Below are 142,032 nucleotides of genomic sequence, written 5' to 3' on the forward strand. Positions count from 1 at the left end.
AGGAGATGAGAGATCTATGCCCCCGGGTTGGGGAGAAACACCGGCCATTTTTAGAGTCACTCCATATCATCCTTACACAACAGGGCCTGCAGGAAAGAATAAGAGTGCGGCAGCCCTGCGCGTGTCAGGGAGCACCTGGGAGCCTGGGTTTTCTGTTGTCTCGGCTGGAAAAAGGAGGATGCGGAGAGCCCCTCGTGCCAGGGCGTTGGCCCCTCTGCTATTGTGCAGGGAAGGCCGCCGTGAATGCTGAGGTGGTGTGGAAGGGAATTAACTAAATTGCATCTGAGTGATTGTCGCCAGGGGATGGAGGCTTAGAGCTCGGGAACCCAGGTTTTCCATGCTATGCACGCGCCTTAAAACCCTGCCTGCCTTTGGAGAGCTTTCACTGACTGCCTTCTTGGCCACCCGGCTGGAGAGGGCACAGCTGGCAGGAGCCCCGCCCTCCACCTTGTTGGATGTCGGGGGGCGTGGTCCCAGCCAAGGTGTCTGAAATGGGAAGACTGTGGTTTTATTTTTTTAATTTATTGATTTAGATATAGTTTACATCATTGTTCATTTTTGTACAATGTTTGCTTGTGTGCTTTCTCCTTCCAGGTGTAGTCCCTGTAAAATTTGCACCACCAATTCACCCGTGCACCATCCCTGGAAGGGCTTATGCTCAGTGAAATAAACCAGAGGCAAAAGAAAAATATCAGATGGTTTCGCTTATAGAAGGGGTACAGGGGAGCCAAATAAGGGAAGACTGGTTTTGCCAGCGGGGAGGATGGGCAAGCTGCTGAGCAATTAGGGTTTGGAAAAACAAGTGACATCTTCTTACCACCTTCCCGGAGGTGGTCCTCGAGACTGCGGCAATTCTCCAGGGAAATGGAGGAGGAGGGACAGATCAGGTGACCTCAGGCAGGTGTATCGTTCCCTGGGGAGGGACAGGGGGATTTCTAAGGCTTGGAAAAGATTATTTCATTAGTAGAAAGGTTGGGGGGAGGCGTGTGGAAGGTTCGAAGCATAAAGTTGTATTTCTATAATTATAGAGAGGAAAGCCTTCCACAATTTTCCCAGCATGGGGGGCCCCACCGGATTTTGAGTTTGAGAGATTTTGAGATTTTCCTCCATGACACTTGGGTTAGTGCCTTGTGGACTGTCATCATGTGTTTACGTTGCCATGGATACCACTGTTCCCATTACACATCACAAATATAAATGTTTTCTGTTGTAAAGTGAAGATGTGTTTTGAGGGAAAGTTTGATTTTTGTATTTACTATAGATTAGCACCCCCCCCCAAAAAAAAAAAAGGAAATGTGAGCCTATTGCAGCTCCAGTGTTGTCCTTTCCAAGAGTTGAAGTTGGTGCTCACACCCACAGGTGCCAGGACACTGCACACAGGGTTTGGCGCTAGACAAACCCACACACAGTGATCCTGCTTCTTGGAGCCCAGCCTCAATGGGGGCCTGGCCTGACCACCTCTGGCTGCTGGCCATGAAGGTGGCTTTGTCTTCTGCAAAACCTTAGGACTCTTGCTTCTGGCTTCCTTGTCCCCCTCGGGTTGGCTGATGTATGAGACTCATATTAAGGAGGGGAACATCTCTGGCAGAGGTGGTATGCCTTCCCTGAGGTGTTGGCAAATTCTGGACAAAGAGGCTAAATTACCCTCATACCTCAAATCATAATGGACCCAAGATCATATAAAATTTATTCTGAAACTGTGGTTTTTCTTCCCCCACCCCCTACTTCTTGTGAAAGAAAGCAGCAGTGGAACACATCATTAGGATCTGGAACACTTGTCATCTCTCTGCACACAACCCCTGCAATCTGAGCAATATCAAACCTTACCTGTGGGAGACCCTCGAAGCCCACACAATGGTGGATAGGCCCCACCCTGGCCGAGAAGCTGAGGAGGTGGCTGGAGGAATTTACTGTAAAGTGTCAAACTAGCAACTTAGTGAGGTGGCAGGCTAAGGTTTTGCAAAAGGTCAAATCTATTACTTGACTATTAGCTGTGATGAATAGAACACAAAGAAACCAAGCATTGCTAGCAGCTAGGTGAGCATGGCATGGCTAGAGGCAGCCAGAGAGGAAATGCTGTTTTCCTGAGTCTGGGAGACTCCAAACAGAATTGGTTATGTTTCTGAACTGGAGTCAAATTTCTTCGAAGTAAATGAGCTAAATTGGAAAACAATATTAGACTTCCATTATGGGAACCAGCAATGCCAAAGTCAAGACAAGAAATGTGTGTGTGTGTGTGTGTGTGTGTGTGTGAGTGTACACACGCGCGCACACAAGAGGAAAACTCACAAATAATTTCAGAATACATTCCATCATCCCCTGCCACATTTCAATTTCTAACACTTCCCCAATTTTTAAAGACATCAGCCTTGCTAGCAAGGTAATTAAAAAAGCAAACAAAAAACCCAAACCCAACGCCTTGGACGCCTGCTGTTTTTCTGATTCTGTGAAGATTTGAATGCCAGTGAATTCAAATCACAAACTGGTTCTGATGGTCCGAATAGAAACAGTCAAAGGTGTGTTGTGAGTGTAAGGGTTGAAGCTATCATATTTTTAATCCCCGGATGGAAGTCCCAACTGCATCAAACTTTCAGAACTGGTCATCTGATGGTGCCTGGCATATGCAGCAGACACGATGGAAATAGTTTTGCAACATGGAACTTCAAATAAATCCCATTGCTCATCAAGACAGCAGCTGGTAGTGGTAGCCCAAGGCCAGCGCTGGGGCACAGTGGGGGCGCAGTGGGGCCACTCATTTCCCTCCTTGCTGAAGTGTCCCCTGGAGCACATTTTTCTGTCTATAGCTGGAGCTGCTGAGACATCTCCCGGAGACTGCCATTGGAAGCTTCTGCTGTTTCCATTTCAACCTGGCCCTTGGGCTTTGCTAGCTGATATCCAAGGGCAGTTTGTTCCCCCAGCTCCAGGTGGATGGACTGGCCCAAGAAAGAAGCACTTTGGGGAACTCTGTTCATCGCCCCCAAAGCAGCAATTAACACCAGGGACCACTCCCTGTGCACCAGGCCTGCTCCAAGAGTGTCATCCCAATTGTCCATTTGTTTCCCCTTAACTGCCTTGTGAGGTAGCCATTATTTTTTTAAAGATTTATTTATTTATGTACACAAGAAGTGGGGTACAGGCCAGAGGTGCGGGGGGTGAGAGGATTCACCAGAGACAGAGTGGGGAACAGAACAGGTGAATCTACTGAAATACACTGCTGAGGGGAGCAGTGGGTGAGACAGGAGAGGTCTGCTGCACCATGTGGGTCACCTCCCTGGCCGGCCGGGATAGAACTCATGCTGCAGAGGCTGCCTCCCACCACCAGGGAGGCCCGAGGTAGCCATTATTACCACCACTTTGCAGATGAGAAAACTGAGGCACAGAGAGCTGAAGTCATGTGCCCAAACCCAATGGGTTAGTGATGGAGTCACCTCCAGTCCACCTGGTGACTCCAGAGCCTTCTTCCTTCCCTGTTCCCATCTCACTCACACGCACCACGCAGCTGCATTTCCTGCAGTTCTGGATATGAGAACAAGCGGGGAGAGCCAGGCTTGAGGAGGGGGGTGGCTGACTGTTTTTCCAGACCCAGGCTACTCACATCAGAAAAGCACGTGGCCAGCAAGTGGACCTAAAACACACATTGATATCAGAGCATCAAAGTAGAAGACATGTCATTTTCAACATCAAAATAAAACCCTCTTCTAAAAGCACCAATTCTCAGGAGAATGACAGACTCCGATTCTTGTTTGGCAGCTGAGCTGCTTCACCCATTATGGCTGTGACGGTGGCCTCTTCTCCGGCCTCCCTCGCTGCCTATCTGGCTAGAGGGGTCAGGCTGAAATCCAAATCAGATGATGCCCTTCCTCTGCTCCCACCCACGCAGAGTAACAACCAGCATCCGTCCATTGGCCCACCTGACTGGCCCCATTACTTCTCTTCCCTTAGCTCCTTTCTCCTTTTTTTTTAAATTTTTAAAAATTTTTTAAATTTTAAATTTATTTTATTTTATATATTTTTACATCATTTTTCATTTTTGCACAATGTATGCATTTTCATCTTGGTTATAGTCCCCATACAATTCCCACCCCCCATCCAGACCCTAATCCTTCCTCCCAGACGTGCTGTGTGTCTGGAAAGCGCCCACCCCAGGGCCTTTGCACAGGCTGTTCCCTAGATGTCATGTGGTTCGAATGTCACCTTTTCAGGTAGGTCTTCTCCCACATACCTGCCTCTCACCTCTAATCACCCCCCATTCTCTTCACTCTGCGCTATTTGTCTTTTCTCCATAGCATTTACCACCGCTAATTTTTATAATTTACTAATTTATTATGTTTTAGTACCGTCTCTCCTCTGGTTGGAATATAACTCTATGAGGGCAGGGTATTTGTCTGTTGTGCTTGGCATTGGGTCCCTCGCCTAGAACAGTGCCAGGCATGTCCTAGGTGCTCATTAAATATTTACCAGGCTCGTCTTTACCCCAAAGGGGTAGGGAGAGAAAGGAGTAATGAGGGGTACAAAGGTCACCCCAAATATTGGTAATTGTTTTAATCTCTACCCTGAGGCTGAGTGCACTGGCTGTTCTTTATATTATTTTTTTAATGTTTGTTCATCTGAAATGTTCCATGGTGAGGTTTTTTTTTTAAGATTTATTTATTTATGCATACAAGAGCTGGGGTGGAGGCCAGAGATGCAGGGGGTGAGAGATTCACCAGAGACAGAGTAGGGAGCAAAACACGCAGGCTGACTGAAATACACTGCTGAGGGGAGCAGTGGGCAAGACAGGAGAGGTCTGCTGTGCCGTGTGGGTTGCTCTCTGGCCGGCTGGGGATCGAACTAGTGCTGCAGAGGCTGTGGACTGCTTCATAGCGCGGTGCTTAACCTCTTGCGCCACCAGGGAGGCCTTCCACGGTGAGTTTTTAAGCATCAAACAGGATCAAAAAGTAAAACTTGTGGGGCCTCCCTGGTGGCGCAGCGGTTGAGCGCTGGGTTGCGAAGCTGCCCGCAGTCTCTGCAGCACCGGTTCGATCCCCGGCTGCTCCCCGGCCACCGGAGGAGGGTCCCGCATGGCGCGCAGACCTCTCCTGCCGCCCGCTGCTCCCCTCAGCAGTGTACTTCGGTCCTTCTGCCTGCTCTGCTCCCCGCTCTGGCTCTGGTGAATTCTCTCACCCTCCCGCGCTTCTGACTATACCCAGTGCTTATATAAATAAATAAATTAATTAAAAAAAAAAAGTAAAACTTGTGTATGGTTTTGTCTAAGTGGGATAGTCTTCTTTCACATTTGAATATACTGCTTCGTGTCTGTGTCCCATCGGGTGTTGGCCTGGTCTGGGGCAGAGGTGTGTGTGCCCAGGGTGGGGTGGAGGGACTGGAGAAGAAGGCTAGGTGGGCACAAAGGACAGTGACATGCAGGAAACCCAGAGCTGACTTTCAGAGCTGACCGTCAAATCACAGCGGCGATCGATGAGAACAAGCCCTAGAGTGAGGCAGGCCCGGCACCGGCCCGGCCCAGCTCCTAGGGGCAGGACGTAGGGTGGGCTCTGACAGTCCTTGCAGAGGGCGTGTGTCTCCTGTTTGCAAGAAGAGAGACAGAGAAATGATGTTTTCTGAGCCTCCAGGCCTAACCTGGGAAGGACTGAGTTCAGGGGCCTGGTTGAAGATGCCAGAGAATTTCTCTGGGTCCGGACTGCCCTGAGCAAGACACAACTCAGAATGCACCTCCGCGGTCCCCCGCTCCTCAAATGGAGAGTCAGTGTCTACATTTGTTGTTCTTCACATTCCGTTAATGTCCCTAACGCTGAGCAGACATGGCCCCTGGGGTGTGGACACTGCCCGGCACTGGGAGCTGTCCAGGCTCCATACTCATCTCTGTCGCCCACAGGCCAGGCCGTCTCTTCGACGTCGATCCATGCCTCGGGTGAGCACCATTCCTTCAGCGGTGCGCCATTGATCAGGCCAGACAGAAAACAAGTGACTGCGATCGGGATGAGTGAATATTCATTTGGAAATGTCAATGAGCAAGTGGTAATGATGTCTGTGGTGACTTGCCTGGAGGGATCGATTCTGGACAGGAGGTGAACCAGATGTCTCCAGGGATGAACCAGTCCTCCAGGGAGGACTCGGGTTAGGAACCCTGGCCGGGAGAGCCTCCAGAGATGTCTGGAACTGGGAGCCAGACACCTCCATGCCACCCAGCCCCGTCAGGGCTGGCCTGATGCTGAATGGGGCCCTTGCTGACTGTGATGGGGACGGGTACAGGTGTCCCATCCCCACCTATGTCTCCAGTTGAGTCCCCAAACTGTGACCACCAGACCTGGGGACAGCTGTGTGTACAGAAGGGGTTGAAAGGCCTCAGGACATGCAGCTACTGGAAAAGAGGCGGGGTCTGCTGAGCCTGCCTCAGTCCAAGTGTCGCACCCCCTTTCTGGGCACACTGGGGCCAAGGATGTCCAGCTGTTGCATTCTCCCCACTTGCCTCAGTGCACCTCAGCTCTGCACAATGGAGGCTGGGGCCCGGGGAGGCTGTGAGATTGGGACCAGGGCCTGCTCTCCCTGCGACAGTGGATAGATTAACGGACGGATGGTTGGTTCCACCCACTTCCCTCGGGGGGCCCCTCATGCCCAGCCAGAAACTTCCTAGACAGAAGTGGGGGTCATCTCTGTGGCCTGGGAGTCCAGGAGCCCTGGCTGCTCACTGTCAGGTGCACTGTCACTTAGGTGCAGCCCCCTCACCCTCCCCCCCGGCCCCAATTAACCATCTGCAGGAGCTCCCGTCGGTGTGGGGGAGGGCCTCAGTCCTGTTTCTCTGTGCAGACTGCTCACTAATGAGGGGGTTTGTGAAATTTTTAATTATGGCTTCCATGCCTCGCTTAATTATTTGCATATGGCTTTTACAAGTGGGACGAGGACGTCTGCGTGTAGCGCTTCTCCTCAGCCCCACGTTTGACTTTAATTAAAGGCAGAACCTGAGGTCTTTCCATCACTAATGATCGTGGAAAATTAGCTTCCAATTCCCAGGGGTTGCCCGAGTGATGCACCCCGAGGCAGAGAGGGGACAGAGGGGGATGTGGAGCGGGAGGCACAGATGGCAGATGGCCCTGCTGGGCTGCCCGAGGTGCCCCCTCCAGCCCACCCTCTCTCCAGGCCTGGGTGGGGAAGCTGGGGCGAAGGCTGCTCCGTCATGCTCCTGGTGCAGGCGCTGAGAATGGCTTGGGGGTTGCTGGACCCCTCGGTGGTGGGAGGGTGGGTGGTTCTGCGAGGCCCGCAGGTGCACAGGCACCACCCACACGCACGCCTGCAGGTGTTTGTCGTGCACCCAGATGCACGGTCCACCCGCTCCTTCATGTGTGGCGTCCCCGACACACTGCTCTCACATGCTCGTTGCACACGCAGTCACATATGGCCTGAGGGCCCTCTCAAGGGCCTCTGAGCTCCTGTCCCTGGAGCTCTGCCCCCGGCCATTGTCGGCCTGGACTCAGTGCTCCCAGCAGGGTGTGGTTCAGGGGCTGACCGTGTGGGCTGAAGAGGGCTTCTGAGAGCGGCAGAGTGGCTGGGACCACCTCCCCACCCACAGACACAGGTCTATACTGACCTACATCCTGGATGTGGCTTCCTCTGTCAAAAGGTTAGTGCTGGACACAACATGGACAGTGGAGAGCACTTTCTTTGGACTCAAGCCTGAGTTCAAACCTGACTGCACCACTTCCCAGCAGTGTGACCCTGGGTAAGTTAGGAAGCCTCTCTGGGTCTGAAGCTTAGAGTTCCAGTGGCTTTTATGTGGAGCAAAGGAGAATGCACAGTGGACTTGGGGGCTAACTCCATGCCACCCCTCCTGCTTGTCTCCTGTGAGTTTGGGAGGGACAAGTCACACCACAAGCCCCTGGGAAGGCAGTTCCACCCCACTGGGTCCTAACCCAGGTCAATGTCCACCAGCTCAAGGTGTTCTCACGGCCTCAGGCATTGCATCAGGAAGGTGCCATTGGCTCAGGGCCCAGGTGTTTTGTTCCACAGCTGGGGACGAGGCTCCCTCTCTCCTGCTGGACAGTCATGTAGGCTGCACTGTGGCTGAAGGCATCGCGTAACTGTAAAGGAGCCACCTGAGGATAAAACCTGCCCAAAGGACAAAGGCGTGGATGGTGGGAAGCATCTGGGTGCCAGTCACACCCCAGAGCTGAGGGATTCCCACTGAGCTGGGTTTTCTGTTCCCCACCTCCAGACACATCCTGTGTGTCCCTGGGTCCGTGTTAAATGTGTGGCCTATCACCGTCTGCACACAGCTGATGACAACCACTGGGCCAGCCAGAACTGACCCCCCCCCCCCGTTGTCAGAGCTGGGACTCCCTGCCACAGAGGCCATAAGGGGACTGCCCTAAGAGATGCCACAGATTGGGGGGCTTCTTGGCTCAGAACTAAAGGCTGGAAGTCTGAGATCAGGGCTGGTTCCTTCTAGGGTGGTGAAGGGGAGTCTGTTCCTCCTTCTAGAGGTTTGGGGTGATCTTTGGCATTCCTGGGCTTACAGATCTCTGTCCTCACCTGGCGTTCTCCCTGGGTGCATGTCTGTGTCCAGATTTCCCCTTTATCGAAGAACACAGTCATACTGCAGTGCAACCTCATCTTACTAATTGCATCTGCAATGACTTTCTCCAAATAAGGTCACATTCTGAGGTTCTGGGGGTTAGGACGTCAACATATGAATTGGGGCAGAGTATACAATTCAACCTATCCAGTTGCGTATGCGTGTGTGTTTGTGCATGTATGTGTGCATGTATGTGGGTGCATGTGTGTGAGTCCACATGTGTATGTGTGTGCACATGCATGTGTGCATGTACCTGTTTCTGTGTGTGTTGTGTGTATACATGTGTGCATGTGTGAGCAAGCAGGCGTGTGTGTGCATGTGTATGTGCACTGCTGGGTGGGGATCCTGTGCTATTACTCCCGTCTTCTGCCTCAGGAACCATCCTCCAGGCAGAGGCAGGTGCCCTGTGCTGGAAACACATGTTTCTGCCAAGTGCTGTCTGTTAGAGAGCCCGAGGACCCCGTGCCTGACCAGTGAGGCTGCAGCAGGCTCTGTCCATACCAGCTGATTCACGGGCTTCCTCTCCCCTCAGCTGATTTAGCATAACATTCCTTGAGCTGTTAGCCATCATATTTATCCAGAGGTCAGGATTTCCCCAATCTGGGCTATGCTTTTCACAGCACGGGTGGCAGCAGGGAACCCCAGGCCGAATCCAGTCTGGACATGCACTTCCATTGGCTCGGATTGGTTTTTAAAATGTGTATTTCTTGCCAATTTTGAGTATCAGGAAATTTCAAGTAAGAATTCTGGGTTTCTAAATTGGAAACTCCAAAGGTCTGGACCTGCTACCAAGGGTCATTGGATGTGTCATTTTAAAAATAATTTTCATTATAAAAGTGCCATATTGTTGTTATAGGAAATTGGCTGCTTTAAACAAGTGCTCGCTGAAATCCAAGACTGGGCACTCTGGGTCTCATCATAAAAATGTATTTCCATCATTTTGCTATATGTACAAATATTGAATCAGTGTATTGCACACCAGAAGCAGCATAATGTTATGTGTCAATAACACCGCCATTTAAAAACGGGCCTTTCAACCTGCATCTGCCTCATTTCAGCAACCGTATAAGAAGTCAAGGTTTAAGTGGTCCTTCACGGTGGGGGCCCAGGGCACAGGCCTGTGTAGATGCTCCCGGTCATTTGAGTGCTCCCCAAGCCCTCATACTGCCCCTCCAGTCTGGCAAGCGTGGCATTGAAGGCCAAATACAGGGGCCATAAAGGCCTAGCACCTCTGCTGCCTGTGGCCTTGAGACTGAGGGTTGAGAGCATCTGGGACTTGGGACAGGGGAAAAGAGGCTACAGCCTCAGGGAGAGGAAAATGAAATCCCCCGTGTTGTTCAAGATAAGCAAGGAGGCAGCAAGGTCATTTGGAGAAGAGGTAAGACCAGCCATGGAGGCACATGCACCCTGCAGGGAGAGGACAGGCCTTGAGCCTCTTCCCCCTACCCCAGGAGCATCCCATGAGCCTCTACCCCCACCCCAGGAGCATCCCATTGTCCCTGTGGTATCACTCTACAGGGGACCTACTTACTGATTGGGGAAAACTGCAGCTTAGAGATGCAAAAACGATCATGTCCGAAGTCTCCCAGTGATATGTTTTAATGCTGTGTAGCAGACACTCTGTGCACTAGCTTCTCACTTACCTATGTAGGGGAAAACCCAGGGCTTTTAGGAATATATAGGAGGGTCTCTCACCTGGTCTGAGAGCTCTCAGAGAATGGTGAGACTGGAGTTGGGGGAACCTTGTGGGACATGCCGCAACATTTAGAGCATTAGACAACTGGGGACCCTCAGCGTTTCCACCAGGGGAGTGAGAGCAAAAATACTGTGGGGGGTGAGGGCCCTCCCTGGTGGTGCAGAAGTTAAAGTCTCAGCGCTATCAAGCTATCACCAGCCACTGCAACATGAATTCCATACCCACCCCCCCACCCCCCCTCACCCCCCCACGGGGCACTAACCCACACAGGGCAGACCTCTCCTGTCTCTCCTGCTGCTCCCCTCAGCAGTATATTTCAGTAGCTCCGCCTGTTCTGCTCCCCACTTTGTCTCTGGTGAATCCTTTCACCCCATCCCCCACACATCTGGCCTACACCCCAGTTCTTGTATGCTTAAGTAAATAAAAATAAATCTTTTTAAAAAAAAAAACAAAACAGTACTGCAGGGCCTGGAGCTGAGCTGGGGAACTGTCCAGGCACCTGGTGCTGAAACAACAGCACTGAGGGACGGAAAAGGCTGTGTTAAGCAGGAGCCCAAGTCTGTAGTGAATATGGGAGGGGGAGAAGAGGGGAATGGCTTAGGATGGGCCTTAGTGTCTGGTGTTCCAGCACCGTGTGATGAAAGTGGGGGAAGCAGGAAAGTGGGGAAGACTTGAAGCACAGGAAGTCAGCTGGAAAGACACAAGGCAGACTCGTGGCAAAGGGAGGCCCTTGTCTCATGCATAGACACTCACTAGAACTTCCAGGTCACTGAAAACCCTGGCCCCTCCTGGTAGCCCAGGATGCCTGGTTGTCCACAGAGCTACCAGGACAGGGCCCTCGGACTTGCTTGTTCTGCCACATTCATAGTCTTTGAATCCTCAGACTGAAAGAAACCAGCCGGTTCTGAGAAGAACTCTAGAGAAAATTGCACAGCACTAGTTGGGGTCAAGAATGTTGTGGTCTGCCCTAGAGTTCGCCCTTCTGTTCCCAAAAAACACAGAGCACACATTCTGGACTCCCCATGACCTCAGCTCAAAAGACCCATCTGACTCTCCTATGCCAGTGCCCTTCCCCCTCCTGGCTCTCTCTATGCTCACCACACATTGCCTGAGTACCTACTCTGTGCCAGGCACTGCCCAGGCACTGCTGGCAACATGGAACACAAAGGAAAGTTCTCTGGGGCCTCCTTGCGCCAGCCACAGGGAGAGGGATTCCCTGGAAGGAAGCCAGACCTCCTTGCCATTCTCTCCTTCTCTGGAGTCTATGGATCGTTGCTTACAGCTCAGAAGCAACTGCACCCTGCCAGGGGCCAGGGCATTCCGGGTTTACTCATACACTCCTTTCTGTCCATATTATACCCCAACTTTCAATTTTGAGAAGTAAATATGCAATTTTTTCCTCCCTGTAATTTTCCCTGCTGTGGCTGAGGATGTCAGAGCAGCTGGAAAATGTGAATAGCTCAGTGCTTTCTAAAAGTAAAAGGAGGCCCACAGCATCATACATTGTCTGCTGCTCTTGGCAAGATCTGGCAGCTCTGCTGGGGGGAGATGCTCTCCAGGCTGTACTGCCAGGGGAACTTTTAACCCAAATAATCCACATCTCCGCCTTCCATTAGCAATGAGATAATTGCCAAGAAGTAATGTGTGTGCGTGTGTGTGCACACGCATGCGTGCATGTGGCCGGGATATTAGTAGAGGTGAAGTGAGGGTATCTGCTTATGCAGTCAAACTTTCTGCTGTTCCTCTGGAGGCTTTCAAACCTTTGTGTCTCAGTAACTGAGGTCAGCACAGCCTGATCTATGCTTTTGTTTGAGAGAAGCAGTAGATGGGGTGGGAAGAGACTAAAGATTTGAGTCAGGCCAATCTGGAATGGCTAACTTACTGTGTAACCTTGGCCACATTGAGTCTTAATTTCATCATCTGCAATGCAGAATGATGGGCTTGGAGATGTGGTGGCCAGTTCCCATTCCAGGAAGCACTTGCTGACCACCCACAGGTCAGTAACCAACCCCCAGCTGTCAGCTCCTTCAAGGTCATCCTCCACTGCAACCTGATCCAAGGTCATGCCCTACCCTGAGCAACCCACATGCAGCTATCAGGTAAGGGGAGGCATGAAGGAGCAGCCATTTCTGCCTGCTGAGGATGCTATGACAGCCTGCATCCCCTCCAGCATCCCCTGCCGGGTTTGGTTGGACCTGCACTGCTGTTCAACTTACGCACACTCCAGCTTCTTCCTTTTTAAAAAAAGATTTATTAATTTATGCATACAAGAACTGGGGTACAAGCCAGAGAGAAGTGTGAGGGGTGAGAGGATTCACCAGAGACAGAGTGGTGAACAGAACAGGAGGATTGACTGAAATACACTGCTGAGGGGAGCAGCGGGCGAGACAGGAGACGTTTGCTGCGCCATGTGGGTAGATCCCTGGCCGGGGATGGAACTCGTGCTGCAGTGGCTGTGGAGAACTATTCATAGGTTGTGTCTTAACCCCTTGCACCACCAGGGAAGCCCCATCAGCTTCCTTCTTTTCCTTTCAGAGGTTCTGATCCTTAATCAACATCTTGCACCCCAAGCTCCAAGTCAGCATCTCCTTACAGAGAACCAATCCTGTGATAAATAGGGAGAGTGATTTTCACTTCAAGAGGTCATTGTGCAAGAGCTAAATGGAATGCATATACAGGATCAAGCGTAGTGCCAGGATGACTCACAAACATGATAAATGTCTGTTCCTTCTCCTTTCCTTATCCTAAAACCTGTGACACTAAGTCCCACGCCAGGCCTTTAGCAATGAGTTGTTCATCACCTGTGCTATTTATCAGTTTGGATAAAGCCCAGAGAGGAAAGTGTTCCTTAAAGTCAGTGCTAGCTGCTAAGTTCAGGAGCCTGGCTGAGGACTCTAGAGACTGTCTTGTCCCTGTGAAGTTCATTATCCATGGATCACATCAGTCCCCTTCAAGGTTCCTCACTGAAAAGAAATTGAGCATGCAAATACTCTTTTATCATAATCACCACGTATCCATAGGATAATTCATAAAAGAGCTGGAAATATATTGAAATTCAATATTGTTTTAGTCCAAATCAATATTAATAATTGTTTGCATTTTTAAAGTGCAATTTGCAATTGAAAAATGCACAAAGATCAACCAGTAGTTGCTAACACATCAGATTTTCCTATTAAAGGCATAGTCCCTTAACTTTAAAAATGTTTCTTATACAACAGAGGATGGCACTGATCCATGAAAATGGTTATCTATTATTTACGTGCACAACATTAGAATTTGCTTCCATTATGCATGAATTGAAGGGCCAGTAACTTTTATTTTTAAGTTCTAGATTTTTTAAATTATTTTTTGAGATCATTATAGATTCACAGACAGTTGTAGAAATAATAGAGAAATCCCATGTATACTCCAGTAACTTCCCCTGAGTAATAGCTTCTAAAACTACAATACAATAGCTCAGTGAGGGGGCTGACACTGATACAGCTAAGACAGGAGACATTTCTATCTCCACAAGGACCCCTCATGTTGCCCTTTAAAATGAAAGATTTTTGCCTGACAAAGGTGATTATACATACCTTGGGGTCCCCATCATTAGCCCGGTGTAGATTTCTATCATGAAATGAGATCTGTCCCAGCTGGCCTCAGTGTAGCCATTCAAACACAGAGCTCTGGTCTCCAGTTAGGGAGCAAAGCCTTAGGGGGGATTTGTCTCGGCCAGGCAGGCCTCAGCGGGGCATGACTTTGTGGGTCAGAAAGAACCGGAGGCCACAACTGACAGTTTGACACTTGCATCAAGCACCTTTGCTTCCTCAAACAGGGGAAAGGACTGGCAGCTTTGGCACATGGGGACCCACAGTTACCCAAACTCATGGCCAGGGACAACAGGTGTGGGCCAAGAACGCCAAGCCAGGGGGCCACCTGAAAGTGGCTTCATGCTAATGAAATTCTCGAGGTTTCTTTCTGTTCTCCAAGACATTTGTTTGACACTAGAGCTGCAAGGAACTTGGGGTTCATCTACAGTGGGTATTTTGTTTATATTGGTCTTGTTTTAAAGATTTATTTATGCATGCAAGAACTGGGGTGTAGGCCAGAGGTGTGGGGGAGGGGAGGGGAGAGGATTCACCAGAGACAGAGTGGGGAGCAGAACAGGCAGATCTACTGAAATACACTGCTCAGGGGAGCAACGGGTGAAACAGGAGGGGTCTGCTGCACCATGTGGGTCAGCTCCCTGGCTGGGAATAGAACTCCTGTTGGAGTGGCTGGCGATAGCTTGATAGTGCTGTCTTTAACCCCTGCGCCACCAGGGAAGCCCTATAGTTTCTATTTTGAATGGGCCCTGCTTCTGAGATGAGAAAACTCAAATCCTGAGGTCAACAGCTAATTGGAGGGGAAGCCAGTTCTGGAACTTGGGCTCCCTGCTCTGAGCCTGGCTTTGTTAAGCCTGCTGGGGCTTACAACCCAGCTCCCCCGTGTTCTGTCATGTATCAGATGGACTTGAACTTGACTTCTCAGGTCTTCCTGGTCTTCCTGACTCCTAGACCCACACAGCCTATCACCTGGGGCATGAGAGAAACTTAACAGAGAGTGACTTCTGCTCAGTATCGACCTAAAGTCAATTAAAAATCTTCTTGCAGAGATCTTTTTAGTGTGATAAAATATACATAATATAAAATTTACCATTTTAACACTATCCGGTCCCAGAATCTTTTTCATCTTCCCAGGCTGATATTCTGCACCCATTAAGTAATAATTCCCCGTACCCCCCTTCCTGGTATCCCTGGAAGCAACTCTTCCACTTTCGGACACTTAACTTGACTACTCTGGATACCTCATATGAGTGGAATCTGCAACATATATCCTTCGTGACTGGTTTATTTCACTTAGCTGAGTGCCTCAAGGTTCAGCCAGGTCTGTGGCATGTGCTGCCTTCATTGGTTCTTGATCAACACATTTAAACCAATTGTGTTGGGGAGCTTTCTAAGCATCATACTGTATTCTTTTTAAAGATTTTATTTATGCATACAAGAGCTGGGGTACAGGCCAGAGAAGTGGGGGGTGACAGGATTCACCAGAGACAGAGTGGGGAACAGAACAGGCAGATTGACCAAAGTACACTGCTGAGGGGAGCAGTGGGTGAGTCAGGAAAGGTCTGCTGCACCATGTGGGTTGCTCCCTGGCCAGCCAGCAATCAAACTCATGCTGCAGAGGCCGTGGATTGCTTCATAGTGCAGTGCTTACCCCCTTGCACCACCAGGGAGGCCCCATACTGTATTCTAAAGATTCGGTGTTAATCAATTGTGTGAAATCTGAACAATTTGTATACGTTTGTGTAGATATGCCATGTGTTAATATACATGGGCATTTAGACATAGAATCCACATTTCACCGCAATTTTGCAATCTGTCCCGTCCACCGGAGCACCCTGGGTGTGAGTGTGTGCTGGATATCTGGGAGCTGTGACTCTGGACTCCCTGGTGGATATCACTTCCTCACCTCTTCTCTCATAGGCAGTCCTCTTCAGACTAGTTCTAACCCAAACCTGATTAAAACAAACCCACAGCTCCCTGAAACAGAAGTGACCTTTTTAAAATTCCAGGTTCATGGAACGCCTCCCTCCCGATAACCCAAACACCTCCATCTATTAACTCGTGCTCATTCAACAGGCAGCATAAGTTATTGATCACCCTCCCTGTGCCAGGAACTGTGCTAAGTGCTGGGAATACAAAGATGAGAGGCTCCGCGCTGCTCTCGCAGCTCCAAGAGTCTGAGACGGGTATGGGAATGCATGCCACGCAGTGGGGGAAGGGCTGTAAGCAAGACACCCGCATTCACAAGATGGAGGGTTCTGCGTCCTCGTTCCAGGCTCGGCCAGGGTGGGGCTGGGGAGGGACTCAGTTTCTCCGCCTGCAGAATGCAGAATCACTACCCCCTCCCTGTCCCGTGAAATGTCCTGAAAATTAAGAAGTCCCGGGCAGAGATGTCACCCCTGATGTGGTTCTGACGCTAATAGCAATTGAGAACTTGCGGTCTGCGTGCCTTGCTCAAGCTTTAGGGCCCCTGGCTGCAGATGTGTGCTTTCAGGCTTTCCTCCAGTCTCTTTGTGTGAGCAACAGTGGGAAGCAAGGCTGAGGTGCTCCTAGCGAGCGGGTCGTTGGCATGGGCTTGCAGGCTGCTTGGGCCTGATTTATGCGTGGGTCTCTGTTTCAGGACTCCCTTCAGTCCACCCCCTGCAGAGAGTGTGGGCGAGGGTGGGGATTGGAGGGAATCCCTGCCTTGTAACAGGGGAATGCATGGCCGGTCTCCCCCCCAGCCCCTTAGGGATTGAAGTGCAGCCCCAGGCTGGGTGTGCCCAGGCTGGGCACTGGGCATTTCAGGACCCAGGCCAGCGCCCCATGTCGGGCAGGGCGAGAGCGATTCCGAGCCTGCAGCTTTGCCTCTGTCTGAGTCCTTGCAACCATTCGTCATCCTAGCAGAGCTTGCAACTTTATGCCTACGCATAAAAACTGGAGGGACTCGTCCTGGAGTTTGCCGCTGCTGCCGCCGCCGCTGCTGTTAGAGCAGTTTTAATTAGCTGCAGGATTTTAATGAGCTGGAATCAAGAAGAGCCCCATCTCAGAAGTAAGCAGGAGCCGCACACACGGAAGAACTGTCTGACAAAACAGATGGAGGTTGTGTTCTCGGGGGACCAGGCTGTGTGCTCTGTTTCGGCGAGGAGCAAATGAGTTACTGGGGCCAGGAGGCTGAGGAGGGGAGCCAGGAGGTCAGCCCCAGCGCGCCGACCTGGCGGGGGCAGAGCAGAGGCACGGCCCCCTCTGCCACCACGGCAGAACGCTCGCTCGCTCGGTGCCGGATTCAAGGTGACGGCTGTGGCTGGCTCCATTCTCCTCAAGTTGCCATAGCAGCCTCTCTCCGATGAACAGCTTCTCCTAGAGCCCTCAGCCGGGAGGGACGTCATTGTTCACTCCTGCCCGTGCGAGGAGACTGACTGGACAGAGAACTTTCGGGACCTGGGGTCTGCACACCACGTGGGTGCACCCATGGGCATCGGCCTGACACCTCCTACTGCCTCCCGTGGGGCGTGGGCGCAGGTCCCCAAGGCCAGAGGGAGCCCCTGGCTGATTGGGTGGCGTGTCCAGGTGTTGGAGCAGCTGCAGCCAAGCGTGTCCTTGGAGGCGTCCGTCCGTCTGCCTGCCGGCCCTTCGCCACTGGAGGTGCGTGTGTTTTGGCTGAATTCCCAAGTCCCTGCTTGTGCCCTGAAATGAATTTTCCAAAGAGACAAAATTTTACATCAGATAAATAAGGAAATGGGAGGAATCCTTGGCCCTGCCCTGTGTCCCAGGAGGTGTTTACAAAATTAATTGGATTTTTTTTTCCCCTTACAGTAAAAATTGGTGACGCTATTCAGGCCTTGGGGAGAGAAACCTCTAGGACAACTAGGAATTGGGAGGAGGGCAGGACCTTCTGGAAACTCACTGGGCTGTTTATTTTTTTTTTTGCCTTACCCCTCCCCCGTCATTACTTGAATTTTCTTATTGTCTGTTGGCCTTGGAAGGGAGTAGGGGAGGGCTTTCTGCTTGTCGTTGGAGCTGAGTGGGATGCAGTGTGTGGAGAGGTGTGTTGTCCCAAGTGGCCTGGAGGCCTGTAGAGGTGTGTATGGGACCCTGACCGGTGACAGATGGTAACATCCACCCCCAGGAGAGGGAAACACGCAGCTTGGACCAGCATCTCCCCATTGCCTTGAAAATAATGTGTGACTTTAAAGACAAGGATCCTCAGGGGAACAATAGGGGATCAGCTGTGCACACCCCAGGGGGAGGGGGTTGCCTATTGGAGGCCTCTCATGTACTGCCACTTTTAATGGAGAAGCTTCCTGCAGATTGTGTGATGCCAGACCCTCGTCAGTGCCCCCTGGGACTTTGAACACCCAGTCGGACTGCAGACCAGTCCCCCAGGAAGGGAGCTGTGCTGACCTTCTGATTCCCCCTCACACAGGGCAGGGCAGCTGGCAGCTGGTCTCCCTTGAGAGCACGCCCTGGGGGCGTCCAGAGGGAAGGCCAAGGCTGCGCTGGGGTCTGCACGGGGAAAGCAGGTGTGGCCGGTCCCGGCCGCTGCTCCTGGGGAGGGTGCTGGTCTTCTCTCAGGGTGGGGGCAGCAAAGGGGAGGGTCTCTGAAATGAAGGTACAAGTCCTGGGGCTGTGTGCTGTCCCCACTAGATTCGGGGTGAGGATGTTTCTCACCTGGCCCGCAGCACTGGGGTGCCGGCGCCTGGCTCCATGCAGTGGGTCTAGTTGTGGCAGGTTAGAAATGCGTGAGAACGGGTCGTGGCTGCAGAACAAGGCACGTCTGTGCTGGCTGAACTGGGACAGTGTGACAGACTGGGGAGAAGCGGGCTCTGCCCAGCTCCTCCGTAGTCATTTTTGCAGCACCAGCTACTGCACAAACAACACCATGATGCCCCCACTTGCATCTGAGTCCCCTTTTTCATCAGACAGAGTCTTTGGGCCGAGATCATGTGGCCCTTTACTAGCCATGTTGAAGGCATTAAACCCGGCAGCTCTAAACTTACCCTTTCTTCCCTCTCTCCCTCCCTGGAGATGTCCCGAGGCCAGATCAGAGGCCACCCTAGATCAGACTGGCCTTCTGGCCTGGAGCCAGACCCAGGAGGCCAGAGTGGCAGCAAGATGTGTCCCCAGGATGCCCAGCACCAGCAGGGATTCCTGGCTGTCTCCGAAAGCTAGGGCCCTGCGGGGACTGGCAGTGGTGCCCCGCCAGTGTACAGAGGGCACATGCGTGTGAGTGTGCATGCACACACACATGTGCAAGATAGGCTTTGCACTGCGTCCCTGCTTCCCAGTAGAGTCCTATCCCCACTGCCTTGTTGGGTATAATGAATCTCCTTCACTCTCTTTCTGTGACTCCTGGGTATCCCAAGGGATTAAATGAACTGATTGGCAGAGGGGGGGATGGAGGGGGCCCAGAGCCAGGGCAAGAGAGTCTAGTAGCTCTGGCCGCGCCTTCTCTTCTTCCCCCACACCCCACCATCTGTCAATCACTCACACTCCCCTGCCAGGCGCACTGGGCCTCCGTGATCGCCTGTCACAGTGGACAGACGGGCTTGGGAGGCCGCAGGCATCAGGCTTGCTGTGGGCAGCCTGGCCTCGTCCTTCACTGGGGCCTGCGCTGCTGCCCCTGCATCCTTGTGGTCAACGAACTTGGCTCCCATTCCTGTCCCAGAGGGCCAGGCCCCGAGCCATGAGGAGCTCCAGGGGCCGAGTCTTTGGGGACATGTCCCCACTCTTACCCACTGCCAGCTCAGGGCAGGGTGTCTGCGACGGCAGGAAGCCAGCAGCCCTTCTCTGGGAGAGGGGTCATTGCGGTGAGGTACCCCCAGAGGCAGCTCCAGAGATAAAACTGAGCCCAACTCAGTGCAGCCTCCCCAACGCGAAAGCTGGGAGGTCCTGGAAACCACCTGCTCAGTGCCCAGGAGCCGTGCAGGCACATTCCCCATGCGTGGAGGCCTGGGGCAGGTTAATTAAAGTTAACTGAGTGAAAAAATAATTACAGAGACTGCAGAGGGGAGAAATCCAAACCTGCAATTTAACACTCCTCAGCCCCAGAGCTTTGCGGAGAACAGTCTGGTTCTTGGGAATTTTTGTCTGGACGGGGAGGTGAGAGGCTTCTCACCGCTTTAGGCTCTGTGCCATATAAGCAGAGGGCAACAGCTGTGCCTGCTTCCCCCGGGCCTGGGTGCCGGGTCAAGGAGGGGCTCTCGGTCGCTGTGCCCGAGGACATCCCAGCTGGGAAAACGGTCTGGCCACCCGGCTGTGGTCTCGGAGGCTGCCGGGAGCCACCCACCTGCCTCAGCCTCCTGGGGTGCTGCGCTGGGCTGCAGTGGTGAACGCGCCCCTTCAGGCTCCTCAGGAGGAATGGAGGGTGGTGTCTCTGGGCCAGGCCAGCAGAGCCGGTGAAGGTAAGGGGGCCAAGTGATGTGCCTCCAAAGGGAGGGCCCCTGGATGGCGCCGCCGATCCCCGTGTGGGTCTGCACCCACCCCACTCCCCCGCGCCCTGCCTCTCCATGGAACTCCCATCTTTCCTTTGCGCAAATGGCCTGGGCTGCCCCCATCTTGATCCACCATCTGTTTCAACTGGGGTTACTCGCTGGTGTTTGGGGTGTTTAGAATTTCTGTCCCTTCAGTGAGGGACAGGTCACGTGGTCTGCAGCGACCAGAGCAGCAAGTGTCCGTCCGCAGAAGCACGAGGAAGGGACCTTGGCGCCAGCTTCTGGGCCCCTGGGCCTGGGATCTGTTGGACACTGGTATGGCCACCCTGCCTGCGCTCCAGGCCTTAGAGCCTCAAGAGCAGAGACAGCCATCTTGGCCCAGCACTTCAGTTTCTGCCCATGCCACTGTCCAGCAGGGCCTGACCCCTCCAGCCCACCCATCCGTCTGTCAGGAGGGGCAGCTCTGGCTGGTGCCAGGGCTGGGGGATGGGGAGGCAGTCTGTCCCTGATACCCTCTCAAAGTCACCTACTCCATGGAGACCCTTGTTCCCCACATCTCATAGAGAGGGACCAAGTGGAAGGAGATGGAGGCTTCTATGCCTGCTGGGCCAGTTGCAAGGAACGAGGGCCTGTATTCCTGCCTGTACCTGGACTTCCCTTGGGGAGTCCACATGCATCGTTTGGGGGCTCATAGAACCTGGGCAGCATGTAGGGGGATGGCTGCTGTCACCAGCTGTGGTCTCAGGGCTCCACCGTGGCCTTGCACGGGGAGAAGGGCTGCAGGCAGCACACTTGTTCAGTGACGGGGCCTCAGGCTTCCCAGCTGGCCTCAGTGACAGACCTTCTTTCTCCTCTCTGCCCTGTAGACCCTGGCCTGATGGACACCTGGTGTGGACGATGAGGGAAGGAAGCGTCTCCCACACCCACGCGGTGACCCCGGAGCGAGCCCTGGATGACCCTTCGAACTGGCACGATGCGGCTGGCCTGCATGTTCTCGTCCATCCTGCTGTTCGGAGTGGCAGGCCTTCTGCTCTTCATCAGCCTGCAGGACCCCACGGAGCTCGCCCCCCAGCAGGTGCCAGGTGAGCCCTCATGCTGCCGGCTGCCTGCTTGCCCCCAGTTTCCCACTCAGGGCGCAGGGCCCATGGCTGCTCTGGTGTGCTGGGCCTGACCACAGGCCTTGGGCTGGAATTGAGGTCACGTCTGTACTGAGCACCCCGCAGGCAGGGGAGGGGTCCTGGCCTCCTCCTGGTGTTATCAGCCTCATGTGGGAACACTGTGTTTGATATCAGATCACCAGCCTCAGGGGCCTGGCCTCTAACCTCTGACCTCTGGCCTCTTGGGATTGATGGCCAGGCTGCTCACTGCTCAGCAGGTTGTTGCCTTTGGTGAAACCCACATTTAAGGAGGATTCTGCCACCTCTTAGGGCCTCCTCATCTACATGGTCTAGGACATCAGAGAGTAACTCTCCCCAAGTGGCACTGTTTCTCTCCCCAGCTCTGGGGACCCCTCTGGTCCTTGCAAGGGGAGTTGGGGTGCCTCCCAGCTTTGTGAGGCTAAGACTGCTCCTGATGACCACCCCCACTGCTGCCTCCCATGCCACCTGTCCCTCATGACGCACTGGCAGGAGCCACCTGCCTGGCAGAGGTCTTCCGGGACAGGTGAGAGGGAGTAAGAAAGGCGGGGGGGTCTGGAGAGGGGAGCTGGGTGAGGTCCCTGCCACTGACACGCAGCCCGGTTGGAGGTCACACCTGCCCCAGGACAGGGTGGGAGGAAAGAGCATGGAGCCCTGCACTTTAGGCAGAGAGGTCCCTGCACCATCCTTGCTGCTGCCCACAGGACAGGAGGATGAGACCCTGGCCTTCAGGAAGGGCACAGGGGGACTCCGACCTGCAGCCGCCTCTCCCAGCTCCCCCTCGCCCTGGCCGGCTCACACTCCAGGGTCGCTGTGCACCCACTCTGAGCATCCGGTGGGAAGGCAGAGAGAGCACGAGGCAGCCAGAACTGGGGCTCAGGGCCCGTCCGCTGCTCCCAGAAGCCTTGGTAGTGAGAGGCAGTGGCCCCAGGGGACAGCCGGTGAGTCATCGCTGCTGATTCACGTCTGGACCAGACCTCACAGGTGGTGACTGTCAAAAGTGGGTTGGCTGCTTCCCAGCTTCAGAAGAAGCAAGGATGCGTGACAGAGCTGGCTCCCCTGTGGGGATTTTGCTGCCTTTCCTGGGACGGCTGATGATGCCGCATCAGCAGGACCAGACTCCTGGGGCAGCGGCGTCAGGGTGGACAGAGAGCCGGCCCCACTGCTCTTTCTACCTGTGCTGGAGCAAACTCCTGGGAAGGGCGCTCAAACAGAGCTGGGGCACAGGGCACCCGTGTATCCTGCACGTGTGTGACCGTCCGCTGTGGGCGGCAGCAAGGCGGGGTGCAGGGAGCTTTCTGCCAAAGCCCTGGTCTCCTCTGCTCTTTCATGTCCTCGAGCACATGTGCCCTCCCTAGGGAGGCCCCCAGGACCACATGAGCAGAGGGTCCGCGTGCCCACTGTCTGTGGGACCCGCCGGGAAGAGAAGCCAGGAGTGTGTCACCGGTGTCCACCCAGACCAGCGGCCATGCGTCCATCTGTGGGTTAGTTCTGGTGGCCGAGACATGTGTCCTGCAGCGGCTGGCACAGCAGAGCTTGCCCCTGCATCTTCCATGGGCAGTGGATTCCTGCCCCTCCCACCAGCCAACACTGCCCCGCAGCTGCCCAGTGCACACAAGTACAATTTCCCAGTGATCGGGGGCCCACGGGCTAACTGGGTTAGAGTGGTGAGCGGGCAGGGCGTGTAGGGTGGCAAGAAGCAGAGCGAGCCTCCCCTGCACCCAGGCACGGGGTGGGCATATCCAGGTCAGGAGCATAGTTGGGTCTTGAGGTGTGTTCTTGGGCTATAAATAGAGCTGGCCCACCCTTGCCACGCGCCAGGTGATGGGCACCCTTGACAGTCTAGGTAAATCACATCAAACACAGTCATAAAACTTTAAGTAATGCTTACGTTACTTTCCCTAAGCAAAGTGTTCCTGACACAGGCTGTTTGTGTTGATTTGTTACTATTCATTTATTCTTTCCCTGTACTTCTCACAGCAGCCTAATTGTGATTCGGTACCAAGAAAGCAATATCAAAGTAATTTTCCACAACATTAGTTACAATTTTCTTCTGATCTTTCAAGTGAAACAATCCCATCCTGTTGGCTTCTCTGAGCATATAAACCTTGATTACATTTATCTGTTGGAAACCAGTGCTTACAAAGTGTATGTATCCAGTTGCATGGGTGGGTGGTCCCAAGGGCCCCGGACAAGCCTTCCCTCTGTGGTTTTTGCAGGTGGGAGGTGCAGAATCTGGAGGTGCCCTGCCATCTGGATCAGGCAAGGCTGCTAAGGGGGTGGGGCCCATCTACAGAGGAAATTCCACCAGGGCTGTGATGGCTTTCCCAGAGACGGAAACTTTCATGGGATCCAAGTGTCTGGAGTCTGCTGTTAGTGGCACTGACAGAGGTGGAGGGACAGTGAGCAGCGAGAGATGGGAGTTTTGGGGCTTGCTGTCTCTCCAGGGCATCGGGTGTTGTTCAGATTTCTCCCATGCAGCCACCAGGTGTTAGTGACACCTGAACTTCCTAGGAAACAGTCAGCAAATCTCACCTGGCTCATGCATTAACTGGAATCTTACAGGATTGCCAACTTTTGGAAATCAAGCCACATTTTAAATCAAATCTTTTGAAATGTGAATGGCTACTGGTTAAACTACCTGCACTCTAAGAGCAGATTTTCTGGTGTTTCACAAAATCCATGTACGCAACTATTTTTAGTGTCCAAAATGGCAGGTCCTGAGGCCTCAGCAAACTCACTGGTCAAGCATCCAGGACAAAAAAAATCACAGACCTTCCCAGGTGGGAGACTCAGAAACCAGACCAGAAGCAGAATAACAAACTCCTTGTGCTGGCAGAGAGGGAGACAGAAGGCAGACTCCATGGGTGTGTCTGGGCAAACTGGAGTCTGATGAACTGCCTTTCTTTATGAACTTTTTTTTCAAGATTTCTTTTCATTTATTTATGCATACAAGAACTGGGGTATAGGCCAGAGATGCAGTGGGTGAGAGGATTCACCAGAGACAGAGTGGGGAGCAGGACAGGTGGATCTAAAGTCATCATGCCATGTCCTGATTTTCATTCTTTTAAGAGGCACACATTTGCGTTTTTTAAAAAGATTTATTTATTTATGCATACAAGAACTGGGGTGCAGGTCAGAGGTGCAGGGGGTTGAGGGGATTCACCAGAGACAGAATGGGGAACAGAACAGGCAGACTGACTGAAATACACTCTGAGGGGAGCAGCGGGAAAGACAGGAGAGGTCTGCTGTGCCATGTGGGTAGCTCCCTGGCCAGGGATTGAACTCGCACTGCAGAGGCTTCAGATAGCTTCATAGTGCTATGCTAAACCCCTTGTGCCACCAGGGAGGCCCCAGCATACATTTGATTTTAATGGGGTGAGAGGAGTAATTATTAGTGACCCATAAAGCAAAGTAAATGGTGGATTGATAGGTTTATTTGTTGATAGGTTTTTAAAAGTTACCTTATGATAGATACTGTTGCTAACACACTATTAATAAGTCCAGGGCCTCCTCGGTGGCGCAGCAGTTGAGCGCTGGGTTGCGAAGCTGCCCGCAGCCTCTGCAGCGACGGTTCGATCCCCGGCTGCTCCCCGGCCACCGGAGGAGGGTCCCACATGGCGCGCAGACCTCTCCTGCCGCCCGCTGCTCCCCTCAGCAGTGTACTTCGGTCCTTCTGCCTGCTCTGCTCCCCGCTCTGGCTCTGGTGAATCCTCTCACCCTCCCGCGCTTCTGACTGTGTACCCAGTGCTTATATAAATAAATAAATAAATCTTTAAAAAAAAAAAAAAAAAGTCCAACCTCCTCTCCTCTCTTTCCTTCTCTCTCTCTCTCTCTCTCTCTCTCTCTCTCTCTCTGACTTTCCAGAGTAATTTTTCTTCCTAAAGTGAGGTCACCCCCAGGCCACCCTGGTGGTTAAGTCTCAGCACTATCACTACTAAGGTCTGAATTAAATCTGACCTGGGAGCTACCCACATGGCACAGCAGACCTCTCCTGTCTCTCCCGTTGCTCCCCTCAGCAGTGGATTTCAGTAGATCCGCCTGTTCTGTTCCACTCTGTCTCTGGCGAATCCTCTCACCACACACCCCCCTACACCTCTGGCCTACACCCCAGTTCTTCTATGCAAAAATAATAAATATTTTTTAAAAAGTGAGGTCACTCCATGTTTCATGGAGTAGTGGGTGGTGGTTCTGAGTTGCAGAGAGGAGACGGCTGCCTCAGTGACAGCAGAGCCGTCTGGGGGGCCCTAGTGTAGACAAAGGAAGGGCACGGACAGCCCCTCATGGCTTCCTGGTCTGTAGTCCACCCCAGGGCATTCCCTCCAGGGCATAAGGGCGCCCAAGTATAATAGTAATGAGCACCCACCAGGTAGTCACTGGGATCCCCGACCTGTGCCAAGCACTCCCGTCTCCAGTGTGTATGGCTCCTCACTACGGGGGCTCCTACGTACGGACGAGGTGCTGCACACTCACTCGAGCGGGCACAAGCTCCGCTCCAGGAGTTGGCTAAGGCTCGCAGGCTCTCCCTGGTGCTGGGCACTGCCACAGGCACTTACTTGTGCTTAGCCTCACATAATACTATCAGAACCCCACGAGCTACGGACCATTGCACCACCTGACGGGCGGGACTGCGGAGGTGTGAGGCCTTAGAAGCCTAGGGTTTGTCCTGGGGCACCTGGCTGTGCCCACCGCATCTTCCACTGTCCCGACAGTTGTGTGCTGCCTGCCCCGGGCCAGCACTGGCTGGATTGAGAAGGAGCAAGGGCCAGGGGTGCGAGAAGGCGGCAGGGGAAGAACTCCCAGTGGATTAGGGATGGGAGCGCGACCGGCAGGTCTAGGATTACCCTGGAGCTGGCATCCCTGTGAGCTGTGGAGCTCCACAGTGAAGCAAGCCTCTGCTGCAGGCCTTGGGGGGCACTGGGGACTTGGGTGGGGGGTGGCTGTTAGAAGCCCACTCTGGAGTCTGTCAAGGAGCTGTGGCAGGAGAGGGGAGGCCAGTTGGGGGTTACCGAGTGTTTCAGAAGAGGTGGCAGGGTCTAGGCGCGCAGCGACAGGGAAGGGTAGATTCTGGGGCTTCAGAGGGGCTTGAGGACCACGTGGGTGGGTGGGTGAGCCATCTAGGTTGGGGATGACTCAGGATTTCTGGCAGATGGAGTTCGGGGTGCCACTCACTGAGGCAGGGGACAGCCAGGGGCAGTGGGCAGCAGACCATGAATTCTGTGTTGCCCTAAAATCCCTCTATTGAGGCCTCGGGCCCCACAAACCTTGGGACCAGGCAAGAGACAGGAAGCCCCAACTCTGCCCCATCCCTCCTCCACCTTCATCTCTACTGACAGGTCAGGCACTCCTCCGCTCTCCTGCACCTGATGCCAGAGTCCTGGCTGGAGAAGTCAGGAAGACTTCCTGGAGGAGGTTGCTTGTTTACCTTCTCAGGCACACCAGAGACCAGGTGCTGACCTCCAGCGGAGGCAGTGAGGTGAGCTTGGGTGAGACTCTGGGGTCTTTTTCCAGGGCACAGTCTGCCGAGCAGCTTGCCTGAAATCTCACCAGAAATAGAGCCAAATCCTATGCCCGTGGGTCTGGCCCACTCAGGGCTCCTGCGTTGGTCCCCTGGAGGCAGGGCCGTGTTGGTCGGAGAAAGTGGCCCTCACTCTCAGTCCCAAGGTGCCCCACAATACCAGCCCTATCTGTGCCAGCGCAGCACCAAGGCCTGCACTGCAGTGTCAAGTTCATCTTGTTCCAATAGCAGCAGCCTTTGTCCAGGTGTGTCCCTTGGATCTCTGAAGCCACACCTCCAGACCCAAATCCCTTGCTGGACCATGGCCACACTAGTATATGCTCAGTCCCTCAACCGTTCACCATGCTAGGGAGATAACGAGCAGATGTGTGGTGGCCACCTCCTTCCCGCCTCTGCACGCGGGGGCAGGCCAGCCTTCCGGAGCTGGGCTGTCTGAGCCCACAGCGCTTCCCGGGCCCACGGCCGCAGCCGCTCCACTTTCCGTGGAGCCTTCGGCTTTCCCCAGCCAGGTGGGTTTTATTGGAATCCTCTCGAGTCTGTTTCCGGAAACCATTTTCTAAAGGCATTGCGGAACATCATATATATTTCCCACAAACCTTGCAAGGCTGACACCTCCTTGTTGTGACTGTGAATATCAGAAGTGACATGTAATTGCAGTGATCCATCCTGTTAAGTAGCTGGCAATATATCATTGCCAAATCGGCAGGGCTGGGACTCTCAGAACCCAGCGTTTCTAAACAATGCACCTGCGGTGTGTTCAAACTCTTCCCAGGCGCCACTGAAGGCTCATGGAGGCCGCCTTGTCTTCTCTTGCCTCGCCCTCTGGGCCACCATGAAGAACACTTTCCCCTGGTGAACCCCACACGCAGTGTTCACTCCTCTTGGGGTGTCTTCTCCGAGTCGCAGGACACGGTGGGCCCTCCAGGTCATGGCTGTGGCCCGGGGTACCCGTGACAGCTACTTGGTTTGCTGTCCCCCCTTTTCCTTGTAAACTCCAGAGCAGTTTTTGTGGCAGTTCTTTGTGGCCCAGCTGGCTCAGCCCAGTCTCACTGTGGGGGCAGAGGGAGGAGGTCAGTGGCTCAGTGTGGAGGGTGAGAGGTAAGAGGGGACCACGAGTGGCACAGTGGGAAACCTCAATGTGAGGGAACTCACTCTGCGTGTTGTGCTCATTATGGTGCGGTATTGGCTTTGACTTCAGGGTGAAGGTTGCCCCGGAGTTGTGCAAAGGGCAGTGCTGATGGAGGGGCAGACATGCCCCCCCCATGACAATCAGCCAATGAGTGTCGGAAAGGGAGGCAGCGCCAGGACACCATGGGCAGCCCCGGTGGGTTCGGTGGGCCTGGGTGGTGCTGACATTGGGTCGGTTTCTAGAATCTGCTTTGGGGGAAGGGACTTTATGAAGGACCCTCAGTACTGTCCTCCCTGGGAGGCCCTGACCTTGGAGTGGCCATTGTGGTCTGTCTCTGCAGTGGGATTTTATCCAAGTGGCAGCTTGATCCTGCAGCTCCCCAGCCTCTGCTTCTCACATGTGGCCCCAACTTTCCCGACCCCTCCATCTTTTTGCAGGTGGAGGGAACATTTCCCTTCCCCCAGCAGCGGCTGCCCTGGGGGTCTCCAGCTGGAGCCTCGCTTGCCTTTGGTGCATTAAGATATGCTAAATGAAAAATAACGAGCATGTAGGAACTAACAGGAATCACCTAATTAAATTAGGAAACAGACATCATATCGCTATAATCTGAAAATTGATATTAATAGAAAATGGTCCCAGAATTGTTATGCTAAAGGTTCCTAGGGGTGGAGAAATTAAAAAGGAGAGCAGAACAGAAATTAGGACAATCATCTCCAATAAGAGCAAGACTTATGTGTTCAAGGAACTAAAGTAAAATGTTAAACATAGACGACAGGATCCTCGTGTGGATCTAATGAACTGGTGGACAGGAGTGGCCTTGGAAACCACAGACGTGCCCCCAGGGGCTCCATCAGGCCCTGCACAGCAAGCAGGGGTGTGCCTGAGGCCAGTGTGCATGGATCATAGTGATAGTCACTGTCGCTGCGTTGTCCCTAGTGCCTTCATTTCCTCTGCCTTCACCCTGGGAGGCAGGATCCCTGTCCTGATTCAGACTCCGAGAGCTCAGTCCTTTGCCCCAAATCCTGCACAGGGAGTAGCTGAGTCAGGATTCAAACCCAGATCGGGCTGATTGCAAGGTCCTTGCTGGGCTCCTCTGCCCTCCAGGCCTGCTGCTGCCGGTTAACGTCACAGTCTGCATTTCTTGTGTTTTCCTGCATTGTTCAGCTAATTCCTCCAAGGGTGTTTCTTGCTGCCATCCAGCCATTCCGGCCACAACCCAGCTCCCTGACCCCAAGCCCAAAGCTCCCCTGGTTAATAAAGCCCTCAAAAAGGCCGCTTCTGAAATTACAGCCCAGCTGGGAAACTGGGTCTCCCTTTGTGTCTGGGCCTGGGCTGGGGCGCCGAGCGGGGCAGACAGTTCCAGTGTCCGGGGAAGCCCCGGTGGTTTCAAGTTATGCCGATTGTTCCCCCAGCCCTTCCTGGGGAGAGCGGGGGGGGGCAGTGAATCAGGCTCTGTTCACCTGTGACATGAGTCAGAGCTCTGCAGGCCCAGAGTGGGGCTCAAGTGTGCGGTGACCCCTTTTCTGCTCTGCCCTGCCCAGAGTGCATTGGTGGGACTTGGGGAGGAGGCCAGGAGGGGTCAAGATCCGTGTATGAGATGCCACAGAATCACTTTGGGTCTGGAAGGCTGCAGCTGCCTGAGCTCAGGGAGGGCCCGGGGAGGGGCTCGGCTCCTCACTGTGCTTAAATCCCTCTGGCTCCGCCTGTGCTCCATACCTCCCCCACCACCGTCCCCATTCACTGAGCTGCAGCAGAGCCAAGCCCCCCCACTCAGGCCAAGGCACCTGCCGGGGAGAGCTGGAGGCAGGGTGAGACTCCAGTCCCAAAGAGGCACAGGGTCCCAGGGAGCAGCCCCTTCTGCCTGGCTTGCCCGTTAGCCTCACTGGGTCTGCGGTCAAGGCTGTGGGAGGGGATAGAAGGGCTCGGACACGTGGTGAACCAGAACACACCAGTGTGGGCTCCAGCGGGGTCGTGACAGGTGCCTGCCAGCCTTCCCGAAGCCCTAAGCTGCTGACGTGGGCAGTGGAGAATCGACTGTACTGAAACAGGGCCCAAGGACAAGGCCGTGGTCATGCTCGCCGTCCTCCACGGCCTCCAGGTGATTCTCGGTTTTTTAAACCCTGGAAAGGTCATGGTGTCGTTATGACAACGGAAAGCACTGGAAGACTGGTTTTGGAGCCAATGCAGATCCCCGGGCCCATGGGGACGCCTTGGCGTGGGCTGAGCCCCAGTGTTTGTTGGGGCTCTCAGCGGCCCCCTCCCATTTGTGGTGATGTGACTGCTTCCTGGAGGTTTAGGGTCAGTAAGGTCTTCTGGAAATAATTGCAGGAAGTTGGGAGCTGCAGGCAGATCCCATCTAAGCCCAAAGCTCGCTGCTACGTAAGTGCTGATGTTTTCATTATAAAGCTGATCTCCTGGGATTTGTGGCGCGGCCGTCTTAACCTGAATCATGGTGAAGCTCACTGGACCATTCTCTCCTTTGAAAATTTTTATTTATGTGGGGGAACAGCTGAGCTTAAATAGGTTCCATGGCTCCCACCCTCCCCCGCCCCGAATACACACAGCTGCTGCTTGGGATCCTCACACAGCTGGCTGGCTCCCAATAGGGGGATGGAGGGACCCCCTAGACTTCTTGCCATTTTCACTGTCAGGAAATTGGTGGCTGCCACTCACTGAACGCTGGGACCTGGCCAAGGCTTTTCCAGCCTCCCCAGGGGGCTGGAAGCCACCTATAATGTAGGATAAGCACCACCCAGGTACCCCACTCACCCAGTTTAGTTATCCCTAAAGCAGCCTTAGAGGGTCCCATCCCTGGCCAGTGGTTCTCAGCCCTGGTGGTTCCCAGCCTGGGTTGGACTGGGGGTGTTCTGTCTAACCCTAGCCACGTGTGGCTATGTATCAAATGTGCTTCTTTCTGAGGAGTCCTGGACCCCCCACTTCATCCACCCAAAGGGCTTTGACCATTTGGGGTGCATTTGATCTTTGCCTTGGGGTTTGTGCCACCCTGAGGAAGGACGGAGGGATGGAGGGGACCCGTGAGAACCATTTTCCATCTCCAGGTCCATCAGAAACATATCCTTGAAAAGCTTCCAGGGAGGAGAAGATCTGGGAGATGGAGAGAGATTGGGGGGTCCCTCATTGGGAGGGAACTGGTTAACTTTTTAAAAATTTATTTATTATTATTTTTTTAATTTTATATATTTTTTACATCATTTTTCATTTTTGCACAATGTATGCATTTTCATCTCGGTTAGAGTCCCCAGACAATTCCCACCCCCCTTGTTTTGATCCTAGTCCCTCCCCACCGCCCCCAGTATGTCTCTGGTTTAGAGTTGCTTGTTGGTTAAGTTTTTCCAGCCCTGGCAGGACGCTTGTCTCGCGGGACCCCAGGGAGCCTCTGGAGAGCTGCTCCAGGTGCCTGCTGTCCAGCGTGGCATTGGGAGCCTGAGGGGTCCCCTCTGGGGCAAAGGGGCCTGGAACCTGGCGGAGATCTGTCACTGTTCAGGCATGGGACCTGCACCCCCAGATTCACAGGTCAGCAGAATCTTGGGGGAGGTACAGGCCTCCCTTTCCTTCATTTACACTGCCACTCATATGCAATTATTTGCACCCACCAACAAGCTTTTGTTGCTGTGAATAAAGAAAGTATCCTTTCTGGGCAAAACTTCCTGCAAGAGGGGACCTTCACCAAAGGGCTGGAGAGGGGGGCTGCAAGTGTCCTGGGGGTGGGAGTGGGTCTAAGTGGAAGAGGGTTTCCTGTTCCCCACAGTGGTGGACTGGCTGGGGCTCCCCGCTGGCCTGCTACCCCCCCCCCCCCGCGACACTGCGCAGGCACACCTGCCAGGGTCTCCTGAGAGAAGGGCCAGGTTTGCCAGCAAGGGGCAATTTGCAGATTCCTCCTTCTTTGCTGCCTCCATGCCAGGGGGTGATGCCAGTGGGGCTGTGGGTGTGTCCAGAGTCCCAGGACATTCAGGGAGGTGGCACCTTGGAGTGTGGTATGAGCAGTGGTGGTGAAATGAGTGCTGAGTGCCTACTATATACCAGACCCCACCCCGTGCTTTACAGACATCCTCTCACGGAAGCCTCACCACACCTGTGTCCATCTTACAGAAGAGACACAGACAGGTGAGGTCACTTGCCGGAGGTTACACAGTCAGAAAGTGGCAGAAAGTAGTCCTAGTGTCTAGACTAGGACCTGGTCTCTGCAGCCCAAAGATGCAGGTTCTCATTGGTGAGAGTGACAGCCACTCAGCCCTGGGGGCCTGAGGGCCACCCCCACAGCCTTGAGTGCACTCTGTTTGTGTGTATTGCAGACATTTGCTGGTCTGCATACACGGGTGTGCTGGCAAAGAGAAGGGATGTATGTGTGTGTGCATCTTAGTGTCTTAACCAGGCTCCTGTGTGCGACTGTTGTCATGCACGCCCTCCACATCCCACTGAAATCAGGGCTAGCTCTTCCGAATGCATCCTGAATTTTGCACCTGCCACTAGCAAGTTCAGGACACACGACTGAGTCCCAGGAGGGGCGGAGTTGTCTGTGGGTTGTCAGCCACAGAAGTGGGTGAGGGATGGCCATTACAGCAGAAATTCAGCAAAATCAGTTATTGTAACCCCTTCGCCCGGCACCCAGGCTGACCAAATAATGAAATTACACTCATAATATTTCAGGTTGAGTGATCGCCGGTCAAATTAGTTCCTCCCCAGAACCCAGCCAGAAGTAGTGTCAGTAATTAAAGGATTTTCTGGGCTTAAACCAAGACTGCTCATCAAGCATGTGCAATCCACAGGGCTTGCAAAGTGTGTGTGGCCACATCCCTGCTGTTGGGAGTGGGTAGGACAGTTTGCAGGAGCAGGGCAGGCGGGAAGGAGGTGGGTTCTTACTGCGGGGATGGAGGGCGGGCACTTTCCCACTTTCATTCACTTATTTTGGAAATATCTACTGAGCCCCACCCTCACCAGTCACTGGGGTTCTTCAGAGAAGGGACTAGGGGGTTCCTGCTGTGATGGAACTCACAGAGGTGCTGCCCTGGCTCCTTCCAAGAAGGTGTTGCAGCAGAGTTCCCAGTCAGAGCTCTGGGACTGCCTCCTGCTTCCTTTTGGGGGCATGTAAATTCAGGTCCTGCTGGGACTTCCTGCAAAGAAAAAAAGCAGAGAGCCATTAGTGAGGCTTGACTCCCTTCTGGGAGTCCTGGAGAGGGTGGGGGAGCCAGGCTAAAGGCCTGAGCGGAGGTGAAGCTCACACCCAGCCAGCCAGGACTTCCCTCCATCAAGCCCGATTTTATTTATTCCATTTGCTTCATGGAAGGGAAGACACAGCCCTCCTCAGGGACCTCTCTCAGCCTCAAAAGGAGAAAATGCCAGAACCCCATGAAAGCATGCACAGACAGTGTCATAGACTGCATTGATGTGCCAGCTGGGCCTGGGTAAAATAGAACCTGAAACTCCTTTAAAACTCAAGAAGTAACATGAAATCCCAAGAGCCAAAAAAATGAGAGGGATTAGAGGCGAAGCTATGAACTCCTGGATGCCTGCTTCAAGAGCTGGGACTAGGGCCTTTAAAAAACAGCATTAGGAAATGTAGAACATGAATAAGCTGTAGAATGCTTTCCAGGAAGACAAAGCATTGTTTTGTGTTGTTGCATGCATCAGTGGTTTGTTTATTCTTTTAAATTGCTAATTGTATTCCATTCTTTATCCATTCACCTGTTGCTGGACATTCCATTTGTTTGCAGTTTTTGGACATTACAAATAAAATTTTTGTGAACATTCAAAAAAAAACCAAAAAAAACAGCATTAGGTAATAATTCATCTGCCATAAAATTCACCTATTTTAAGCATACACTTCAACAATCTTAAATAAATTTACAGTGCAACCATCTCCACAATCCAGTTTCAGGATACTTGCATTGTCTCCCCCTGAAAATAACAAATGTCTCAGGGCCACTTGTAATAATGCCCTGTTGCTCCAGGCAACCACTAATCTACTTTCTGACTTTATAGCATTATCTTTTCTGAACATTTTGCATAAATTTGCAATAGAGTCTTACATCTGACTTTTTTCACTTAGCATAATGTGTTCAAGAGTCATCAGTAGTTCACTCCTGTTTACGGCTGAGTAGTATTCCACTGCATGGAATTTTGGTTTATCCATTCACCAGTGGATAAACATTTGGATTGTTTATAATTTGTGGCTATTTTGGCTAATGCTGCTGTGAACATTCATGTGCAAGTCTTTGTGTGAAGTTACCTTTTCATTTCTCTTGGGTAAATACTCAGGAGTGGACTTGCTACATTGTCTAGTAAATGTATGCTGAATTGGTAAAGAAACTGACAAATTGTTGCCTAAATCGCTACCCTATTTACATTCCCACCTGCAATGGATGAGGGTTCCAATTTTGCCACATTCTCATCAGCGCTTGTTAATACCTGTCTTTTTAATTGCAGCCGTTCTAGTGGGTGTGAAGTGGTTATCTCGTTGTGGTTTTAATTTGAGTTTCTCTGATGACAAATGACATTGAGCATATTTTCATGTGTTTATTAACTGTTCAAATATCTTCTGGAGTGAAATATCTATTCAAATCTTTTGCTCATCTTTTAAATTGAGTTAGTCCTTTTATTGAGTTGTTACTCTTTATTTTCTTGATACAAGTTCTTATTAGATTTGCAAGTAATTTCTTCCATCTGGGGTTTGTCTTCATTTTCTTAACGGTGTCTTTTGGCGTGCAAAAGTACAATTTTGAATTTGAATTTGAAGAAGTATAAGTCATCATTTTTTTTTCTTTTATGGGCCATGCTTTTGGTGTTGTAGCTAAATCTTTGCCAAACCTAAGGTCACTTTTTTTTTTATATTTTCCTCTAAAAGCTTTACAGTTTTAGCTCTTATATCTATGTCTGTGATCCATTTTGGGTTAATGTTTGTGTTTTTGTGGGATAATGGTCTAATTTCATCTTTTGCATATGGATATCCCAAATCTCATCACTTCTTGTTTAAGGCTATCTTTTCTCTATTTGTCACAAATTAATTAGCCATAAATGGAAGGGATTATTTCTGGTGTCTCAATATGCTAATAGGACAATGTCTTGATTACTACACATTTCTAATAAGTTGTGAAATCAGGTAGTTTAAGTCCTTCAAGATTTGGGGGGAGGGACAGAGAGCTATTTTGGGTGGCTTCCATGTGAATTTTAGGATTGGCTTGTTAGTGTCTGCTGAGATTTTGATAGACGTTCCATTGACTGCAACAAACCAGCTTGGAAAGAATTGCCCTTTTCACAACATCATATCTCCTAGTTTTCAAACTTTTATTTAGATCTTCTTTGTTCTTCTTAGCAATATTTTGTAACATTTAGTATACAGGTCTCATCCTTCTTCTGTTAAATTTATTCTTCAGTATTTTATACTTTTTGATGCTACAGCAAATTGAATTATTGTCTTAACTTCATTTCTGGATTGTTCATTGCTAATATAAAGAAACACAGCTGATTTTCTTATATCAAACTTGTACTCCAATATTTGTTGATTAAGTCCAGTAGTTCTTCTTGTGAGTTCCCTAGGAGTTTCTAAATACAAAGTAATGTTGTCTGCAACAGAATTTTATTTCATTTCCAATCTGAATGCCTTTCATTCTTTTTTCTTGCCTGATTGCACTGGCTAGAACCTCTACTACAATATGAAACAGAAATTGTGAGAGTGGATATCTCTGCCTTGCTCCTGACCATAGGGTAAAGCATTATCTCTCAGTTATTACAGTAGGATTTTGTAGATGATCTTCACCTGTTTGAGAAAGTGTCCCTCTGCTGCTAATTTGTTGGGGGAATTTTTTTTTTTTTTACCATGAAGGCATATTGGATTTTGTCAAATGTTGAGATGTTTATGTATATGGTTTTATTTTTTATTATGATTTATTACATTAATATATCAACCTTGCATTCTTGAGATAAATCCCACTTGGTCATGGTATATAATCCTTTTTATATGTTGCTGGATATATTGCTACAATTGGCTGTGAATTTTTTTTTTTTTTTAGAACTAGTGTCCTTGTCTGTAGTCTTCTTGTGACATCTTTGTCTGGCTTAGTAAAATAGGTTAATATCTTAAAATAAGTTCATGAATGTTTCTTCTACCTATTCCTCTGTTTCTCTGGGAGAGTTCCTGAAAGATTGGCATTGTTTTTAAATATTTGGTAGAATTTGTTAATGAAACCATTTAGGACTGAACTTGGTGGGAAGATTCTAAAAATTACTAATTCAGTTTCTTTACTATAGGTCCGTTCGGATTTTCTATTTCTTCTTGAATCAGCTTCAGCTGCCTCCCCTCTCTCCTGCCCTGCCAGGGGTCTCTTTTCCTGGAGACATGCAATTATCTAAGTTGTCACTGGAAAGGCTGGGAGTGGGGATTTGAACCTGCCATCAAATGAAGCCATAGTGTCCCCGACAGAGCTGGGCTGGGCAAGAGCCTCCCAGATGCCGCATGCCAAGGCTCCCTCCCCAGCACCAGCAGGGGCAGGAACTTGTTCAGATAATACTCCTCAACCCCAGGGTCTCCCTGATGGCACAAGGGGTTATGATGCAACCTATGAAGCTATCGGCAGCCACTGCAGCATGAGTTTGATCCCTGGCCAGGGAGATACCCACATGGCACAGCAGACCTCTCCTGTCTTGCCCGCTGCTCCCCTCAGCAGTGTGTTTCAGTCAATCTGCCTGTTCTGCTCCCCACTCTGTCTCTGGTGGATCCTCTCACCCCCCACACCTCTGGCCTATACCCCAGTTCTTGTATGTATAAATAAATAAATCTTAAAAAAAAATACTCCTCAACCCCAGCTGCTTCTTAGGATCAGCTGCAGAGGTTTTGAAAACCTGATGTCCAAGCTGCCCCAGACTGATCAAATATGAATCTCCAGGGAAGCAGAATTTTCAGAATTCCCAGAGGACCCCACTGTGCAAGCTCCCAGAGGACCCCACTGTCAAAAGCCTGGGGTTCAATAGAATGATCTCAGATGTCAACAACACCAGTTAAAAAGCAGCCTCTGATCCAGAAGGGATGGGGCCCAAGATTCCACATTTCTAAGAGTAAGGGTTTATATTTAGAATCATGCTACTTATAGTGTGGCTGTGGACATTCCTAAAAATGCAGACTCTCAGGCCTGATCCCCTATCTACTAAGTTACGATTTGCATTTTAACGAGATGCTCTGGCTTAGATGTGCTTGAGAGTAAGTGACACTGGTTTGGGAGACAACAGTGGCCTAGCCAGCCTGAGGGAGGGAGGGTGCTTGGTGGCCTCATTAGGGGTCACAGGCAAATATCTCTCATTGCCAGGGACAAACCCAGGCTGGGGTCCTTTCAGCTCCCACCAGCTCTCCCACCCAGCTGGATGTGGCAGTCACTTTGCTCTTCCCGGAGCCTCTGAACTTTGGCTCTGGTGAGCCCAGCCCATGGTGAGGACAGCAGCCTCCTCACCACACACTTCCTCCAACACCGCATCCCCACTCCCCTCCATCCTGACAAGCCCAACCAGCACCTCCCTCCACAGACCCTGGGGCCCAGAACGAAGGCTGAGGTCACCTTCTCCCACACGTTTGCTTCTGTCTAGATGACTCATCCAGGATGCCAGTCCTGCTCTGGTTTCATACGTGCCCACCTGCCTGATCTGTGCCCCCTCTTTCTGCCAGTGCAAAGCTCCAGCCCTGCCCTGGCACAAGTCGCTCTCCTAACCTGCACCCCTGCTTCTCCCTGGGGTTCAAGGCCATGGGTGACCCCCACAAATGACCTGGAATTTCCAATCCTCTGTCTGCTGTGCCATCCCCTGCCCCAGTGTGATCTGAACCCCTAGGAGAGTTCGCTTCAGACCCCCATTCTCAGGGATGGGTAACATGAGCCTCTTGACCAGCCTGTGCAGCTTCTCCTGGAAGCTGACACTAGGGATGGAAGGCAGGCCCAGAGTGCAGTTTCTGAGCTGAGGACAGGCCTTAAGGAAGAGCTGAGAGAACTGCGATGTAGGAAAGGGAAGACAGGAGTCCCTGGGACTGTCAGCTCTGCATCCCAGCATGCTTCTCGTTGCCTTGGCAACTCAACAGGTTAAACTTCTTTTCTGGGCATCAGTGTCTGCTCACACAGGAGGTGATAGGACCCCTGGAGGTGTGCGGATCTTCAACAGGATCATATGATCATGTCCAACCGCCACCCATCCTCCCATCCGTCCACCCATCTGTTTATGCAGTAAGCCGTCACGGAGTGCCTGCTGTGCACCTGGCCTCTCGCTGGTGTGTTCAGACGGGTGTACGAGTTCCTGGTCTTCCGGGGCAAACAGGAATGCTTCTGTGGGTGCAGGGGTACCTCGACTAGCGCAGAAGTTGAGAAAAAAATCTCCAGAGTTTTTTTTTTTTTTACCTGGCACACATATGAACCCATTTTGGAGGTACTCAACACACGTGCATCACAAGTCTGTCCACGCCATCTGCCAGGCTCTTCTTATATACATGTCATTTGCATAAACATAATCACACTCTTCATACTTAAACCTATTTTCTTTCACCTAATTCTACATGGGGGACCTCTTTCCACATGGGTACATACGGGTGATTCTCACCCACTTAGCAGCTTTGCAGTATTCATTGTGAAGAGGTACCATGGATTTGCGAACCAGCTCCCTACCGACGTATGTCTAACTAAGCGCATGGTTGCTGTAGGATGCTGCTAGCTGTTTTAGGCTATTTCATGAATTATTTCTGTTTCCTCTGGGGTCATCTCTTTTGGCTTGCTCCTTTTGGCCTTTGTGAGGTTGGAGGCTGTCCTCTGATGCCTGGTGACCTTTAGTGAGCCATTCACAGCTGAGAGTGGGACACTGAATGCTTGATTGTAAAGTGGGGGCAGGGCTTACGTCGTAGTGTTTGATGAAGGTCCAGCCATTGTACTGGAGAGCTCCAGGGAGAGTGTGTTGGTGTGCTAGGGCTGCCATGAACGGGGTGGGGAGAGACCATAATTCCCTTATGGTTGTACTGGAAGGTAGAAATCGAAGCTCAAGATTTCTTCTGAGACTCTCCTCCTCGGTTGATAGGTATCACGTGGTCTTCCCCTGTCATCTTCCCTCTGTCCCCATTTCGATCTGAATTTCCATTTCTTATTGGAAACCAGATATATTGGATGAGGACCCACTCTAATGACCTAATTTTTTAACATTGACTCATAACATTATATTGATTACTTTTTTTTTTTGCACATAGAACTGGGGTGTAGGCCAGAGGTGCAGGGGGTGAGAGGATTCACCAGAGACAGAGGTGGGGGGGTGCAGAACAAGCAGACTGACTGAAATACACTGCCGACAGGAGCAGCAGGTGAGACAGGAAAGGCCTGCTGCACCATGTGTGGGTTAGCTCCTTGGGCAGGCATCGAACTCAGGCCGTAGTGGTGATAGAGCCACCAAAGAGGTCCTAACATTACATTGATTTCACATACACAGCATAATGTTTCAGTATTTATATCTGTAGACAAAGTGTTCATCACAATAAGTCTAGTTAACATCTGTCCCCATACATATTACAGAAGTTGTTTTTTTCTTGTGATGAGGACTTTTAACATTTACTCTCCTAGCAACTTTCAAATCTGTAAGACAGTATAATTAACTCTAGTCCCCATGCAGCACATTACAGCTCAGGATTTAGGATTTTGCTGTTTTATAATTGGAAGTTTGTGTCTTCTGAATCCCTTCGCCCGTTTTGCCCTCCTCACCTGCTGCCTCTGGCAACCAGTAGTCTGTTCTCTGTGTCTATGTTTGATTTTCTTTTTTTGGATTCCACATAAAAGAGAGATCGCATGATGTGTCTTTCTGGGTTTGACTCATTTCGCTTAGCATAATGCCTTCAAGTTCCAACCATGTTGTCACAAATGGCATGATGTCACTTTTTATGGCTAAATAATATTCCACTCTCCACTTATGCATCATTTAATGACAGGGACACATCTGAGAAATGCTTAGGCGAAACTGTTAGTTGATTTCGTTGTTGTGTGAACCCAGATGGGGTAGCCCACTGCACCCCTCGGCTACCTGGTCCAGCCTATTGGGGGCCACCATAGGAGCAGTTCATAGGTCCCATCCACCCTTTGATAGACACGGGTTGTTTACACATGTCAGCGCTGTAAATAATGCTGTGGTGAACATGCAGGTGCGGTGAACATGCAACTTTGAGTTAGTAACTTCGTTTTCTTTCACTATCTACTCAAAAGTGAAAGTACCAGATCAGATGGTAGTTCTATTTTTAGTTTTTTGGGGAACCTCCTTTGTGTCTTCCATAATGGCTGCACCCGTTTAACTTCATCACCTTTCTAAAGATCCCATCATCAGTCTCATTCTGGAGTCATAGGGGCATGGGGCTGCAACCCCTGAATTTAGGAAGGGTGCCCTCAGTCCATGAGAGACTTGCAGTTTCCCTCCTGGGGTGAGGGGAGCATGTGCAGGGTGGCTTGGGAGCTCCGTGCTCTGACAGGCCCATCCGAAGCCTTCAGTTCATCCTTTTATTTATGTGCTGACCTGCCCTCCCAAGCTGGGGTCCCCCAGGCCTTTGTAGTTTCCCTAAAGGGCAGATTCCCCACCTCGCGCAGGGCAGGTGGGGGCGGTGAAGCCCACTACTCAGCCCTGCCAGCTGTGGTGTTGAGTGAGGCCCACCCCCTGCGTCTGAGCCTCGGCTACCATGTCCTTCACCTGGGCAACCCCCCGCCACCCTCCAACTTCCACAAGTTTGCGGGACTCTGTCGTCTGTTGTCCCCAGGGCGTCTGTTCCCGTGGGCTTCTTTCTGCTTTATCCCTTTGCTCTTGCTGTCCACTGTGTCTACCCAGAAGCCTCCTGGCTTCTCCCCAAGAAGGAAGAGAGGCTGCAGCCTGGGGGCTGGTGTGCAGGGTGGGGGCTCAAGCGGCTCCAGCTCAGCCCACTGCTCTTCTGAGGGGGGTCCACCTAGGGAGGGGTGGGGAGCTGCAGCACTGGGGCTGGGTGCCCGAGGCTGGGCAGGGCCTGCAGAGCTGCCTTTGAATCTCCAGGCACTGTGGCTTCTCAGGGAGGGAGGAAAGGAGGCTCCCAGGTCTGGCTCTGCTGGACCTCGACCCTGAACCCCAAGCTCAGCACCCCAGGACCTGGAGCCTGGCTCATTCCCCTCCCCTTGGCCATGCCATAGGTGTGACACTCCAGAGCCAGAGACTCTAGAGCCAGAGGGCGGGTGTCTGACACCTTCAAAATAATATGTGTTTTCCAAACTGTTGCTGAAGCTGCTAAAATGTTTTTTTAAAACCGTTTACACCTCCCTTGATATAAGGCAAATACCTTCTGTCAGCCAGCGTGGGTCGGTGGGGGCCCTGAGGATGGAGAAGCAGCAGCAGAGCAGCTTCGGTTCCCCCCACCTCCAGGGATAAGGGGAGGCCTTGGGGGTGACCCAGGCCTGGGAGGAGCGTGTCTGCAGGTGGGGGCTGCGGGTCAGGCAGAGGGAGCTGTGGTGTGGCAACCCCTATTGAGCATAAGCCGTGCTTAGTTCTGGTTGAATTTTTCCTCCCAAGGCCTCTCTGTGTCCTTGTGAGGGAGTGGGGTTTCTTCTGAGGTCACCCCTCTCTGGCTCATGTTTTGGAAAACCTGCGCTCACTGCAGAACTATTCCAGGAAAAGGAGAGCGAGGGCAGGTCTTTGAAAGGGCGCGGCAGATACAGCATGCCAGCTAAGGAGGGGGTTGCCCAAGGTTAGGAAGAGATAGGTTTTGGGGTTCCCTGAGTAGTCAGTGAGTGGCAGGCTGAGGGAGCTAGCAGCCCATGGGGGATACCTGGGGTGGCCTTAGTGAGGGACCATCCACCTGCTTGAAATGATTAAGGAGGACAGAAGACAGAGGGCCCTCCCTGACACCCCGACTGTGTAGGGGAGCTATGTAGGTGACTGGAAAGGGTTTGGAGCCCAGCAGGGCAGAGCCTGACCATCCCCTCAGCTGGGGCAATTGACTCCAAGTTATAAGAAATAAAGGGGTTTTGAGGAGGACCCGAGCCACTCTCACTGAAGGCCTGGGCTTTGCGTGCTGCATGGGGGTCTCCTGCCAGAGCTCTCCATCCAGCCTGCGGGGCTGTGTGGCCTGTGACAGTGCCACACACCCCGTGTGCAAGCTGCTGAGTGGAGGTAGGAAGGCTTGGGGCCACCAAGGACACCCCTGGGCTCCCTCCCGCTTCCCATCATGAGAGCTTTAGCATTGTTCCTGTTCTCCGTGAACAGAGGAGTTATGCCCACTCCTGCAGAGGCTGGGGGCTTACCCCTCTGAGCCCCAGAAACCCCCTATCAGATCCTTCCCACTGGAAAAGTCCCCTCAGGGGAGGGACAGGGAAGGACTCCCTGGGCCCTGTGGTTTACACACCCTCACATGTGCATACATACACACGCTCACCATACACAAACACCATGAAAACCACACAACGCGCCACCATGCACACAGCCACATGCACCTGCCACGCTCCCGTCCGTCGCCCAGCCACGGTCATGCCCAGCGCTGAAGCAGCAGCCCACACAGATAGATGAGAGCCGGGTCACCTCTCAGCTCCACAGACACAAGAAGGCCGGGGACAGGGGCTGGGCAGACAAAGGTGTGCTGTGCAGGAGCACCCAGGGGCAGGGCTTTGCTCACCTGTCCTAGAGGGTGACAACCTCACCTGGAGAGCTGGATTTGGCAGCACAGGTACCCCGTTACTGCGGCCACGCTGACCGTTGCTGGGAGCAGAGGCAGCCAGCACTGTGCTCTGGCCCCACCTGGATGCAGGGAGAACTGGCACCCTGTCCCAGCCCAAGTCAGGGTGGCTGAGGCTCTGTCTATCCTCAGCCTGTGCCTGTGGCCATCCCCAGGCTCAAGACCATTTGTCCCAGATGTGCCTGGTCTGTAGCAACAGGAAACATATACACAAATGAAAGCTTTCCGGAAGGTGGCAGGGCCTGAAAAGAAGGCTGGTGATCTCTAGGGACTCTTCTGGCAGCGCCATGGCCACGCAGGTAGCCAGGTCCTAGAGCCAGTGTTGGCTTTCGAGGTGTGCATTTGCCTTGCCACCAGCAGAGGGCGCCCTGAGCCAGCGCTCAAAGCCCTAAGGGCCCTCACTCCTGTCCTCTGATACTGGGCACCCCCAGGGCGGAGCCCAGGTCTGTTCCTGCCTCTGTCCACCTTCAGCCACCATGCCACCTCCCATCGCTATAATGAGTGTAGGACCTAGCACAAACAGTAGTAAATGTTGAGTGGATGGAAGAATGGTTTGGAAAGAAAGAATGAATGGAACATGGATAGATGGGAGAGTGGATGGATGGATGGTTGGATGGATGGATGGGTAGGTAGATGAATGGATGGATGGATGGATGGATGGATGGATGGATGGATGGATGGATGGATGGATGGATGAGTAGGTAAATGTGCTATAAGAAGGAAGTGAGGTTGATTCAGTAAAGGTAGACTGAGGTCATAGCCCCTGCTATGGACTAAATTCAGAGAACAGAGAAAGATTAACAATGTCTCCAGGAAAAGGGCCCAAATGCTGACATTTCCTCGCATCTCATGCCCAGCACTGTTGTCATCTGTCCTCGCTGTTCCCTGGTGACAGCCTTCCCTTCCAGCCTGGGCTGGGCACTCATGCTAGGAACAGACACCCAGAGGGGGAGGACCCCAGAGATGAGGTTTCTGAGAAGACAACTGTTTCCCATGCGAATTTAATTGCTGGCCCAGCTAGGGCTTGTGGGCCCGGGGCAGCCTGGCAGCAGCACCCACATTAATGCCAACACAGCCCTTCCCGCCCCTGCTTCTTATGTGCTCAGATAGTCCTGGCTGTGCCTGTGGGCTGCTGCTATGAGTATACTAAGTGGATCAATAACACGTCCGCCCATGGCCAAGAGCAAATCACATCAATCACACGCTGAGTGACAGCTAATCATTTCTCACCTGGTGTTCACCTTTCGGAGATCTGCAGGCTCTGCTCCAAGGCCTGCGGTATCAGACCCTGCCCCGCCCCCCTGCTGGCCAGGGCGCTCACCCAGCCCACCTTCCTACTCCCAATATGTGATCCCTCACAAGTAGGTGGCTTGGTAGGAATGAGTGTGCCCTAGACTGTTGAGCACGCATGTGCCTCTGAGTGTGAGATTTTGCATGTGTGCGCCCCTGGAGGGTGAGTGCATCTGTGTTTGACTGAGAAAGCATGTCTGTGTGTGTGCTCACCCATGTGTGTGCACACTGTATTACATGCCCATGCATATCTCTGAGCATCCATGCGTGTGCACAGTGGAGTATGCATCAGTATGTGTGCATCTCTGTGTGTCTACACTGAGCTAGGTGCCAGGTTCATCACAGGGTGCTGTTGTCCACGCCAGAGGCTGCAGCCCCCTTGGGTCCTCCTGCGTTCTCTCTCCCAGGGACAGGTCCTGCACTGGACAGTCCCAACCACAGGGTCAAGTACAGTGTAGGCAAGTTGCCTCCTCCACCAAGGTCCTCCCATCCTGGATGAGGACACCCCCGGGGGCACAGCCAGGGGAGCAGAAAGCAGCCCTTCTGCCAAGTGTGACTGCAGGCTGCTGATGGCAGGCAGGCGCTCTCCCAAGTCTCCATGAATAATTGAAGACACCTTAAAATGTGTGCCTGCAGCCTGGAGGATGCCCCTCCCCCATGTTATGCCAGAGCCAGCCCTGGAAATGCTGCTGGGTGGGCCCCATCTGCCAGGGATGGTCCTGGAGGGGGTGGAGGCCAGGCTCAGGCTGGCCCTTCCTGGGCCTGCTCCCTGCCCCTCATTTCTTCCCTCCTCCCTTCTGCCTAAGCCCCCCCAGGCAGGGGAGATGGGCTTTGAAGACAGGCTGCAGATGGTGGGCATGGCCTCCCTCCATGCAGGGGCTGAACAGAGAGGCCCAGGGCTAACCCAGCAGCCCCTCCTCTGGACAGTTGTTCCAAGGGACCCAGAAGGAGGGGCCCCACCTGGGATGACCCCAGGTGGGGCCAGCTGGGAGCAGAACCAGTCCGCAGGTGCTCAGAGGCAGGTCCCTGGAGAGGGGACGCAGCAGGTGACAGAGAAAGGAAGCAGGCAGCGGGTGCCCCAGGCTCCAGGGAGCCCTTCATCTGAGCTGTGCCTTAACGGGGGCGGAGGGTGGGGGCAGACATCCAGAGGGCCACGAGTGAGGGTGTGGGGCAAGGTGGTGTCGGGAGATGTGTGGCTGTGGGTGACTAAGGAAGTGTCCATGGTCTCGATCAGAGTTGGGGGGCTTAGGGCCCAGACTGTAGTCTGAATCCTCCTGCCCACATGGCCTCAGGACACCCCCCAGGGCATCCTGGACCTGAGCTGTCTGCAGCTGCTGTTGCCAGGCCCACACTCCAAGAGCCAAGCCTCAAGTCCTAATCCTTCAAACCTGAAATTCCTGGTAATGAAGTTTGCAAGAGGTGAAAATTAAAAACCAACAGCCACATGCTTTTGGTCACTACTAGGGCCTGGACTCCCCACTGGGCCCTGCGCAGGTTCTCGGAGGCAGCTCAGGGGCTCCTCTCTCCCCTCCCTCCCAACTCATGCCTGAAGCAGCCCGCGCTTCCTCATTAGTGGAAAGGTGACTTCCTGTCTGCCCTCCCTCATCTGCTCCACACCATAGGGGTTCTCCTGGGCACCCCCTCCCACCACTGCTGTCCTCACCAGCTGGGACTCGGGGTCTCAGCAGAGATGGTAGGGAGAGAAGGGGGTGGAGTGTGAGGGGAGTCAGGATGACCAGGCTGGGGCCCTCAGCTGTGGCGACCCCTCACCTCCGGCCCCACGTCCCTGTCCCCTTGTATCCCCTTGAAATGCTTTGGGGAGACTCAGGTCAGGCCCCTGCCCGGGAGGTGGTGCTGCCCCCAGGATGGAACATGAAGGGGACTGTGGTGGGGGCTTCCTGCTGTCTCCTTCTTCTTCCCTCCCTGGACGGAGAGAAGGGTGGTCATCTGGGAGCTGGAGCTGACCCGGCTCTGCCCTGAAGCTTCATGGAGCTGGGCAGAGGGCTCAGGGCCACTGGCCCCTTGAGATGACTGGGAAGTGGACGGCGGTTGGGAGGTGGGGCAGGGGATACAGCCGGCTGTGCAACAGTCACTGGCCGTGACACACTGGACACTGGCATTGGGCCATTTAAATGTAAGGTTTCGACTTGCGGGGAGGGAGGCTGCGGACCCTCAGAGTTCCCTTCTGGGTGGGTCCGTTTCCCTGGAGTAGAAAGAGTCCCCACATATGCGCCTCTGGACAGCAGTGTCATCCGAGCCCCAGACTTGGGAAGGGCTGGCCTGGCTTTGCTTCTTGGTCCCAACTCCCACGAAGGAGGGAATTCCCCTGCCTCGGGGCGATGAGACATGGGTGGAGGGGAGTGAGAGGAAAATGTGACAGCCGGGCTGGCATCGGGGGGCCTCCATCTGTTCCACACACCACACTGGCACCCCAGCTGGCCCTGCTCCCCGATTACTCCTAACCCACAGGTCCCCTCCCAGTGTGAGCATGCTGGGCTGATACCCTACATCCTGCAGCACATGAGCATCACCCATGTGTGTGACTCCCCATAGGCTTCCCTCAAGTCTGGAGCTGCTCACCATATCCTGGAACCCCTCCATTTGTAGAGTTTTGGGGTGGACAGGCAGCGTCGACCACAGCCTCCACCCGTCCCAGGAGTTGGCAGCTCTGGGGCATGGGGAGCTGCATATATGGGCCAGCCCCTACAATCACATGCACCCACGTGCACAGAGCACCTGCAGACGTGCGCCCCGGGATTCCTCGTCGGTTTCTGGGGAGTGGAGGGTCTGTGGCTCTTGCTCCCAGACCTGCGGTGCTTGGGGCTGGGGGTGCTGCTTGCTGGGGGTGGCGCGTCTCCTGGGGGCTGACTTCTTTATTCCTCTGTTTTGTGCATGGACTTGGGAGCTCGTGTTGTGAGTCTGACCATTTGCTCCTGTTTGCTGCACCAGCACTCCCCCACCCCCGGGAACAGGAGCACATGTTAAATATTTGCGGTTTTGCTGCGTTAGGTTTTAAAGTTCAGCGGTAATTACCGTGACCAGGTGCCAAGTGAATCTGCTCCCCGGGGAAGCTCTGCAGGGTTGGGCTGTGGCTGCTTTCCAGGCCGGCTCTGCGCTGTTTGCACAACCCATGGGCTCCTCTTCCTGACACCCTCTGTCCTGAGCCTCGCTGCCCCACTGGGTCCCGGGCCCCTCTGGCTCATCTGCCTGTGGGTGGGGCATGAAGGAGGCGCCCTGGTGGGTGCTGGCCGCTGAGGGCCAACACCAGGCTGTGGCAGCCAAGCACCAATGTGCCGTGATCCAGCGCTGGGCCCCTGGCAGGTTCACAGCCATAGCTGGGGCAGTCCACACAGACCCCGGCATAGCAACAGAACCGTCCTTATTTCCAGAATAGACTTCGGTTGCTTGGTTCCAGTCCCCCAGCCTGTCGTGTCTGACTACTTAGCTACTCTGACAAGTACAGTCCAACCCCAGATTTCTTGGACAAATTCAGAACCGGGAAGCCAGTCCCATCCGGGTCAGAATCCTCCTGGCTCTCCAGGGGCTTCCCCATCCTCACTTGGTTGTGGGCATATGCGGCTCTAGGGTGGCTCCAGCGGCCAGGCGGGTGCCCGGCAGCTTTCTGGGTAGCAGCTGCATTTCTCCCCGGCTTTCCCAGGACCACACACCACACCCTCCATGATGGCTGACCTTTGGGGTGGCTGCCGGATCCAAAGAACAGGTGGGAAGTGTGGTGCCAACTATTGACACATAAAGTTGTAGGGATGCATTTGGGCCAAACTTCAGTCTCTTTTAAAGATTGATTTATTTATGCATGCAAGAGCTGGGGTGCAGGCCAGAGATGCCAGGGGTGAGAGGATTCACCAGAGACAGAGTGGGGAGCAGAACAGGCAGATCCACTGAATTACGCTGCGGAGGGGAGCAGCCAGCGAGACAGGAGAGGTCTGCTGTGCCCTGTGGGTAGCTCCTTGGCCAGCTGGGGCTCAAACTTGTGCGCAGTGGCTGGTGATAGCTTCATAGTGCTGTGACTTAACCCCTTGCACCACCAGGCAGGCCCCAAAATTACCTTCCTTTAAGGGCTGGCCGGAGTCCATCAGGCAGAGGACCTTGGGAGTGCCCACCAGGTGATTCCCAAAAACTGTAATTAAGTCCCAGTTGGGTGACATGGTGTTCAGCGTCAGTGATTCCATCTGGGTCCTGTCATCTTATTTTTAACACCAGGAAATCACATCTGCAATGATACATCCGTACAAGGGCTGGGAGGGTTCTGGACTCGGGATTCCTGTCCTGACTCCATTGAGACAGGCACGCACCCTCCCTGAGCACACTGCCTGCACCCCGATGTCAGAAGTTTTTGTTGAGGTTTCACTGCTCAGGCCTGACTGATTTCTCATGGACGATGGAACTCAGTCCAGCCTCCTCCGCTCCTGGGTCAGGTGCTGACCGTTCAGCCCCCTATTGGGTGAACAGCCCCCAACGTGAAGCTTTCAGGGGCCCCTGTGAGTCATCTTGTTAGCATAACCAAGAGGCCTACCACTTGGGAGATCCCAAGGTTATGTGCAGCTCTGTGCCAGGAACCCGGGGACAAAGGCCGGTTGCGTGCCTTGCACCCAAGCCCATTGCAGCGAACAGTCTTTGTGAAACACAACTTTCAGCCCTTACTTCTGGGTCCACTGCGGTCCCTTGCCTTGCCTTTCCCCCTCCCAGCCCCACGTTTAATTTACCCCATGCGTCCTCTAAGTCACCCTAAACCCTCGCTGCAAAAATAAAGTAACAGGGCCTCCCCTGGTGGCGCAGCGGTTGAGCCCTGGGCTGCAAAGCTGCCCGCAGCCTCTGCAGCACCTGTTCGATCCCCGGCCACTGGCGAGGGTCCCACATGGTGTGTCAGACCTCTCCTGCCACGCCCACTGCTCCCCTCAGCAGTGTACTTCATCAGTCTGCCTGCTCTGTTCCCCGCTCTGGCTCTGGTGAATTCTCTTACCCTCCCACACTTCTGACTGTACCCAGTGCTTGTATAAATAAATAAATAAATAAATAACATAACATAACATAACATAACATAACATAACATAACATAACATAACATAACATAACATAACATAACAGATACGTGGGCTATTTCCGGCTTGTCTCCAAAGGAACAGGTCAGGGAAGAGGGTCACTTCCTCTGTGTGTCCACCTGCCGCACCCTCTTGTGGGATCTCCAGATCACGGCCCCTTCCTCTGCGAGTTGACAGTGGCACCCACACAGCTCAACACAGGGGTGCTCCCCTGGGACAGGTAGAGATGAAGGGATTGGGGTGATGGCTACTGAGGCCAGACCCTGGCCCCTCTCCGCCAGGAGAATGCCCTTCTGTTTGTCCCCCAACTGCAGGAGCTTGGTGCAGGGAGAAGGAGGGAGACGCCTAGTGCCCAGGCCTGGAGGGGCACCAGCAGCCTTGGGAGTGGGGACACCCCCCCTCACCCCCACCTGCTCCCAAGCTGTCCCAGCTCTAACCCTGGCAGTTTCCAGTCACCTCTTGAGGACTTTCTCTGCCTGGGGGCAGGGAAGTGGGGGAGACCCAGCCTGGTGATTTGGGGGTGAGACCCCACTGACCACCATGACTCCTGCCCAGTCAGCCGCCTAAACAATGTGCATCCAGCCTGCAGGATGTGTGCATCAAGCCAGGCCAGAGGCTGCAGCACATGTGAGGCGGGAAGTCCCCAGCCCAGGGGAGAAGGAAGCAGCCTTCAAAGGCACGAGCTGGCTGGCAGGCAACAGTGCCAGGCTGGCATGTGATCAGAAATCCCAGCTGTTGGCAGCGACAAAGGCAACCCCTGGAAGCAGCCTGGAAAGCGAGGGGCGGGGACAGCTCCAGGCCCCTTGGCCGGCTGGCACCGGGCTCCCACCACCCAGGCTGGCGTCACTGCTCAGCGGGAACGAGGGCCACAGCCAGAGGCTTGAAAGGCCCCAGAGGAAGCGTTGGGCGGGAAGGGACTGGCTGCTTGGTGAGGGAAGGCGCCACGGGGCCGCTGGCAGCGTCAGAATGAGGACAGGAGGGGATGTGCCTGCCTCCTGCCCAGTTTCCCCCTCCGACTCCCCAGCCCATGGCAGCCAGAGTCTGCCACAGTAGCACTCGTGTCAGAGTGCTCTCTCTCTTTTTTTAAAAAAAGATTTATTTATTTACTTATTGATTTATACAAGCACTGGGTACAGTCAGAAGTACAGGAGGGTAAGAGAATTCACCAGAGTCAGAGCAGGGAGCAGAGCAGGCAAATTGATGAAATACACTGCTGAGGGGAGCAGCGAGCGGCAGGAGAGGTCTGCACGCCATGTGGGACCCTCACCCTGTGGCTGGGGATCGAACCGGCGCTGCAGAGGCTGCGGGCAGCTTCGCAACCCAGCGCTCAACTGCTGCGCCACCCGGGAGGCCATGTTTGTCTCTTAACCTCTCTCTGCTCTTCCATCTCCTCCTCCTCTATTTTTTCCTTTTCTTCCTCCCTCTCTTTCCTCCCTCCGAGCCCCTCCCCTGCACCCCTCCTCACAATTTGCTCTCTACCACATAGAAAATCTCGCCATCTTCCTCCAGAAGGTTCGCTAACACCTGTGAATGGAATAGAGTCCCCTCCACCTGTTGCTAATTACAGATGAGCGCTTTCAAGGTGCCAGGCCACCACCCACCAGTGGGACTGCTCCCCCCAGGGCCCATGTGGCCTCAGCCCCGAGCCAGGAGCTGGGGGGATGGCCTCTCACCTCCCTCCCCTGTCACGGAAGCTCGAACTCGGGGACAGTCTTGAAGGCCATGTAGGAGAGACAGCCTCTGGGATCCCGCCTGAACCTCTACTCCACTGAGTGTGGGGAGCCTAGCAGCACCCCGAGTCTGCTCTCGGGCTGCCTTATGTACTTTCATTCCTGTCCCATGAATTGTGCTTGTGAGAATTTTCCCGCTGAAGGGCAGCAGAGTTTTCTGGAGAGACTGGAGAGTAGGGTTTTGAAGCAGGCAGTGAACTAGCCCCTGGACCTTCCCTGTGCCTTGGGGAACTTCAATCCCTGTCTTCCCCACTCGCACCCCAACTCCTGAAGGCCTGTCAACTCTGGGTGTGGATGCGGTGGGGCGAGGAGGTCTTAGCCTCATGGGGGGCTCTCCCTCTGACCACACAGCCTGACCCCTAGAACTCCCAGACCCTGCTAATCAGAATGCAGGGTGGGTGGGCTGGGGTGACATTGAGAAAGTCTCCCCAGTGGTCCTGGTCTAACCAGCCTGCTTCCCCTCCCTGTCCCGGGCTTACAGCTGCTTTCTCTAGCTAGCTGCTGCCCTCCCCAGAGAGTGGGGCCTCAGACTTTTACAGAGAAGGGAGTTCTCTGGAGCTCTTCTGAGGTGCTCTGGGTGTCTGCTTGAGCCCAGACTAGCTGCGGAGCCCAGTGCTTGCTGGGGCCAACTGAAGTGACTGCTTAGTGGGTAGTTGAGCTTGTAGGGCAGTTTGGGACCTGGGCCATTGGGGGAGGGGTGTCCCATGTCCTTGGAGTTGTGTTAAATGCCCTGTCCAGATCTTCTTGCCCTTGCAGAGATTATCTAGCTCCAGCAGGCAATACCAGCCGCCACCACCTGCCACCCCACCCTGTACTGCAGAAACTGAGGGTCCATGGACACTGCCCATTCCCTGTCCCTAATGCACATGAAAGAAAGAATGTGTGGCTTGTCACTGTCCCTCCTCACCCAAGTGCAAGACCAGTGGGACACACATTCAGAGCTGTCCCCAGCAGTGGAACTTTGTTGCCATGGGGACCAAGGACAAGAGTTTGTTGAGGTCATGATTATCCCTGAGGCAAGTGGGAGGGCCCAGTGCACTTCCCCTGCTCTTAGGTCCTAACAGTCAGCTTTTTAAAATTCAGAGAAGTCCTAGCAGGATAGGGAATCCGGGGAGGGCCTGAGCTTGGCACACTCTGCTGTGAAGGAGAGCCGTCCTCCAAGGTGGGTCCTCCTTGGGCTCCCCTGCGCCTTGTCCAGTTTGTTCTCTGTCCAGCCGAACCCCCTGGCCCAAGCCCAACTTCTCATTCTTCTCCTGGCAGCTTGTTGTGTTGCTTGTACATTTGATAGCCTCCTACTGGCCCCCAAGGCTGTGACTCAGTGTTTGTCTCCGAGTCCTGGAGAATTTTCTCCTGTCATCTTAAGCAACAAGTGGTCACAGTTTTCATTATCATAAGACCAAAAGAAAAAAAAAAAAAAAAACTGTAGCTGAGAAAATAGATATATGCCTTCCCCTACAGTGGGAACATCTTGACATTTAAATCCAATTACCCTTTTCCCATTCTTGATGAGGATATGACATGCAGCCAGCGAACATTCTAGTAGATAAATATATCATATTCTCTGACTGCTCAAAACTTCCCACGGCTGATTGAGGAACTCTGTGTCCCCATGTCACCATCGGTCGGAATGAGAGGAGGGACGCATGCATGGACTAGAGAATCGTAAAGGCCCTAAAAATATACATTCAGGACATTTTTGTAGTGTTTGATCTCTGCCCTTCCCCGAGGCATTAACTGGGGATATAGGAAAGGACCCTGGTCAACCTTTGTAGAGTCTGGGTCATTCCCTGCCCCTGACTCTGGGCTTTCTGCAAAATGCCAGGTAGGACTTGGCCATGGTGAGCAGGATTAATTAAACACATTCCCAGGTTACTTCAGTGCTCGCAGAAGCAAAGAGTCTAATTGACTCCAAGTGAATCAGAAAGCCAGCAAGGCGCCCCTCTGCTCTTATGCTGATGCAAATATTAGTTCTCTTGGACTTCTGGAGAAATGGAGAGCAAGTTCTCCAGCAAGTGCACGGACCAGGCCTTTTCCTGGCTGGGGAGGAAGACAGTGGGAGGAGAGGAAATTGCCAGGATTAATTAAGGCTGCAAGAACCCTGCTTCCTCTGCCTTCCAGAAAGGCTCCCTGGTGTGGGCTGTGTCCAAGGAGATCAGGCAAAGTGCTTTGCTCCAGCCCCGCCCCCTTCAGAAATCCATTTACCACTTAAAGTTACAGGGTTTGCCTCCCTCTCTTCCCTCCATTTCCATCTGCAGAGACAGTAAGAGAGCAAGGGAAATGTTAGTTCATGGAGATTTAGAGTCTCATTCTTGGTTCCAACTACCTCCTCTCCTCCCAGCCCACTCCCAGCCTAGGTAGTTCTCAGCCCCAGCTGACTGTCTCCCCACGCCTGCTAGACAGAATGCTGGCAGCCAGAGAGAGGCTGGCCCCACCCGACTTCATTGATCCCCCAGAAGTCTTGCAGGCAGAAAGTTTTCCCTCCCTCCTGACCTCTCACCCACCCTCTTTCCCTCCCTCTCCATCAAGTTGTCCAGGGACCAACTCTTCCTCCCCTAAGGATCTGCCCTCCGCAGACACCCCACACAGTGTTTGCAGTTGTTCATCCCAAATCACACTATCTCATGTTGCCCTGTGCGCTCAGAGCTGCTTAATAAATATAAATTAAGTCGTTCATTTATTTTTTGCTGCAAATCACAGCGTGAGATTCCAGTGGTACTTCCATTTGTGCCTGCATTGGTATGAATGTGTGCGCTGATTGTTCGGTAAATGGAATTCGGGGCTCAGTCCATCAACCCCCACACATCATCCCCGAGAAGCCACGTGTATTTATGTATTTTTGTAAAAAAAAAAATGCATTTTGGTTTCTCCTAAGATTTATGCAATGCTTAGGTAGGAGTGGAAAATGAGCTATCTCTTCTCTGACATCCAGGCTCGGGGCGTCTCTCAGAAAGAGGCCAAGAGATCTGATGAGGTCTTGACTGACAAATGAGCCATAGAGCAGAGGCAAGCCCACCTCCTGGCAAGGGGAGCCTCACTCCAGCAGTCTGGTTAGAGGCCAGCTCCCAGAAGCAGGGGTGAGATGAGGCCCATAACTTTCTTTTTAAGTCCTTTCATACTACTTTTTTTGTTTAGTGTTAAAATGTCCTTTGAAATATTTCTAAATCATTTTGTAACAGACTCTGTAACTTATTCTGGAATTGCATGTAAATATTCAGCTGAACCATCTAACAAGCCACAGGAGTCTTGATGGATAAATCAACCTGGGTCATGGGAGCAAACTTGGAGCTCCCTCCAGAAGGGCCTCAAATGGCATGTGGGATTTCTTGGTGGAAATTCCTAACCCCTGAGAGTTAGGGGACCTCTCTCTATTGACCCCCTGAAACCAGAGACCTTTCTCAAGGCTGTGGGTATGTTTTCAGCACTGTACCGTACTGAGTGGAAAGACTGGGCACCGGCCAGGCTGAGAGACTCGGGGGTTCTCTGTGGCCTTTTGGCTTATGTGGCTGCGTCATGGCAAGTTGGGTCTGGGACAAGGACACCCTGCGGGGGTCACAGCAGGCCATCTCAGAGAATCATGGAAATTTCCTTCCAGGGAAAAGGTAATCCCTCTGAAACAGACTCAGGTTGGCAATTTGAGTCATTCTCTTAGATTCCCGTGATTAAACCACAGAATAGAGTTTCATCCAAAAGTCTAGAGAAGTGAGTCTTAATATCTGGGGTCCTCCCTTCCCCTCCCCTCCCCCCACCCCATAACTCACCATTTCAGGTGAGGAATCCTTACACATTAAAAATGTTTATCTGTCTGTCCCCACTGGACCATGAATATCTCTAGAGATGAATTAGTTATTTCTGTATCAGTCCTCCAAACCGGTATCATGTGCACGTGCAAATCTTGGCTTCCGCGTCTATAGAATCTGGAGGAACTGCCAGTGGCCGTTTCCTTTCATCGTGGCCAGGAATTCACATGGGTTTTCCATGGTGTTGACAGACTTCACACCTTGCACTCCTGGGGCCTCCCAGAACAGGAGGACAGGACCTGGGCCAAACCCTAGAGGCCCCCCCCCCCCCCGCTGGAACACTGCTGTCCGTGGTCCTGAAAACAGCTCCCCTTCTTCCTGCGGGCTGAGCAGCCACCACAGTGCAGCCCTCAGAGATGTTTGTGGTGTCAACGCTCAGCCCAGTTTGGATCACCTAGTTGCTAATTGCTCTGCTTCTTGGGCCAGCTTAGCCCCCAACCAGGACCTTGCGCTTTTGCTGCAATTGTGTTCCTTATCCCTGACAGGGTCCTGCCTGATCAGCTCTGCTCATAACCTCAGTCCTGCCCCCACCTCCTGAACCAAGCTTGTTCTCTGACTGCAAAGCATGTTTTCATTTCAGCCTGTTGCATGGTTCCTTGAGAAAGCAGGCTCTGAGGCAGAGATTTGTGTGTGGGAACTTTATTGGGACTGCATTATGACAGGACAGTTAAAGTCGCTTTAGAGCAAACTATAAACATCAAATGTCCATTCCAAGTCAACGTGACCTGTTTCTGATACTCCTTTTTGACAGAGATGGAAAAGAATGTGTTTTTCAGACCAGTGGTCATATTCCTTGTGCCTGTGGCCTTGTAAATTTCTAGCACAGATACCACACCTGACACAGTGTTCACAATTGGGGCTACAGTGTGATAGAGTTTGTGGTAATCTCCTGTCATCCTCCAGGGCCCATCTGACTTTTTTTATAGGAACAAGACTCATGAATTGCATGAGATTTGATGGTCGGACTCCTGCATCTTGTAGGCCTGTGGGGGTGATGCTAATCTCTACCATTCTCCCAGGAAGTAGTACTACCTTTGATTTGCTATCTTGGTTCAGGTGATAGGACAACTTCCAGAGACTTCCAATGGACATTCCCTACTATGGTAGCTCATCCTTATTGAGAACTTGGGGGTTCTTCCAACCAAAAAGTCCCTTCTTTCTATATGGAGAGACTGGGGGAAATGACTGCTGGGGTTGGGGGGGGGTCTGTGACCCCAACATAAGCCAGTTTGGTGCCCTTTGTTACTGGCCTTCACTCTACCAGGGAGACACTTCAGGCTCCCAAAGGTGAACTCAGATATCAACTTGGACAAAAATCTAGACATATTAGGATATTCCCCTCCCCGCGCCACAGTGTCTGCTTATTCAAGTAAATGGCTTCAGATCACTTTGGGGAGGAACTGGGGAATATCACTATACACAAACTTGCCATGATGTTATGGTGTTTCTCCTCTTGGGGACCCGACCTCCCTTCAGTCACTGAGTTTTGGATCTGAAGACTGGCCAAGGGATTGTGCCTTCTTATTGGCACAGCCTTCTCACCCTCCATCCTTGATTTGTTTTGGGGGTGGGTATCGGTCAGTGCCTTCGTTGGCTGCCTGCCTTTCTTGCCCCTATGGATACCAAGTTCTCTTTACCACCACCATGGCTCTCTCTCTCTCTTTTTTAAAGATTTATTTATTCATGCATACACAGTGGGGTGCGGAACAGGCAGACTGACGAAATACACTGCTGAGGGGAGCAGCGGGCGAGGCAGGAGAGGTCTGCTGCGCCCTGTGGGTCGGCTCCCTGGCCAGAGATTAAATTCATGCTGCAGTGGCTGTGGATAGCTTCAGAGTGCTGACGCTTAACCCCTTGCGCCACCAAGGAGGCCCTGATGTCCATTTTTTTTAAAAGATTTATTTATTTATTTTATACAAGAGCTGGGGTACAGGCCAGATGCGCGGGAGGGTGCGAGCATTCACCAAAGACAGAGCAGGGAACAGAACAGGCAGACTGATGAAATACACTGCTGAGGGGAGCAACGGGCAAGGCAGGAGAGGTCTGCTGTACCATGTGGGTAGTGTTCTGGCCAGCCGGGGATCGAACTCGTGCTGCAGAGGCTGCGGACAGCTTCACAGTGCTGTGTTTAACTCCTTGTGCCACCAGGGAGGCCCCACCATGGCTCCCTTAAGGTCAGCTCCTCCTGGCTGCCACACTGAGATGCTGCTTTGTAGGCTGTGTTTTGCCTCTTGGTCTCCATCACTTCAGGATCCTCTTATCCGCCGTTGATCTCCCCCATCCAGGTCTGTAATAGCATCTTCCACATCCATCCGCGTGGCCTCCCTCCTGGGCTGCCACTGAGCTGCTCATGGACGCCTGCGACTCCAGTGTTGCTTTAGATATGAGCACATCCTCCCACAGGCCACAGTCACTGGGCTCCTAGCCTCTCGTAGCTCACTCTAGCACGGTCACCTTTGTGGACCTCTTCATTGCTCCTCCTGTAACTACCACTCTGGAGCATTTCTGCTTCATCTAGGGCAGGCCAGAGCCTCCTCTGTGCTTCCAAGAGCCTTTCTAGTGCCATGTCTGCACTATTCTTCAGAGTCCTTGCCGCATTGTTAAATCCTTTACCCAAGAGAATGCCTCCCCATCAATTATCCCTCCTTATCCAACTTTGCATTCTGCTCTCTTGTCCAGCATCCAAGACAAACTCTATATGTACATGCTCCTGCTTTCTGCCAGTGCCAGTATCCGGGTCCTTCACCTCATCACTTGCATCAGTCCTGATGTCCCTGTCCCATCTCTCAGGGCCCCATTTATTCTCAATCTGGGACTGGACATTACAGAGAATTAACCTCTGCAGCTCTGCTGTCTTTAGGGTGAAATCTGGGGACCGGTCCTCTCACTGCAGGAGATGAGTCTCTTTAGAGGCTACCAAAGAGGCAAAAGCCAACCAGTTTCATTGCCCCTGAGTTGCCATTTGCCCCATATTTCTGCCCTCCTGATTTTTTTGCACATCGGCACATTTCCTTCCACTGGTGTGCCCCCCAGGCTCCCCAGCAGCAAACGTTTTAACAATTGCATCACCCCCTCTTGCCAGGGGCTGTCTGTGCTCCTCCCGCTACCACTTCTGGGGTCCCCGCTGCTGACTGGTCTCTGAGTGGTTCAACTCAAACATTTATCTTAGCATCTGCTTTCTCAGACCAATGGCACTGACAGTCAGATTTCTGGGGAGCAGACTCTGAAAGTGTATGGGGTGGGCATCTCTTAGAGCAACTCCTGTTGGGGGAGGGAGCAAACATGGGCCAGAGACAAGTCGGCCTGTGATTTGGTCAGCCAACCCCATGTCAGGCTTCAGAGCTGGGATGGCCCTGCAGAGTTGTAGAACTGACACAAGGGGCCTGAACCCTAATACCCCACACCAAGCAGTCACTGGGTCTAGGCAGCCCTCCGGGAAGGGGTGACATCTTGGTTGAGGCGACTACTTTCTGAACCTAACAGTGATCTCTGGATGAAAATTTGGCTGTGAGGTGTGTCCTGAGCACTCACTGCACCCCCTCACCCCCATAATCTTAGCTGATTCCTCTCCCATAGCCATCCCTTCTGAATCTAAGCCCCCACTCAGCCTGGTCCCTGTGACAAACACTGCCTGAGGCTTACTCTGTGAAGGGGGTGCAGACAGTTTGTCCAAATTTCTTTACTGACTCAAGGATCATCGAAAATTAACTGTAGGCTTCTGTTACTGAATTCACATCTTTTTTCAGTTTGATAAAAGCTTTTTCCTTCCAGGTAGTGCCATTTGGTTTCTGAGATAGAAGCAGATCTCAGTGAAACGGAAAGCATTTTTTTTTAACGTGGCACTTTAGCATTCTAAAATATGTTCACACAATTTTTTTTATCCACTTAATTGAGGGATAATTTATAGACAGGAAAACACATTCATGGAAGTGAGTTTAGACAAATACATACCTTTACCCCAATTGAAATATAGAACTTTCCCTCACCCCAGAATACTCCCACATGCCCCTGCTCACTCAACCCCCGGCCCCCAGGCAATCACAGGTCTTACTCGGTGACTGGAAATTAGTTGTGCCTGTTGTAGGATTTCAGATCAGGGAAGTCCTGCAGCCTGTCAGAATGGCCTGTTTGTTCGTCATAATGTTTGTGAGCTTATGGGCGCCAGCCTTGTTGTCCCGTACATTGATGGCTCCTTCCACTGTCTGGTTTCGCCATAGTTTCTTGAGCCACTCACCTGTGGGTGGCCGTGTTCTTTGAGTTTACCTGGACACAGGCAATGCTGTTCTTACTAAAGGTCAGGCAGGAGGTGTGCCCTGTCCTCAGCCATGCAGCCAGGAGTAACAAGGAGGAGGCTGGACTTCATTCCACCATCATTCAGCAAAAGAACCCTGAAAGGACCTCCCTGGTGGCCTAGGGGTTAAGTCTCAGCACTATCTCCTCTACAGCCTGAGTTCGATCCCCAGCCAGGTTGCTGACCCACATGGCGCAGCAGACCTCTCCTGTCTCACCCACTGCTCCTCTTAAAAGTGTATTTCAGGGGCCTCCCCGGTGGCGCAGCGGTTGAGTGCTGGGTTGCGAAGCTGCCTGCAGCCTCTGCGGCGCCGGTTCGATCCTCGGCTGCTCCCCGGCCACCGGAGGAGGGTCCCACATGGCGCGCAGACCTCTCCTGCCGCCCGCTGCTCCCCTCAGCAGTGTACTTCAGTCCTTCTGCCTGCTCTGCTCCCTGCTCTGGCTCTGGTGAATTCTCTCACCCTCCCGCGCTTCTGACTGTACCCAGTGCATGTATAAACAAAACAAACAAACAAATAAATAAATAAATAAAACATGCCTCTAAAAAAAAAAAAAAGTGTATTTCAGGAAATCCGCCTGTTCTGCTCCCCATTATCTCTGATGAATCCTCTTCCCCTCCCCCCATACCACTGGCCTACACCCCAGTTCTTCTATGCATAAATAAATCTTATATAAAATAAAAAATAAATAAAATAAAAAATAAATAAAAACAAATCTTTAAAAAAAGAACCCTAGAAAACAATCCTCTGGCCAAATACCTGGTACATGTTGTCATTTTTTTTTCTAAGAGTTTATTTTTTTCCAGGAGATGTTCTGAGTATATTTTTGGACGCCACTTGAGTGAGGATCCTGCCAAACAATATTAATTCTCTTTTTTAATTCAGGATAATCGTAATGGAGGGGCCAGCCTGCAGAGCAATTGGTTTTGGCACATGCATGTCAAATGGACTATATATCATGACATCAGACATTTTGAGAAAATTGCTTTTCCTCCCTGAATGCCAAGTCATAAATAATTTCGGGTTGGGAAGAGCTCTGTGAACATGTGCTTGACTCCAGGGAGTGGCCTGTAAATAACGTGAGTCATAGAATAAAAGCTGAGCGGGCAGATATGCAGGGTCGTTCTAGTCTGGACTTTCTTGTAACTCAGGGTAGCAGATGCTTTAGAGCCCCCCCCACCTGCTGTCCCAGTGGGTGCACCCCCACCCCTCCTGCCTGCCGTGAGTATGGGCTGGTAAGGGCCCACAGCTGCACCCTTCATCAGTGCATCATAGAGAGGACCTCAGTTGACAGGAGTCTCTCTCCTGGAAGGTGATGTCTTCCCCTGGGAGGCAACCTGCAACCAGTCTCAGGCTGGGAGACGTGCTTGGGGGACAAGGGACAAACAAACAAACAAAGCCCTGATTTGTAGCATCTGCCAATGTCTGTGGTGTAAATACTCCCACTGTGGCCAATTCCACGTTACCTGGCAAAAATAAATGATAAGTTGCTTAGGGGTAGAAGCACATGCAACAGCAAAACAGAATATTTCAAGGGACAAGGGAATGATCCACCCAGAGTTCAGCGTCATGGCTACCCCAGCTGTGGAGACAGGGCTGTCTAGACAGGCAAAGGAGCCTCAGTGATATTGACAAAGTCTGTTTCTTAATCTGGCTGGTGAATGTCTAGATGTTTATGTGTTTATTTATACCGTATATATTATAGGTTCTGTATTTTCTTTTTTTTTAAGATTTATTTTTTATTTATACAAGAGCTGGGGTACAGGCCAGAGCTGCAAGAGGGCGAGAGACAGAGTGGGGAGCAGAACAGGCAGACGGACTGAAAGCGCTGCTGAGGGGAGCCACAGGCGAGGCAGGAGAGGTCTGCCGTGCCATGTGGGTATCTCCCTGGCTGGCCAGAAATCGAATCCACACTGCAGAGGCTGTGGACAACTTCATAGTGCTGTGCTCAACCTGCTGCGCCACCGGGGAGACCCAGTTCTGTATTTTCTTTTGCATGAATGAAATGTTCCACGACAAAAATAATTCCAAAAATGCTTTTTAAGCTTTGAACTTATTTTCACCTACACACATTCTCACCCACACATGTGGGGCATGGCAACTGCAGAGGCAGCTTGAAGGCTGAGCTCAGCTCCCCAGCATCTGCCTGTGAAGTTCACACTCGTACAGTTCTGGTGGAGGAAAAATGTGGTTCTGTGCATGGAGATTGCCACTTCCCTCGGAGTGAGCTGCAAGGGGAGGTGAATGAAGGGACAGGACTACCTCGTCCGGCACCCCCTCCCCCTCCCACTGAGGACAGCGGAGAGTCTCTGAGGCCTGAGGCTGAGGACCGGCTTGCCCCACTCACCAGAGCACTTGACCTGGAGGGGCTGTTTGAGCCAGTCCACCCAGTGTCTGACATTCAGCTTCCAGACATGGAAAAGATGCCATTGAGTCTCCCCGGGGCACTTACAGGCCTGCACTCTGCTTCCACCATCTATGGGTGCACGGAACCCTCCATGGGAGGAAGTGCAGCCCCACAGCACCTCTGAACCAGCCAGGGCCCAGGCTCCTAAGATGGAGCACTGTGTCGGCTCCAAGGCACTGTGTCGGCTCTCATGTGTGCTGGGACCCCTCATGCATCAGGCGGGGGGCTGCGGCAGCCCCTCTGGATCTCTGGGTGTTCCTGCTCACCATCTGTCCAGGGCCTGAGCAGAGGGCAGCCTGAGGGGAGGGGGGCACAGCAGCGTGGGGTCACTTAGGAGACCCTGATGGGGTCAGTGAGGGCCCATCGGGAGGATGCATTCCTGGGCAGGAATGGACACAGTTAATTCTGCTTTTCCAGCTGCGCTCGAAATGAGATACCCTCAGCAGGGCTCTGTGCCTAGCAAAGGCTGTCCAGGGACAGATCCTTTCTCCTCAGTCTCCTGTTCATTTCTCTCTGATGTTACCCACCCACCCCCCCAGGAACCCGGAGCCTCAGGGCCTTTCCCTGAAGAGAACCCACCAGTAGGGGCCAGAGACGGGGGCCACGGAGGAGTACCTCACTGTGTCCTGGGCCACCTCTCTCCGAGCCTCCACTCCCCCAGCCTCAGGCCAGGCCGTCCTGCAGGGCTGAGAGGGAGAGCCACACTCCACTAGCAGCCAGCCTCCTGGACAACCCCCCACCTTTTCAGTCTCCCTAGAACTATCGATTGGCTCTTAATTGGTTGCCCATAGGCAAAGCAAAATAGAACATCCCTTTAAACATTCCATAAATGTGAGCCCCAGAGCCTCCTGGTGCTCCCATGAGACGCAGGGTGCCCATCCCCCAGGGAGGGGAGAGGCAGCAGTGGGCATTGACCCTGACCCATCCATCTAAACCTAGGCTCTAGGGCAGCACCCACACCCCGGCCAGCCCCTCAGCCCTTCCAGCCGTGCCTGGGAAAGCTCCTTTCGTTATGAGTGCAGATTATTATCAAGCACAAGGAGAGTGAAGGGGTTGTTATAAGCACTGCTTTTAATAATGAATCCCATTTCCGCTTGCAGTTGGTTTTCTTGCAACAGATGCTGTTGCAGAAAATGGAAAAGATAAAAAGGCAAGTAATTAACTCGGCCCCAAAGTCTTCCCAACAGATGTCAGGGATGGCGGGGCAGGGTGCCCACGGCCCGCCCACCGCGCCCTCGCCTGGCACGGCTGCCCGGGCTGCCGAAGGGCCCCCGTGTGTTTGGATGATTCGAGGCTGGGCTGGATATTGGGGAAGTGTGGTGCCTCCCTCCTGCTGTTCAATAACTGATGACCATTTTTCTCCAATTAAACTGAAATTGAAGGATCCTCAGACTTAGACACCGAGTAAAATAATTAGTGCTTAAAATGTTAATTGTGCTCAGATGTGCCTTTGCCTGTGGAGGCGCCTGCAAGTGAGCACAGGAGGTAACTTCTGCGGCCCTGCCACCACCCAGCAGGCTGGCCTCTCCGGGGACCCCACGGGGAGACGTGGACGCAGTGGCTGTGTGAGACCTGCTGCAGCTCCCGCCCAGCCAGCCCACTGCTCCCTGGCACCGAGGGACAGTGTAGCATAATGGTTAGCGCGAGGGCGTGGAGTCAGCCAGGTCTGTCTAGACCCCAGCTCTCGCACCCACCGGGTCAGCAGCGTGGCCCAGGGCCAGACATTGAACTCTGAGCCCCACTGCCTTCCTGCAAACCAGGACGGGAAACCCTACCCTGTGAAGCACCAGAGCAAGAACATTCCCTTAACCCCACGTCCTCAGCACAGAGCCTCGCACCAGCAGGGCCAGATGAGTAAGTGCAGGGCCCTGCGGGGCCAGGTCAGAGCAGAGTGCTCCCCTCCACTCCCGGTGGGCAGTGAGGGGCCCATGGACCCTGTGGCCAGCTCGCCCCTGACTGGGATGGGGGGCTCGGTGGTGGCCCCTGAGCCCTGAGAGGAAGGGGTGTGGGGGCGCCCACCCCCACCATCACCCCACCAACCTGCTCACCAACAGAGAGAAACATCTCCCTGCCCGGGGGAGGAATTCACTCCCCTGAGGCTTTTCCCGCTTGCTTGAGACTAAGCCCACGGCTGAGCCCGGCTTGCTTCTCGGTGGAGACAACACGCCTAAGAGGCTTTGTGCTGCGCGTCCCGAGGAAATCTACTCGGCTCGCCCGTGTTCCCTGATCCGCCACATAATAAGATTCCTTTATCTCTTGTTGTCATGGGAAGTATATATTAACCGATTAATATTAATGTGTTGGCCGATTAATATTAATATCTGCACCGATTCCTACTTCACAAGGCGACGGTACCACGGCCAGACAGCTGTCGCGCTTGGCAGTTCCCGGAGAGACGCAGGGGAGACTCGGGGGTCGGGCTGACCCTGCACGGACACTGTGTCATTAGCGGTGCCCGTCAGAGCCGCCACGGAAGTGTGTTTGGACTCTGATTGTGGCAATTAAAGTCCCTGCCGTCCCAGACAGCATATTTTATCATTTAAATAGCATTTTACATTCCCCTAACATATTTTCCCAGGAACGTTGGTAAATTAGGTGATAAAAGGTTATTTCTTGCTTCTGAAGTTGAAATACATTACCATTATTCCTTATCTGCCCGGAAAGAGAAACGCTGCAGTAGCACACGTTCGAAAGGTTTCATTATCAAAATTTGCCAGACTTTAAAAACAAACAACATATTTTTTTTTTCCCCTTGTTTTAATCAAAGATGGACAGAAGCTTTGTCTTCCCGACATGGGAGGTTGCTTTCAGCCCTTGGGAGAAAGGGAGGAGCCATCTTTCAAAGCAGCCCGGGCAGAGAGGGGTCGTGCTCTGCTGGGAGAGCTGCGACCCTGGGGACCTGCCTGAAGCCTGGCGGGTCCGTTCTTTCCAGGAGGTCAGCCCGGCAGAGTGATCACCCTGGTCCATCCAGGTCATCTCCTGACCAAGAGCGGGCTGCAGCCTGGAAAATGGCCTGGCGTGTTCCAGAAACTTCCCTGACCCCAGAAGAAAGGTGTAACACTTCGGGGTGGGGGGCACTCGTGGACCCCAACCTCAGCCGGCTCGTGCTCTCTACTGCCCACTGGGGATGCCATAGAATAGACAGTGGCCGCAGGCTGGAAATTCCCTTCTCGGATGGCTGCGCCCCATGTGCCACCCGCAGTGCCCCAGATGGGGCTTGCCTGTGAATTTCTGGTTCTTCCAAAATCCCTGCAGCCCCACCATTGACTCTCACCATGGAGAGGTTTCCAAAGCCTCTCATACACCCTGACCGGGCTCCCTGACACCACGCGTGTCCTGTGCTCTCCCGGCCCTGCGTGGGCTGTTCCGCTGCAGCCCCTCGCTCTGTAATCACCTCCCTAACAAACAGAAAACATGCTAGTCACTGTTGTAAACATCCCCGGCGTGATTTATTGCCATCATCACAATATTTTGTTTGGAGCTGTAAACCTGCAGACATAAATCAAGTCATTAGAAGGAGTGACGTTTAATCCTGCACAAGAAGCCTCAGTGGGCTGAGCGGCGCTCACCCAGCTAGCGCATTATTAATTCTCGAGTAGACCTCCCCTGCACACCGCACCTCACCCCCCATGGGCGGGAAGGCCAGAAGGCGCGAGCCAGGCTGCTTTTGTTTCTTGCACAGAGATAGCCAAACAGGCCCGTGATCCAGACAGAGTCTTGGTTCCGCAGGAAATGCTCACGGCCTGTGATTGGCTCTCTTCGTCCTCAGAACAGCTGCTGGTTGGACTTCAAAGAAGCAGGGAAACAGCTCCGAGCGTCTTCTTAGCTCGCCTCTCACCATGACCCAGCCGCCCTCCGAGCGGTCACTGCAGCAGGAGGATGAGGGGGTCTGTGCACCCGCATGGGCTGGGGCTGCAGTGTTCAGCCCACAGCCAGCCCAGGGGGGTTTGCTGCTGGCCAGACTCCAGGGTGCTGGGGTGGGCCAGCCTGCGGGGAGCAGAAGTGGGTCTTGGCCAGATATTCTAGGAAGGTGGTTTCTCCACAGCCATATTCTGAGAAGCTGGTGGGGCTGATTTCTAGTGCTTGGCTGCGGTGTGCAAGCCCAGGCTGCCAACAGAGCTGCTGAGCCTCAAAGGAGCCTTCAGGGCCCTCAGACAGTGCCTTCCAGGAACCCCAAACCCCCATCCCACCCAGGCAAACCCCAACATCCAGTTTCCTTCCTGCAAGTGGCGCCTCTCATAGTTTGACCTCCCCAGTGTGCTGGGGAGGAGCAGATGGGCGAGGGGGTGTTGACTGAGGAATTGCCTAAAAGACTTAGGCAAATTCTAAGCAGACCTGACAACTGTAAGAAATCTGGAGGCCATTCCCAGGGTTTGGTTCTACTTATTATTCTTGTGCACAGAGCTAATGAGTGTGTTGTGGTACAGTGTCGTGTTGGCTATGAGCTTCAACCAGGCTGAAGTCACAGGGCTGGGGGGCACGGTTTGTGTCTGAGCTGCCTCTAACACTAAGGCGTGTGGGCCCGGAGGTGACTGGGGGACAGGCTTTGACCCCACTCCCCCTGGTGGTGAAAGCGTCCCCCCTGGAGCTCCTACCCCTCCACCTTCCTCTCGTCTTGCGATTCCAGTTCACCATGGCCTACCCCAAGTTCAGGTCTCCCCCATTAGTTCCCCTAGACCTCCTCTGACAGCCTGTATCAGGGGTCCCCAGATATTTCCCTACCCACACCTCCCCTTGACCCAACAAGTCCTCCAGTGCTTCATATGGTTGCTCTCAAAATCTACTCCCTTTCTCATCTCCCTGCCCTGCGCGGGTGCATCAGGGTGAACAGTGCTGGTCTTCCTGAATATTCCACACCCCTCCCCAGTTGCTCCACAAAGACCTTTGAGTGTGCAGTCCTCAGGGCCCCTCTGCCTGCCCCTTCTGTTGTCCTAGCCATGCTGTCCATGCTCCAGCGCCGTGGGGGACCCGGCTGTGGTGTGCAGGGTCTGCAGGTCTCTGCATGGGTGCAAGGCAGAGTGTCCAGCCCCAGAGTGCCAGGCAATGGGGCAGGAGGCAGCAGGAGGATGGGGGATCTGTGCACCCACATGGTCTGGGGCTGCAGTGTTCAGCCCACAGCCAGCCCAGGGGGGTTCGCTGCTGGCCAGACTCCAGGGAGCTGGGGTGGGCCAGCCAGGGGGAGCAGAAGTGGGTCTTGGCCAGATATCCTGGGAAGGTGGTATCTCCACAGCCAGCCACTGCCAACGTAGGGATTAACATCTGCATTTAGGGACCCCTTATGACTCAGAGAAACTGTCCAAATGCTCAGACCAGAGGCTTCCTGAGCTGCTGGTGGCCAGTCCTTATGGACTCCAGCAGTCCAGACCATGGCAGAGCACAGCTGGATTATCCGCCAGGCACACCACCCTGGGTGTTCCAGGCACTGGCCTTGCCCTTGCGATCTGTGACTCTCCGGAGGCTCCACTGTGCTGGGAGCACACGGGACGACGCTTAAAATGCAGCAGTGCTGGGGAAGACGCTGAGGCCACCGGGGCCTGGAGTTGTGTGAGGGCTGGGAAGAAGTAGTAGCTGTCCAGACTGGGGAGCCCCCTGGGTACCATCAACGGGCAGTGGTGACCACAGGTACCTGACCACTCAGGGATCCCCAAGTCCTGGGCAGCCCTTTGCAATCTCCTGGGCCAGGATCCAGGTCCCTGGCGGCCTGGAAGGCCTCCCTCAGGACAGAGTGGCCCCTGCAGTGGCTTCACAGAAGCATCAGCCAGGGTGGATTTACCTCTGTGGCTCTTCAGAGTATCACAGGCAACAGCTGTGACGGGTCTGACAGCCACAGGCCACTTAGTCATTGACGCCACCGCCGGGATGACACATCCTGAGGCTGGCTGGAGCTGGACCGATCATTATCTCGCGGCCCGGCCACCTCAGTAATGAGGCTGCCCCACTGGCGGCCTCCTAGGGCCTGACTCCTTCCGGTGTGGGAGAGTCTGTCACAGGGTGTCCAGTCAGTGTTGCTGGCACTCTCCCCACAAACAGACAAGCCCTCCCTGGGGCCACCCGCAGCCTTGGGCTGCAGCCCGACTCATTCATTTTTATTTGCTGGTACCCCCTGGAGGGAATTCACCAATATTTAGGTCAAATGAAGCCCCTTCCCGCAGAGCCAGCTGGAGGGCGGTCACCAGGTGCCCTGACAGTCAGACAGCAGACAGTACTACGGCCACCCGTGTGACCGCCAACCAGGCCCTCAGAGCCCGTGGTGTGGTCCCCCGCCAGCTCTGGACAAAGGCAGCACGCAGGCCAGGCCGGCCGCAGGGCTTCGGCTGACTGACTGCCTCGCCCGCTTTCTCGCAGACTCCAGGAGGATTAGCCCCTTCTCAGGAAATGGCACTGCTGTCCATCAGCTCCCCGAGCCAGAAACCAGGGTCTCTCGTCCTGTTCAGTCAAACCCCTCGTCCTGCTGAGGCTGGCTTGTCCCAGGCTCGGGGATCCTGTTTCTCCTGCACATCAGTAGCTTGAAATCTGCAGTGGTGGGAATATTGGTGCTCCGGAATCAGCAAACACTACACTAAGACCCACTAATTAGGGTCTTCCCCAGCACCATCCATGGAGCCCGTCATCAGACATTTACCAGCACATGTCCCAGCTCATGACCCCTCCCGATAGACTCTTCCATCTTTCTCCACTTTCTGTCGTCGGCACCTGGGTCCAGGTCTCAGGCACCTCCTGCCTGGACAGTGACACACCCCCAGCCAGACTTTCTGCTGCTGTCTCTGGCGCTTCATCTCAGAACGGCCATTAAATTCAACATTACTGCCAGCTGAATGCCCCACCAGGCTCCCCCTGGGCCTGAGATAGGTTCTCGTGCTTTGGCCAAGATATAAGGCCCCTGGCTTGCTAACTCCGGCCAAGCATCAGTGCCGTCCTTCTGCCTCTGCTTCCCTCCATCCCCTGAGCCCTGCTCCCGTGGTGCAGGGTCACCAAGCTCTGCCAGGAAAGCCCTCATTACCCTCAGGTGCCAATTAGTTGTCACAGATGCCCTGAGTTTGCCCTGAGCTCCCCAAGGGCAGGGGCCGCAGGCGTCCCATTCATGGCTGAGACACTGTCCCTGGTGCCTAAGCCGCTGCCTGGCACATCGGGGTGCTCAGCTGCTGTGGGGTAAATGAACATGTGGGGTTGAAGCGTGACTGCTGTGCCACATGAACATGCTGCCAACACTCAGGGGTGGCAGAGACAGAAGCCTCGAGGGGCACCATGGCCTTGTGGTGTCCCGAGGTTAGTTCTCATCCACGGCAGGATCCTCTCGCTCCTGCTTCTCCCTTCCGAGCCCATGTTTGTTGAAAGAATACGTGAAGGGAAGACAAGGCATGTCTTCCTTGTGCTGTGTGCTGTCCAAAACCACACACATGTGAACACACTACACACCCAGTGCACGCCCCATCACACGGCAGGAAGGATGCATGGTTGTGGCAGAGACACACCCCTCAGCATGCATGGTGTAAGAGAACATAAGACATAGCAAGTCTGATCTCATGCAGTATGCAATATGGGATCCCATGCAACACACAACATGCAATCACATGCAATGTGCAGTCCCATGCAACATACAGTCCTGTGCAATGTGCAGTCCCAGGCAAGCTGCAGTCCCATGCAACCTGCAGTCCCATGCAAAACACAGTCCCATGCAACATGTAGTCCCAGGCAACATGCAGTCCCATGCAACACGCAGTCCCATGCAACATGCAGTCCCGGGCAACACGCAGTCCTGTGCAATGTGCAGTCCCATGCAACCTGCAGTCCCATGCAACCTGCAGTCCCGGGCAACCTGCAGTCCCGGGCAACATACAGTCCCATGCAACATGCAGTCCCGCGCAACATACAGTCCCATGCAACATGCAGTCCCGGGCAACACGCAGTCCCGTGCAATGTGCAGTCCCATGCAAGCTGCAGTCCCGGGCAACCTGCAGTCCCAGGCAACCTGCAGTCCTGTGCAACATACAGTCCCATGCAACATGCAGTCCCGGGCAACATGCAGTCCTGTGCAACACACAGTCCCATGCAACACACAGTCCCATGCAACATGTTCCCACCTAATTTGGTAGGAGTCACCCCCAGGCTCTGACACAGCAAGTCTGGAAGCTGAGGACGCCTCGCGTGTGGATGGATAGGTGGGCGCACAGGGAGGATGCTCAGGCTCCCCCCCACACCAAGTGATGGGCAGATGGATGGGTGTGGAGTGGCAGGACAGCTGCTAGGTTCGCAGGCCAGCTAACTGGCTGACTGCTTGACAGGCAGCTCCGATGCTCCGCTCTGACAGCTCTGAGGGAATTCGCAGCCAAGGCTGAGCTGGCGGGAACTACCCAGTGGAATGGTGAAGCCTAATATGGAGGCACGGGAACGGAATCACTAAACAAAACAAGAAGCCGTCAGAGCCGTCAGGGGCCCATCAGACCGAGACAGGAAGATTCCCGCTTCCCTCCCATGCAAAAGGGCCCAGGGTCCCTGCGCTGGGGCAGGGCGGGGCTCAGGGAGAGCCGCCAGCTCCAGAGGCCAGGAACCGAGGCATCCATTCCACGGGCTCTCTGCCTAGCGTGCTGCAGCATTTCATTTGCACATTTCATGATGTGCAAGATGGATATTTTTATTCCATTTTACAGAAAATTAAGGTTCCACGAGGCCAAGGGATTTGTGGAGGATCACACAGCAGTGCTGTCCTCACGTTTACTCTTTTTTTCCTTTCTTCTTTTTAAATACACTAACCCCTTGTCAAAACCTGTGACTCAGAGTGGATGTCCAGGCTAAGGGAGCAGAAACCCTTCCTCTGTCTGGGCCAAAGGTTGAAGGTCACTGTGTGACCCCATTAGGAGTTCAGTTGTCTCAGAGCACTGGAAGGAACTCACCGCTGGACAGAGGCCCCTGCAGGGCCACTGCCCCGACTCTCACCTCTCCTTGAGGTCCACACTCTGACCACAGAGCCCCCTCTGGGTCCAGGAGCAGCAAGCCTGGCTCCCAGCCCTGGCCTCGGACAGCAGCGATGGCTGTGGGGGCAGCAGCTGGTCTCCGGGCTGGGCGCTGAGACCCGAGCAGAGAATTTAATGAGTTGCATTTTCCTGTGAACACAAGTGAGAATTTAAGGCCCTTCGGTGAGGCTTCTTCCATCTGAATTCTGTGCCTCGAGTCCAGACTGCCCTCTAATTGCTGAGTGTGTTTAAACTTCAGTTTTGCATCTAATCTACATGAATTAACAATCTGCCCAGATGAAGGTAGCAGCTCACAATGAAGCAATGGGAGGCCAAGGTGGGGAGTTCACTGCCCCCCCCCACTCCATTCCCCTCCTCCACCCCAGCAAGGAGCAGAGCCCGAAATGGTGGGAGAAAGCTAGAGGAGGCGTGGCCACCACTAGGGGCCCACACAGCCGGGGCTCTGTCTGCATCTAGACACTGAGCTGGCAGATGGTCCCCAGATGTGCAGACCCTTTCCTGGCTGCCAAGCTGAGCCGGGGCAGCCCCTGCAGGGGTGGGTGGGCACCACCCAGAACCCCGGACCCAGTACCCACCCCCACCTCCAGGGCCAGCTCTCAGTCCAGGCAGCACCAGCATTTCTACAATCACTTATTAAGCTCCTGCTATGTGCCAGGCATTTTGCCAGAATAGGACATAGATGGACAATACTGGGTACCGACCCCCAAAACACAATCCTTCCCTATTGATTGTACAACCCAGCCCAGCAGGAGAAATACCTTCTCACCTCTCCAGGCAGCTCCTACCCACCTTCAGAGTGTTCTTTTTTTTTTTTTTTTTTGTGGGACCCTCGCCGGCAGCTGGGGAGCGAACCGGCGCTGCAGAGGCTGCGGGCAGCCTTGCAGCCCAGCGCTCAACCACTGCGCCACCAGGGGAGGCCCACCTTCAGAGTGTTCTTAAAGCTCTCTGAAGTGGAGGAACCCAGTTATGGGTAGAATTGTGTCCCCCACAAAACATATTGAAGCCCCCGATCCTGGCACCTGTCAGTATGAATGTATAGAGCCTTTGCAGGTGTAAACAAGTTAAGATGAGGTCGTTGGGCCTCCCCTGGTGGCACAGGCGGTTGAGCGCCATGCTGTGAAGCTGTCCACAGCCTCTGCAGTGCCAGCTAGATCCCAGCTCCCGGCGAGGGTCCCACATGGCGCGGCAGACCTCTCCTGTCTCGCCCGCTGCTCCCCTCGGCAGTGTACTTTGACAGTCTGCCTGTTTTGTTCCCCGCTCTGTCTCTGTTGAATCCTCTCATCCTTCCGTCCATCTGGCCTATACCCCGGTTCTGGTATTAAATAAATAAATAAATATTTTAAAAAAGAGAGATGAGGTCGTTACGATGGGCCCTGAGTCTAAATGTCTGCTGTCCTTAAACAGGCCCAGGGAAGGTGGCCTTGAAGAGCAAGTGGAGGCTGGTTGTGAGTTGTCACAAATCAAGGACATTTTGGGCCACTGGAAGCTAGAAGACACAAGGAAGGACCCCCACACACACACACACAAGGCTTCAGAAGGAGCATGGCCTTGCCATGCAGGCTCAGCCACCAGAGGACCAGGACGTAGAAAAGGAGCTGAGGAAATGCATCTTGGAACAGGAAACTCAAGGGGTCCAGGGTTGCCAGCCTGAGATCCATGCCCACTTCCCTCTCCTAGCCTCTGCGGCTCTCCCCATATGTGTCCCATATGTGTCCCTCCTGAGGACAGCTCTGCCTTCCACCAGGTCCAGTGTTCTGAGTGGCAGGACCCTCCCCCTACTGCCCATCAGGGCCTGGGGCTGGGATTTGAGGGGCCAGAATAACCTCACTGCCCTCAAACAATCTTCCGAGGGCAGGGACAGAGGGGGAACAAGGGCTCGTAAGCTACTTCCAGTCCTTTGCAAGCATGTGGATCCTCTTTGATCCATGTCAGTGTCCCCTGTCTGCACAGCAGGCTCACACATCCTCATCAGTCTTTGCCTCCCCTTGGCGCGTAGCCAAGCAGCTTTTCAGTCAAGCCCTTCAGCCAATGAGGAGTTTGCGGCGTGGCACGCACTTGGCAGTCCCAATCACTCACGCCTTGTTTATTCTCACCGATGCTCGCGCTTATCATATTGTGTGTGTTTCAACCACTCTGCGAATGTCATCTGTCCAGAAAGAGGAAGCGGTTGTTTATTTCTTACTGTGCCAGGAGAGAGAGCTCAGTTACAGATTGTTAACGATATGTTGAAAGGAGAGGACAGGTAACTCAGACACAGAGAGTGGAGCGTGTGCGTGACTGACCTTGGGCCCCACCTGTCACGGACTGCGGGAGGACATGGCAACGTTGGCACTGGGTGGAAGTGGAGGCTGGGGGGAGAGAGGGGGAGGGGAATGGCTTTGTTGATCTGCAAGCCCATTGTTTCACCTAGATTATACGTTTTTGGGGGTGCTTGGGAGCGGCTGGTGGGGGTTATGCTAGGCAAGTCCCTGTCCCCTGGTCTCCTAAGGCACCGTTTCTGATGGTGCCTGGTAGCCGCTGAGACAGGACCCTCAGCTGCCTGGCGCTGGGTTCTCTGTCCAGGGTCCTGAAGTGCAGCCCACTGGGGGTTACGCAGACCCCACACTCCAGGGGTTACACAGATACCCAAGGCTTTCAGTTACCTGGAGCTGGGGGGGTCTTTGCTTCAGGTTTCATCTGAGCAGTGTGTGGAAGAGCAGCTTCTTCCATGGAAAAATTAGGGACACTCGGGAAGAGTCTTTTCTTCATTAAGTTTGTCTTTGTTCCAAAGAGTGAATAGCGTCAGTCTTTGCTCAACGAACTGCCTTAATTTTTTTTAAAAAGATTTATTTATTTATGCATACAAGAATTGGGGTACAGGCCAGAGGTGTGGGGGGTGAGAGGATTCATCAGATAGAGTGGGGAACAGAACAGGCAGATTGCTGAAATACACTGCTGAGGGGAGCAGCGGGCGAGACAGACGAGGTCTGCTGCGCCCTGTGGGTAGCTCCCTGGTCAGGGATCGAACTCGTGCTGCAGAGGCTGCAGACAGCTTCATACTGCTGAGCTCAACCCCTTGCACCACCAGGGAGGCCCTGAACTGCCTTAAATTTAATTGTCAGGAACACAGGACTTTAGCAAGCTCAGGCTTCACATGTGATCTCTTGTTTGGTTCCCACAAAGCATGTGTTTCCAAAGAGGGCAATTGCAGTCAGATTGGCTTTGCAGACAAGAGTGGCCAAGAGGTCAGGAGACTCCCGTCCCAGGCTCTGCCCAGCAGGGCTTTCTCTCCAGCCGGCCAGCCTTCACGTGGGCCAGCTTTGGCAACAGCTTGTACTCCACTCCTCTCTGGTCTGCAGGACTGCTCCGAGGACAGACCCCAGGCTGTGGGGACAGTGCCGGTGGCCGGTCACAGCCACAGGGACTGTGAACTGGATGAGCACGTCCTTGTCCGACTCCATCAGGGGGGCAGGGAGCCTCTAGGAAGTGTCTCCTCCGCCCCACTCCTGGCCAAATCTGGTGTGACTCATTTGCTCTAGAAAAGGAATATAAATAAGCACCATTGCACCTTGACAAGTTGACAGGATTGACAAGCAGAGTAAATTCCCGTATCTGAGACTCTGAGGAGGAGAGGTGATTTAGCAGAACCAGCTGCCATCACCAGAAGAAAATAATTAAGGAAGCCCGGCAGTGTGGAGGGAAATGGAGGGTGCAGTGGGCCCCTTCCGCTGAAGGGATCTGTGATCACTGACTGCAGGGAAAACCCACCTGAGCCAGGGAGAAATGAGCTCTGGATGCTCATGCCAGGGGCGGGCGCCGTAAGGATGGTGTGGGGAAGAGCAGAGGGTGGCTGGCAGGAGGGAAGTCGGCTCTGGGGCTGAGAGGGGTACCCAGACGAGGGCTCAGGGCCCCCACTGCTCACAGCCATGCAATATGTTCTACGCAAACTCTCCCTTCAGCCTCCATGGGAGCCTGTCTCAAAGCTTCCCCCCAGCATGGCCTCACATGTGGACACAGGCTTGGGGGTGACTGGAATGGTGTGCACACGCTGCTTTTTTGTCCAAGCAGGCCACACTCTGCCCCCAGCCCAAAGGGGTCAAATAACAGTATCGCTCAGAAGAAAGACACCGTGGTCCGCCTTCATTTACACTTTTCTTTGGACTCAAGGGAGGACTGAGAAGGGTCAAGGAATTGAAATGTTCCAGGCCAGGGGTGACCTCACGCCCCCTAATGCTTGCCGATGAATGAAGGAGATACGTGAGCCCGTCTCAGGGGGATCCTGAGGCCAGAGTCATAGCAGTGGCTGAAGTTGTAAAATGACGCCCAGGGGAAGCTGGAGGAGCCCCTGGGTTGGGGACAGAGGACCCGGATGTCCTCTCACGGGCTGGGCTCCAGCCACTTGATCTGCCTAGTCCACAGAGCTAAGGACTGGGATTCCAGAACCCCCACCCCGGTCAATGCAGGTGGCACTCTTTCAGGCGTGGTCAGACAGGTGCACCACCGTGCCAGCTGCAAATTCCAGCTCCCTGCTTATTGAAGGGGTGGCTGGTCCTGATTGTGGCTTTGGCTTCTGGCAAAGCCTTAGAGAGGAAATGTCCACTCACATGCCAGAGGAGCAGGCAGGCCCCAAATGCCTCAGCAACCAGCAGGGTTGGGGTAAGGAGGCCCAAACTCCTAAATAGGTTCCCCCAAAGGAAAGCCCACGTGTCCTCCCAGGATGTTCTGCCAAAGCAGACCAAATAGGGTAGAAAACAGAATCGTCTCCTCTGGCGTTTGTTACCCCAGCCCAGGGAAAGAGCAGGGGTGGGGGGGGGGTGACATTTCATGTGTGCCTATGATCCCTGATCTCGTGCCATCTTCCCCCGTAAATCTCCTTGGACACGCACTCCGTGCCCGGCTCCTGTGGCCCTTGGAAGGAGAACAGGATGAGCCGGTTGTGGGCAGCTCACCCCCAAATCCCCAGGACCATCTCAGAAGGCCAAAACCCAGAGGAAGATGCCCAGGTTAGGGTACTTCCTGGCGCAAGTCAGAAGACCCTCGCTGGAGGGTAAGGAGTATGTCCCACTCGCAGGCCTGGTGAGCAAGGTGTGGGCAGGAGTGTTTCCTGTTTTGAGCACAGAATGTCCACATGGACTTGACCAGGGCAGGGCCCATGGGGACACAGGGGGAGGGCAGAGCCTTTGGAAGGATTCTTTCCTCCTAAGGACTGTGAATGGGTAGGTGGGCACACCTTCCATTGGCATCAGGAGGTGAGCACAGAGAAGTGGGCACCGAATGGGAGCCAGTGGGACCTCGTCTTCAACTGTACTTCCCATGTGGGTGAGGGCAGAGGTCGTTTTTCAGCACGGGCCTGCTCCTGCCTGCTCCCTGAACTGCCTCCTCACAGAGCCCACCCAGGCACCCTCCAGCTGGGCACCCACAGTCGGGAGCCCATAAGCAGGTTCTGGAGGGGGTTTGGTCCATTCACCGTTAATACTGTTCTCTCTTGCTTTTCAGGGATAAAGTTCAACCTCAGGCCACAAGAGCCGCACAATGTGAGTTCTGAGAATCAGATAAATCACAGCAGGGCAGCCAGGGGAAAGCTGGGGAGGGCAGGGGAGAAAATCCCCAGCTCACCGCCAAGTCATGCTTGGAAAGAAAAATGTGTCCAGTCCTTCTCAGGCGCCTTGGGAACAAGGCCCAGCCTGCAGCCCCATGAATTTCCCTATCCCAAAGGATGTTGGCTTTGGAGGGTGCGAACAGAGGCGGTGTCTGTGAGGCCAACTCCTCAGGCCCCAGCTCAGGCCGAGTTCCTGGGAGGCCAGTGCCATCTTGTGGCGGACATGCCACGTGGGCCTCGGGTGCTGCCCTCCTGGCAAAGCCCTGGCAGGTGGCTGCAGCGCTGACGCCTAGGCCAGAGGAGTCACCTCCTTCCCGGTCTACCTGTCTCCCTCCTCCTGAACCCCAGAATCCCTGGATCCCAGAGAGTGCAGGAGACCGTGGGACCCTCAGTGCCCAACTTCTGTCCACCCTGGTAACCATTTCTCATTTCCCCCCAGCGCCTCCCAGCAGGCAGCTCCCAGCATGGCGACTTGAAGGCACCCACGGAGAGGATCACTCCAGACTTGTCCAGCCGGTCCCCCCGGGGCCTCGACCAGCGGGTGCCTGACCGGCCACCAGCCCACGTCCCCAAAGGGGCGCCCCTGCGATCCCGGCAGCGCCGCCGACGGCTGCTTATCAAGAAAATGCCCGCAGCAGCCATCGCAGTCAACGGCTCGGCGCGCACCTTTGTGCGCCCGGGCCCCTGGGCCCTGGACGGCCGCTGGGCCGGGCTGCACCAGAGCCAGCAGGAGCGCAAGCGGCTGATGCGGGAGGCCTGTGCCAAGTACCGCGCGAGCAGCAGCCGCAGGGCCGTCACGCCCCGCCACGTGTCGCGCATCTTCGTGGAGGACCGGCACCGCGTGCTCTACTGCGAGGTGCCCAAGGCGGGCTGCTCCAACTGGAAGCGGGTGCTCATGGTGCTGGCCGGGCTGGCCTCGTCCACCGCCGACATCCAGCACAACACCGTGCACTACGGCAGCGCGCTCAAGCGGCTGGACACCTTCGACCGCCAGGGCATCCTGCACCGGCTCAGCACCTACACCAAGATGCTGTTCGTGCGCGAGCCCTTCGAGAGGCTGGTGTCCGCCTTCCGCGACAAGTTCGAGCACCCCAATAGCTACTACCACCCCGTGTTCGGCAAGGCCATCCTGGCCCGGTACCGGGCCAACGCCTCTCGGGAGGCCCTGCGGACGGGCTCGGGCGTGCGGTTCCCCGAGTTCGTCCAGTACCTGCTGGACGTGCACCGGCCCGTGGGCATGGACATCCACTGGGACCACGTCAGTCGGCTCTGCAGCCCCTGCCTCATCGACTATGACTTTGTGGGCAAGTTTGAGAGCATGGAGGACGATGCCAACTTCTTCCTGAGCCTCATCCACGCGCCGCGGAACCTGACCTTCCCGCGCTTCAAGGACCGGCACTCGCAGGAGGCGCGCACCACGGCGCGCATCACGCACCAGTACTTCGCCCAGCTCTCCGCCCTGCAGCGGCAGCGCGCCTACGACTTCTACTACATGGACTACTTGATGTTCAACTACTCCAAGCCCTTTGCAGATCTGTACTGAGGGGGCCAGGGGACAGCTGGGGGGCGTCGCGCTCTCCCCGGCTCCTCACCCGGAGCAGCGCGCACTGAGGGCGGGAGGAACCATGGCTGCTGGTGGCGCACAGCCAGGTGGGGGACAGAGGCCCGGGCCCCGGATGGGGATGCTTGTCCCTGGTCCCCGACGCCGCTCCTGGCTCTTTGACTGAGGAAGACGCTGGGGGTGAGGTCGATACCCCAGGAGCCCCAGCTACCCACACCCAGCTCAGCCAAAAGTCAGGGTGACCAGGGACAGCTGAGGCCCAGTGGGCAGGGATTGCCTGCAGTCCCGCAGCCATTGCCTTGGACCAAACCACGTGGTTTGCAGCTTTTCTACGACCCCTGGGGGAGGCACCCTGGGAACGGGTTCCAAATAAAGCACATGGTTTCCAGAGCAGCAGTGTCTACGCCATGCTGGTGCGGGAACACTTTCCGGGATACCTGGGGCTCCTCCCTGCTCTCCTAAGCCACACAGGCCCCATTGCTGGAGGCCTGGGTGGGATTGGCCTGGGTATGAGGGAGCAGAAGACCTGGCAGCTCCCATGGGGAGCCAGCTGCAGCCCCCAGAACTTGGGCAGCAGAAGCCGGGTCTCCATCAACTGGTGCATTCCAAGGAAAGGTGGACTTACCTACCCATTGGGGTCCCTTCTTGTCAGGATACTTTGTGGGGATCCTAGAGAATGCTAGAACAGTGATAGTGTTGTAGAGCAACCTAGCTCTCTGGGCAAGCTGCCCAGGGGTCCCTGAGGCACTGTACCTGGGTCCTGGTGGGGGGCGATGTTTCTGGACTGGAGTGACACCAACTTTTGCTTTCTGAGCCTCTGGGATAGGCAAGGCTTTGGCCTGAAGGGCTTATTTGCAGATCCTGACCCTGGTTTGACCCTGACCTTGACTCCTGGCTCCATTTGCATAAGACCACTCAACTGTCAGCATTGCCCAGCCCCTCCAAACAGGGGTGGGGGAACTGGAGAGGAAACTTTTCCCAAGGGCAGGCATTTTCACACACACACACACACACACACACACACACACAAAATGGTTCTGAAATGGCAAAATCAAGGCAGGGCGATTCTTGAAAAATCTGAGAACGTGTTTGTTGGAGCTGCAGGTGTGGGCGTGACTGGGCTGTTGGGGTCTTGTGTGTATTGGGACGTGCTTGCCTGTTTGTAGGGACCCATCTGCTGACGGCTTTGGGTCTGGGTCTGCTAGGAGCCCAGTGAGCCCCCTGATCCCCCTGTGGAATCTTCCAGGAGCTTGTCCTCAGTCATCCCACTTGCTAGAGACACGCTGCCAAGCCCCGAGGAGAGACCCCACTGGCCTCCAAGGTGGTCACTTGGAGGGATCCCAAGGAGGTGCTGCTGTTCCCAGCCAGGCTCGCCCCTCTCTTTCTGCCTCCACTGCAGAGTCTAGAAACTTATAAAGGTGGAACGAGACAGTGGGGCTGCCCCCTGCCTGCTTGGCCACAGGCATGCACCTCACCTGAGCAGGTGAGGCCTTCCCTGGGGTTCCAGCTGAGAGGCCTGGACAGTCTGACAGAAGGAACTGGAGGGGTGGGGGGATGCAGTGGTCAGGCGGGCCCGCGGGTGTGGAAGGCGAGAAGGCAGATGCAAGCCCACCCACACCTGGCGAGTGTTGGGGGTGGGGCTGGCTAATGATGCTGAAAACAGCTGCCCCTGGGTCTCATGGGTGAGGGCGTGCCCAGCAGGAAGTGTCTGTGCGGAGGCATTTGGTGAAGCCACAGGCCGCGTCCCCACCGTCTGCTCAGCAAGGGGGAGACACTTGGAGGCCCAGCTGAGGCTGCTTGCAGGGTGCCTTCACCCACTGGAGGACCCAAGTAGAGGTAGGGGACCTGATACGACCCCAGGAGCTAAGCAGGCCCATCAAGTTGGGGGAATAACCACCAGACCCCCACAGCCTTCCCCTTTTCATCCCACAAATGGGGGTATTATCTCCAGGCATCTGTTGCGCCTCCTCCAGGCTCTGCCCTCAGGGTGACTGAGACCTCCCAGGCAGGACCTGGCTTTCTGAGTGGTGAGGAGAGCAGACATTCCCCCAGCCCAGAGTCCTCCCTGCGGCTGTGAGCATGAGGCCTGGAGGCCCTGGGGCGCAGAGGCATGCAACCAGCCAGGTGCTGGGTGTGCGATTCACACACCTGTGGCCTCTGAGAGCTGGCAAATGCCCCTCAGGCCTGGCCACTGTCCCCACAGCCTGGCCACCCACCCAGGGGCCCAGGAAAGAGGTGGGCAGCCAGTGGAGGGAGGGGCAGCTCCCCAGCAACCCCCTCCCCACCTGCCTGTGCCCCTCGAGTGACCCCAGGAGAGCCCTGAGCTCCGGGGTGTTCTCGCCACCCTCCCAACCTCCTCATCGCCCTTTCCTCTCTGGGATGCACCCAAGACAAAGAAAGGAATCTCCTCCCAGCCTCTCCCCTCACATCACCCAAATTTGGTGGGACCCAGAGCTGGGCACAAGGGCCTCAGTGCTGACCCAGGGGCCCAGGGATGGACAGGGCGGTGGCCAGTTGCAGGAAGCTGTGTTCTGGGGCTGAGCAGGGCTAATGGCCCCGTGCTGGTGGGGCAGTGGCCCTGTGTGAGGAATAAGCAGGTGTCCTGGGGTGGGGGTACAGCACCCTCAGGGGGAGGCTGGGGAGGGCAAAAGGAGTTATGGCCCCTCCCTGGCAGGCCTGATGGTGAAGCCTGTACCCCTTCCCTGCACCTTCTCCCCAATTCTTCATGCTGCCCAGAAAGGCTGCTTGTAGGAGTCCCAGAGGTGCGATGGCACTGCAAAGCGGCCAGGGGTCTGGGCTGGCTGAGGCCATCCGGGAACAGATGCTCTGTCACCTCTGGAGTCGGCTGTAGGGTTGCTCCCAAGAGCACTTGAAGCCAGGGGTCAGAGGCCAGTCATTCCAAGAGTCATTCCAAACCAGGGGCTTGGGGTGTGCGAGCCACCCTAAGGTGGTGCCCTGCGGACCTCTCCCTCTACACGGTCTCCCAGCAGCCCTGATCATGCCGTTCTCGCCTGCTGTGCAGGCGAGGACACGGAGGCACAGAGGGGCTTGTCCAGAGCCACACAGCGGCAGGACCTGGAGCTGGGGTCCCACCCAGGCCATTGGGCTAAGAGCCGGCTTTTAGACCTAGCACCCCAGCCGTCTGTGAGGGTCCACTGAGGGCGGAGGGTGGCCTGCGTCCCCTGGCAGAGACAGCACTTGGCCACCAGGGGGAGCTACCTCTTCGCTCCTGAGCAGAGGCCTGGGCATCCCCGGCCTGCCCACTAGGTGGCAGCAAAACCCCAACTTCAGCTCCAGGCTGGTGGATCATTTTCCCCACCCCCCCTCCACCCCCCACCCCCAGGCCCATAAGAGACTGAGGTCACCTTCCCTCTCCAGTTGGCGGGGTCTTCTGCCCTCTCTCCCTCAAAGCCATGGGGCCTGCAGGGCCAAATGCTGTCTCACAAGAAATCCCCGAGTTCACGCTTGAATCCCTGGGCTCCAGAGAACCCCCTGCTCTAACACCAAACCCCCACACAGACTGAGCAACACTCATTTCTCACCTGGGTCTCACGGAGCCCAGGAATCCTTCACCGGCAGAGGGTTTCTGTCTGGAGTTCAGAAGGTCCAGCGTCTGCAGGAGTGTCTGGGGAACTCCCATCACCTCTGCTGGCTCCATCTACTCCCCTTTCTGGCAAGCTTAGACTTGGGGTGCATCCTGGCATGCTCTACAGCTTGGTGCATTGCTCCTTCCATCCGCTGGCAAAGCCCCTTCCAGCCTGCCCTGTGGCTGCAGGGAAAGGCCCACTCTGGTCTCCTCACCCTCATGAGCATAAACCACACAGGGGGCACCTCACAGGAACCTGGTTCTCCCCGATGATGACATCAGGTGTGCCTGTACCCACAAACTCGCACACTCACCTCACAAGTGCACATGCACACACACCAGGGAACCCACACCAGTGCACATGCACACAGCCCAGGCACACTTGACCACAGACACACACACACACACACACACAGAGCTGGTGGGTGCCTCTCGCTGCAGTGAGTCATGGGAAGGGCTAGGAAGCTTCTCGCTGACTTGAACTGCACGCTCCTCTGCATGAACCCCTGCTCCCCATCTCTCCTCCCTGTCCTTTCAGAGGTCACCCTTCCGCTCACCACTGGGTACCCCGCTTTTTGTTACCTCTTCCCATCGATGAACTGTCTTCAAAGATTTGTTTATGTGTAAATATTTATCTATGCATACAAGAACTGGGGTACAGGCCAGATGCGCAGGAGGGTGAGAGGATCACCAGAGACAGAGTGGGGAACGGGACAGGCAGACTGACGAAATACACTGCTGAGGGGAGCAGCGGGTGAGTCAGGAGAGGTCTGCTGGGCCATGTGGGTAGCTCCCTGGCCAGGGATCGAACTCCCGCTGCAGAGGCTGCAGATAGCTTCATAGTGCTGTGCTTAACCCTTTGCGCCACCAGGGAGGCCCCTCTTCAAACATTAAAAAAAAAAAAAAGCCTGAGCCCACAGCCCCTCTGGTCCAGCCCCACTTCTGTCCTCTCCTTCCCAGCAAAATGAATCCCACCACCGCTGCCTCCACCCACCTCATACTCTCGACCCCACAAGGGCTGCCTCGAAGCCCCGCCACCCACCAGCACATCTCTCTGCAGCATCCACTGACTCCACAGACGCTCCCGTCTGCGCACCGGCTCAGCCAGTCTCACGAAGCTGCAGCCCCTCGTCCAGCCCCGACCTCATCCGCCACAGCCTGGCCCCAAGCTGCGGGCCACAAGTCCCAACTGAGCCCCATGTTTCCCCTATATCTCTTCCCCCTTTCGCATGTGTGGTTCTCTCGGCTCTTGGGTGCACCGATGCCATATGCTTCTCACCCTCCTCATGCCTCCATCTTGGCCCAAGCCTCTGTCCCGTCCCACTGGGGCAGCCGGAGTGAGCGGGGGCCTTTACTGCCTTACCTGGACTCTCAGCAGCTCGTGTATATTGGCTCATGTCATCCTCACCTCCCTACTTTTTACAGAGGAGGAAACTGAGGCACAGAGAGGCTCAGCTATGTGCCCCAGCTCACAGCTGTGAAGAGGATGTGGCAGGATCCAGCCCCTGCGACATGGCCCACTGCCTGCCAGGTACCTTCCTGCTGCTGGTGAAGCCGGGGCGGGGGTGGCCCCCGAGCCAGCTCCCCTGGGGCCTGCGTGGTTGAAGGGGGAAGGGACAGAGAAACAGTGGCCCAGGGTCCAGGGCAAGCAGGGGGACAGGAAGGGCCAAGGGGTAGAGGGGAGTTATGGGGGTGTTGTGGAGGAAGCGGGGGGTGAAATCCGTGACCTGGAGATGGTGTGGTCGCCTGCGGTGACAAGGCCAGACTGGCGGCCAGGATGAGCGGAGGCAGGGTCGCTGGAAGAATGACCTCGGACCTTCCAGACAAGTCGTGTCCCACAGACACACCCCAGCTTCCTCCTGGGCCCAAAGACGCCATCACCTGACTCCCCTGTTTGCACCCAGAGCTGTCAGGTGGCACAGCCTCCGCCCTCTCCATGACAGCAGGTGTCCCAGACCTGGCTCAGCTCTCCGCCCAGGCAGGGGGCAGCTGCCTTGGGGTGCAGAGTGCAGAAACAGCGGGTGAGGGCAGAACCCGGCTAGAGCACAGCCAGGGCAGCTCCGGGAGTGACCTGGGAACTTGGGGGGCATTTCCCGCGCCCCAGGAGGAGGAGCCAGCTGGGGAGCCCAGGACAGGGCCGCGAACTTGGGCCAGGAGGGAACGCGCCAGTCTCGCTCTCCAGCCGATGTGCTGAATTTTACTTTTCCTTTTATTTATTTCTTCTTCTTAAATCCTGTTTCTCTCCCTGAGGCAACTAATCTATTATTTAACATTGGATTGTGCGATTGAAACTCCCAGGCAAATTGAAAATTATTTGTGTTTGAGGTTTCAGGCAGCAGGCCGAGGCAACCATTTCTGGGAGATCCTGGGAACCGGGGTGAAGGAGAACCCCCAGCCCTGTCCCTTCTGGGGCTGGGCGAGCAGGGCGGGGGGCCGGGGCCAGGGCCCCGGCGGGCTCAGACCTGGCGCGCCCAGAGCCCGCAGCTCCGGGTCATCCATCTCCGCGTGGCATTTCACTCGGGAAGGGCGGTCTCCCACCAGCCCGAGTCCTCGCAGGCCGAGCAGGGCCATCCGTCACCCCAGCCCCGCACCCCCCTGGGGGGAGGCCTCGGTCACGGGAGAATTAATGACATGAGACAAGGGCTCGCCATCATTTTTCAGGGGGTCGGCGCTCTATTGAATGGCAACCAGGGGTGCAGCCTAATGGGGTCGGTGGCGTGAGCTGAGGTGCTGGGAGGTAAGCCAAGCGGCGGGGCTCAGGGTGGGCCTAAGGAGCCCTGGCCTGGGGAGCTCGGCCATGGGGCCTTCTCGATGCCAGCTGGGGACCCGAGGGCCGAGTGGGCCTGTGACCTCGGGGGCTGGCTCTGAGGACCCAGATCAGGTCTGTGCAGGGACAGCGGGCACAGACTCAGGAATGACCCCTGCTCGGCCACCTCAGCACACGCACAGTCATGTGGAACCTTGCAGGCCATGAGAGCAAGGCAGGCAGGCTGTCGGCAAGCCGCCACGTGACATTTCTGAGTGGTCCCAAGTGTCAGACACAGTGGACATGGCACAGGAGGAGCAGAGGAAGTGACCTGAGGATGGCACAGAGCCAGGCCCAGCAGCTGGGACACAGGGGAGCTAAGGGTAGCGCCCAGGATGGGGCCGAGGGGCCCTGGTCTGGGGACCACGGCCATGGGGCCTTCTGGATGCCAGCTGGGGACCCAAGGGCTGGGGTCCTAGTGGCTCTAGGACCCAGGGTTTTGTGGGGGGTTGCTGGAGCTTCCACCTTCTCTAGGAATACTGGGAGAGGCCAGGGGTCTCAAATACCCTCCTGGCCCAGCCTGCTTCAGCACTGCCACCAAGGCCAGTGGCTGCTCAGACTCTGAAGCTGCTCCCCTGTTTACTCCTAGTCCCTGCTCCCCTGTTTACTCCCAGCACTAGGGAGACTCCAGGGGGCCCAGCTGTCCCATCCGTCGACATCTGTCCTGCAGCAAGGCCAGACAGGGGGCCAGAATATGCATGGGATGTGTCCATTCATGGGAACAGGCTAACTCCCCAGCAGTGGGGAAGTGGATGGACAGTGTGACCTGCCCTTGCAGCCACATCCAGCTCCGCACCTAGTTAAGAAAGTAGCTGGTCCTTTTATTCACGCAACATACCGCCAGGGCCCCACCTATCACATGCCACGCGCGAGCTCGGTGAACAGAACACCCGAGCAAAGCCAGTCCCGTCCCTGCTCTGCAGAGCTCTGTCTGCCTGGGGGTGTGCAAAGGTAACACCCACAAGTGTTGACTTCCAGAGGGCTACAGTGGGACGACCTTGACAGAGAAGCCCTAGTTTCCCACGAGCAAGTGTTAATGGGGCCAAATCTGCTTAGGGCCAAAAAGAGATTCCATACAACTTCAAAAGGCCGCTCCTGGCTGGGAAAGAATTTGCAAGCTGACATTTCAGATGGGATGTCTGAGTTGATGCACCCCCAACATTGGAAATCCCCACATCGCTTGACCCTCTGAGCCTGCAGAAGTACAGCATTTTCCCCATGAAAGGCTGACACTCTCCTCCTGCTCCTTGAAGGCATGCAAGGGCTCTGCCCTAAAGACGGTTTGCACCCTTCACCCCCCCAGGATCTGTTCCCCCGTCTCTTGGCCACTAACCTGTAACTAGGGATCAAGCCATAACACAGGGGAGCTTCTGCTGTGAAACTGCGGGGCTCCATAAGGAAGGAGAATGCCCAGAGTCCCCAGGTGCAGGCAACAGCCAGGAGAGCATAGATGGGTCTGGCTTCGGAAGGTGTTTGGTTCAAGGTCAGACATGGCGGGGTTCAAGGGGGGGCACATGGCTGGAATAGGTAGGTGCACTTCTCAATGTGAGTTTGCTCCCCAGGGATACAGCATGCAACATCTTAGCAAGACCCCCAGGGGACAGTACAGAGTGCTGCTGGGATGGCTTCTAGAAACCAGGAGAAAATGACAGCCCTCTTTTCAGACATCTGGAAGGGAAGAGCATTGTTAGATGGTGGGCGAGGGCTATTAAGGTCTCTGCAAAGTGGGCATGCTAGAGTGAATGTTCTAGGTGAGGCCTGGAAAAAAAACAGTAGAGGACTATGTTCTTTGGAGGGTCTGGCAGATGTGCCACTTACCAAAGCTACAGGGAATGAGAGGAGACGGGGTCACTCAGAGGGTGGGTGCAACTAGTTTCTGCAGGCCAGGGCTACAGGAGCAGTAGTGCTTGTAGGCCCCTTACAGCAATGAGGACTAGAGAACCCCACAGAATGGGGGTCTAGGGGTGACATTAACCATCAGAAGCAAAGTGGGTGCAAATACCAGAATGAGTGGTTGACCTGCAGAGTTATGGAGGTGGCTAATAGAACGAGGTGTTCCTGGGGGGCAAAATAAGCACCAACAAATGCACTATGCAGTATGCACAATCCAAGAAATCAAGAATGGGTAATTAGGAGCCTGAGGTCAATCCGCCCCAGAGGGAGCCGTCCAGGCCCCAGGATGACCTGCAGCGCCCCAGCCGGGGTTTTTGGTAGTCATGGCCCCAGCCCTTCCGCAGGAGCTGCTCTCAGCTAAGAGGTGACCAAACAATTCTCGGAGCTGAGACAGGGTCTGCATTGCTATTGACGCTTTCAGATCCGCTGTGTCAGGAGGACGTCCACTAGATGGTGCCTGGGGTCAAGCAAGAAATGACAGCCAGGCTCGGGTCTGGCTTACAGTGGAGCCTCGGGATCCAGAGATACCCCGTGGCCTTTTCCCACCCCCTAAATGTACACCTGGAATTAGACACAGGAAGGAGCTGTCATGGCGTTGACTGCCTGGCCGAAAGGGCAAGAGCTTTTGCAGTGGAGCAGGCAAAGAGCAAGTCTCTGAAACTGCTGTCCACCCCATTCCAAGACTGGAAAAACAATGCAATATCACCTCCCAGGTCAGAGGTGAGGGTGGCAGATATCGGAGCTGCGTTTTCAAACCCAAAGCATCCAACAGTAGTGACCTACATCACAGCCTCGTGGAAGTGACCACTGTGGCTCCTGTCAAAACAAAACAGACCCCGGAGGATGGCAGCGGATGGCTGCAAACCCAGCTGTGGTACAAAATGTTTCCTTAGCAGCACAAATTCTCACGACCTCAGTGCATGGCATTTGGCCACCAATCAGGCAAATGTATTACTTCCCATCCCTGGGTGCAAAAAAAAGTTTGCATGCTTTTGGAATGGACAGCGGTGTTTATTTACCATCCTGCCCCAGAAATGTTACCTCTCCAACCCTCTGTCCAAAGACCTGGACTGACTGGACATGCTGGGATAGCATACGGGTCTACCATGTCAATAACCTCATGCTGATCAGAATGGGTGAGCAAGGAGTGATGAGCATGTGGTGGGCCTGAGCAAGCCCCACACACTCCTAAACAAACCCAGTGACACTCCAGGACCTGTCATGTCAGTAAGACACTTAGCAGCTGCAGTGGTCCAGGGCATGCCCGGATAGCCAAGGTCAAAGGCAAAGCATGGCTTCTTACACCTCCAAGAAGGAAGTACAGTGCTTGGTAGACTCTTTGGGTTCACATGTAGGAATACTCCAAACCACGTACTTGGAGACTTGAGAGCTGACAGCTCTGAGCTAGTCCAGAGAGGGAGAAGGTTTGTGCAGGTCCAGGCTGTGGGGCAAGCAGTGCTGACTTGGACTATATGGCCCAGGGGAGACTTTGGTTTCAGCAGTGTCAGTCTTGGGAAAAGACACTATGTCATTTTTAGCAAACCCCCAAAAGAAAATTATAGTACAGACTCCAGGTTCTGTCATAAGGTCATTCCATATGGAAAGCTGTAAATCTTTTGAAAAGCAATTCCTGGTATGCTATGGGCCCTGGTGTAGGCAGAGAACCTGTCCATGGACATGGGACACCAAGGGGAAATGCAACCATAACTGTCTGTCTTCATCCAGTTGAGCTGCTACAACAAAATCCCATATGCTAGGTAGTTTACAAATACCAGATGTTTATATCTCACAGTTCTGAAATAGGGGAGTCCAAGATCATGACCCCAGCATGGTTGGGTGAGGGCCCTCTTTCTGGTTCCCAGTCAACATCTTTGTGTGTCCTCACATAATGGAAGAGTCATGGGGTCTCTGGAGACTCTTTTCCAAGACACTATCGCCCTAATTCCTTTCATGAGGGCTCTACCCTTATGCCTTAAGCACCCCCTAAAGGCTGCACCTCTTAATACCATCATCTTTGGGGTTAGGATTTCAATGAATGGGGGGGAGGGCACATGTATTAGGCCCTAGCACTGTCCATGATGAGATGGACCCTTTCAGACCTACCAAGTCAGAAGGTAGGACCCAGCATCCATCAGAAGCTTGAAGGAATGCATCCAAAACCAGGTGTGACCAGGCGTGAGAGCAGACAGCTGGTGCCCTCACTCCCGCCATTCTTATACCCAGGTCTCTCTCTCTTGACTCACACCTCTGGCCACATGGGAGGGGTACAACTGGCTGATGAAGAAGGGAAAAGTCAGAGACTGCTTTATGGAAGAGTGGTTTTGGTATGTGGAGTACAGTGTTGTCTACATTGTACTCCCATTTGTGGGTGCCCTGGGGAAATGGAGGTAAAGCAAATCTCCCAACAGTAGAGTTTTGGGTGGCTTTGCTGATCACCCACTTTGGAGGACAGAGAGGTGGTCAGAAGGCCAGAAGAATGACTCGAAGGTAGGACAAGCCTCTTGAGGACTATTGCGTGGATGGGCTTGAGGCAGAGGGTGAAAGTCTGTCACGCATGTTCCTACTCATTGGAGAGCATCATGGGAAGAAGCATGAACAACCAAACCAACACAACAACTTGGCAAAGTGACAGAACTAGCTCCTCTCTGCTGCTGGCACAAGGCCTGTATGAGAGCAGTAGCCTTGGTGACAGGGATGGAGGTCTATCCATGTTGTGGCAGAGGGCAGAATGCCATCCTTTTTTAGGGCTGCATAGTAGTTCATTATGTCGCTCTACCATATCTTCTTTATCCAGTCATCTGTGGGTGGGCACTTAGGTTGTTTCCAGCTCTTGTCTGTTGTAAATTATGCTGCTATAAACATGGGGAGGGTGTAGATCTTTTAAGATTACTGTTTTTGTATCTTTCATATCTTTTCAAAATATCTCCCTGACTGCCATGGGAAAAATCAGTCTAAGGGTGAGATTGAAAGCAGCGAAGCCAGAGGACCACTGTTGCAGGCATCCCGATGAAAGATGGTGGTGCTGGACCAGGATGGCAGTGATGATGGAGAAATGGGCTTGGAACCAAGGAGTAATTTATAGAACTTGGTGGCAGGGCTTGGGGAAGAGGATCAGCAAGAAGGCCGTTCCTGGATGACACCCAGTTTCTAGCTTGCACGGGTGTACAGCAGGGTGAGATGGGGACACTGGGAGGAGGCCAAGTTTGGAGGGAGCAGGATCATGAGCCTGAGTCAGAGGGAACTTTGAGACATCCCAGGGGTGGTGTCCATTGGACAGTGGGATCTGCAGGTGGGAGGAGATGTGCATCTGTGAGTCATTCTCTGCAGAGCAGCGTGGCATTATGTAGCTAGAGAGAGTGCGTGAGAAGAGGCGTCTGGGGGTGGCGAAGTGGAATGCAGTGAGCCAACAAACAAAACCAAAAAGCCATGGGCTGAGCAGGGGGAAGATACAGGGGGAAGATGTGAGCTCTGCTCTGTAGAAGTCAAGTGCAGCAGTCAGTACCGGTGAGGTTCCGCTGCAGAACCAAAGAGCCGTAAGCTCTGGAAGCCCTCTTAGTCTGTGGAGGATCCATCTTCTCTTGCTTCCTTACTGCACCTTCCATGGGGTCTCTTCTATTGGCCTTGTACTTGTCTAAAAAGACAAGAGCTTATTTCTCCATCGCTCCATAGTTGCACTGCAGGTCGGCGGCGATTCTGATCATCACGCTCACTCAGGTTGCCAGCCGGCCTCCGGAAGCCAGCTTCCACTACTGCCTAGGCAGGCAAGAGGATGTGGGAATAATGGGAGGCTGGCTCCTCAGTTTCTGCTTCACTTTCTGCTGTCAAAGCAAGTTACTTGACCTCGCCTGACTTCGAAGGAGGCAGGAGAGCCTATGCTGCCAGGGAAGAAGTGAGCTGGGAGCTCTGGGCAACGTGAATCACCAGCACAAGGAAAGTAGAGGAGAGGCTGGTGGAGCCAAAGGCTGTTGAGGGGCAGCATGTGGGCTGAGAAATGCCCCTTGAATTAGGTGATAAGGGTCGTTGGCCCCCCTGAGAGAGGTGTTTGGGGCCACATGGGACTAAAGACCAGAAGGTAATTAGAATTGGTTGGGAAGGGTCTGGAAGGTGAGTAGGAGGCAGGAAGTGTAGACGATTGTCTCTATTATGTCAACTGGGAGGGGCTGAATGAGGTTGTATGGACCTAGCTAGAAGGTGCGCAAGGGCAGGGGAAGGCAGCCATTGACAGGGAGCGATGCCAGGCAAGAGAAAGAAGGCACCCTCAATAGGCTAAGAGGACACAGTCTACATGAACTGGTCCATCTAGGACCTAGAATTGTCTACCCAAACAGCCCTCAGCTACTACCAGGACCCACGTGGTACATTGTTCTGGGTGTGTGCAGCACCCATGAGTGTGTGCACCCCAAAGTCTGAAAGGGAACAAAAGGGGCTTGGGGGAGGGGTGTGGCTAGAAGCTGGGTGTGCAGGTGAGGGTGCGCATGCCCAGGTATTCGAAGCCCCCTACAGTGGGGGGTGGAGCCAGGCAAGGGGACAGAAGGTTCTTCCCACATAAGGTCATGTGGGTCTTCCCACACTGTGCCTTTCCAGTAACCCCCTCCTAGGAACCCCAGAATCCCAAATGAAATCCAGCCTTCCAGGTCATTATGAAGGAGATTTGCCAAGGTTGGAGGATATAATGTATTCCATTTAACAGCAGCTAGTTTGATTTCTACCTCCAAAGTATTTAGAACGGCCTCCCTGGTGTCACAAGGGGTTGAGATGCAGCCTATGAAGCTATCCATGGCCGCTGCAGTGCAAGTTCGATCCCCAGCCAGGGCGCTGCCCGCATGGCACAGCAGACCTCTCCTGGCTCGCCCGCTGCTCCCCTCAGCAGTGTATTTCTGTCGTCTGCCTGTTCTGTTCCCCACTCTGTCTCTGGTGGATCCTCTCACCTTCCACACCTCTGGCCTGTACCCCAGTTCTTGTATGCATAATTAAATAAACCTTAAAAAAGTATTTAGACTTATGATATGTGGGTCTCCATTTACCTCTTGTCCTGGACCCCAAAAATGCTAGGGTTGGACCAAGTCTATAAAAATAAACAAACATACTAGCATGCAAGGTTATAGAATATATTATATACACTCTATAAAAACATACACTGTATAGTTCTAAATCACAAAATAGAACGTAGCCGATCATCTCTATCTAATGTGTGGGAATGCCGGTGCAAAAGAAGAGTTTGTATCAGCCAGCTTTTGCTGTGTGACAAAGAAACAGTTTCACAGCCTCTGATATAAGCATCATTGCTCATGCATCTCTGTGGGTGCAGCTCCACAGGGTCTCAGTCTGGGCTGGAGCTGTCAGCGGCCTTGGGCACTTTCTTCCCACTGCAATAGCAGCTCAGAGACAGGCTCAGCCACAGCAACCGCTTCAAGCCACCGCTCCCGCCACGTCTGCTACGCCCCTTTGGTGAGGCCACAGCTGCCCAGCAGGAAGCCATGGCGAGGGTAGAGACATCCAAAGTGACTGCAGGGCAGGAAAAAATTGGAATCAACACTTTAACCCATCACATTCCAAACTGAGGTTCCCCAGGAGGAGGAAAATGAGGTTGCCAGGGTGTGGGGGCTAATTTGTAATTAGTTCTAATTACTAAAAGAATAGGGCTTTAATTTTTTCCTTACGAAGAACACATTCCTTCTGAAACAAGGCACAAATAAGAAGAGCTCAGCTCTCCCTGATTCCAATCAAAATCCTCATGTAAAATGTTCACTAGGTGATTGACTTGGAAGACTGGCTGGCCATCTTGAAAAGCAGATTTTCCTTTAGATCCTGACCTTAAACCACAAGCAAAGGTTAATTCTAAAAGGATAAGGGACCTAATGTAAAAATAGGACTGTAAAAGCTCGTAGGGAGATAATATTTTGAAATATATCAAGATGCCTTTTTCTTTCTGTACTTCCTTGGGTGACCTTCCAGCTTCTCAGCCAGAGGCTTGCATTGCCTGAGGTGGAGGGGGAGGGTGGAGAGAGGAGGAGGGAAGGAGCAAGGAGAGGAAGGGGCATTCCGGGAAGGAGAGGGAGGAGGGAGAGTAGGAAGGGGGCAGGAGGGGGGCAGGAGGACCAGAAGGACTCACCATCAAACACCTGCCAGGCAGCCTGGTGGGGGCTGGGCCATGGAGATGTTCCCTCCTTCTGACACCATCGTGCCAGAATGCAGCTTTCAGCAAATGCTCCCAACACCACGTTCCCCCAGGAAGGTTTTTGGGGCCCCTTGGCATAAATTACACGGAAGAATTAGCCATGGTGGGGGGGGTGCGGGGGCAGGAGGCAGAGGTGGGGAGGGAGGAGCCAAACAAAATGTGCCAAATAGGTGGTTGTTGTTTTTTTTTTTTTTATTTTTTTTTATAGAGGCATGTTTTATTTATTTGTTTGTTTGTTTGTTTATACAAGCACTGGGTACAGTCAGAAGCGCGGGAGGGTGAGAGAATTCACCAGAGCCAGAGCGGGGAGCAGAGCAGGCAGAAGGACCGAAGTACACTGCTGAGGGGAGCAGCGGGCGGCAGGAGAGGTCTGCGCGCCATGTGGGACCCTCCTCCGGTGGCCGGGGAGCAGCCGGGGATCGAACCAGCACCGCAGAGGCCGCGGGCAGCTTCGCAACCCAGCGCTTAACCACTGCGCCACCGGGGAGGCCCCAAATAGGTGGTTGGTTGTGGATACATTCATATGTTGGGAAGAGTATAAAAATGTCCCCATGGCAATGTAACTTCTGGGTACCAGTTACAGGGAGCAAGAAGGAAGGGGGTCAAACTGGTTAACATCATTTCATCTCTGAAAGCGATGGGAGCTAATATTCCACATGCTACTGTTGGCCGTGTCTGGGCGGTAAGTATAAGGTTGGATGCTGCGTGATTTTCTGTGTTTTGTGGGTGGCAGGGGAAAGGCAGGCTGGGGTACTATGATGCTTCGTTTCAAAGATCCTGTGTGTGCACACTCCTCGTCAATGCTCAGGCGCATGTGCACACGCCTCTTGTGCCTGTGGTGTGTCTCTGTGTCCGCACATCGTGTGAGTGTGTGTGTGCTACGTGTCTGCCAGGTATGTGTGAGCGTGTGAGCACCTGCACATCTGTGCATGTGACTGTGGCTGTGACTATGGTTGTTTGTGTCTCTGAGTGTGAGCCTGTGTGTATCCGGGTGAGTCTGCAGCTGGATGTCTGTGTGTGTTTGCACACCATGGGCAGGATTAAGAAGACTGGTTAGGCCCTCCCTGGTGGTACAAGGGGTTAAGTCGCAGAACTATGAACCTATCCACAGCCACTGCAGTATGAGTTCGATCCCCAGCCAGGGAGCAACCCACATGGTGCAGCAGACCTCTCCTGTCTTGCCCACTGCTCCCCTCAGCAGTGTATTCCAGTGGATCTGCCTGCTCCCCACTCTGTCTCTGGTGAGTCCTTTCACCCTCCACACCTCTGGCCTGTACCCCAGTTCTTGTATGCATAAATAAATAAAAACAAATCTTTTTTTTTTAAAAAAAAAAAAAAGACTGGCTAGACACACAACAAATCTTGACACACTTCTCAGACAAAAGGAAACTGTTTTTGTTTGTCCTTCTTATATTTTACTATGTTGTTCTTTTTCAACAATGATCATGTATTCTTCATTAAAATTTTAAAATACTTTTCAAAAGACAGTCCAGAGTTTCACAGTAGGAAAATGAACGGAATTTACCAGCAGACCCTCAAGGCCCTGGGGCTCTTCTCTTTGCCTCCAGGGCCCCCACCTGTGATTCCTCCACCCCCTGAAGGCCCTGAGGACAGAGGAGCCTGGACACTTCCTAACCCCACCCCAGGGCCATGGCCCAAAGCAAGCAGGACATTTCACTGAGGTTTTGCATTTTTATCTTTAAATGTTAGGCAACTTTTCCCTTTAAAATTGTATATCTTTATCTTATTTATACAATCACGGGGTATCCTGAGGTGTTAACCCCCACGAGTGAGGTGAGGTGAATGCTTGAGGGACTCCAGCTCACTCACCTTCCCCGGCTCCTCAGTACCCCCTGTGGGTGGGCCAACAGGGCTTAGAGTTGGGGTCAGTGCCTCTGCAGCCTGACCAGAGGCTCCTGTGAGGCCCACAGTAAGAGGAGCTGACCATGGTTTCTAGAGCACTTACAGAGGCTGGGCCCAGGGGCTGGTGTCTGCTGCCATGATGAATTCCTATAGTCATGCCATCCACTCGGTACTGTCACACCAGCAGCAGCGGACCTGAGGACACCAGAGGACACGGGGACTCCAGGGATGAAGCCCCAAGTCACCCGGCTGGACTCGACGGCCAAGTTCACACCTTGCACAGCCCACATCCCTGCAGGACAGGCGCAAGGAGAAGGGGTTGTCTGCGACACGGAAGAGGGCTGGTGTGCTGGCTTTGGCCCGAGCAAGGGGCCCTGGGCAGGGTTTCCGTCTGACCAAAGGCTGCTCTCCTCACTGTCAACCTCTTGCCCCTTCCAAGGGTAGGTGTGATGGCAGGGCCACTCTCAGGCCACGGGGAGCCAGCACGGCAGCCACACAGTCACTTAGGGACAGAACTGGGTGCTTAAGGCTCTTCTCCCAGGAGTCCAGACTAAGTTTATACCGGACCTGAGAGAGAGCCACTGCCCATTTCATTTTTCTGGAAATCTTTTCTGTGCTGCTGAACCATTGAGAGCCATCCTTGGGGCTGCCTTTGCATTTCTTCCCTATGTCAGATGCCAGGTCTGCGGAGATCCCTTGTCCTGCTAAACCCCAGCTGCTGTTGATGTCACGTCACAGCTGTGACGTCCCCCACTCCCTGAGAGTCTTGGGGGGGGGGGCATCCACAAATGCAGCTCTGGAAAGAAGAACAGCCCTGAGAGAACCCAAAGGTGAGGGGGCAGCAGGCCTGGAGCAGGGGCCGGCTTGCTTGCCTTCAAGTACTGTATCTGGTCACCTAGCACCTGGAGAGGCCTCGCAGGCTCCAGTCTGTGTGACAGGTGTCCCTCTTCCCTGTTTAGCTTCTACTTTCCAGTTCAGGGTTCTGGTCAACAGATCTTCACCTTTGGGGGCCCCAGCACACATTCTACCTGCTCCTCCTTTCCTCAGGCAGAGTCAGACTGATGCCCCCCACCCCCACCCCAGGCAAAACTCCAGCCCGGCCCAGGACACTCAGGGCTAAACCCGACTGATCCAAACCAATCCCTTTCACAGGGATTGGCTTGCCAGTTGGCATGTGACCAGGTTGTACCCAATGGGATATGACACAGAGTGGGGGGGGGGGCGGGAAATGAATTCCTTGTTCTCCACGAGGATCCACCTAGGAGTGAAGCATTGGGCTGTATTCACCAAGAGACCAGAGAACCCAGATGAGAGACGAGAGAGGAGCTGGGGTGGGAGGGACTGGCCGACACGCTGAGGATGGCAGAGGAAAGTGGACCCAGCCTGGGTCCTCGACTCCACAGAGCTACCGAGCCTACTCGAGGTCCAATCCCCCTCCCACTTGCCATTATGTGAAAGAATCCGCTTCCCTCATTCTGAAGCCATTGCTGAGGTAGGTTTTGTTACTTGCAGCAAAGTCACACGAAAACATTGAAGTTCCTCTTGGGAAAAAGTCTCAAATGCACAGGGCTGAGCAAGTTATGGGGTTCCTGCTCCCCTAGAGGTCACCTCCAGGCCACCTCCAGGCCACCACATTAGGTACAAAGTCTTGGTCTCGTCTCCTTGCTGTCACCCGGATGCTGGCTCCGGGGGAGGGAAGTTAGTTTGGCTCTGAGCAGCACACCTGGGCTGCAGGTAAAAAGTAGGGAGGATGGAGTGGCCTCGAGCACCAGGAGACAGCCTCTGTTTTCTCTTCCAGCAGAAACCATAGGTGCCCTTCAAGCAGGGTGCCAGGAACAGGGCAGAGCGCAGTGAGTGGGCTGGCTGTCCCGGATCACCAAGGATGGGCAGGAGGTGGTCTGCCTCTCTGCCCCCCAGGCACCCTGGCATCTCTTCTCAGGGAATGGACTGGGCTGGCTGACAGATGGGAGGTGGGTTCGGGGAAGGTGGCTGCACAGCAGTGCGATGGTTCCTCGCTCCCTTTAGTCTCGAGGTATGGGGCCTTAACCAGGAGGAGGGAGGAGTGGAGGGGTGGCAGAGGTGGAGACGGAGACCGGGTGGACATCTGATTGCTATCTCCAGGCCAGGTTGCTCAATCCCGGCCCAGTCAGGGGCCACATCTGAGCCTCAAAGTGGCCACAGACCCACTTCGGGTCTGCATTTCGCCCCAGGGGGTCTGGAGTTAGGGATGGAGACAGCCCAGCCCCCTATCCCCTCCCCCCATCCCCAGAAGACACCACCTGCACCCTCAGCCTGTTCATCTGCTGGTCTGTTCACAATCTGCTTAAAAAGAAGGCTCTGGGGTCTCCTTCTGAGCTCATTTTGCTTTCCTCATGAAGGTTCTAATTTTTCAACATAGTCTGCAAAACAGCAACAACAAAATCAACAACAAAGTCACTTCAAACATCTGGAGCCCCAAGGTCTTCTCCACCACAGCTGGATGCAGGGCCTGACCAGCTTCAGGCTGCACATGAACATGTGCAAAGGGTCCCCAAAGAGAGCACAGGTTTAGACCTGCTTTTTAAGGAGGAACTGCAGTGGCTTCGGTGCCAGTCCAGTCTTGACCATAACGCGTTACGTTCCGATTAGGCTCACACCTGATGTTGGTTGAGGCCACCGTCTTGAAACACGAGCGGCTTCCAGCACTGATTCTCTCTCCATTTTTTTCAAAAAGCCCTGGCCATTACACTCTAGGCCACAGACCATTAGATGCCTGTCACAGCCCATGTCCGAGTCTCTCCACGCAAAAGCTGGTTGACATTTAGCCAGGAACTTTTAAAACACTTGAGAATAAATTATGACCCAAACTTACTCTTCTTAATGACAAGTATAAAGTTCAGCTCTTTAATAAAAGGATTCAGGAATAAGAAAACAAAGCTTCTCAGCAATATGAAGGAAATAAAGGTCCTTCAGTATTAAGGGAATGAGGTCAGTTCTTGTTTCGATTAAATTGTGCGTTTTGAATATAGTTAGTATAAAGTGAAACTCTTAAAAAACATGTAGGAATTTAAAATAAAGTAGAACATCCTATTTTCAGGGTCATGGAACCACGGCGAGATTTGTCTCTTAAACAATGACACTTAGTATCTCTGTAGTTCCATGAATACTTTTGAAGTGTCATATTAAAACCAATCTCGTGGCCTTGAGGCAAAGAGAAGCAATTAGTCTTGGAGTTGTGAATAAATAAAAATCCATTTATACACCCGTCCTTGACATGTACCTTGCAAATCTTAGAAACTTCATCTAGTGGGAAAAGAAATGTTAAATCATGAATACCAATACTAATCACATTGCCATGTGGCTTCCTAAAACAGTTTAGTTTAGACCAATCTTTTAAGTATTAATTTATATGTATATATTCATCCATATTGAACAAAAAACAAAGACACTGAAGCAGGAGCTTCAGTGGAGAGGGGGAGAGGAAAGAGAGACGCTGAGGGCCACAAGAAGTCGGGTTTTATTGGGTGGGTGCTCCCTGACACTAGCCTGATGCATTTTCCCCTCCTCCTGCCCCCCAAGCAACTCAAAGGGAAGGGGTAAGTTTTTGTCCTTGAACTTCAGGAAATCCATGTGGGACCCTCCTCATCAGTGACCCCAGTCAGTGTTGACAGGAAGGCTCAGGAGGTCTAAGTATTTGGCTACTCGCTTCACTTTTGTTTTGAGTTCCTTTCCTTCGAGACCGGTGGGGGTGTAGCTGGGGGCTTCGCTGTTCCTAGGTCTTGCACAGCCCGGGGGAGATCTGGGTAACCACCGAGCAGAGCAGAGCGCCTGGAGCAGGCCTGGCCTGGCCGGCGTGGAGTGGTGCTGTCTGGCTGGAGCTGGGAGCCAGAAGCCCTGGGGCGGCCAGCGTGTGGGGAGCAGAGTGGGCAGTCCGTGGGCTGTGCCCAGGCCGCTGCACAGATCCCTGACCTACTTCTAGGGCCCCTTTCTGTTCTAAGAGACGCTACAATTCCATAAATTAAGGAAATTAACTGATGGGGCCTGCGGCATCTTTGTAAGCTATTTAAATCTATAAATTTACAACATCTTCTGCATATATCAAGTAATTGAACTAACTGCAGGGATGTAACTTTAATGAGAAAATTTCCCCCTTCGCCTGTAGTTCCAGCTCTAAAATAAATAAATAAATAGATAGATAGATAGATAGATAAATAAATAAAACCTTCCTTTAGGACGAAAGTTTCGGCGGGTTCCCGCGTAAAGAAGTTACAGGAGCGCGGCCCACACGCAAGATCCCCCAGTCCAGGGAGGCCTCCCCGCTCCATCCAAGCTGGCACCTGCGCCTGTCACCCCGCTCGGGGTCCCCCCCCCCGGCACCCCCAATGAGTGGGGCCGCTAGAGGGCGCCCAGCTCGGGCAGGGACTCGGGCGAGGGCACCGCGCCCGCCCGGCCGGATCCTGGCTCCGTCCCCCACGTCCCTGGCGCCGGACGGGGGCGCAGTGCAGGCCGGGCGCGCTGGAGGACCGCGCGCTGTTTCCTAGGAGCTGCGAAATGGTCGCGCAGGAGGGACGGGCGGGGCGCAGGGGGAAGGGGGGGAGGGAGGGCAGGAGAAGGGAGGGCAGCAGCCAGGGGCAGCCCACTCGAGGCCCACGGAGGGGCGCCCCGGGCGCTGGTGGGGGCGCCGCGACAAGCCTCGGCCGCAGACGGGTCCCCCGCGCCGCGCGCAAACGTGCAGCAAATGGCGCGGCTGCCCCCCGGGCGCCCCCCGCGCTCCCCCCCCCCCGCGGGGGCCGGCCGCGCGCCCGCAGACGGCGCTGCGCCCCGGAGAGGGGCCGCCGGGGCCGGGACCCGGGGAGCCAGGCCGGGGGTGGGGGGGGCGCGCGCCGGCCCCCGGCCCCGCTCCAGCTCCGGCCGAGTCGCAGCCCAGTTTCTCCCCAAGTCCCGCCCCTGCCCCGGGGCGCCGCGGCGGCGGCTGCTCTCCTCTTTGTAACCGAGGAGTCAAGAAATGTGAGAAACGTGCCCTGTGTTACTTATTTGGGAGCCGAAAATTTATGCCCAGCTGAAAGCGCCCGGGGAAATATTACATCAGATGAAATGACAATGATTAAAATCAGCTTCGCCCCCGCCCCCTCCCGAGCCCGGAGGAGGCCCGGGCGCCGCGTGGCCGGCCGCGGGGGGCGGGGGGCTGGGCGGCGCGGGGCGCGGGGGCCGGGGCGCTCGGCTCCCGGGAGGGTCCTGGCGGCGGCCGGCGGGCGGCGGGGGCCCCGGGGCGGCGGGCGGGGATCGCCGGCCGGAGCCGCGGGGACGGCGCGTTTCTGTCGCCGAGCGCGGCGGGCGCGGGCGCGCGGAGCTAATTGCGACTCTAATCCTCTGCCCCGCGGCGCCGCCGAGCCCCGAGCCAGGAGTCGCCGCGCGCGCCCGCTCGCGCCCGCCGCGCCGGGGAACCCGGAGCCGGATCGCCGCGCTCCGCGTGGGGCTCGGTCGCCGCGGGCCGCGCGCGGGCTGCCGGCCGGGGCGGGGGCCCGGGCTCCTCGCCGGCGCGGGCAAGGCCGCGGGAGAGGCGGGCGCCGAGGAGGTGGGAGCGGCGGGAGGCGGCCGGCGCGCGGGCGAGGGGCGGCGGTGGCTGCCGCGCGAGGGGAGGAGGCGCGGGAGGGCGGGGAGGGGAGGCCCCGGCGCGCCGCGCCGCGAGGGGCCGCGCGGAGCGGGGGCCGGGGCGGGAGGGGTGGGTGGGGGGAGGGTTGGGGGCGAGAGAGAAAGTAACTCCAGGACGAGACCGGAGCGACCCGCGCGGCGAGCGCAGGCGGCGAGGCTGAGCCGGCGCCCGAGACCCGCGGCTGCGCGCGGCGGGGGCTGCGAACCAGTCGGATCCGCCGCTCGGGCTCCGAGGTAAGCCCCGCGCGGGCGGCCCCCGCTCGGCGCCGCGCGCCCCTGTCCCCAAAGTGGCTGCGAGCCCCAGAAAGTGGCCGGCCGGGGCGCGGACCCGGGCGGGGGCGGCGGCTTTGTCCCGGTGCGGGGCGGCGGGGGCCGGCGGCGCGGGGGCGCCCAGCACAAAGGCCTGGCGCGGGCGGGGGGCTCGCCCACGTGGGTTGGCCCTGGCCCGGGGGGGACCCTCCCCACGCGGGCGGGCGCGGAGCTTCCTGCCGCGCGGGGCGGAGAGAGTGTGTGTGTGTGTGTGTGTGTGTCTGTGTGTGTGTGCGCGCGTGTGTGTGTGTCGGCGGGGGCTTGCAGGTCTGGGTGCTCGGGCCTCTCCGTGCAGGGCCCAGCGCCCTGCAGGGCCGGCGAGTTTCCGGGGTCCGTCCTGGGCTCGTGCCGCTGGGGCTTCGGGGTGCACAGGCCCGGCTTGGCGCCCAAATCTGGGCGAGAGAGAAAGTCTCTAACGGGACAGATGTTCGTCCTCTGGCGCCCACCCCACGAGTAGGACACGGGACGGGAGGGGCCGGCGCCCTGGTGGTCGTCCCAGGCGCGCGGGTTGGGGGCCCCCCAGCAGGCAGCGGGGAGACCGGATCGCCGCCCCCATCCCTGTTGCCAACCGGCACTCGCGACCTGGACGCGCGCGCGGGGCGCCCACCGGCAGACACCCGCCCGCCCGCCCGCCCGCCCACGTCGCCGGAGAGCCTCTCGGCCCTCCCGCGCCCCCCACCCCCGATGCAGAAGGATAAGCTGCAAGTTTGCGCCCCGTGTTTCAGTGTGCATGAAGGAATTTAACTGCACGAGTGAATAACAGCATTAGTTTCAATTAATTTTTTTTTAAATCCCGGCAACAATAAACTTGAGAACAAAAGCGCTTTTACGTCCTTAATTAGGCGAGCTTCCCATCTGTGGTCTCTAAGTGTCTGCCTCTGGATTTAACTTTGTCCTCCGCCCCGCCCCCGCCGCACACCCCTCCCCGCCCGGCTCCGCACTTCGGGCTCCGCGGACACCCCGCCCCGCGGCGCTGAGGGCCTCCTTGGCCCGCCGGCTCCCGTCGCCCCGAAGTTCTTTTCTCCGGCCTGCGGGCTCCGCGGCGGGGCCGGCGCGCTCCAGGTGGCCCGCCCGCCGCCCTCCGGGCCCCCCTCCTGGGCAATTCTGCAGGCCCCTGGCACCCTCGCCCGGGGCTGGCGCCCAGGGCGCGGAGCTGAAGGCAGCTCGCTAGGCGCCTTCTATTTACCTTTTATGGTTAAAATAACAGCTTAGCAAAGAAGCGACTTCACGAAGAAGCGATTTAGTGAAATCGTCTCAAGCTGCCGCAGCTCAGCCAGTTTAATCACCCCCAGAGAGCTGAACAACTGCGAGCACAATGGGACACAAAATCATTTTGTGTGTAAATGAGCGTGGCATTCTGCTGGCTTCCCTCTGCTCGGGCGGGCGGGGCTCGGCTGCGGGCGGGCGCGGGACCTGGTCTCCCGCCGCAGCTCCGAGGAGCGGGTCCATACCCAGCCAGTTTGGAAAGCTGCGGGCCCTGGAGCGGGCTCCTGCCCGGGCTCCTGCAACAGGCGGCTCGGCGGGGCCTCGGGAGGGCGGTGGCCGCCGGGACTGGGTCGTGGGTTGATGCTGGTGTCGGTGGAATGAACTTGTGTCTCTTACTGCATCCATTTTTGTGCTTCTGACCTCAGGGAGAGGGTCGTATGTCACCGATGCGCTGTTGGGAGCGAGCACTGGAGGTTCGAGCGAAGGCGTAAAGCCTGGGGCTTCCAATGGTGAGTTTTGGGGTTTGCCTTGGTTGTGCTTTGCAGTGAGAGGAGACAGGGTGAGAAAAGGACCTCGCGGCTTCTGTGATGGGTACTTGGTGATAAATGCCACTTTTTAGTTCCATCCTGGGGGAGAAGACCTTGTGCATTTCGGAGCTGGTCGCTTTCCACTGGAGTTCCTCCAGCCCTGTGTGTACTCTGTGCCTTCCCTTCTGACTCCTCCTCCCCGGGCAGGGTAACCCATTCCTGAGATCTGTTTTGGTTTCTCAGATAAGTGACCTGGTTTTCTTTTTTTAAGTGCGTGGGAACTCAGGGAAAGCGAAGCAGCAAGACCCCAGGAGAGGATGAATTAGAAGTCGTTGTCTGCTGCTAGCAGCCCCCTCCCCAGCTTCCTGGCAGGGAGCTGGCCGGGACACGCAGGGCACAGCATATTCTAGGAGAGGAACCTTCAATTTGCAGGATTTGCTTCTCATTGGAACTTGGTCCATGGTTTGAAATTGGATGTTGAATTTCAAGCAGGAAGTCAGTCTTTAAGGGAGGTTGCTCCCTCAAGGAGAGCTACGTCCAGGTTAACTTCTGGAAGTCAGTTGGAGGCGGGAAGGGGAGGGGGGATTGTGATAGTCATTGTGCAAACCTCCCCCCACCTCCTGAGAGCCCCAAGTCAGTGGAAGGGGCTGCAGAAATCTGCTTTTTCCCCACCCACCGGTCCAGGGCCTGCAGAGTGCCCTGGGGGAGGCTTGGAGAGACTGAGGGGCAATGTAATTTCAGGTGGTGGTGGTGCAGTCCCCAAGCCTTGGAGGGGGGCAGGACAGAGTATCCATTTGCTGAGCTGCTGCCTGTTTCCTTCTGGCCAGCTCTCTAATGCCTTGGGGGACACGATCCTAAGGGATCTGGAATACATTAGGCACAGACAAGACTCTTCCAGGGGTCTGGGGAGAGACTGCAGAGGTGCGGGCTAGGCAAACAAAGACAAGTTTCCTCTGTTGCGAGCCAGGGAGAGTTGGCTTCCTAAGTGACTTTCCCGCTGCCTTGTGGCCCCGCTTCTGCTTCGAGGAGGCTTCTCTGTGTCTGGCCAGTTGCAAAGTGCATCCTAACACCTGGCGACGGTGTTATGAAATAGATCCTGGGCTCCCCGGCCCACGGAGGGTGGGGGGCCCTCCCCAGACTGTGGTCCACAAGGCCCTGCTGATGCAAGAGGAGACACGCTTGGTAACATGGCTCTCGACCAAAATACCAGGAAAATCAGATTTGTTCTGAAACATTTTGGGGCAATAATGGTGAGCATATGTTTCGGTGCTGTCATTAGCCGAATTAGCAGACATGGAGCGCCATGAAAATGCTCGCAAGTGTGTGCGAGTAATCTGCTCCAGCCCGGAGGCTTGCTTTGGGACGTGGAGACAGGAGAGTAGCAGGGGGGACCTGGGGAGACTCGTGGCGTGGGGTCCCGCAGAGCATGTGCAGAAAGCATGACTTTGAGCGCCTCAGCTCCGTGGGAGACACAGCGCCCGGGACTCTGAGGAGTGAAGCCCTGTCTGGTCTGCTCTGTGCTTCCGCAGATACTCTGGGCAGCGATGGAAGCCTAGATGCCTCACCGCAAGGAGCGGCCGAGCGGGTCCTCGCTTCACGCCCAAGGCAGCACTGGCACCGTGGTGAGAGCCAGCAGGGTGGGCAGGGCAGCGCTGGCGGGCCCCCTCTCCGCTTCTCCCCCGCCGCCCTCCTGCACGGCCGCAGCGTTCAAGAGATGGCTGTTGACTGGCTGCACGATTATGTATTTTTTGAAACGAAAATGCTCTTAATTTGATGTGAAATTTACTCCATGTATAAAACTCAACGCCTTAGGTGCTGAGGAAGTCACTAATTTAGAGGTGTCTCGTTACTGAGACAAACTTGCAAAAACCCCTGAATCCCAATTCACAAATTGGTGATTCGTTTGTCAGGGGATATTTCACATCTAACACATAAGCCCGCGACCTTTAATTAGAATTTTGCAGTTTGTTTTATGCCCCTGGAGGCTGACACCTTGAAAATTTTTTTTTTCTTGATTTCTTATTGCTAATAAGCATCTTTCTTTTCCCCTCTGGTACTTTGAAGAAAATGATGCAAAAACACTTAATTACAGTGGTGGACATAATTTGTCAGCTGAATATGTGATCAGGCACAGGCAGAAGTGATCTGATTAGATCTGTGATCACATTGGCAATAAAGGGAGTGCACCGCTCTGTCGTGGGGAAACTCTTGTCTCTGCCTTGTTTTCCGTCTCCAGGAGGGAGGAAGCATGTCCCGGTTGTCTCTCACCCGGTCGCCCGTGTCTCCCCTGGCTGCCCAGGGGATACCACTGCCAGCCCAGCTCACCAAGTCCAATGCTCCCGTGCACATTGATGTGGGCGGCCACATGTACACCAGCAGCCTGGCCACACTCACCAAGTACCCCGACTCCAGGTAAGAGCGAGCCCCCCACCGGCACCAGGGTGTGGGCATCCTCTGCAGCCATCAGGGGACACTCAGGACTCTCCAGGGCCCACTCACTCGTGCAGACCCAGGGAACCAGGGTGCGGGAGGCCGAGTCTGCTGCTTTGCACAGGGACTTGGGGCCCTGATCTGGTGGCACTGGTGGAACTAGGAGGAGCTCCTGGCCTGCTGGCGAAGGCCACTTCTTCAGAGCCAGCCCCACCTGAAATTCAGCAGCCGGCTGGGCATCTCACGTACCCTCGGGTTCCCTTCAGGCCTGGCCTGAGCAACTCTACTTCTTGGTGCTGCACTGGGGGGGATGTATTTAATCCCCTTTGCTAGTCTAACCCTGGGGAAAGTGTGTGAGGCAGGGAAGGAAAGAGCCTGCATTTTGCCATCTTTGGGTGAGTGGCCACTGTTAGATCCTGCAGGCTGCATGGCAGTGACTGGCTAGGAAATCCTGCACATTCAGTTCCGGGGGACGCAGGGAGGTGATAAGAACGAGCCCCGTCCGTGGATGAAGTGTCTCGGGGCCTCCCTGTAGGAGGCCGAGCTCCCTGGTGCTTCTGACTCTGGGCCTCTCTGTAGAAGGTGCTGGTCACTGCCCACTTTCCTGCTTTTGCCTCTCTAGGGGCAGACCTGGTTTCCTTGTTGCAGGGCTGACTGGGGATGGGGTGGTCTCTGAGCAGCCCCCCGGGATGATGTGGTGCACTGCTTGCTGAACTAGGGGCTACTGGCTCCTGGTACTTCTGGACGGCCACCGCTCCCTGGTGCCCGAAGGCTGAGCAGCAGGAGGGTCCAGACTGCTGGGCACTCCCCTATGTTATACATTTAAAATAATAAGAAGTTAATTAATTCCCCAGACACCGAGGGGTCAGGGGTGTCTCTGGGAAGCTTCCTTGTCAGGTTCCTCACTGCTGCTTGCTCACAGCGGCGAGGCGAAGATTCGTGGTGTAGGGAGGTAGCTGCTTTGGAACGTGTTGAGGGCCAGGTGGAGTCCTCCATGGGGGCAGGAGTGCTCCCCGAGAAGGGGGTGCTGGAAGTGAGCATATGTCCAGTCTGGAATCTCGGCTATAGATGGCGACCGGGACTTCAATGCCCGGGGCACGGTGGCGTTGGGGAGGGCAGCCTCAGGCCGTGTCCGCAGCATGCACCTGAGCACTTGCGAAGTGGCCTGTCCAGGGCAGGAGATGGATTCTGCTTATTTCATTTCATGTCTGCCTGTGCGGCGCTCCTGAGTTGTCTGAGATGGATCATCCCTTAATCACTTGGTGACGTTTGTAAGGGAATTTCAGAAATCCTTACCCACCACGTCTCTGAAGAGCGTTCCTAAAATCAGACACTGGCCCTTCTGGAGTGATTGCAGCCCAGCCCTGCCGACAGAAGAGTGGGCTGCCTGGTTCTTGTCCCAAGCTGGTGCTACTAGGGCTGGGGGTGGTCCCCACCCACACCCACATCTCCTCCCAGATCGTCACCAAGGTTCTGGCAGCTGGGGGTGCTGGGGGAGCTTGGGAGTCCCACCTTCTTGCCTGTGGGACCCTCTGCTGCAGGATCTGCCCAGAGGGGGCAGCTGTCTGCATTCTTTCCTGGGGCTGGGGCTTTAGCGGAATCTTGTTCTCCCTGGGTGGCTTCTGGCTCCCCAGCCCTGAAGCTTTAGCCTAGAGGTGGGGAGTGGGGTGAACTGTAGAACAGTTGGGGACAGTGGGTCAGGCTGGACTTGGGAAGCGGGTGGGGCAGCTGTGCTGCCCAAGGAGTTCCTCTCCCCCATTTTTTTCATCCCTCTTTGAGTGATTTATAAAATTAAAAAGTTATTTTCCCCAATCCCTCACCTTGTGTTGGTAATGTATGAATCACCTGAAGTTGGAGAATTAAGGGTGCTTAGGTCACCCCAGGATTTGGGATATTAGCATAGTTCTACCCCAGACCCCTGGGTCCCTGTGTCTACCAGCCATGCCTGGGCTTCTGGGTTCTTGGCTCCCACACAAGGGGAGTTTGGGACAGCCACAAGGAGCAGCTTTTGGTCCTTGTCAGGAGCCCAGTGGGCACAGCCAGGCCCTGGGCGTGTACCCTGTGGGCCGCCACCTCACTCCTTCCTGCCTGCTGGACAGCCTGTAGCTGCTGCCACCACAGCCGCACACTTGGGTCCATGCTGGCCTTGGACAGCGGCAAATTAAGATGGCCAGGAGCTTCAGAATAAATAGGACCTCCTACTGAAACAGCCAGGAAATTGGAGCCAAAGGCTAAAGAAAGAGAAAATAAAAAAGAAGACCCTCCAGTATCAGCTGGGATCAGCACTGGCGGGCTTATTCCAAGGAGGACTTTTGAAATTGGCATGCCAGACCCTGCAGCGGCCCTCACAGCGCAGCCTGGGGCAGAAGCCAAGCCCAGACCCTGTAAGTGACCGCAGGTTCCTTTGTGGCAGTTGTCCAAGCTCCTTCCTTCAACCTGCTCACCTTAGCCCCTAAGGGCATGCAAGGTCTTCGTCAGTGTCACTGAACCACGGAAGGTCTACACCAGCCAGCCAGTCCCGGAAACGGTGGATTGAGAACCTTCTAGCCTGGGACCAATAAGACAACTTAGAACCCAGCACCCTGGAATGTGGGTGGGTCGGGAGTCTTCTGGACCAACAGGAGGGTCTGGAGCCCCAGCCAGCCCTGACATAAGAGGGGTCTGCGACTCGGCCAGGCCAGGCCAGAGAGGCTGAAGCTCCAGCCTTGCTGCAGGTGCCACGTGGGAGCCCTCTGCTCTGGCTGATGACTGTCGATGGCTCCGGGCAGCTTTGCTCTGTCCCATTGTCCCCGAGGATGCTGGCTGGCCCCCGCACTGACGTCTGAATGCCCAAGCTCTGCTGAGGCCAGGTCTCAGGGACTTGGAAGGCTGGAACAGTCCATGGAGCTCACAGAGCTTCCTGCAGGGCCTGGGTTCCCTCAGGCACAATTGCCAGGCCTGGGGAGGTGATCAGACTCCGTGGCCTCTGGGGTCCTGTGATAAGTTGTAGCTGGGTGTCTGCAGTACTGGATCCACAGGCTCTGGCCTCTCCACACCTCGCCACAAGCCACAGGACAGCTTGCCCTTTGACAGCCCCATTGGGACAGGCTGGGCCCTGTCCCAGCGCAAGAACAGGTGACTTTGTGGCTATTCCACACCTAGGCAGACTCATGGCGGATGGTTTGTGTGTTCAGCCATTAAAGTGGATGTAGGTGGAAGATCCTGACAGAGGCTCGGCCCTTAGCTGCTGCCCAGCTTGTGTGTGCTGGGCACAATGGCAGGGCAGGGCAGGGCCTCAGGAGGTGACTTGGCATGGTGGGCAGCTAGGGGTGAAGGGAGCACCCCTGGAAGGTCCTTCCCACGGCAGGCAGAGCATGGCGGCTTAGACATTGATTCAGCAGGCTGGGCTGAAGGTCGGGTCTCAGACTGGGCCATGCTTCTCCCTGGCTGTGCAGCCAGGATCTAGCAGGGCGTGTGCATGTGCACCTACTGAAGGACCTCTGGAGAGACCCATCAAACTGCCTTCTGTTCCCAAATCAAGCTCAGGGCTGTCCTCACTCCTCTTTGGGACTCCTGACTTGTTGGACCTGGGTTCTGCAGGGGATGTCAGGCAACCAGAGCCTGCAGCCCTGGGTCGTGGGGTAGGGGCAGCCCTGGCTCAGGCCTGGTTCCTCCCCGAGTGCATGAGGATGGGCTCAGGGGCTTCCCACAGGTCCCTTTAGGGGACAGGATGCTGGGACCTGTGCCCCTCCTTGTGTGCACATACTGTGGCATGTGTGCACGAGTGTGTGCTGCATGCAAACTGTTGAGCGTTAGTGTGCTGTGGCACACACACCATCCCTCCCGCCTGCCTCTGCTCCCCTGGGGCTCCCTGAGTGGGTAGCTGCAGGCAGTGGGGGAGCTTCCTGGGGGTCCGTGGCCATGTGCCTGGTCAGCTGGTGTTGGCTGCTGTCCTTTGCCTGGCTTCTTCCGGGTCAGCCTGTGGTGTGTATTCCCAGGACGGGGATCGTGGGCCCCCATGCTTGTTGCCAGAGTGTGTGGAGTCCGGTGCTCGCTTGTGGGGGTTGGATGAGGAGCATGTGTGTGGCCCAGGCCTGCTGTGGCTAGTTTGCATGGCTCGTGGGGTGTGCGACTGTAGCCTGGGGGGTCTGATGGTCAGCAGGAGTCTCCTGGGTGGCTCTGTCTGGCGGGGCTTGCGTGCGTGGGGCGAGGCGGCTCTGTCTGCGTCTCACTGTAGTTTTCCAGGCCTGTTGACATGTGTCAGCGGGCGGGCGGGTGTGTACGGCTGGGTGTGTCTCTCCGGCTGTGGCTTGCCAGTGTAGGTGGGGTGTGTGGCCTGCGCCGGTGGCTGCACTGGGTGTCCTCTCCCACAGTGGCCTGGCAGCCCCCGGTGCGTGCAAGCATGGGGCCTGGCCGGTCCCAGAGTCACCCACACCTCTCCCCTCCCCACTGCAGCAGGGCGTGCCCCAAAGTGTGGGGGCGGGGCAGGTGGACTGGGCTGTCCATCAACATCCCTCCCCCAACTCTCCTAGAATCAGCCGCCTCTTCAATGGCACTGAGCCCATCGTCCTGGACAGTTTGAAGCAACATTATTTCATCGACCGGGATGGGGAGATTTTCCGCTACGTCCTGAGCTTCCTGCGGACGTCGAAACTGCTGCTCCCAGATGACTTCAAGGTAAGTCCGCAGCCGGCAGCTCCCCAGCGCTGCCTGTGCGGTGGCATTACACAGGGGACGTTGTGACTTAATAAATGGACCCGCGGTCGTCATGGCAACCATAAAAAGTTAAACGATGAAGCCGAGGGCTAAATCAGTTTTTCTAAACTAATTTTGTTTTCTCACATTTTTAGCTTATTTATCAGGGTGTAACAACAATTAAGCGGCGGCGGTGGCACTTACCCTGGTTTAATGTTTGTCGTGGTGAAGGCGGATGTGTGCCCGAGTTCCAGGAGTTAGCGCCTCCTAAATCTGTGCCTTGTTGGCGGTTTGCAGGCAGAAGACCCTGATCCAAAGCAAACGCCTTTTAAGAAAAAAACTGCCCCCCGGGTCTCAGGGTGGGCCTTCCAGGCCGCCCCCCAGTTCCAGGTGGCCTGCCTCAGCGCTGTGCTCCTCCGGGGTGCTGGGGAGGAGATGCAGGCTGGGCTGCCCCGCGAATAGCCATCCCTCCTCCCACCCCCTGGAGGCCCAGGAGCCTGGGGGTGTTTTGTCCTTTGGTTGAGGACCAACAACCAAACTCGGATTGAGCATGCGCTGACACATAGCACGCGCCATCTGTCCCCCAGCACTTACAGGCTAGTGGGGAGACGGCTGGGGGAAGCAGTTCTTCCATGGTGGTAATGCTTCAGAGAAGTAGGGTCTCGTGAGGGTGAACCCCCGGAGGCCTGGTCCGGGGTGGGGTTCTGTGGAGAGTCCACTGCTCACGGTGAAGGAGGACCCGGGACAGACGGGCTGGGGCCTTGGGGAGGGATGGGGAGCTTCATGCATTCCAGAAGAAGGTGTCTCGCCTGGGGCTTCTGAGTTGGGCTGTGGTGGCTGCTGGTTGATGACAGCACCTTGGTGGCAGCGCAGCACGGGGCATCTTACCCCAAGTATGATGGAAGGGCTGTGAGCAGGTGAATGACGATCAGGGTTGCCACACTGGAGCGGGGGTGGGAGCAGGAGACCAAGCAGGTCCCTGGCAGCTTTGGACCAGGCTGGAGGCCCCTAGATGGAGCAAAGCTACAGTACAGACTCATGTTTAAGAAAAGATCAGAAAAGGGACATGGGTTGGTGAGGTGAGGGGTTCTCGAGGATGCCTCCCAGCGTGTGACTTGAGGGTGCATGGAGGTTCAGGCTGGGGGCATATGGGTGCACCCCTGCATGAATAGCTGGTGGGTGTTAGATAAAGGCTCTGGACTATGGGGGACCATGTGGGGGTGGGGGTTTGGTGTGCAGGTAGCATTGAAAAACTCAAGAGTGGATGAGAGTGAGGCCCAGGGTGGAGCCAAAAGGGACAGGAGGGGTCCCAGACTAAGGACCAGTAAGGGTTGCGGCCTGTTAAAACTGGGGTTTCCCTCGGCATAGTTCCAAATGCCAGGGTTGGCAGGTGGAAGGGATTAAGGCCCTGCTTTGGGGGATGGGCATCTTTGCCTTTCCCCTGGGGGTCCTCAGGCTCACCAGCTGGGCTTGAGCTGAGCCCCAAGGAGTGACAGAGTCCTGGGGTCTCTGCTGCCCCAGGCTGAAGTGTGTGTGAGGCACAGCGGTGTGAGCCCACCCTGCGCCGCGTGGGCTGCTCGCGAGAGGTGGGCTTCCCGCCCCAACACCTCTCAACTCCTGCCATTTTATATGTGAGGAAACTGAGACACAGAAAAGGTCAATAACTGACACTCAGAGGTCTCAGGGCTGGTAAAGGAAGATGCCAGAATCCACCCTGACAGGTCTGTTTTGCCTCCAGGCAAGGGCACAGCCTCTGGCTCCTCTGGTGTGACCTGCAGGTCTTTCCAGAGGCTTCTCTCTGCCCCAGGGGGCGAAAGTCACCCCCAGTGCTTGGGGCCAGGGGAAGGCCTTAGGGGATCTGGCCCAGGTGCACACCTGGGCTAAGGCTCGCCTCCTGCTGCTTGCACCCATTCCCCTGCGCTCCCTGCCCCCACCTGTGTGGTGGTCACAGTCACCCAGATCCACACTGCGGGTGGGGGGGTGGCACTTCCCAGCCTGGTCGGAGGAGAGCCCCCTGCAGCTGGACAGGGCCGGCCCCCAGCGTCCCCACCCCATGTGTGTGCCCGCAGGACTTCAGCCTGCTGTATGAGGAGGCGCGCTACTACCAGCTGCAGCCCATGGTGCGCGAGCTGGAGCGCTGGCAGCAGGAGCAGGAGCAGCGGCGCCGCAGCCGGGCCTGCGACTGCCTGGTAGTGCGGGTTACGCCAGACCTGGGCGAGCGGATCGCACTCAGCGGGGAGAAGGCCCTCATCGAGGAGGTCTTCCCGGAGACCGGCGACGTCATGTGCAACTCTGTCAACGCCGGCTGGAACCAAGACCCCACGCACGTCATCCGCTTCCCACTCAACGGCTACTGCAGGCTCAACTCCGTGCAGGTGAGGGCTGCACCGCCCCGGCCACGTTGCACCCACCCCTTCCACCCCCACCCCCACTCCCACCCCCCAAGCCCGCTGGCAGCCCAGCGAGCTGAGTCGAGGTCCTGCTATGGGGAGGCCCTCCCGTGCCATCCTACAGAAAAGGCAACAATGTGTCGATGCATAATTTATGTCTCGCTCATAATTAAATGATGGCGCCTGGGGGATGGACTTAAAAAAATTGATCTATGCTTTTTTTTTTTTTCCAAAAGGATGTTTTATAAAAATGGCCCAGAGTATTTTCAACAAAGTGTGCTTCATTTGACACCCAGAGTCTGACTTTGGATTCAAATTAAACCCAGGCAATAGGAGAGGCAGGTCAGACACAGGGAGTGGAGGTTGCCCGGAGCGCCCATTCTTGCCCTGCTGACCTGGGCCAGCAGCACCCAAACAGCTGCCCAGAATCTTTCTGGACCAGCTTTCCCCAGGAGGGGCTAAAGTTGGGTAGCCCAAGATGGAGCAGGGGCCTGTTTGCCAGCAGCTCTTGCAAAGCTGTGGCCTACAGAGCAGACTCCTATTTCAGGTTTAGGGCAGGGTGGATTTGTGGAGGCCATCCCCCCACCCCCACAGTCTGCAAGCTGTCAGTCAGAACTTGCTAGTCGCAGGACACAGGTGTCAGATGCACCGACTCCTCCCTCACAGGGGCACAGACCCACGTGGGCACAGAGGCCTGCTGAGACTCTACGGGCAAACTCCTCCTCCTCCCCCATCTCCCTGGAGCTGATGGGCCCCCAGGCCTCAAACCATCTGGGACTCACTGCTCAGGGAAGCAGGTGGCTGCCCTGAGGCAGGGTCTCTCTGTAATTGGGGCAGGCCTCAGTGAGGGAGGGGGACTGGGACCACTTGTCTGGACTGAGAGGGGCAGGTTAGGCCCTGGAAAAAAGGGAAGGGCCCCCAGGCTCTTTCCACCTTTCTGAACCAAGACTTTAGACCCCAGAGGGCAGCAGGATGGGGCTGTCTATTCAGGTCTGGTCAGTCTGTAGGCCCCGGGCCTGTCCACTCCTGTCCCTGCTCTGGTTGTTAAGTGGAGTTCTGCAGAGACCTTTGTCAGCGAGTGAGGTTGAGCTGAAAAAGGAGGTCCCTAAGGCTGCCTGGCTGCCCTCCCTAGCACCCCCTGCTCACCTGCTGGGCCAATCCAGACAGACTCTTGCAGCTGACCCCCGTTTCTTCCCCGCAGGTCCTGGAGAGGCTATTCCAGAGGGGTTTCACTGTGGCCGCATCCTGTGGGGGTGGCGTGGACTCCTCCCAGTTCAGCGAGTACGTGCTCTGCCGGGAAGAGCGGCGGCCACAGCCCACGCCCACTGCCGTCCGGATAAAGCAGGAGCCCCTGGACTAGGCCCTGCCTCAGTGCCCGCCTGAGGCCCCCCCGGCCTTGGGAACACCCCAGGGACCTGAAAGCAGTATTGGGGAGTTCTGCCTGTGCCTGCTTAGTGGTGGGCATGACACTGAGGGTGGGACTGGAGGGTCCAAAGCAGGCCTCGGGGGCCCCAGGGCCCCGGGCGTCGTGGCCACAGAATGTGGGCCGCTGGAGGCAGACCCGCCAAAGGATTGTTGATGTGACTCAAAGATGCCGCCGTTGTCGCCGCCGCTGGTTCTCCAGCGCCCTGGGCTCCCCTGGCTCCCCAGCCCTTCACAGGGTCCTCTGAGGCTCCGGGACCTACCAAGGCAGGTCATCAGGGCCCCCTGGCTTGCTCCAGAGGACCCTTCCACCCTTCTCCGTGCGTGCCAGACGTCCCTGGGTCTCCCTGCATCAGAGGTGGCTTATTTTTCTACAGTATTTAAGACCGAAGTAACTATAACTGCACAAGTCAGAGAGGCCGACAAGGACCGACACGTCTCTATCTGGTGCTCAGTTCTCAGCCGGACTCGCAGCCCGCCCATGCGGGGAAGAGCTGTGGGCTTTCGCCCCGGTGCCTGCACAGTGCGCCTCAGAGCTTTCTGGGCCCTGCTCTAGGGACAGCGCAGTGGTGGCAGTGCCATGGGGGCTGAGGCCGGCCCCGGGGTGGGGCTGTGGGGAGGAGGCGGTGCTGGCATGGGGGTGGTGGCTCTGGAACCATCTGATACCATCTGATACCCTCACCTTCGCTGCTGCCCAGGGCTCAGACCATGCTGGGCAGGTCACCTGACCTCACCCTTGGGCTTCCAGTCCTGGCTGTGTGCACCCATACCTGGGCTCCAGGAGAAGTCTCTGCCCATCTGGACCAGCCACGGGGCCACACTGAATCCTTACCTCAGGAATGGGCCCCACAGTGAGGGCCCATCTGTCACAGCATCCTTCGGGTCCCCAGCTCAGGAAGCCGTCCCCAGCTCTGATTTCCCACACTAATATGCACACTGAATTTTAATGAACTGTTGTTACCCCCCTTTGGTAAGACCCAACACAGGCATACCTAGGGCTCCTCACCCCAATTCCAGTAAGGACTGGCCCCAGGGGTCCTCACAGACCTGCCGTCCCAGATGACAGGCCCAAAAGTGACCATCCTGGCTTTGTCACACTTCGCTCTTCCTGGGTGGAAAAACCACTGAGAACTGCTCAGTGGGTGGGGCGCCCTGGTGGCACCCCCAGTGCACAACGCCTGTAGACTTGTGTACAACTCCTTTAACATTGTAAAGATGCTGATGTACAATTGTTGTGTGTTTGTGTAAACACATCACGTTCCTAGTTCATGCCATAAATGATGCCGTAAAGCAAAGACTGAGGCTCCGTCCTGTGTAGAAGCGACAGCTGGATTCCCGCCTTTGATCTTGTGCAGGGGATTCTTGGGGGTGGGGTGCCCCACTCGGTTCTAATCAAAGAAGCAGTTGCATTGGCTGGGAGAGGGGCAGGGGCCTGAACTTGCTATTTATTGCCCTGGGATGTGTCCTTTTCACCCGCTTGTCCCCTCGGGCCACGTGATGTGGATTCTGGTTCACAGTCCCTGGCCAGATGCGAAGTGGGGATAGGCAGACAGGTGTCCGGGGACTTTTGAACCTGGTCTTAAATGTTTGAGATGCTCTCTCTGAGTCTTGTTCGGCATGCACATCCTCTTTAGAGCCCCACAGTGTGGTAGGAGAAGGTCCAAGCTCAGGCCAGCCAGGGGGACATGCAGCCCCCAAAATGATCACCATGTGAGGAACGAGGCAGCGCGGCTCCCCAAGGGCAGGAGTTTGAACCTACTCACAGAGGCCTCCAGTTTTAATGAGTCCTTCTGTGTTTTTTCTCAAAGCCCTTACATTCTAACCCATGCGGACCTTTCCACAGGCCCGGCCGGGGCCACTAGCCCCGACCTGCCCGAGGCCGGGAGCGCACGCCAGCTGCGCCCTGTCTGAGGCCGCAGAGCAGACGCCATCCAGCGTACGATCTAATTTGCTGGGCAGACTTGCTGGCCTTCTCCTGTGCTTAGCAACGCGCCTGCAGTTGGCACATCTGCATTTTGGCATCTGAAGTTCACATGTGAGAGGAGAGAAAGTGTTGTGTTTCTTAGAAAGGAAGTCTTGTGAAAACAGCTCCACGCGGTGTGTTTATGGAGTTTCCCGGTATGAAGCCGGCGTGGGGTCTGATGGATGGAGACTCCTTGACATTTCCAGGCAAAGTCCTTTGGATGAAACCATCACGCTGGGGGGAGGGCAGGGAGTAATTACCGTCGTGATTGTTACTCTTTATTTATTAAATAAATCAGGAAGTATGGTTTTGCATAAACTGGGGGGATTTCTAAATTTATAGAGAAATACTATCCTCCCATAGAAGAAAATTCGCATCTGCCCAGTCTCCATCAACCACAAGTACAAATTATCAAGTCCTTGAAAACATTTTTCTATTTCCTGGAATGAGTGTATTCTAAGTACCCTTCTGGTCAGATACCATCAGTATCGTTTCTTCTGCGCTTCAGAAACCTCCAAACTAAGTATTTTTGGTTATAAGCAACTGGATAGAGACCCCTGCTCCCCCACTCCCCTCAAGCCTGTGCCAGGGTGGGGAGAGCTGGCCAAGGCATAGCAGATGGCTCCCGCCACTGGCACATGTGGGCTCGAAGCCAGGTGACACAAACACCTTTTAAAAAGTGTTTTGTTTTTTTTTTTTAATTACCACTTGATTGTGTTCCTTAGACTAAATAAAGGATATTTTATAAATTACACACCCAGCTCTATTGCCTGGTTTCTAATCCACCGAGGCAGCTACAAAAAGGCACCCTGGCTGGGATGATTCTAGAGTTGTGACTTCTCACACGTGGGACTTGGTTGTGCTACTGAGTAGACCTTGAACAGCCCAAGTCCCTAAAAGCCAACCTTCCCCTGGTGAGGCTTCGCCTGGAGGGCTGGGCCCTAAGCCACTGTGGGGTCCCTGGGCGTCTAGCGAGTATACTTCACCTCCCCCAAACTCCCACTCTGGATTCAGTCTTCCTGGGCTGTGGGCCTTTTGCACTGTATTGATTTGGCGTGTGTGTAAGTGTGACCCAAACACTAATGCATTTGAAAAAGGGCCAGAGAAGCACAGATGTGAGGAAGGAGGAACTATCTGTGTCGAGCCCCCGGCTGATGAGCACCGGGTTGAGAGGTTACTCCCTTTCCTGTCCAGGAGGCAGACCCACATGCCAACATGCCCCCATCCCATGGGATCATGACCTACCTGATGGAACAGGTAGGTAAAAGTGAGAGGAGCCAGAGGATTTTCAGGTAAAGGCAGGATGCTTGGTTCAAATCAGAAGCTCTAGACAGTGGGGGGATGGTGCGGGGTCACCTGCTGGCCTTGAACTTGACACCTGGGCTCATTCAGGGTGCTGTAGAGCTTTGATGTTGTGGTTTGAGAGCTGTAACTTCAGATGATCTTATGGCAAGTGAGCAAGTGCATTCAGCTGCAGAACTCAGGATAGCACATAATGCTGGTCTCAGGGGGTGAGGAGGTGTCTGGCACTCCACTCACCCACCCACCCCCCACCAAAAGTGGGTGGTTCCATGTAGAGAGAGGCCCCTGTCTGAAGATCAAGGCCCATGGGGTAGCCCTGTGTGGACCAAGAAAAAGAAGTTATTGATGGCAGCTAAAGCAGCCTGCTGCCAGGAGCAAAACCAGTGCTGGCCTGCTACATTCTAGAACATCCACCATGTCCCAGATGTAGCACAACCCCAGTGAGGTCTGAGGGTCAGAAAAGAAGGGCTGACTTGGGCTCCCCCGGCCTCGAGCCATCACGCCTCTGTTAGTGCAGGGGCATTTTTCTGTGAGTTTTCAGTGAAAAAGTGAGCCCAGCCCCTGGGCAGTACCCCATGCTCCCCTCCCACCTGCCCCCACCCCCCAGCTCAGTCCCTCACTCCTGGCTGATGTTCTTCTGGACACTAAAATAGCAGCTTTCTCTGTCCCAAGCCCCAGAGCTGGACAAACAAGGTGCCTGCCTGACCCATGGGGAGCTCTCCAAATCTCAGTCCAAGGCCTAGGGGAGCTCAGTCCTGGGGACATGTGTCCAGGCAATGCTGTCTTGTTCACAGAGGAGGAGCCCCACCCTCCCATGGTGAGTTGAAGAGCATCTTGAACAGAATTTACGCTATTTTATGGCCATAACTTTGACTTGTAGGGTGTGCTCATGTTACTGCCAGGCTTTGGACAGTGGTTCACAAAAAGGTCCTGCCTACTGCAAAGGTCTTACCTTCCCAGCCACCCCTGGGCGCCACTGATGGACGGCCAGCCTCTGCAGGTGCTGGGAAGACACAGCAGCCCAAGGCTAAGAAGACATTTGTCTCTCCCCAGAATCATTTACTTGAGTCTCTACAGATTTCTAGAAGAGAAGCCATATTACAGGTTTCAAGTTTCAAGCCATATTATAGGTTTCAAGGACATCAAACAGAGATGACCCCCCAAACTCCCTGACCAACTGGTAGAGTCAATGTCTCAGCCTCAACCCGGGCATCTCCAGAGCACACCAAGCTTTGAAATTCTAGGAGACCCAGGTAGGGAAGAGGTAAGGCTCAAAAGGGAGGGCCCGAGTTTGGCTGCAACTGGATTTTTGGCTTTATTTCCGCCTGGCAGAACAGTCAGTCCTCCAGCTGTCCCTCAGGCTGCAGGAGCTTGCGCCCCCTTGACCCAGAGCTCCCCCCTCAGAATGACAGCTGGTTCAGCCTGGAGCCCACTCGGTGGACACCCCACAGAACTCACAAACCAGGACAAAGTTTAAAGAGCAGGGGCCGAACCTGGGAGGGGATTCCCTGCCCTGCCCCCCAAAAGCACACAGGTCCCCACATCCATGGCCAGATAGACGCAGGCAACCTGGCCAGGGCTGAGGCTGCTCTGGGCCAAGACTGTCGTTCAAAGTCCTTGTCTAGGATGTCACCAGAGCGTCCTCCTGTGTCCTGGACCGGGGCCAGGGCTCCCGAGGAAGCTGCGGTTTGGGGTGAACAGTCTGCCCCAGCAGGGCCGGGCAGCTGCTCCCACTCCGGACGCGGGCCACGCCCTCTTGGACGCGCACACACCCCCGTTTCCCTGGCCCACGGAGACACGCCTCGCCCTGCAGCCTAACAGCAGGAAGGCGGATTTGTACGAGTATCTACAAGGTTCTGGAATTCTCGCCCGGTTGCCACACAGTGTACGGAGCATAATTGGGGGATGTTGCGCAACTGCCAGCGAAGCTGGGGTGTGCTGCGAGGGCTCTCCAGGTTCTCATCACAGCGTCCGGGAGCCTTGGGACAGAGCCAGACGCCAACATTGCCACCTTAGGGTGGCACTCATGGCCTGGTTCCAGCGGGGGAGCAGGGCACTGCCGAAAGTTGGGGAACTCGGGTCCCTGCTGGCCTAATGGGAGTGAGGCTGGGCGGAAGGGACCACGCCTGCAATCCCCACCCCCTGAAACAGCAGCCTCGCCTGGCAGTGCCGCCCCCAGGCCCCCAGGCTGGACGCACACCAGGTCCCGAGGGAAGGGAGGAGGTTGGGCACGGAGACCCCACCCAGCTAAGACCGAGACTGCCAGCCCCTCCTCCCCTCTGGGGCCTGTGCCTGGGCAGCTGGTGGATTCTCAGTCTCACGGTGCCCCCATGGGTGGATCCACCCCTGAGGCCCAGTGAGTCACTTCCCCAGGCCCTGGAGGCCTTGGTTGAAGGTGCCTCCCTCTCTGGCAAAGCCTCCTTTGTTCTAGTGCTGTCTTCACTTGACAACCCTTTCCTCCCCTCTGAGTTGCAGACTCAGGTCCTGTGGGTTTGGGGGCGCCAACTGCGAGCAGCACTGAGGCAGGCAAACGGATGGCCCCTGGGAAGTATCTTCGGGAGGTGGTGCTTGAGTTCTTGCTTCCTCTGTCTTTTGCCCTCTCCTGGCGCAGTCTCTCTGGGGAAGCCCCCGCTTCCTGCACAGGCAGTGGGTGTACAGCTTCAGGAGCGCAGATTTGGGGGGCTCCCTGGCGGGCACTCCCTGCAGCTGCTGGGCTGCCCCTGACTCCTCTCTGGCCTCAGGGAGCAACTTCCGTGGTTCAGATGATCACGCACTATCGCTTTCTTGGTTCTGCCACCCCTCGGCCTCCCCCAGTGTCCAGGCCCTGGTGCAGGAACCCACCCAGGAAATTCATCTATGCGCCCTCAGACACAGCCTCGAATCCCCTCTTCCCCCCTCCCTACCTCCCTCCTCCAGCTGGCTGGGGGGTGGGCGTCAGGGGTACTGGCTGTCCTGGGCAGTGCCTCCTGCTTGCAGAGATGATAGTCACAGCCCAAGCAATGTTGAGGTGCCATGGGCACCGGCCCCACAGCCAGCAGCGGCTCCTACTTTGAAGAAGCAGAAAAGCACTTTCCCAAAAAGTTGTGTGCTCGGAGAGGCTCCAGTTTTATTTACAAACATCAAAGAGAAATTGGGGGGAAATACTCCCCCCTCCCCAGTGTCTTCAAAGCAGAGAGAAGAGCAGCATCATCTGATGACACGTGTCTGTCCTTCCGCAAACACTCATTGGCGACAATCTGCCAGGCCCTCGGAGGCCCTGTGGTCTAGCACAGGGTTACTGGGAGAAGCCAGGTTCTGGGCCATGTGCATTTCATGCACCCGCTCACCGACTCCTTCAACCACATCCACGATGAAGGAGCCAACAGTGTCATCTGCAGAGAGAAGCAAAGGTGCCAGCCGCTCAGCTGACTTAAGAGGGTGAGAAGAGCAGGACCAACTGGCTCCCAAGCCGGTGCTCCTGCCACCACAGTCAAAAGCTAGTGTCCCAGTGCCCGATCGCTGCCGTAACGCCTGACTGCAAATGCAGTGGAATAAAATGACCCAGAGTTATCACTGCATTGTTGTAAACAGCGGACCTCTGAGGTGGTTCTCACTGGAATACAATCAAGGCATCAACAGAGCAACATTCCCTTCTGGTGATTCTCAGAGAGAATCTGTTTCCTTGCCTTTTCCAGCTCCTAGAGATGCCACATTCTTCGACCTGTGCCTGCTTCCTCCATCTTCAAAGCAGCATCTTTAAATCTCTCTGACTCTTACTCTTCTAGACTCATGATTACACGGGCCCACCCAGATAATCCAGGATAATTGCCCTATTTTAAGGTCAACTGATTAGCCACCTTAATTCCCCTTTGCCAGATAACCTGACATATTCAGATTTCTAGGTTGAGGCTGTAGATATAGTTGGGGGTATTCTTGTGCCTGCTCCAGCTGGGGAGCAACTTAGTCAACTGAAAAAAATATTTACCCTGGCAGGCACAAGTTTAGGTGCTGCTGGGGCTACAGCAATGAGTGAAGAAGACAAAGACTCTTGCAGCATTTAAGCTTCAGTGGCGGGAGATAGACAATAAGCAAAATGTGCCATAGGTTAGATCACATGGAGTGCAAGGGGTGAAAGAAAGCAGGAAAGGGGCGAGTCATTGTGTGTGTGTTGCTATTTTGGTCAATGTGCTGGACAGCTTCCATTTGCCCCTCGCTCCTGCCCTGTGCCTGGGGCTGACATCCGGCTCCTCCCTGCTGGGCATAACTGGTGGAAGACAGTGAAGGGCAGAAGGCAGGTAAACCTCCTCCTTTTCCCAAAAGCCTTTACCCCTCACAGGAGGCTTTTCCCACACAGCTCAGCCAGCTCTGAAGACACCTCCTTTTCCTCGCCCCTTCAAGCCTGGGATGGTAACTGTGGCTATCTCTGCTAGCCCAGGGGAGACTCACCACCCCTTCCAGTTTCCCTGTATCCTGTCCAGACCTTTGTAAATTCTCAGATTGTCCAAACTGGAGGGTGCCATTTGTTTTTCCAGAATGGCCTTCCTGAGCTGGCATCATAGATAAAGCCCCGGAGAAGGTTAAGGCAGAAGGTGTGCAGGTACTTGGTGGAAGAGCATTTGGGGCAAGGTGGCTGCAAGTGCAAAGGCCCTGTGGTAGGAGCATGTGTGATGTGTTTTAAAGACAGCAAGAATGAGGCTTGTGTTGTTATAGGACAGGGAGAGGGGTAGCCCAAACCCCGCAAACCTGCCTATTCTAAGTGGGTTCGGCCATCCGCCGCATCAACACAAAACATATGAGACTTTAATGAGAAGGAACTTTAATAAAACTAGGAAACAATACAGGAAAAGCAAATAATCTAGTTTCTAAATGAAACACCCAAAGTTACCCATCCCCTCATGGGTAAAACTCCATCCAAATGGGATCGGCCCAGAACAAGGCCCCAAAGCCTGCCCCAAGTCTAAAGCATCTTCCAGTGGGGACCCACAGAAAAGGGTCACAAACAACCAGACAAGCCCGGAAGGAAAAGAGCAAAATCAACATCAAGATAAAAGCTGCCATTGTCACCTCCCCATGGGTCTCACCCACATCTGTGTCACCCAGTCCACGACCAAAAGACAAGCTCAGTTTCTTCACGTGTCTCTAGGATCCATGTGCCTCCTCCAGGTCTCCTGGCTCCATCCTGCTTCCTTCCTCAGTCTCTTCTTCAGCTTCTCCTCTTCCTGCTCAGCTCCACCCTCCCTTGGGTGGGGCAGGGAACCTCCCCCTTTCCTGGGGACCACCCTGTTACAGTGTGACTGGAGTTAGTGAGGCAGTGAGGCATGAATTGAGGTTGCAGGGGTACCTGGGACAGGACAAAAGTCAGGTATGTAGAGCTTTTGAAGAATGCTGCCAGTGCTGTCTGCTCCCCATTATCCACTCAGGACTCCCTCTGGATGCACAGGGGCCCTATGGCTCCCCAGCTGTTATGTGTACAACAGCTGCCCTGCAGCTTTCTGTCTAGGGCATGCCAGGGAATAGCACCCTGAGGTGGCCCTCAGCCACTGCGGACTCTGCCACTGGTGATTGGCAATTGTGAGGCAGGCTCTAGGGGCTCCCAGGGTTCCCTGAGGGGTTGAGCTCGGGTGGCTCTGGGGTGGTAACTCGCTTATTAACACGCCCTGTAGTGGCTTCCTTCCCTGTCCTGCCTCCCTGCCTTTCTCCCAAATGGTCCTCACCTCAGCCTCAGCTCCTGGAGCACCCCATCTTAGCACCCCGTGGGCCCTTTTCAGCACTGCACTGAGCAGCTAAAGCAGAGCTGGGAGCAGAGTGACAGGGATGAGGGGACAAGGGCAGAACCAGAAAGACCAGTTCGATGCCCTTGCTCAGAGGAGAGGCAGAGGCGGCTTGGCAGTGCCAGTTGCCAGAGGAGGTTCTGGAAACACTTTGAAGGGAGACCCAGCGTGGCTCGCTGCCTGCTTGGATATGCTGCGCCAGAGATAGGAAGGGTCTAGTTCGAGGTACGGGGCCCGAGCAGAGGAAGAATGAAGCCGCTTTTTACTGGGATGAGGAAGATTGTTGGGGGGAAAAAACCAGGAGTGGCTGGGGCTCGTGTTTTGGACGTGCTGGCTGAGAGTTCGGTGAGACCTGAGTGTGGGCGCTGAGTAGGCAGAGGGCCAGTGCAGAGGGGCGCAGGGAGGACTCCAGGCTGCAGGAAGGAGCTGGAAGGCCGACAGTAGATAGGACAGTGAAAGCCCAGGCCGGGTGAGGTCTCTGAGGGGGTGCGTGTAGAAAGAAAAGGGAGGCCCCAGGATTGAGCCCCAAGCACCACTGTCTAGAGGCCGGGAGAGATGAAGGAAGGCCCAGCTGGGGAGTCCCAGAGGAGCAGCCGGCGGGGGAGGAGGGCCAGGAGGCTGAGGGAGGAGCTTGCAAGAGGAGGTTCCCGGCAGCCGGAGCTCCTGAGTGACTGTAATCCCAGCCGGTGGCGCAGCAGTTGAGCGCTGGCTTGCGAAGCTGCCCGCAACCTCTGCGGCGCCGGTTAGATCCCCGGCTGCTCCCCGGCCACAAGAGGAGGGTCCCGCATGGCGCGCAGACCTCTCCTGCCGCCCGCTGCTCCCCTCAGCAGTGTACTTCGGTCCCTCTGCCTGTTCTGCTCCCCGCTCTGGCTCTGGTGGATTCTCTCACCCTCCCGCGCTTCTGACTGTACCCAGTGCATGTATAAACAAAACAAACAAACAAATAAATAAATAAATAAAACATGCATCTAAAAAAAAAAACAGAATGAGGGAGCAAAACTTGCGTGCAGAACATTCAAGACGAGGAGAAAATTGAAAAACAATATGGACAGCTCTAGAGGGGAAATTGATAAACTGTTTTAAAGTGATGTTCTTTTTGAAGCAATACCAAATTTGCCTTGCAAAAGTCCTTTTTTGGTAACCACCACCCAAAAATTTAGTGTGTGCTTTCTACCAACAAGGACATTCTCCTGTATAACCACCACAGTGTCGGCAACAGGAAATCTATTACCCACTCAGGAATCTATTACCCACTCCATTCTGGTTGACCATTTGTTCTGGTAGCTTCCTCCACAGCAAGGCACCCTGTCCAGGGTTGTGTGTTACGTTTAGCAATCCTGTCCCTTTAGTTCCTCCATCTGGAAAAGTTCCTCAGTCCCTAATTTTTGTGACCTTAGCATTTTTTAAAAGATTTATTTATTTATGTGTACAAGAGCTGGGGTGCATGCCAGAGTTGTGGGGGTGAGAGGACTCCCCAAAGACAGAGTGGTGAGCAGAACAGGTGGATCCACTGAAATACACTGCTGAGAGGAGCAGCAGGTGAGTCAGGAGAGGTCTGCTGCGCCACGTGGATAGCTCCCTGGCAGGGGTTGGAACTCGTGCTGCAGTGGCTGCCCATAGCTTCACAGTGCTGAGACTTAACCCCTTGCACTACCAGGGAGGCCCGTTTAGCATTTCTGATGATGACAAGCCAGTGGTTTTGCAGAATATCCTTCCATTTCAGTTCATCTATTTTCTCATTAGATGGGGTTATATAACCCAGAATTGCACTCTTATGTATACAGGCACCCCCACTTTCAAAGACAAAAGCAGAATTAGCATTGAGCTCCCAGACTCTACTGTGTCTGTAGAAGAAAGTCTCCGAGGAAAGTTTAGATGAACATTTTTTTTTCTTTTGCATCTTGGAGCTGACGGCAATGTAATCACGAAGCCTCAGTGTTGCTTGTTCTCAAGTACAACCCTCATGCACCCGACGTGGCGTGTGGCGTCCTCGCCTGGACCATGAGTACATGTGAAAATTAAAATGCTGCCCGTCTCACTTGTCCAGTTCTGGAAGTTGTGTATTCAAACATCCCCACAATCCTGGCCTCATCAACACGCTGCCCTCTTAACACAACTAAATATCCTGGAATTATTCAACAATGACTAAACTGAAGCCAGGGACACGCAGCACAAGCTGTGGGGCAAGACTGGCTCTTTTCTGCCACCAGCTAAGTGGCAGGAACCAGTGGAAAAGCGGTGGCGGTTTTGCACTGGGCCCCAGAAGCGGCTGTGGGCAGTGCCAGGGCAGTAGGTGGCAGGCATTTTACCACCCACCGCTGGTGGTCCCCCCTGGGTCTAAGGCTGCAGGCAGAGGCCGGCAGCGATGGGGGATGGCAGTGGTTCCCCTGCCATGCGCCCCAGGGCACACAGCCCCTACTTTGGGGCCGCAGAGAGAAGCATGGAGCCCCATTGGGGCAGCTCCAGCACGGGGACTCCTCCAGCTGCAAGTAGTAGAGAGGCCAGTGGATTTGGTGATGAGATTGTGAAATGCACAGAGCAGGTGTGAGCTATGAGCTGATTGGTGAATGGTCCAATCAGCCACAGGATTGAAAAATGGTCCAATCAGACTCGTAGGTGGGAGTTATGAAAGAGGAGATGAGGCAGGGCAAGTGCAGGCTTGGGACTTACGCTGTGCTTGAGAAGGACTCTCAGACTCTCACAGGAGGACTCTGTTCCTGACCTCCAAAAGAAAGAGGAGAAGTCAAATTGCTTCGCAGTGAAGCCTAAGAGGTCAGGCTGGCTGCACCTGCCTAGACCTTCCTCTGACATTGCCTGGAAGGAGCACCAAAGGCCCGGAGCCTGGGGTCACAAAGAAATGTTTGTTGCCAGTGTGGCCAGCGACTAGCCAAGAGCTGGTGATAGTGGTGTATCTGACACTGCCTCCTAGTGACAGGTGCTGACCAGTACTACTAGCCAGTACTGCCCAGCACCATTGACAGGTGACCCGTACTCTGTGTCTGGGTCACTTTGGCGAGCTGTTAATAGTCCAGCACTGCCTCTTGGTGCTGCTGTCTCTGTTGCTGCCCGGTCCAGCATCCGGTGCTGTCCATCTTGACCTTCAGACTGTTGCTGCAACCTCACCTGTGAGTACCTTCACCTGCCACCCTGAGTTGGGTCCCAGCCCACTACTTGCTGCTGCACCACAGCTTTGGGCCTCATTCATTGACGGGAGAGCACCATCTTGAAAGAGCGGCCTTTTGTGTGGGACTTCTGGACACTGTCGACAATGTATGAGGTGAGATAGCTGGCCACTTTGGCCTTAGAAACTCTTTGTTTTCCCTGTTTGTTAATACATCCCATATGGTTGGTCCCTGAACCTGAGTGGTCTTGCAAATGTGTGCAAAGGTGAGCACCCACAGAGAGTGACCTGTCCTCTGTTGGGTACTGTTCATTCAAGCCCCCCTCTAGCTCTGTTTCATAGTGAATTCTGCAATTTTTTTTAAATCTCCTATATACCTGAGAGCTGATGTCAAATATTCCTATACCCAACAGGCATTTTTTAAAAGCCAAGGAAAGCCTGGCCTCTCTGGACAAAAGGACAAGTCCTTCTGCTACAGTAGAAGGACTGGCAGGTAGTTTGATTCACCTGCAGCCATTATACAATCAGGGTATAGATTGGTAGACTGGTCTCCTGCAGGGCCAGTATCAGCTGAACACTATCTACCTGCCTTCTACCTGTTGGAATGAAAATGCTGAATCCAGCAGCTTGGATCCCCTACCCCCAAGCTTCTAGCTAAAGAGAATGGCCCCACAGCACCATGCAGCCCATGACACCAACAGAGTTTCAGCAGTAGCCCCTACATTGCCAGCAGGATGGAGCTAGAAGTCTAGAATCACACTGAAAGAGTTCTGATAGCCAATCAGTCTCTAGCACTAATGCCTCCAAGTGTATGCCAAAAACCAATCATTATATATATATATATATATATATATATATATATATATATAAAGCTAAACAGAGAGACTCCCTGCTAAAATGGATTTAAATAGGTCAAGAGTGTCAAAGCATAATAACAGAATGGCCAGTGCACAATTGAAAATAACTCCTTATTCCAACAAATCATTGAATGAGAAAAGGCAATAGACTCCAAAATCTATATGAATTAGAATTACCTGACAAGAATTTTAAATCAGTGTCATAAAAAAGCTTCAACAAACACAAATTCTTTTGAAACAAGTGAAGTTTTTAACTCTTAGCAAAAATAATAATTTAAAAGGAACCAAATGGAAGTTTCAAAACTGAAAGAAAAACCCTGAAGTTTTAAAAAAAATAAGTGACTACATGGTCTCAGTTGTAGAATGGCAGTGACAGGATATAAACAATGAAATTAAAATAGAGGAATAGAATTTACTCAACCTGAATAACAAACAGAAAATAGACTAGAAAAAAAGGACAAAATTTTGGAGTTCTGTGGGATATAACACTTGGGCATTCTATAAAAGATTTATTTACACATACAAGAACTGGGGTGCAGGCCAGAGGTGTGGGGGGAAGAGCGGATTCACCAGAGGCAGTGGGGAGCAGAACAAGCGAATCTACTGAAATACACTGCTGAGGGGAGCAGCGGGTGGCGAGACAGAAGAGGTCTGCTGCGCCATGTGGATCAGCTCCCTGGCAGGGATCGAACTCGAACACATGCTGCTGATAGCTTGATAGCACTGAGATTTTAACCCCTGCACCACCAAGGAGGACCGACATAGCATTTGTAAAATCAGGGTCATAGATAGAGAGGAGAAAGTATGTTAGAGTGAAAAAGTGCTAAAGAAATGCTAAAAGAAAATTGTACCAACATATGCCATAGTTAGCTTCTGAAAACTAAAGACAGATAATACAAATCTTTAAAAAACAGCCAAAAAGAAATAATGCATTGCCCACAAAGGGATATCAGTTTGAATGAATTTCTCATCAGAAACCACAAGGCCAGTTGGAAGTGGCACAATACTTTTCTTTCTTTTTTTTTCCCCCTTTTATTAATGCTGTACCATTATTTTGCACCCTTGGTTTTTTTCTTTTTCTTTTTCCCCACAGTATAGGATTTTTCACTTCTGATGTAGTCACCATAGTTTTCCCATGATGAAAGCACCCAGTCTTCCACCAGGCACAACTTTTGCAAATGCTCAAAGAAAAGAACTGTCAACTGCAAATCCTCCATTCAGTGAAACGATACTTCAGGAATAAAGAAAAAAAATCATTCTCAGATGAGATGGAAACTAAAAGAATGTGGTGCTAGCAGATCTACTCTTCGAAAACGTTCTCCAAACTGAAAGAAAATGCTAACAGAAGAAGGCTAGGATATTCAGAAAAGAAAGAAAAATGATGAAATGGGTAAAAAATAGAAATAAATGCAAAAAGACTATCATCACATTTTGTTGTTGAAGCAAAATTTTTATCTCACTATGATTTCCACACTTTATTTGAAGTGATCATATGTTAACACTAGCAGCCTATGATAAACTGTGCATGTGTATAGGATTACCTAGAAAAGCACTTAGTAAACTACAAAAGCAATGTACTACAAAAATATGAAGAAATCAAAATAGAACTTTTACAATGTTCAACAATAGAAAAAAAAAATAACAACAATGAGAATCAGAAGCAACAGACAGAAAACAAGTAATAAAACACTTAGATCTAACATCAATGAGTACCTTAAAAATAAATGCTCTAAATTCACAAATTGAAAGTCAGAGATTGACAGAGTATATGTGCCAAGTATAAGCTGTCTATGAGATATTCACCTCAAATATAATGACACCGGAAAGTTAAAAGAGTGGAAAAGATATATCATGCAGACATTTATTTTTTTTTAAAGCAAGGGTGATTATGTTAATATCAGATAAAGTAGACATCAGAGCAAAGAAAATTACTAGGCACAAAGAGGGACATTATTTAATGATAAAAGGGCCAATCCCCCAAGATCTGGCAACTCCTAAATGTGTGTGCACCAACCAAGAGGCTTTCCAAATGCGTGAAGCAAAAACTGATAGAGCTGACAAGAGAAGTAACTAAGTTCACAAGTATAGTTGGGGACTTCAAAATCCCAGTCTCAGCAATTAACTGAAGTACTAAACTGACAAAAGAAAAAAATTGAAGTGAACAAAACTCAGTAAGATCCATTGACATTGCCAGAAGACCCTACCCAACGATAGCAGAACACGTTATTTTCAAGTGCCCAAGAAGCATTCACCAAGACAGACCATATCTTGGGTCATAAAATAAACCATAACAAATTCTTAAAAACTGAAATCATGCAATATATGTTCTCTGACCACAATGGAATCAAACTAGAAATCAGTAACAGAAAGCCAACAAGAAAATCTCTAAAGCCTTTAAAATTAAACAAGACATTTCTAAATAATCCACACAGCAAAGAGGAGACCTGGAAAGAAATTTTTGAAAATGCATATCACAGGCCTCCCCGGTGGCGCAGCGATTGAGCGCTGGGTTGCGAAGCTGCCTGTGGCCTCTGCATCACCGGTTCGATCCCCGACTGCTCCCCGACCACCGGAGGAGGGTCCCACATGGCGCGCAGACCTCTCCTGCCGCCCGCTGCTCCCCTCAGCAGTGTACTTCGGTCCTTTTGCCTGCTCTGCTCCCTGCTCTGGCTCTGGTGAATTCTCTCGCCCTCCTGCGCTTCTGACTGTACCCAGTGCTTGTAGAAATAAATAAATAAATCTTAAAAAATAAAATTAAAATAAAATAAAATAAATCTTAAAAAAAAAAGAAAAGAAAAGAAAATGCATCTCACTGGATACACATGTCAAAATAAGTGAAATGCAGCTAAAGAAATGACAAAAGGGAAATCTATAGCACTGAATGCTTACACTAGAAAAAAGGAAAACTCAGAAAGCAATCATCTAAGAACCTAATAACAGAAAAGCAAAATAAACCCAAAACAAGAAGGAAATAACACCAGAGCAAATATCAACAGAACTGAAAATAGGAAAACAATGGAGAAAATGAAACTGATGTCTAGCTCAGTAAAATTAACAAACCTCTAGAAAGACTGACAAAGACAAAAAGGGAGAAGACACGAATTGCTAATAGATCCTGTAGCTATTAAACTGTTAATATGGGGCCTCCCTGGTGGCCTGGTGGTTAAGTCTCAGCGGTATCAACTCTAAGGCCTCAGTCTGATCCCCCTCCAGGGAGCTGACCCACATATGGCACAGCAGACCTCTCCTGCACTGCTCCCCTCAGCAGTGTATTTCAGTGGATCTGCCTGTTCTGTTCCCCACTCTGTCTCTGGTGAATCCTCTTACCTCCATACCTCTTGCCTACACCCCATATTTTGCATTCCTAAATTCAACAACTTAGAAGACAGCTTCTTTGAAAGCTATAAAATAGTCAAAATGAAAAAGGTAACTTGAATATGCCTATAACTATTGAAGAAATGTGTAATTGTAAATACCTGAAAAAAAAAAATCCAGAACCTGATACTTTCATTAGACGATTTACCAAACATTCAAAAAAGAATATTTCAAACATTCACAAATGCCCATTTTGCATATTACCAGAAAACAGAAGAGAACGTTTCCCAATTTATTTTATTGAGGGCAACATTACCTTAATACCAAATCTTGACCAAAAAAAAAAAAAAAAAAGGAACCTATAAAACAGTATCTTAGGGCCTCCCCTTGGTGGTGCAGTGGTTGAGCGCTGGGTTGCGAGGCTGCCTACAGCCTCTGCAGTGCCAGTTCGATCCCCAGCCACCAGAAAGGGTCCTACAAAAAAAAAAAAAATTGTTCTATATAAAAAGAACAATTCAAAATGACTAAAGATCTATCCCAGGCAGGTAAAGTGGGTTAAATATAAGAAAATCAATGATTTGATCAACAGAGAAACCCTCTCAACAAATTAAAAAACAGCATTCATGTGATCATTTCCATGTATACAAATCTAACATTTAACAAAATTTGATAACCACTTTGATGACCACCCTTGGCACACTAGGAATACAAGGGAACTTCTTCAACATCATAAAGAACATCAACAAAAAAACCTATAGATTACATCAGGCTTAATAGTGAAATTTCTGACGATCACACACAAGAATTTCCATTCTTACTGCTCTTACCCAACACATACAGTCACATATCACTTAAGGGCATTTCAGTCGATACCAGGCATACATTGATTCCAAAAAGCTATACCATACCACACAGCCTATGTGTGCAGAAGGTTATAACATCTAGGTTTGCGTAACTATATTATTTTTTAAAGATTTATTTATTTATGAATATATGAACTGGGGTACTTGCCAGAGGAGTGGGGGTGAGAGGATTCACCAGAGACAGAGTGGGGAGCAGAACAGGCAGATATACTGAAATACACTGCTGAGGGGAGCAGCAGGCAAGACAAGAGAGGTCTGCTGCACCATAAGTGGGTCAGCTCCCAGGTCGGGAATCGAACTCATGCTGCAGTGGCTGGCAATAGCTTGATAGCACTGTTTTTAACCCCTGTGCCACCAGGGAGGCCCACATAATTATATTCTATGTCAGGCATGCAATGACAAATTTGCCTCACTATGCCATTGTCAGAACCCATCCCCACTGTTAAGCATTGTTGTATTACTACATAGTAATACACTTAGGTCCATGATCTACTTTGAGTGAATTTCTGTATAAGGTATGAAACTTAAATGTAAATGTAAAAAAATAAACTTACAAAAGAAAGCCCAGAAAAAGCAAAGGAAGAAATATTTAGGATCTAGGGCTAAGCAAAGAATTTTTGGACTTATACATTAAAAGCAAGATCCATAAAAGGAAACTTAGATAAACTAAACCTCATCAAAACTAAAATGAAAAACTTTTGTTCTGCATCAGACTCAGGATGTAAAGGCAAAATTCAGATAGGGAGAAAACATTTACAAATCTGATAAAGGATTTGTATCTAGACTATATAAAGAACCCTCAAAATTCAGTAGTTAAAAAAAAAAAAACTTCAAACAAACCAATTGAAAATGGGCAAAAAAAATTCTACACAGACGTTTCACCAAAGAAGTTATCAGAAGGCAAATAAGCACAGGAAAGGATGCTAAACATCATTAGCTATTAGAGAAAAGCAAATTAAAACCACCTTGAAATACTATTATGCACCTATCAAAATAAAAGCACTGGTGAGGCTGTGGAGAAATTGAATCACATATACATTGCTGGTGGGGGAATTAAAAATTGTCAATCACTCTGGGAAATAGTCCAGCGGTTCTTTTTAAAACTATAAAGTAGACTTACCATACAACCCAGCAATTGCACACTCAGAGTGCATAGAGCTAAGAGAAATGAAAACTTATTTTCATGTAGAAAGTTGCACATAAATGTTCACTAAAGTTTTCCTCATAATAGCCACAATCTGGAAACTACCCAGAATATCCTTCGGTGGGTAAATAGTTAAACTGTGCCATGTTCTCAGCAATTAAAGGAATTGAGTGTGATGTTGGCTATCGGTTTGTCATGGATGGACTTTATTATGTTGATGAATGTTCTGTCTCCATTTTTAAGGGTTTTTATCATAAGTGGATATTGAATCTTATCAAATGCTTTCTCTGCATCTATTGATATAATCAGATGATTTTTATCTTTCCTTTAGTTAATGTGATAAATTTCACTGATTTTTGGATGTTGAACTATCTCTGTGTTCCTGGAATAACTCCCATGTGGTCATTTTGGTGTACTGTTGGCTTGGTTTTGCTAAGATTTTGTTGAAGATTTTTGCATCTATGTTCATCAGAGAAATTCATCTGTAATTCTCTTTTTTGTGTGATGTGCTTGTCATTTTTGGTATCACAATGATATTGGCCTCAGAAATGTGATTGGAAGCTTTCCCTCTTTCTCTGTTTTTGAAGTTTAGTAGGATAGGCAACATTTCTTTGAAGGTTTGGTAGAAACCATCTGGGTCTAGACATTTCTTTCGAGAGACTTGATTACTCTTTCAATTTCCTGGCTGGTGATTGGTCTGTTCAGGTTTTCTATTTCTTCCTAATTCAGCTTTGGAGGGTTACAGATTGAAGATTACTACGAATTTCTCCATTCCGTCTAGGTTATTCAATTTGTTGGCATGTAGGTGTTCATAGTAACTGCTTATGATCATCTGTATTTCTGAAATGTCTGTTGTAATTTCTCCTTTTTCATTTCTGATTCTATTTATTAGATCCTTTCTTTTTCTTAGTGAGTCTACCTAGAGGTTTATCTATTTTTTTTTTTTTCAAAGAACCAGTTTTTGTTTTTGTTAATCCTCTGGACTGTTTTGTTTCCTTTTCACTTATTTCTGTTCTAATTTTTATTATTTCCATCCTCCCATTGGCTTTGGTTGCATTTGTTCTTTTCCTAATATCTTGAGGTGAGAGATAGGTTGTTTATTTGGGCTAGTCTGCTTTTTGCAGAATTTTTCAGTTCCTGGGTTGATATTTTCACATCCTGCAACTCCTTTATTTTCTTGTTTCACTCTTCAACTTCTTTTTTTTTTTTAAAGATTTATTTATTGATTGATTGATTGATTGATTTATACATACATACATACAAGCACTGGGTACAGTCAGAAGCACGGGAGAGTGAGAGAATTCACCAGAGCCAGAGCAGGGAGCAGAGCAGGCAGAAGGACCGAAGTACACTGCTGAGGGGAGCAGCGGGCGGCAGGAGAGGTCTGCGCGCCATGCGGGACCCTCCTCCGGTGGCCGGGGAGCAGCCGGGGATCGAACCGGCGCTGCAGAGACTGCGGGCAGCTTTGCAACCCAGCGCTCAACCACTGCGCCACCGGGGAGGCCCTCACTCTTCAACTTCTAATTCCTATTCATTAGTCGCATTTTGCAAGTCATTCATTTCTCCCTGCATTTGCTATCTTTTCTTCCAGTTCTTTAAATTTCTTTATCAAGGCAATTTGAAACTCTCTGATAGGAAGATAAGATCTTCCATATCTTTGTGGTTGGCTTCTGGTGAGTTGTTCCTCCTGGTGACATGTTCCCTCAGGTCTCAAGTTGCCTTGTGCTGTGTTTTCTGTCTGTCCATTTTACTGTATTAGATCCTCTCCCCTGGAATTCTGTGCTCTCCAGCAGTAGCAAACCAGAGGCTTCATGGAAACCCCAAGGGAGCATGTTGGGGGGCAAGGTGCTTACCACTCCCACTACCCCACCCTGGTTAGCGGCAACCAGGCTTCATTCCCCGTGGTTGCCAGTCGTTTCTGCTATACTCTCAGGGCACAGGCCCAGAGGCCCCACAGCAGGGCCTCGTGGGTGTGCCCTGCCCTTTCCAAAGCCTGATGTCCAGAAGCCCCTGCTGGAAAGCCAGGGGCTGTGGTACCCTCTCCCCTCCTGGGGCCAGTCAGGGTCCCTAGCTTGCAGAGACTGAGCGAGCACAGTCCAGAGGTCATGTGTGGGTGGGCATACTCCAGTCTCTGGAAAGCCCGGGATGTAGAATCCCATTGTCAAAAGTCTATCTGTTCTGCTGCAGCCCTGAGCAAGCCACCACACCGACTAGCTTGCTGTGGCTGCCTGGAACTTCCCAGTGCAAACCACGTGGGTCCAGGGGAGGGTAAATGTCCTTGCAGTTTCCCTAGGGCAGTCACAGACATGCCTGGGAGCCCAGAGACCGTTCCAGGGGTGACTGTGTGGCTCTTTCCACTGCCTACCCAGTCCCGGGTTCCTGGGCGGGTCTTGTTGAACAAGCTGTGTCCACAGTGAATTACGTTCTTTCCTTCCAGGCCAGTGGGGGAGCCTGGGAGACCATCAAGGATAGCGCTGACAGCCCAGTGAGGTGTCACCATTCCTGACTTACTGTTCTCTGTCTCTCCTTCCTTTCTCATGGTTTCTGGCTCTCCGTCCTGCTGAGACCTGGTCCTCACTCCCCAGCTCTGACCTAGATGTGGCTACTCCCTCTGGGTGCTTATCCTTGGCATTCCCGAGGGAAGCAATGACCGGAGGTGCCTGCGCTTCTGGCTTCTGCCGTGGTCCACCTGCAATCTCAATGCTTTTTCTGCCCCAGGGGGCATAGGGGGAAGAGAGCTCATGGACCTGGCAGTGCGCAGGAGTCTGTCTGTTCTCTGCATTTCCTGTGAGGACCAGCAGGAAGGAGGAGCCAGTGCTAAGTACCAGGGGTGGGGGGTGTGCTACCAGCTTTCACGGAGGTGCTTGGAGGAAGGACTGTCCTTGGAGGGGCACATCAGAAACAGGCGAAGCCTAAGATACAGAAATGCCTGCGGAGAGAAGGTTGCAGAAGAGGGCGGTCAGGGGCCCGGCAGAAGGGCACGTGTCTGAGGCCCTGGCTCACACAGCTCTCAGCTTTCCGACTGTAGGCAACACCCCCCGGGGAACAGCCTCTGGCTTCCAGTTCCCATCTCCTAAACCTAGGGCTTCCACCCAGTCTGTGGACTGGCAGGAGCCACCTCTTTCCCACTCATCAGGGCACACCCAGCTTCTTTCTCATCTCTTGGTTATAAAACAAAAGCTTCAGCGCAGATATTGAGGAGGTGGGAGTAGAGGGTCTGCTCTGAGGTTGCCCTTAGGTGGACCCTACAAGCCCCACCTCCTGAACTGAAAACCAGGCTGCTCTGGAGGACCCTGGCATCTCTGCTCTTGCTCCCAGAGTGGGCCTGTCTCCCTCGTGACAGTTTCAGGGATGGAATTGCTACCCAAACAGCTCCAACAGCAGCTCCAGCATGGGCGTGGGCGCTCCTGTTGCTGCTGGAGCCCCTGGCCACTTCCTTGCCTCTGGAAAAGCCTAGAATGAAACAGATACCCTGGAGAGAGCTGGTGGTGGTAGACTAGGGAAGAGGATAGGAGGGTGGAGACTGGAACCTGATGAGGGTCTCCCCTGCCTCCAGCCGTGTCTGGAGTACCCTGCTCCAGGCCCCTGGGCTTTTCAGAGATATGAGCAGACTTACTTCCTTTTCAATCACAGGTTAGCTTGAACTGGGTTTTCTCTTCCTTAGATACGAGGTACTAACCGATAAAAGGATTATCCGCCCTAACACAGTCATGGCCCCAGTCTAGCCAGCCACAGACGATGTAAAGTAAATTGCCAGGATCACACCAACTGCATAACATAATAGGTTAGTCCCCATCACTGTGAGGATTTAGGAATCGGTGTGAGACCAGCCTCGTTTCCCATAAAGGGAAATCTCTTCTGTGGAGTAGACAGATGGCAGAACTGAGCTGAACAACATTAGTGATATCTTCTCATACTTCTCAGGACTAGAGATGGGGATTAAGTTATGGGGCAGTTATTAATGATTCTGATAAGTATATTGGGTTCTGGAACCCTCGATTTAAGATTTCCCCCACAGTGGTCCAAAAGAAATATGTAAGAACAGGAAAAATGGTAGTCTAATTCATAGTCATCATTTTGAGAGGTGACTGCATCTAAAGGTAAGAGCAAGAAGTCATGAAATTGGAACGGTCTTGGGGTAGGCATATTCTTGGGGGTGAAAAAGCTGATTGCTGAATTTTGCAATGCAAGGGAGGCCATCAGTGTATAGCAGATTAGATCATGAGAAGAGAAAACTGAATCAGTGAATGAGAACACAGGCTCAAGGAATTCTCCCAGGGAAATTCTAAGACAGACAAAAGATAATACAATATATATGAAGCTAGAGTCGTACTAACGCTCAGCTAAAGAAGGCAGCATCGCTGCAAGGGAAGGGGTCTTCAAAGCATCAGTGTAGAGCCTTCAATGCTGGCTACACGGCAGCTGAGCTAACAGAACCCCTTGCCTACTGGAAACACACAGAACTCTGCATGAAATATAAATAAGCAACTAATAATAGTAATTAACAAAGCATTTAAAATACAAGGTGGAACCTGAAGGAATGAAAGGACATTCCTGAGCACCAGAAATGGAGCAGTATCTCAAAACCAGAGAAAAAAGGAGAGGTGGGCCTCCCCTAATGGCGCAGGCGGTTGAGCACTGCGCTGTGAAGCTGTCCTCAGCCTCTGCAGCACCAGTTCGATCCCCGGCCACCGGGCAAGGGTTCCACATGGTGCAGTAGACCTCTTCTGTCTCGCCCGTGGCTCCCCTCAGCAGTGTATTTCGTCAGCCTGCTTGTTCTGTTCCGTGCTGTCTCTGGAGAATCCTTTCACCCTCCCGTGCATCTGGCCTGTACCCCGGTTCTTGTATAAATAAATAAATACATCTTTAAAAAAAAAAGAAAAGAAAAAAGGAGAAGAGCAGAAGCTGCAGCAGCCAAGAACCCATGTCAAAGAGGGGGGCTGTCCTGAGGAATAACACCCACCTGAAATAAATGATGTGGCCTAGGGAAGCCCAGGGTGGGGAACTTGAACCAAGACTCTTGTATAAAGCTGGGATCTTAGAAAGGCTGACCCTGAATGTAAAAGAGAACTAGAAAAGGGCCAGGGGCACAGGGAGGCAGCAAGAAAATCTGTCTCTGCCTGACTTTAGGCCAATCAATCTACCTCTAGGCCAACCAATCTACCAAACAAACAAGCAGTAACAACAATAAAATCTATGAAAAAAATCTTAAAACCAGACAGACAGGTATTGGGTTCAAATTTACACTGCTCATGATACAAACTTAAAGGCAAGAAAATTAAAAAAAAAAAACCTAGTCCAGGTTTATGACATCTCTGTCTGGGCTTTCTGGCACTCAAACATAGTTCTGTGGTAACATAGCCTTTAACTCATTGTATACATAACTCACTTCTATAGAAAACATAATCTCCACTGAAGATGAACTCACAACTTTAAAAAGTATTTGTATGAAGAAGTAATTCCTCATGAAGATCAGTCAGCAGACACAATACAGGAGGAATATTGCCCCAATAATACATGATTAAAGAACAAATTGAAAAGGACTATAAAATAGGGGCCTCCCTGGTGGCGCAGGGGGTTGAGCACAGCACTGTGAAGCTGTCTGCAGCCTCTGAGGCACAGGTTCGGTTCCCAGCTCGCCAGGGAGTTACCCACATGGCTTGGCAGACCTCTCCTGTCTCGCCCGCTGCTCCCCTCAGCAGGGTATTTCAGTCAGTCTGCCTGTTCTGTTCCCCACTCTCTCTCTCTGGTGAATCCTCTCACCCTTCTGCACCTCTGGCCTGTACCCCAGTTCTTGTATGCATAAATAAATAAATTTTAAAAAAAGGACTATAAGGGCTTCCCCTGGTGGTGCAACGGTTGAGCACTGGGCTGCAAGGCTGACCGCAGCCTCTGCAGTGCCAGTTCATTCCCCGGCTGCCGGCGAGGGTCCCACAAAAAAAAAAAAAAAAAGGACTATAAAATAAAAGCATAAGAGAACATTTTGAAAGGCCTATACAAGTTTAAGATGATGAGATAAAAGGACTACAAGTTATAGTTAGAATTGATGAGAAATGAACTGTCAAGTTTAAAAGGGACATAATTATAAACGAATATCACGCATAAATATATCTACAAAAATACTAAATGTTACAAGTTGAATAAAGAAATGTAAAGTCCATCATGCCCAAGTAGGGTTTAACTCAGTAACACGTGGATGGCTTATCATTAGAAATATATATTGATGCAAATATCGGAAAGTAAATTAAAGGAAAAACCCCAAATGATCTTCTTAATTGATGCATTTGATAAAGAAAACAAATTTGATAAAAGTCTGTATGCACTCATTGTAAAAATTAGGATAAAAGAACTGCAATAGAAGTCTATAGCAAACATTACAGATAATGGTGAAATGCCAGCAATTTTCCTTTAAAGTTAGAAATAAGATAAGGACACTTGTTATTGTTGCTTGTATTTAAACTTACACTGGCAGTTCAAGAAACTCCACATGTTCCTAATCCATATACAGAAATGATCTACCTTAACGTAGGCAACAAATCATTAAAAAAATAATTTTTAAAAAGCCTGTTCACTATCACAAAAAATATTTCAAAGTTCCTCGGGATACATTTGACCAACCATATGCAAGTTTTTTAAGGAGAAAAATTTTACAGGAAGTGATCAAACAGTTAAGTGGAAAAAATATCCAATATTCACTGATGGAAAGGGGTATTATGAAGACAGTGAATATAAACATACAAAGCATTTCCAATGAAAATAATTTTTATGTGTAGAATTTGAAACATTGGTCTTCGAAGTCAGGTGGAAAAGTAAAAGGCTGGAAACAGACAAGAAAATTATAAAGAATCAAAATAGTGGTCCAGAAATAGACACCCGCTTATATGTTTACTTGATTTTTCACACAGACGCTAATGTTGATTGGGGAAATGATACTTTTTAGAGCAAATGATGGGAGAACAGAAGATCCATATGGGAAAAATTAACTTCAAAGCTTCCCTCACAACTTACACAAAAATTAACTTAAAATGCATTAACAGACCTCATGTAAGATATGAAACTATACAACTTCTCAAAGTAAATATGAGAAAAAATCTGTGTGAATCTGGGTTAGGCAAAAATATCTTCAACAAAATACATTTCCTTTTCATAAAAGAAAGACTTGATAGATGGATTTTTCAAAATAAAAAAACCTGCTCTCTGAAAGATACTGTGAAGAAAATTAAAACTAAAAACTGGGGGGAAATATTCTTAATTCACATATCTTATATAAATTATTCTTAATTCCCAAGGACTTATGTAAAGTCTTACAAATGACTCCATATTAGTAAGACAAGTTAATCTTAAAATTGGCAATCGAGCCGACGTTTCACTTGCTAAGTAGCACATGAATAGTAGTTCAACACAGTTTTGTAAACTAAATGTGAATTAAAACTACACTGTGATATAATCGAACCCCCTCTAAGTGGGCTACAATTCAAAAGACTGACTATGTCAAATTTTGGTGGAGCACAAGAAAAGAGATTAAAGGAAAACCCCCAAATGATCAAGTAAATTGATACAGGTTTCAGAAGTATAAAGAAATTCAACAACTTCACAGAGTTTAGAAGCTTTCATACCAAACATACTCATCATGTGGCTCATCAGAGATACTGCATCTAGATATTTACCCAAAGAAAATGCACAGCGTATGCAATCAAGACTTGTAATAAGTGTTCACAACAGCTTAGTCATCATAGCTCCAAACTGGAAATAACCCGAATGTCTAACAACTGATAAGTGGAAAAACAAATGGTGGTTTATTCACACCATAGAATACTATTCAGCAATGAAAAGGAGGAATTCCTGATACCATGGTAGGTTGGATGAATTGCAAAATCACTATGCTGGGCAAAAGAAGGCAGAAGAACACATTCCATTTATACAAAATTGCTAATAAGTAAACTCATCTTTAGTGACAAAGAGCAGGTTCATCGTTGTTCAGGGCCAGGGGCAGGAAGACAGATTGTCCAGAGGATAAGGGAACATTCTCCCAGGGTGGGGGTGAGGGTGAGATAAGGTTTTACGGTCATTTACATTTGTCAAAATGCATCCGATTCTACACTTAAAATTGTTGTATTTTATTGTGTCTAAGTTATGCCTTGATACATCTGACTTAAGAAGAAAAGGCAGAGAAATATTTTTATGTCATTGCGAGTAAGAAGGGATTTTTTTTGAATAAGATATAAAAGTGTAAACCACAAAGGAAAAAGAGAATTCTACCACATTAAAATTCAAAACTTCTGCATATCAAAAGGCACCATCAATGTTTAAAAAACAACCCAGATTAGGAGGAGATCTTTCTAAACCACAGAAAAAAAAAAAAAAGTATCCAGAGTATTTTTTATAAATCAGCAAGAAAAATACAAATTGTCTCATAGAAAGAATGGCCAGGAGGTCATCAGGCAAATCAATCATAGGAAAGAAAATACTAGATAGTCCTTAAAGATGTGCAAAGACTTCAAGGTTGCTATTAAGCCAGGAAATAGAAATAAGAATGGCAAAATCGTGTGATAACAACAGTTGGCAAGGAGGTGGGGAGATGGGAACAATTCTGTGGTCCCAATGGGAGTGTCTTCTTAGAACAATTTGGAGAGGCATTTGGGAAGAGCTAGGGAAGTAGAAGTTGCCTCCCTGTCACCAGAAAGCTCCTCGTTGAGCCCCACAGCCCTCAAGGCTAGGTGCACAAGGAGACATTAACATGTGTTAGCACAGCATCCTTGATTTGCCACAAAGTGGGAATAGCATAAATTTCCATTGATTGAGTGATGGGTAAATAAAATGTAGTAGAGTCATAGAAAGGAACACTGCTCAGTAATTTAAATGAATACTTTTGTTTAGCGATAGACCTCAACATGACAAGATCTAAAAATATACACCACAGACAGGCAGAGAGAATGAAGAAGCAAGGTACGAAAGCATATACATGGTCCAGAAAGGGACAGGACCACAAGAAGCCCACACACACACTTTGTGGGTAGAAGGAAGCGGGGCTGGGGAAGTGACAAGTGAAAAGCTGAAATGGCCCCTGGGGAAGGCGTATCTCAGACTGTGAGGCTTCCCAGCAGAGACCCAATCCAGGCACCCCACCAGCAGCGCAGTGTTTTCAGTGAGTGGGATGCTGCCGTCTGTCCGTTCACCCTGGGCCATAAGATACACGCCCTGGAAAGTGTTCCGATCCCCACCCTCACCCCCCTCCCCAGTGCTGCAGAATGTGAGATGAGCCAGCCCTGGGGGTTCAGCTGCCCCCCAAATCACAGCCTCTCCCGATTTCCTTTTTCATGATCACGCCACTTTGGCTCCACTAAGTAAGTTGAGGTTTGATATTTCCACATTTTTAATAAAAACTCAGGTTCTTAAGAATCTGAGCATCTAATCCTAATAATAATCAATCACTTCCTGCATTTCCACCTGCCCTTTGTCTCCAAAACAGACACGTCCATAAGATGAACTCGTAGTAGTTGTAGCGCTTTTCCTAAAAGAGAAATCAGATTTCTCCTCCCCAGGCACACTAACCTGGCTGACTGCACACCAGCGTGGGGGTGGATCCCAGCTGCGGATTTAACACAGAATTTCAGCCCCCTTGTTTGAAACCGGGGTGTAGAAAGCAGGGAGCTGGCTCCATCTGAGAGACACCCGGTCCCTCCCCTACTCTGTCTTCCGTGGGGAATTTAAAAGGCACCAGTATTAGGGCTGGAAAGGATCAGCAAAGCGGATGAAGGTTCTTTTTGTATCGATTAGACACCGCTGAGAAAGTGGGGACCACTTCACTATCTTCCCATGAGAGCCAAGTGGATTCCATTTGCCCTTCTGGACCCCTCACCACCTGGCCCTCTGCCCTTGAGGCGGCCATGTGGACTGCATTAATGGCTTCCTGTGCCTCTGGCTGCTCGTTGGATCCAGCCCCTGGGGTTCTCCTGCTCAGGATTGGAGCAGAGGAGAGCGAGAGAGGGCATCTATTCCCAACCGGCTGGCTCACTGAGGGCCACTGCCCAGAGGGGCTACCACCTGACCCTGTTTTCTTTCATGCTCACAACCCAGTTCTTCTGACAACATCCTAAAAGTGAAATACACCCGCATTGCTATCTCTTAACAATCTCTCTGCATTGAGGGAAACACTCAGAGAGCGCTGCCACCCCCTATGTCTTTCTCCTTCCACACAAAACACTTTGCTTCTCACTCTTCTGACCCCAAGCAATTCTGCGACACCAGCTGGGCGTCCTGCGGCTTAACTGTGTTCTGACGCTGTCTACCTGGAGAGCATCATCACACCCCACCCGGTGGGGGCTCAGCCTCACAAGAACACCCCATCTCAGATGCCAATTGCAAGCCAGGTTTTCACCTACACTTCTGGCTGATCAGAAGTTCCTGCCACTTCCTCCCCAGTTGGATTCAGTTAATTAGAGAAGCTCATGGGACTTAGGGAGACACCACATGCCGGTTGAATAAAGGGTAGAGCAGCCGGGTGAGCAGCTGATGAAGAGGTAGAGAGCAAGATCTGGAAGGGTCCATGGACACCGGAGTTTCTGTCCCTGGGACGTGGGGGTGCATCGCCCTCCCAGGACAGGGATGTGCTCACGAACTCGAAACCCAAACCCTAGGATTCAGCACGTAGGCATGACCCACCGTTAACCCCCATTTTTAGCCATTCTCCCTTCCCAAGAAAAAAGGCTGGAAGTCCCAAGTTTCTAATTATGACTTGGTCTTTCTGATGGCCAGCCCCCATGCAGGAGCCCACCCTGGATGCCACCTCATCAGAACAAAAGACACTCCCACAGAAGGTGAAACAGGTAAGGGACCTGCTCACGGTGACTCTGCAATGTCGACTCCATGCCACGGGCCAGATGGACTTGAGAGGAGACCTGGACAGAGCACAGCTTGGCCATGGCCTCGGCCGAGGGGAGGCCAGAGCAGGCTTGGGGAGGGACAGGAAGTCAGGCTGGAGCACAGGCCTGGAGAGGGGTGCTGGGCAGCAAGGGCGCCCCATGATGAGGGCTTCCTGGCGCAGGCTGAGGGGTCAGGACTGGAGCGGGGGCAGGGAGCCCAGGAAGGCAGCCCTGCCGGCTGTGGTGCTTCAGGCTGTGTGCGCCCCCTCCCCCCCCACCAGCCCCTTTTCATTCACATAAAGCAGGGTTTGTTTCCATTTATCTGCTTGACTTTTCAGCCAAGATGCTGTTAGAAAAACATATTGCTCTAATTTAATCCACATGTGCATCCACAGGACAGAGTCTAAAAGGAAATTTCAGGTTCTGCATCCCAGACCCAGACCCTACGCAAGTGCCAGGGAAGGACTCTGGCCTCCGGCCTGACCTGGACCACCGCTCAGGGTCCTGCCT

General features: G+C 53.3%; 2 protein-coding genes across 3 annotated transcripts; both read left to right on the forward strand.

Moving 5' to 3' along the window:
• Nucleotides 1–21,217: 21,217 nt before the first annotated feature.
• On the forward strand, nucleotides 21,218–77,412 carry CHST8 (carbohydrate sulfotransferase 8; the record flags this gene model as incomplete). 2 transcript variants are annotated; one of them, XM_084257140.1, is made up of 3 exons in its annotated part: nucleotides 21,218–21,347; nucleotides 75,767–75,804; nucleotides 76,309–77,412. In XM_084257140.1, 3 exons carry the CDS (start codon nucleotides 21,218–21,220, stop codon nucleotides 77,410–77,412), a joined length of 1,272 nt encoding a protein of 423 aa, XP_084113266.1. The 2 variants fall into 2 exon arrangements, with proteins under 2 accessions (XP_084113266.1, XP_084113267.1); XM_084257141.1 differs by having other exon boundaries at nucleotides 76,333–77,412.
• A 25,573-nt stretch (nucleotides 77,413–102,985) lies between these two features.
• Nucleotides 102,986–112,283, forward strand: KCTD15 (potassium channel tetramerization domain containing 15; the record flags this gene model as incomplete). Its single annotated transcript, XM_084257142.1, has 5 exons — nucleotides 102,986–103,051; nucleotides 103,666–103,841; nucleotides 108,371–108,515; nucleotides 110,603–110,908; nucleotides 112,125–112,283. The coding sequence occupies 5 exons, from the start codon at nucleotides 102,986–102,988 to the stop codon at nucleotides 112,281–112,283; spliced, it is 852 nt and encodes a 283-aa protein (XP_084113268.1).
• Between the last annotated feature and the right edge of the window lie 29,749 nt (nucleotides 112,284–142,032).

The sequence above is a fragment of the Talpa europaea genome (genome assembly GCF_964194135.1).
Source record: "Talpa europaea genome assembly, chromosome: 16".
In the NCBI taxonomy this organism is placed as follows: domain Eukaryota; kingdom Metazoa; phylum Chordata; class Mammalia; order Eulipotyphla; family Talpidae; genus Talpa; species Talpa europaea.